The sequence below is a fragment of the Thermobia domestica genome, chromosome 11, assembly GCF_964235325.1.
Source record: "Thermobia domestica chromosome 11, izTheDome1.hap1.1, whole genome shotgun sequence".
Lineage (NCBI taxonomy): Eukaryota > Metazoa > Arthropoda > Insecta > Zygentoma > Lepismatidae > Thermobia > Thermobia domestica.
In genome coordinates this window covers 121,802,216-121,946,394 of record NC_137464.1, presented here as the reverse complement: position 1 = coordinate 121,946,394, position 144,179 = coordinate 121,802,216, and the positions used below count along the sequence as shown (strand labels likewise).

Below are 144,179 nucleotides of genomic sequence, written 5' to 3'. Positions count from 1 at the left end.
AGAGGACAGCCAAATTTATCCCACTTACAGAGATACCTCAGTTATGAGTTTATTGATAGTAGGTTAAAATAGCCGACGTCCCACTTATAAAGGTAATGCTGAAGGGAAAATTTCCCAGTAGGAGAGGTTACTCACTTATTCAGGTCCCACTTCTTTTATTGTATATACATATACATAAATATACATTCACACACACACACAGACTCACAGACAGACACACACACACAGACGTAGCTGTGGGATTCACTCAAGGTAATTTAACATTTCTGACCTTAGGAAATTGTTATTTGTAGAATAATCCCGACTTCCCCACTGAACGAAAATTTAGTTTGTTTCCGAGAAATAACGCTATAATCATAATGCACTTAAATCTACATTTACAGTAAACCAAATATTAATCATTGGTATTGTAACCCTATAAGAAGAAAATCTCATCTATTTCTTAATAATTTTATTATTTATTTTTAGTTAAAAAATAATCTCATGAGATGGAGATTTCAAAATTTTATTAATTTCCTTAAAGATCAAACTTACAAATATTTTTTGGCTATAGGATGAAGAAATTAGATGGATATGTTTATGTAATTACGTCAATAATCGTTGTATCCACAAAGCCTATTATACATCGTCATAGTTTTCCATCAAATATTGCATCAAACTTTTCTTTAATGATAATTTGGTTAAATAAGTTAGCTAAAACTTACGCACCCATAATAAACGATCAAATATAAAGATAAATTTCCATGCTCATTTGTTTACGTTACGTTTCTTAATTCAATTGTTAGATTACTTGAACGTATGCGTGTAGTTTTATAGTGGCACCTGCTGGTGTAACTATAATAAATAACCTTGTAGAAATGAATGGAATGACTAATCACAGTTACTTCTGTCTCATTTCAATCCTTTATTGCTATTCCCAGGTATTTCTTATTTTCATGCTTCCTTTCTTGTTCAGTAAATACGTATGAATCTATATTGTATTTATTTGTCCGATGCTTAAATTTCGCCTAATTCAGTTATTTTTTGAGTAACTTTTGTAACTTTAGGGCACTGTTTAAGAATAAATAGTCCGTCATAAAAATGTTAGGTTCGGTGCTGGTGTAGTTTTGGTATACCACATTTTGGAAGATTTACAGGTGAAATTGAATGCTTTGTGTGAAAAGATATATTCATGAGGAACATATTTCTGCAGGCGACCAAATTTTATACAAAGTAATAAAGCTGTATTTCAGGTTTACAAGTGTAGGGTTACTAGTGTAAAATCATTAAAAGTGCTTTACGGTCGATAAAATAAGTGAGTGCATATGAAAGACGACGCTATTAGATGTTATTTTCCGCCGGCGGTGTATTTCTGCACAGTGTACAGAAACTGTGTTATGTTTACAAGTGGAACGTTACTAGTGTAAAGCCATGACAGGTGCTATTGAAACTCGCATATTTGCCAAATTCCGCTCCCTTTTCACTGTCCTCGCTTACGCGTATACCCAACATCGCTGACACGCCTGCTCCCTTCGGACATCCGCCCGCGCGGGCCCTACCCTGCCTTGGTTAGATAGTATTCGTACTTCTTAGTGGCCACCTAGGACAGGTTGGTTGTGCTTTTGCACTGCAGTTCTTATGCCGTACATCTGGAAACCGTATTTATATGCAAATCGGAAAAGAATTGTAATTTTTCAACAATTATCTCTGATGGCCCTCTTGAATTTTATCTGAGATATTTTCATGTCGCTCAGCGCAAATCTTTTAGGAGACAATAAGAAGTAAATTAGTGAAAGAATTACAATGTTTCAACAATTATTTCTAGTGGTGCGTCAAAACCACACCTGCACGTTAGGTTCTATAATTAAAATGAGAGAGTTCATACTAAAGAGGATTTTTCAGTGTAGGAAACCACTAATTTATATTTAGAAATGAGAACATATCACACGTGCTTTAACCAATGTAATTTTATGCAACATCAAGTGTTTTTCGCACTATCCTCATTTACGCGCCCACCCCTAATGAGTGATGACCCTGCTTATTGCGAATCGAACCCCGAGCTAACTCGCAGCTCCCCTGCTGTGAATTGTTTAAATATCATACTCGCTTTAATGGCCACCTTACGTAAGTTGCTTTCTCTGTAGTCTTCTTTTAAATGGTATTCGTCCGACGTGTATTTATACCATAAAGAAAGTCCTCGTAAAGTGAATCTGCACTCATAAATGCAACTTCTACCCCAAGAAACAATTTTTAAGAAACTACGAATGAATTGTGTGAAGAAATAATTACATATAATCAGATAGCACATAATCATTCCAGACTCATCATATGCACGCATATTGTCAATTTGTAGGCAATTATCTGAGCATGGGCCGAAGTAATAACATATCAGAACGTCTTAAGAGCTCATTTAAATAAAGAAAAGTGAAAGATGTTTGTTTGTTTGTTTTTTTAATTTCACTGAATATTCTTAATCTACACCAATTTTGGGAGGTCATCTGTAGTAGTCAGGCCTAATATTCTTTAATTTTATAGTTACACAAAACAGATTACTGCTATAAAAATGTCAACTACTTTCTGTGTCCACATCAAACTCAATTGAGTGATACAGCATATCGCTTTTCGTTTGTTTTCTTTGCTACAATGTTGGATAGAAATAGAACAAGTTCTAATTTAGAACAGTTGTATCAAATGTTGTAACCAACCCAAAAGTTGCATACAACTTGGTTTCGCACACGTTCAAATTCCACTGATGAAATATTTGATACAATATATGATGGAAAATTTCTTCGTCTATAATTGGCTTAATACTTGGTTCATATAATTGATGCAGTTTGCAATACATCGTTTCGGAATAGAAATTGAGTCAACAATCTGAATTGTATCCGTAAGCTGTTAAACCACTTTTAAAATAAAATAATGTTCTAACAGATTAACGTACGTACGTTCGAAAGGCAATCAGTTCTCAAAATACAAAACATGAAATAGCCGGACATCTTTGGTGTGGCACAATTAGAATAGTTAGAAAGTTCAGATAAGTGATTGAGGTAAAAGACTGCAGATTATAAGTAACTTTGGTACCTTACATTCCTCATGATAGTTTAATTAAACATCCGTACGAGTAAGTTCTACTAGATCAAATTTATAGACAGATTCTTACTCAATAAAAGCAGATGTTTACGGTCGAAATCTGGAAGTGTATTTAAAGACGCTCTCTTGACCTGGGTTCGATGCCTTATTATTGCTCTTTTTCCTCGAACTTAGAGCAGAGAGTAGCAATAATATATATATATATATATATATATATATATATATATATATATATATATATATATATATATATCACTCATGGAACACCATGTTTACTAACATCTAAAAGTCTGTCTTTACACAATGGGTATTTCGATAACTATCAACAAGGACTGCTGTCAATATTTTCAATTGATATTTCCATCAACTATTTTTTTAAGGATTATGACAGTCAATATGTACAAAGAGTTAAGTAATGATTTTACAATGGTATGTTTAATTATTTTTGCTCTAAATTATAGTGCGGTGTTCTTTTCAGATTTGTGTAAATATTGATAATATACATATTTCTTGCACAATAGGTTAGATTTCCATGGGGTGTCATTCAAGAATGTCTTTGAAGCAAAATGATTTCTATGTTATCTTTTTACTTTTTTAATAAAAAATCTTACAAATTTAAATTATATTTATTCAGATATACTGTTGTAAAAACAGAACATGTATGAAATAATTAAAATCTCATAATGAAACTCATTTCTTAAGGTGTGCACTTCTTTTATACTAAACCCTTAATTAGTGAAAATCACATTAATTAGTGAAAATAACCATGGATTGGTATTTCTTCAAAATAATATTTCGTAAATTTTCACAATGTAGTCAAACGATGCGGTCCGATAATGTTTTCGGAGGAAAGACGAACAATACTGTCAATCTTGCGATATGCATAGGAAACCTTATCAATTCAGTGAGTTGTTTGCAGCCCAGAAACGGCAGTACCTATTGATTACAAGATGGACATAATCTGAAATCAGTAATCTGTTCACAGTGTCATGTTAAACTTGAAGAAGCTCTGAAATCTCATTGGAAACTTGAAATTGCTTCGTTCTGTCCCGTTCTGTATACTCATACACAACTTGGATATTATTATTATTATTATTATTATTATTATTATTATTATTATTATTATTATTATTATTATTATTATTATTATTATTATTATTATTATTATTATTATTGAATGTGATTCCTTTGCAGTTTGTACATCATTTTATCGTTCACTTTGTTTCAATAACCTGTGTCTTCTTTATGGTCCTTCTCGCCTCGCAGGTGAATACCAGCGTTTGGAAATCATTGATCTATTGGACTTCTTCAAAAAATAGAATTCGAGTCGTTGTAGTTATCTTATGAGCACCTGATCGTGAACATTGATTACCATATTGATAAAAGTCGGCACATATTGGCTTAACAGTAGAAATTAACGCCGAAATACAGAAAGTTCTCAAATCGTTTTTCTGATATGATCTACGAATCCATTTAACCTAATCCGAGAATGCTCAATTCTGTACTATAACCCTGCATCCCTGATAAGCTGATCATGCCAAGAGACAACATACGTTATTCCTTTTGAGATTCATACTTCCATTTTACTTAACGGCAACGTGAACTATTTCAAAATAATGTTTATGTCCTACTACAATCTCTCCTTAAAGAGTCAAGTCAATTTTACGCTGCGCTAGCGAAACCCTGAGGATTATTCGGCATGGGGTCAGGACAATAGAATAAATTGAACCAGGACCATCCCGCTGGTAAGAAGACGTCTTACCCGGATTACTTAATCATGTATAGATCTACTTCGTAAATACTATGATGTTGGTAACTGATGTCTTCTCTCTTCACATGTTATTTGACATGTACGATGCACTAGTATGAGTAGCGGTGATTTGTAACCACAAGTATAGTCAATTCTTTCACATTCTCAGTTACCTTTCAATAATTTACTTAGTTACTAGAGTTTTCATAAGTATCTTTATAGTACCATATTAGCATAATGTTTTCATCACTCAGAAATATCAACCTGTATTCGATTCTCTTTAAGACTTTTTTGTATAACATACGCCTATAACGAACAAATAATTATGCATTTTCTATCTAACTTTAAATTATTTACGGGCGCGGGAGACCCGGGTTCGATTCCCGGCGGGAGCTCAGGTGGTTCGGATTCCACGTTAATCAGTAGGTCCACGTCTCATATAGCCTCGCTGCTGAAAAGGGACGTTAAACTCAAAATCAACTCAACTCAATTTAAATTATTTACGCTTCTCTTTAATTGTTTCAAATATGTAAAAAAAAAAAAAAAAAAAAAGATATTACTTTGTACTTTCTTATCTAATGAGCCACGTATAATAGAAGAGAGAGTGAAGAACAGGAAGCAATGACAGAAAAGAACAAAGAGAAAGTAAAACTTTTGTAAAAGTTGTCTCAATGAATTCTGCATTAATGAACTTGCTGTTTTTAATTAAGACTTTTGTCTACTCGTAGCGGAAATGACGAATACATGCACTGTCGTCCGAAATTGCATTGAAATCTCGTTATAACTTTTGGAAGTAATTCTTCTTTGTTTTACACTTTCTACTTTAAGTTAAAATGAGCTATTATGCTGTTATAGAGAAGGTAGTCTCCAGCTCAGTACTTCTCGAACTAAGCTCACTGTGCGTGGAATATTTTAGATGTCTTTAATAAAGTACGAACAACGTAGAGGCGTGAATATCATTCCATTAAAATAACCTTATTTGGGAATGCATTTTCCACTACACATCATTTTAATCCACAGAAATGTCATTTTTTACAAGCCTATTAAATGAAATGAAATCTTTCAGTTATATGTTCCATGGTTATCCCGACTACACTAAAGAAGACGGTGATGAGAAATGAATGGAATTGTGAAATGAATAAAAGTGGGACGAAACGGGAGAACCCCGAGAAAACGCACGCACACTGTGTTTGTCCACGTTAAAGCATAATAGTTTTAAATTTTGAGCAAATAATGAAGACAAGAAGGTAGTTATTATTTTATTATTAGAATTCTCTACTTTTATTGCTCTTTGTATATTCTTTGTCAATACGTTTCTGCTGCAGTGGAGCTCCCTCGTAACTATATGGTCACCGTACGTGTATTCGGCATGAAAGATCCGGGTTCGATTTCTGACAGGAGTTAATGCGGTTCAGATTCCAAGTTAAGCTGTAAGTTCACGTCTCATGTAATCTCACTAATGAAGAAAAAGAAAGCAAATATTAAACTCTAGTCCAATTAACGATTATGTTATAAATAAGGTCAATTGTTAACAGCAGTGCCGGATTAACGTATAAGCTAAACAAGCTATAGCGTAGGGCCCCATACTCTTGGAGGCCCTAAAAAGTCAAGGAAAAATGGAATATACATTTCCAAAATATAAGAAAAACAATAAATAAAGTAACATCTACATATAGCAACAGTGCTTCGTTTGTGTAGGCCCCTACGATGTAAATAATGGGGTCCCTTCTGCTAATCTGCTTCCTAAAATATCAGTCGTTTCTTCATTTCTGTATATACACAGTAAAAAGTGGTTGTGTTAATTCAACTCAAATTTAACGCAGGGCAATGATCCAGCGTGACTACCACTATGCAGTGTTAGTTCAACACAGACCCCATGGTGTTGGCGTTTAATGTTGGCTGCCATGTGTATGGATTTCCATACACACGGCTCTTTCATGCAGCGCCTCGTCTATGGTTTTCCATACACACAAATATATATTGCGCTTTTTCACGTTCGCTCTATAGGTGTGTATGTTTTTACATACATATGGCGTAGAAGTCAAAATTTAATATCCACGCCGCGTGTATGCAAAACCATACACAAAGAAAATTATACATTTATGGGGTTAAAAAAGGCGAAAACAAAGTATAATGGCGGATTATTGGCCATGGCGCACAGATGAGAAAGGTCAAAATATATATAGTGGCAATCAACGTATTAACACAGGGTGTGTGTTGCGTCTTTAACACACAACCGGTGTTGAGCGGTGTTAAATTCGGATTTGTGTTAGTAGCTATTTTCGGTGTTGATTCGACACCATATCAGGGTCGGCGGTGTGGAGAAAAGTGTTCAGTGTTACTTGTGGCATTATTGCACCAACACGTACAAAGTAACATAGTGTGTAGTGTGTTAATTATTTTGTGTTAATATTACACCATGTCAAGTATCAATATAACACAGTCCCTGTATTACTTCAACATCTTATTATTTCAAGACACAATCTGTGTCATAATTCAAGGTCAGAACAGCAGATTAATACCGCTTTTGGTGTTAGTTCGACACCACTTCTGTCTTACTACGACACCTATTTCGGTGTTGAAATAACTCCGTCTGTGGTGTTGATGTAACCATTTTTCTGTGTTTGAAAAATATGTAGTGTGCATGCTTACGCTTACCGAAGATTCTAATTTTAAAATAAGAATAGTAAACTACATAGCACTTTATATAGAAAATCTTCATAAAAATTTTTGACGTCCTCCCCAACATTTATTGTGAAGTATTTCTTGATGGTGCGAAACACAACCTTCACCAACATCTTGTTCAAAATTGATAGGAAACTCTTGCCTATATCCTTATAATATGTTTGCCTCATAATCGTGATTCTACTGGTTTTCCGCCATTTTAAAGCACAGTCCCCGCTCCTGACTGGTGTGCTCTAGAGCAGTATAGAAGTGACACAGTAATACAATGTTGTTTTTCGCTGTTGACATATTTCTTCAGAAACATTATGTAAAACAATTGAAAACACGTCGCGCGGTTTGCATGTTGAAATTTTGCGAATACTAGGATTTGTTTAAGTATTTCTTTCTACTGTGTTTGTCTGCATCTTCAATCCATTAGCCTTTACAATTAGATGCCAACATATTTGGTAATCCCGTAGAAAACAAAACCGAAGATTTTACACTTCTGTTAATTTAACATACAGGCTGTGTCATTTCAACTACCGGCATTTGACACACAACTATAAATGGAGAGTAAGTTGTTCTAACCACCTGTTTGTGTTATATTTTAACACAATCGTGCTAACACAGGCATGTCGTTGAAATATTAATAACAAAACGATTTTTTACAGTGTAGGGTCCTGCGTTCATCTGGACACATAAAGGACCCCATTATCTTCAGTAGCTTAAGGCCCCACCAAACGTAAATCCAGCTCTGGTTAATAGTAAGATTTAAACAAAACCGAATGTTCTCCCAGTGCGGATCTAGTTACGAAATCACATGCACACGGATATTATCTGTTGTAGTTCTCGACATATAGTAAATTGTCAACTGAAAATTTGTAGGTTACTATTAGCTCTAGTGCTAGCATTGTTTAATAATCTGATGATTCCGGGCTTGAATCCAGTAACCGGCCACTCTGACTGAATTTCCTACGTTGTTTCAATCAATTCCACCACACGAATACTGGCAAAATATCTTGTTAATGTACGATATGTACGATACGACTTCTGTTCTCACTGTTCTTCTTGTTACTGCAATTGATTTACTTTTAATGTTTTTCATAAATGGAGACTTGTTTTCTCTTGCTTGGTTTTTGTCATAAAATATTTTCGCAAATCTGCGCTTAAATAACAAACTGATGTATGGGCGGCGATTAGGGGGGCAGTTGCCCCCCCACTTTTTTGAAGTGACCACTTAACTCTTTTAAATTATATCATCTATTTTCCGGTGATAGGCTAGAATCTTCATTATTCGATTTAAAAAAGTTACCAAAAAACCTTTTTACTTCTCTTTTCTCAAGTCTGGAGGCATTGTAGAACACGTTACGTATGGTTTCACGCCTTTCTGCGTCGAGACGTAGAGTGTGATGACGTCATAACAAAAATATTTTTATGACTTTTTTATTACTTTTTGCAGGCCTTACTTTTGTACCTAGAAGATTGAAATTTTGCACACACATTCAGTGCACCCGTTAATATTTTCCAGATTCTTTTCAGATTTCTGCGATAAAACAGGGGTGTCCAGAGGAGACAAAAGGTAAAAAAAAGGATATATTTTTAACAAAGATCCCTTTTTTCGCGATTTTCCCTTCTCAGATACATGATGGAGACATGTGAATGGTGCCGTTTGAAAGGCTGTTCTGTTCCAAAAAGAATGATGTACGAACCATGATTTTAGTATAAATAGGGATTTCTCAGGGAATTTTTACCTGAGATCCTTTTTATACGGGAATCTGGAGTATTGTAGAGATACTATTTTTGGCGGGCTTACTTTGCACCTAGAAGATTGAAATTTTGCACACACATTTAGTACACCCCTTAGTATTTTTCAGATTTATTTCAGATCTCTGCGTTAAAACAGGGGGGTACAGAGGGTCAAAAAAGTACAAAGAAGGAATATTTTTAAAACAAATAATCCATTTTTTCATGATTTTCCCACCTCAGGTACATGATGGAGACATGTGAGTGGTACCGTTTGAAAGTATTTTCTATTCTAAAGGGAATGATGTACGAACATGATCATAGGATAAATAGGGATGTTTCAGAAAAATTCTATATTATATCCGGGTCATCTGGGGCATTGTGGAAATGTTCTTAGCTCATTTGTAAACATTTTCCCGCACTTAGTTTTCAAGATAGAAGCTTGAAATTTTTTAATACACATTTAGTACACCCCTTCGTATTTTTCAGTTGATTTTGAGATCTGTGCATTAACAAAGGGGGTCCAGAGGGGATCAAAGTTTGAAAAAATCCAGATTTTCCTCAAAATTTCCCATTGTTAGGGACACTATAGGAAAACGTAAATGGAACCGTTTGAAAGGTGGTTCTATTCTGAAGAGAATGAGGTACTAACCATGATCCTAGGATAAAAAGGGATGATGCTGTAGCTGATTGACTGAAATTCAATAATTTACCTTTAAAAAGCAATAATTTAAAATGGTTAATGTATATAGTTTCATTTGGAAATGTAAATTTTTTGCATATATTACTGGTTCATAGAAAAAAGATGGTACCATATAATATTTGTCGTTGCGTAAGTGTGTATTGGTTATTTGTCTTCCCGTGGAATTAAGACAGCTACAGGAATTGCGTTTTAATTGCAATTCAAAGGAATTAATATCACAATTGCATCGTAGCATATGCTTGTAGTATTTACTGTCTTTCATTTTCTAAGAGTAATAACATACCTTTAATGACAAGTGTGGAATTAAAAATGTAAGTTGTTCATTAATCCCCAGTTTCAATATAACTTCTACAGAACAAGCCTCATTATTCATTAGTGTGATTAATAATATCCTTTCTATTTATTTGTTTTACAAATATATTATTAAATAATTTGATCACACAATTTTTCTGACAGAATTTTAAGATGTTCATGAGCAAGGAATAAAGGATTAGTACCTATGTGCGTTGCTCTTGTCAATTTACCTAATTAAATATGAAACACGATATACGGGGTTTTAACTGAAAAAGATGGTATCCTATTAGTTATACAACCTTTCGTCAAACAAAGTGTTAGAAACAACCAGGAACAGTAACATTGATATACACATATTCAGATCATGCCTTGCCCCCCACTTTTAACGTCCAATCGCCGCCACTGAACTGATGCCAAAATACAATACTCATATTATCTTAAAGTGTATTTTATCTTGGACTATTTATTTTCCTTAAAGGAAGACCATTGTTGCAACATAGGCCACCCACCACAATAACTAAATAATAATAATAATAATAATAATAATAATAATAATAATAATAATAATAATAATAATAATAATAATAAACGGATGAAATTATTTCTTCATGTAGTTTCGCAATGTTATAGATCTCGTCCCTTTCAATTTAAGAAAGTTATATATATCCACCTTTAACATAAATTTCATCACTTTTAACCAATCGTGTAATAACTGGTGTGAATAGTCACTTCACTCCGCCTTTTCCCGCATTTCAGATGATATTCGACTGACACTCCACATCCTTAGTATAAAATAAGTTCCTTGTGTCTATACCAAGTATAGAATGCGTACGCGCTTTTGGCGTCTTCGATCCCCGGCGGGAGCTCAAGTGGTTTCGATCCCACGTTAAGCTGTAAGTCCACGTTCATATAGCCTCGCTACTGAACGGGACGCTAAACTCAAATTCAATATAGAAATCCCTCATAGCAAAGGAGTTAGAGTACGCAGCTTTGGCGTGGGAATCCCGGGTTCGATTCCCGCCGGAGCTCATGTGGTTCGGATTCCACGGTAAGCTGTAGGTCCAAGCGTCATATAGCCTCGCTGTTGAAAGGATGCCAAAACTAAAATAAAACCCACTGGGAACAAACACACATATTTGCACAAGAGATTGATGCATGTATAGGTTAATTGATTTTAATTTGATTTTAGTTTAGCATCCATTTCAGCAGCGAGGCTAAATGAAATGTGGACCTACTGCTTAATGTTGAATCCAAACCACATGAGTGTCCTCCAGAAATCAAACCCGGTTTGCCCGCACCAAAAGTGCTTACACTATTCAACAGTCACATGGAAGCTCATTATGTTGTTTTAATTGTATTTACGATCTTTTCATCTGATTTGGCGAATTTTCAACTTTAAAATAAATTTTTGCTCGTATTTTATCTCAGTCTTTTCTGTTATGCTCTTTAACCTTTTTGACACACTTCCAACTTCCTTACATATTTACATTTGGGGACATTTTGGCTTCATATTATTTTCACTGAATAAACTGAAAATATGACGGACTTATTTGACATGAGGCTTGTAGATTGTGTTTCCAACATTGTTGACTAGTTTTCATTTTTTGTACTGGGATTGTACCTTCATTTTACTGTATTAATTATTTAAAAACCAAAAAATATTTTTTATGGAGGCAATTGTATGAAGTTAGTACATTTTGCATGTACTAATACACAATAACACACTGAGCATTGCTATGTGATACGTAAAAAAAAAAAAAAAAAAAAACAGTATCACGTAACAGTTTCAACACAATAACTGTGTCTTCATCAGACTTTCACTCCTACTGGCTGCTTGGGAGTTGGTCCTCACTTATATAGTCTCCGGAGATCAACTTTTAATTAGGCCCTGCCCCTTCATTAAAAAGTAACACTTGTGTGGCTTTCACTTTTACTTTTTAGCTTCACACGTGTGCAATTAAAAGTTTACTTTTTTCGTTGGATACCTTCTGTCCTCTAATTATCCTTATTTTCCTTATTAATTTTCCTCTTTCTTCCTTTTCATTTCTTCTTCTTTAAGCAGAATCTTCTTCCATTCTTTATTTATCGAGAATCCTGCATTCCAATTCATCACCTTGACTCCTGCCCTCATTATCTCCCTAGCTTCCTTCCATTTTCTCACCAAATTTCTGTTCTCTACTTCTATGACCTCTGCTCGTTCTCACCCTATCCTGTGGTTTGTCTCTTTCTGATGCTTGTATATCGCATTGTTGTCCCTTTTGAATCTTACATCATCCTGGTGCTGTTTTATTCTTTCTTGCCTTTTCTTTCTTGTTTCTCCTATGTAAATTTTGTTACACTTCGCGCATCCTACTCTATATATTACTCCCCTTTGATCTTTGTCCGCTACTGCTTTTCTCTTGGATTCTTCTTACTAATTCAATTATTCTGCTTCCTCCTTTCCTGTATGTCCTAATTCCTGCTTTCCGAAGCATTCTCTTTATCTTCTCTGTTTCTTTGCCTAGGCTTTCTATTCCAAACCATCTTTTGTTCTTGTCTTCTTCCTCTTTCTTTCCCTCTCTTGCTATGTCTCTTGTGATCTTATCCTCTTCGTTGTATCCATTTTTCCTTAGCTGTGTCCAGAACTTCTTTAAATCGGTTTTCCTCTGTTCTTCGTTTGTGTTTAGGTCTCCTATTCTTTCTTCCATGCTTTTTATGAAATTCTTCTTTGTCCCCTCATCCACATCACTTCGTTTGTGGCAATACACTCCCGCTGCATACTCTTTTTGGTACCAGGATGTAATAAACTCTCCTTCTTCCGACTTCTTAATTTTCATATCTAAATAGTTTATCTCCTTTTATTTTCATATCTAAATAGTTTATCTCCTCTATAGGAGATAATATATGTTGCAGATATTGTGATCCTGAGAATATTCTGAAGAGGCACAGCCATCCATCACTCACCGTTTGGCCAATATAGGTCCACTTTTTTATACGTGCAGGAGGTAACGTTTTTCTGTATTTCGGTGTAATTGCTTGAAACCGTGATATGTTGTAGATATTGTGATCCTGAGAAAAAGTCGTAATGGGCACAACCACCAATCAGTGACCATTTGGCAACTACGGGGCCACATTTTGAAAGAGCAGAAGGTAAGGATACTCTGGAATTTTGTTGGAATTGTATGAAATCCGGAAAGGTCCGATCCCACAACCCGGAAAAAAAAATGGGGAGAGTAGCCGCCAAAAGGTCCGATCTCACAACCCGGAAAAAGGGATGAGGAGAGCAGCGGCCATCATCATTTAAGCATATACAACATTCATATGTTCATCTTCCGGGACACAGGAAAACAATGGAAAGCCCTAGACATTTTTTCTCAGGATCACGACATCTACAACATATCACAGTTTCATTCATTTACACCGAAATAAAAAGAAATATCGTTATACCCGGCTGTTTTTTTAAAAATCTGGACCTGTAGTGGCTAAAGGGTCACAATTCAGTGGTTGTGTCCATTAAGGCTTTTCTCATGATGAAAAGATCTTCAACATATCTTAGTTTTACTTAATCTTACCGAAATCCAGAATATAGTTATACTCAATTGTTTTCAAGAAAGTAGTCCTGTAGTGAACCCTGTAGTGTGGTTGTATCCATTGAATCTTTTTCTAAGGATGGCAATATCTACAACATATCACCGTTTCTGTCATTTTCACCCAAATCCAGAATATCACTATCTTCGGCTCGGCTGCTTTAAAGAAAATGATCTGGTAGTGGCCAAACGGTCAGTGAGTGGTAGTTATGCCAATTAAGACTTTTTCTCAGGATCACAATACCTACAGCATATTACGATTTCAATCATTTTTACCGAAATCCAGAATGTCGTTATCTTCGGCTCTTTTCAAGAAAGTGGCCTTGTCGAGGCCAAACGGTCAGTGATTTGGGCTTGAGTTCATTGAGACTTTTTCTTAAGAACACAATACTTACAACATATCACGATTTCAAGCAGTTCCACCGAACTCCAATTTCCATAAGAATTGTGCGGAGTCCTTTGTCATTTCGAAGGGAGCCATTGCCCCTGCAACCCTTTTCTCGCTAAAACGACAAAACCTGTATTTCCTACTTTGGAGTCATCTTTGCATCGGCAGAGTTTCGTTTCTTTAATGTGGCCCTTTTAATCAAGGAGACCATTTTTTGAAAAGGGGCCCTTTGCCCCCTTAACCTATTTTCCAAAAGAAACAAAGAAGTACGTATCGATTTATTTTCGGTGTAGTATATACGTGCCCAGTCTGAAAAAAATCGGATGAAGAGAAACCGTTGTGAAGCTATCTCCTTTACACTTTCACTTTTTGGACTTGACGGGATTTTGCCCCAAAGTCTTTAAATGGTTCATAGGTTCTGTTTTCAGTCCGGGTGCGGGTTTTAATTCGTCAGAACAGAAAATTAAACAATATTCTGAAAATAAAGGGAATTTTCCTTAGTTCATTTAATCCAAGTTAGAAAAGAAATGTTTTAATAATAACACTTCACACACTTACTACTTCTGAGTTAGAAATCGGATAAACATTTCCGAAACTAAATTTGTCAGTTATTCGTGCTGTTGTCTTAATTTGGTACTTGAAGTAGTTATTAGTTAGCGTCTACATGACAAAGGAACTACACCCAAGGTAGTCTTTATTATATACGTGTCGTGGCGCCGTTTTTAGTTCTTTCATTATGCTTTAAACACCAACTGAGAAACACACCCAAACGCAAAATGTGCAAGCGAATATTGAGAATACTTATAAACACTAACCACTACGAAGTGGTGAAGAAGTGCGAAGTTTCTTATAAAAAGCTAAGAATATTCGTGGAGGAAGTGATGGAGAAATGCATGCGCCGTTGTTCTTTTTGTTCTCCATCATCTGTTAAAAAGTTTAACCTTATAGCAATGGTGCTAGTTAACGTTGTAGCTATGATTGTTGTTAACTATATATACTCATTGTGAGGATATATTCGTTCAACCTTGGCCTTCCTTTGTATTACAAACAGCAGGATGCATAATGTTTTCTGTCTTAGTGAAATGAATTGCTTAATATACTCTATTTACTTACTCAGTGATGTTACAAATGCATAGACAGTCTGCACGTTAAATAATGTTATCCTTTTCGTATAAGGGTTGATATATATTTACCTCGATACATGATTGTTTCGCATGAATTAAGGCCTATTTTCAAAATCTAAATTCAATGTATATATATATTTGAAGCTAGTTTGAATGTCTAGAAATTTGGCGGAATTGAAACTTACACCACGCATTCCTTGTCAATACGTACTGTACTTCTACAGTAGCCACTAAAATTTCAATACTAGGAGAACGAAGTGCTGGTAATGACTAACTTCGTATTCGGATTCTTATGATACAATCATCGACCCTCCCCCCCAAAAAAGTGTATTCATTTCTATTTCTTTTCGCCTCAAATCTACTATTTTCTTTGTAGCACCATTAATGGGAAAAATAATTTATTTCTCGTTCTTTAAAACGTGTGCGATAAATTTTGAAGAAAGAAGTAGAGGATACATAGGCAGCATGAATCATTGCACACGTCATGGCAGCTGAGACATGGTAATGCATAGGAAAGAGAACTGGATGTCATTCTGGAGTTTTTCAGGTCATGCGACTGCTATAGTTTAGCTGCGTCTTGTAAATGATCTACTGAGATAGCCTCAGAATGTCTCTGGTGCAGATTCCGAATATGCGAGTTCATGACCTGCGCTCAAGTCAATATTTGGCACTGAGTTTATTTAGTAAGCGTGAGTTTTATTCAGATTGTCTCGCTTCAGTTTCGTTGAAGTTGGTAATGTCAAATTTGAGTGAACGCGAGCTCGAATGCAGTTCAAGTCCAATGGTCACCTATGTTCCTTTGTAAGAGTATCTTTTGAATATGAGAAGGTTCAAGTGTGAAGAGAAAAGGGGCACTAAATAACAACATATTTCACTAGAAACAATTGCAACTATTCCTGAAATCTTTCTACCTTGATATCTATTTTTGTACGTCATATTGTGTAGTGTGGGTATTCAAGTCAGAATGAAAATAATAACTTGATATTAACATATTATTTTGGCTTCTACATGAGGGATAAAAATATGGATGATGTTACTTATTCGTAGATTCTGGACCTATATATGTACACAGGTGTATAATATTACTTCTCAACAAGTTCAAGATCTTAATCATTAATTTTCATTTTCAATTTATTTTAATACTTTCGTGCTTCTAGCAGATCTTGGTTGCAAAATTTATTTTATTACTGATTACTGTGCTTGACTTTACATTTTCTTAGCTGGGCATGGATTCTATCCTTGGAAGCATTAGTCGTCTTCCCTCGTTCAGAAATATATCACTGACTGTGCTTGCTGTCAATGTTATTTTATTTTATTTTTCTTTTTTCAGAAAATAAATAGCGATAGAAAGTACCTGATATCACCTCAGCTAATATTTGGCCTTTGAAAAATACAGAAATCGAAAAAAAAAATCCTTCCTTTTTTCAATTTTTTATGCTGAAGCTAAGAAACGAAATTTAAATAAAAAATCTATTAATCAAAGCCTGAATTGGAGATTTTTTGCTTCCGGCGTAAGCATACGGAAGCTCATAGTTACACTCTAGGTGTACGTGTGTGAGTGTGTGTGTGTGTGTGTGTGTGTGTGTGTGTGTGTGTATGTGTGTGTGGTACTTTGTTTTTCGGAAACTACTGGCAGGATCTGAACCAAGTTTGATGGGCAAACAACCCATGCCAAAATAAAGTAAAAAATGTATTCTTGGTGGCCAGGCTCGGCTCGGCTTGTAACTGGTACTTTATTTCTCGATAACTACTGTCCGAATCTAAACGAAATTCGATGGACAAGTAGCCTATCGCCTAGGAACAAAAGAAAAGGTATATTTGGTGACCTGACTTGGTCGCGGACAGACCCGATTTGACAACAGAGACTGTGTTCCACAACTTCCACGCTGGGAGTTTCTGAGTTCGGTTAAGTCCGGCTTGTCTTAAATAGATTTCTCATAAATTATATTGTTTTATTCTTGATTATTACTTGCTTTTGCAGTAGGTCTACTTCAATATATAATGGAATACAGTAAACTTCAGATCAAGTAATTATATTCTTTTATATTACAACGCTATTATTGCTATTATCATCATTGGATTGGTTTGGATTTTAGTGTCCTGTTCGGCAGCAAGTCTATATGAGACTTGGACCTACAGTTTAATGTGAACAAACTACATGGAGTCGAACTAAGCTCTCCTTCGTCAAAGGCGAGTATTTATTATTATTATTATTATTATTATTAATTTTATTATTATTATTATTATTATTATTATTATTATTATTATTATTATTATTATTATTATTATTATTATTATTATTATTATTATTATTATTATTATTATTATACTTTTAAATTATGGAATGCATATCGGAAGTCTTATAGAACAGCTATGTCCATTCGTTGGTCTGTTTGTTTCCTCTCTGTCGACAGATATCACAGTAAAAATGGTAAATGATATAATTACGCTTTTATTTTGCAATTGATTCAGCGTCACAACCTCTTATTCAAACTGAAACTGGTTAAAATTGGCCAATTTTGGTTTTGACGTTCTTTATCGTAGAACAAAAACGATAATTGATAATGACAAGTAGGGTATAGCAATTAAATTAGTATCTCAAGGAAATATATAGTCAGAATTCGCAACACACTGCCAAAACCGGAAGTGGTTTAAATTTACTACTACTTCCTGTTTCAATACTGATTTCCATATCTATATATCAAGAAGAGGAATTATATATTTTTCTGCAATTGATTCAGCGTCCCAAGTATAGATTTCACGTTCTACGCTAACCTATTCAGTAGGAATAAACCATTTCCGGTAGAAATAAACCATGTGGTAGAATGTAAGTGGTAGAAATAAACCATTTCCGGTCTGAATATTGGCCCACAGTGGCTCAGTGGTAGAGTGCTTGCCTCTGGTGCTTGGTCGTCCTGGTTCGATTCCCGGCCAAGTAAGTTTGTGGTTGATAACATCGTGTCCGTGGGTTTTCTCGCGGGTACTTCCGTTTCCTCCTACATTCTCCTTCCACCAATTATTCCATCATCATTTCCCTTATTCTAAAGGGCATAATCGTGGGACTTTAAACTGAAAGATTCCATTTTTAACCTGTTTCAATATTTATCGCCATAGAAAGAAAACAGCAATAAATAGCTGCAAGTGGTTTTCCGCAATCAGTTCAATCTCTCAATTAAAGATACCACCACCACTTTTAACATTCTAGCGGCACTGGAAGTGATTGAACTATGCTAGTACTTGAGGTTTCAATATTGATTTCCATAAAGCAAGAATGGTAAGATATATCCAGAAGTGATTTTTTGCATTCAATTCAGCGTGCCAAGAATAGGTCCCAAATCTATTTTTAACGTCTATTCTAATTGGAAGTAGTAGAAAGCAACAGGTTACGGTTTTAATATTGGTAATACGTAGATGCCACAAGCGGACTTCAGCAATCTATTCAGCGTCTCAACAAAACATACCACTGCCATCTGTAACACTCAACCAAAATCAGAAGTGGTTGCTCCTTTCTAATACTTCTAGTTTCAATACTTATTTTCTTACAGCAACAACATCAGGTAATATCAAGAAGCTCTGAAAAAAAATTTTAAAAATCAGCTACTCAGGAATTAGTTTTGTCTCGGCTTGTATCAATCTGTTGAAATCGGGAGTGGTGGGAATCTGTGTTTATTCGCTTACAACACTGATCACATAATGGATAAAACTGTTAGTTTATACCAACAAGCAAGCTTTTGACATGGATTCAGTACAAAGAATATGTTTCCTATCTGATTTTATTCTTTTTGTTGCAACTAGAAGTGATATCAATTACTACTTCCGGTTTTAATGCTAATCCTCATAGAACAAAAACAGTAACAAAGCGAGTAACGGATTTTAGATATGAATTAACTGTCTGAGGAACATAATCTGTCTTTGGTCTTATTTTTCTATTGCAAACAGCAGTTATGGATGTACTACTTTAAATATTGAATTCACATAGTTTAGAAGTATGCTGTAGTCCCACATCGTGAAACGAATGTTGTTGTTATTATTATTATTATTATTATTATTATTATTATTATTATTATTATTATTATTATTATTATTATTATTATTATTATTATTATTATTATTAAGTTTCCTCATGTTTTGCAACTTCTCATGACATTTAAAATTTAAAATTATCAAACGTTATTACTCAGATTATTTCTGAATACAGCAGCTAAAAATAACGTTTAAAATGTACTAATTTTTGCATATTCATTAAGAAACTGAATTTGAGAGTGTCTTTAAATATTTTTATACTTAGCATTCTCCCTTAGATTTTGCTTCTTATGCAAAAACTATTATTAGTTCTCGGTGTAAGCATATGGGAGATATACCTAAGGTAGTTCATTCATTCCAGATTGTGAAGGGCCGCGGTGGCTCATTGGTAGAGCGTTCACTTCTTGTGCTTGGGGTCCCGGGTTCTATCCCATCCCCCGCCAAGTGAACTTTGTGGTGGACAAACACTGTGAGCGTGGCTTCCCTCGGGGTTCTCCCGTTTCCTCCCAGTTTCTTCATTCCAGCATTTCATTCATTACTCATCATCACCGTCTCCTTTAGCCTAACCGGCATAACCGTGGGACGTAAAACTCAAAGATTTCATTTCATTTTCATTCCAGATTGTGTGTGTGTGTGTGTATGTGTGATTGTCTGTATGTGGTATTTTATTTCTCGATAAGTACTTTCAGATCTGAACGAAATTTGGTTGAGAAGTAGCCGTTATCTAAGAAAGAATAAAGATCATTATATTTGGTGGCCGATCTCGGCCAGGGACAGGTTTGCCTTGCTTCGGCTCACCTTTTACGTGGTACTTTATTTTCGGTAACTACCGACCGGATCTAAACTAAATTTAGTGGGCAAATAACCCATTGCCTAAGGAATAACGATCTCTATATTTGGTGGCCAGGTTCAGTTACAGTTTTGATTACTAAAGAATTTTCAGGAAAAAGAAGTACAGTATTTTGTCAATGGCTGAATTATATGAATAAGTTCAGTTCAGTACTGCATGCCGACTATTTTACTGAGCGGATTAGAAACTTAAGTATTGAATTCTTCCGTGACTAAATAAATACCGCTAATCCTTTTGAGCGGAGTCGGGTTGGATCTAGAAGCAAAACATGAGCTTCGAATCAGATTAAAATTTTAGGTTCACGTCTCATATTTATTTTTATTTATTTATTTATTTATTTATCAACACAACAAGCAAATACCAAATTACAGTGTTGAAATATTGCAATACAGTTTTCCTTTCGAGCGAGGATAGGAAGGAAGAAAGTACATATGATGATTATGGGAAAATCGAATTCCGGATTTCAACGGACTTACATCTCTCATGGCCGCTATGAGCCAAAAACCAAATGATTTTTTGATGCATGTCCATCTGTTCCGCCCGTCCGTTCAACGTATCAGCTCTAAATTTTAAACTTATGGTGTTTGTGAGGTTCAGCAGCAGTATACTTTTAATTTTCTTTCTACCTCCCAAAATAAGGAAAGTTTATAAAATGGTTAAAATTAGAATTTGCAAATTTCCCGACTACAGCTCAAACGATTTTGTTCATATTTTATAAACTAATGATCCACTAACAATCTTATAATATAGCATAAGTCTTTTCTCTAGAAAAATCCAGAAGAGGGAATTTATTCTTAGGGTTAGTATTTTCAGACGATTTTCTCAAAAACGATTCTAGTGTTTATACTTCACAAATAAATAATTCATTAATAACCTGATAATATAGCATAACTTATTTGTTCTGAAAAAATTTAAAAGGGTTAGTTTATTCTTGGGGTTAAGTTTCTTTCGAAGTTTTCTTGAAAGCATAATTTTGTTCAAGTTTCATACATAAATGTGGCAGCATAACATGATTTAGCTTAAGAAATTCGAGCGAGATAGTTTAGTGCAGTGGTCCTTACAAGACATTGTACATATATCAATCCACATAATTTGTTATAGACAGACCATATTCCAGAATCGTGACTTCAACATTATGTTGTTCCAAACTTTTTTCCAATAGAAAATGATTAGTTCTGATTGTAAGTGAATGAATATGGATGTTTTTGTTGGTATAAAATCTGTATAATCGAATTAAATTTGAACATTTTTTGTTTTAGAAATACCAGAAGTGTGCTATACTTTTCAATTGAGGGATAAATTCCAATTACTTTGTATACCAATACCTAAGAAATTTTAGTTGAACTATTTTATATGTTTGGGATACTTTTGTTGCGAAGAGCTCCAAATTACAACAGCACATTCTAACTTGGAGCGTACATATAAGAAATATATTTTCAAGAGTTTTGCAGTATTGTTGAAGTCCTTCCTACTTCTAATTATGAATCCTAATAATTTAAAAGCATTGTAAGTAGCATTTTCGACGTAATTATTGAACGTTAATTTCGGGTGAAATGAAGCGGTTGTATCTTTAACTGCATTAGGTCTGCCTATAGAAGTATTAATAAACTTATAATTGTATTTAAGGGTATTTTGTCACTGCTGAACGATAATACGCTACTTTTATTTATATTTACTCCAAACGACCTTGAAATGACCTTGTAGGGCAAAAAAAATTAATCGGATCTAGCGACACAAGAAAAATAGTTTTTGTTCAGATTTTTCAAAGTTCCCTTTCGATTTGACCTTCAAATAACCTTTAACCTGACATGATGGAAGTTACGAGACCTCGGATTCGGAATCAGCGACCTCAAAAACCCTAGTATTCCCTAGTGAAACTTGTTCATACTTCATAGGTAAAATGTCAACCTAATTATTATTTTAAGTTTACGAGAGAGTGTATGCCTTTAAGTAAGCATAATAATTTGCGGATAACTAAAAAAAAAACGTGGGGTTTTCAGCCTTCGTTCCCATTGAGACTATTCATCAGGGGACCAAAATACACACATACTGCAATACTAGCCAATTTAACGGAAACCGGATTTGAGATCATATGCGAACAATAATTTTATACTATAGAGTGTGTGATCCGGAAGATCGTTTATTACTAATAAAAATAGTAAAAGGTTTAGGTTCGATTTCTGTGAAACTCTTGATAAGGTAACGATCCATGAATCTACCTTACGATCCATGAACCATAGGTTACCGTTTGGTTTTAATTCTTTATAGACAGCTGTATGGTTACGTTCACTTAGATATGATGGTAATAATTTGGTGAGGTCTGAAGAAAAATCACAATGATTTGGTTTAACAGTAAATTGTGACTTACTCTAACAAAGGGTTTCTCAAAGTCATATATTACATCTACTTGACATCGTTCATTTAATGGATTACCTGTAAACTTGGTGACTGTTGCTAAATTAGTTGTTAATTTACGAATATGGAAGTCATGTTGATAAGTAAATTTACTGGTGTAACATATTCAAATTTCAGTGTATACGAGATCAAATACTTTCACAGCCTCAGTGCTAGAAAATAAAGAAAAAGACGTAAGTTCTAAACAAATAAACAAGGTGGTATGGAGAAGAATAAATGAAATCCAATGCGTGGAACGGCAGATCAATGATGATGTATTAGGAATAGTAGGGTAGAAAGAGAGAATCAATGCTAGTGACAACTGGAAACAGAGTAGAATTTGTATTCTGATTCGCATGGTAGAACCTAAGCCTCCAACAATATTTGTCTTTTTAGCATGACATACAACAATCTTGTTGGGTTTGCACGACGTTTGCTTTTTCTGGCTGAAATATGCCGGTAATACTGTTCATATCTTGATTTTCAGAACAATTTCCGTCGTGTATAATGTGACGATCAGAAATAAAGGAATATAGTTGTAGTTATCGTAAATGTTTCTGTCTGCGCTGCATAGAACAGAAGTATTAAGACTCCCGAATTTGGAAGTCCCATACAAGCATCCAAACTCAATAATTGAGTGCAAATTCCATTGAAGTTGGCGCGAGTTCGAGATATTGCGATTCCCATTGAAGATTAATGTTAAGACGAGTAGGTTCATGCGAAATAAACATTTTTTCTCTAATGTGCGAATGTATAACTGGTCAAGGGTCATGCATAAATAGATGGCTTGGAGTTGAACGCTTACTTCATCACCGAAGCTATATGAGATATAGACGTAGAGCTTAACATTGAATACGAACCACATAATCTCCCACCGAGAATTAAACCCAAGTGTTCCGCGCCAGAGATCATAGAAGTGGAACCACAAACTTTTGCGACAACTGAGCATTATGACGGTGACTAGTTAATGTCCTTCTACTGGTATTAAATATAAGTATGATTCAGGAGCGAAAATACACTAGCATACTATACTATAACGATCGATAAAGATGCAAACTGCATGCCTCGTCCAGTTTATCGCTTCTGTACTACCAGCTAAGAATACGACCAAACTGTAAGTATATGCTTCGTTCTAATCCACCCACCATTACTCAACTTTGATGTTGGGTGGATTAGAGTTTGGCGTCCAGTTCAGTGATGCTATATGAGACGTGAAAATTATAGCTTAACCACATGAACCCCTACCGGGAATTGAATCAAGACCTCCAGGACGGAAGACGGATACGGTAATCATATAACCACGAGCTCTCTAGACAACTTTGAACGATATGAGATAATATTGGTTGCTGTGCAGGCCTGTGTAGTGTGGCTATATAATTTGCAACAGTAAACATTAAAGATAGTTGTTCTCTCAGTTGGTGATGTAACGGGGCCGTTGAAATCTCCGACGGTAGATTCATGGATTGTGACTGGTGCAAGAGATCTGCTGCTTCACCGTTAAGCATGCCAGTACCCATTATGTTCTACACTTTCAGCAAAGTCGGGTCGATCGGATACTTCCTTCTGGTGTTGAAATTGAATCATCAATTTTAAGAAGGGAACGAAGACCAAAATTTTGGAAAATTACTTTTCGAACCCTATACAATGTATAGTATACATTGTAATATCTCCTGCATTATTTACAAGCTTGTTTCTACCCGTGAGTGGTATAGTATATGCTCAGCACAAACTTGGTGGGTAATGAATAAACACTCGAACATATAACTTTTTCTTCGATTTTTAACCTTCTGGTTTGGGATTTCTTCCCTTCTTAAAACTGATCATTCCATTATAGTGAACCAAGATGTATTTGATCTACCATTCATGAATTAAAATCACAAAACCCTTTAAACTCATACTGGTATCACTTGCAAAATCATTATCACATTGTTTCCGAGATCTGGTAAGTGATCGATCTTGTGAGAGAGACCATTTGAATGTAAGATTCTTAGTTGAGTAGCTTACCCTCGTAGATTATGCAGATGAGGACTCCATCATTCATCTTCCTTAGTAAATACCTTTAATATTTCTAGATGCAAAATGTGTTTTCAAAGCATCATATCCAACCTTGTTTCCAGTGTTTAATATAACTTCAGAACTGCTTTAAAAAACTTCGTAAACCTGAAAATAAAGAAAATCCTTTTCCAGAAAAGTTTCGAGAATTTTTACGTATGCAGACGCTTTAAGGAAAGCTTTTTTTAAAAAAAAATAAATAATAATTTGGGGTTAGTGAAAGAAACGTTTCTTTTTGAGCTGAAGGGTTCTTACCTTTGAGTTATTGTTCTGTGCTTTTTTTTCTTCAAGAAATGAGACAGTTTGAATTTACCAAAAATATCTTGAATATATCACGAAGATTCAGCACTTGTAAGGCAAAGTCTGACATATAATACATTAAACCAATTTCAAAATTACATAACAATTGCATAATGATCAGGATTCCGCAAGGCGCTATTTTCGATTTAAATATTAGGAATTTTTCTTCGGGTATTAACATACATTAAAATATAGATAATAGTAATTCGTTAAGAGTAGGGTGACCAAATAAAGCCTTCTATATTTTAAAGGCTAATAAAACAAAAAGTATTATAGATAGAAAGTGTTTCAATTCAAAATTATAAAATGGTATTGAAACAGTTTGTAACTGGGTTATGATCAGATCGGTTACGGAAGTGTTGTTAGTTTACGCAACTGCTTAAGTGGAAACGTGCTTTTTCACTACATTTTTGGGACATTTTGGATTATGTTCTTATGTGACTGTTGACGTCTTAAAAATATTTTTTTCAAGTTCTTAGACCATCATAATTTTATAATACTGAAAGTACAGGCTATCTTGTAAAATTTATTGAAAACTTAACATTTGATCCATTACCGCACCAGCTAGTAAGATAAAACTGACATTGAAATATGTGGTAATCAAGTTTATCATTATATCACTAGCAAGATGTCAGATATAGTACGGTTAATGAAACATATCTCGAAGTATAATTAATTCTTAGACTTTAATTTTTGTTTAACTGAAACTCTGTCTAAAGATAAAAGTATATTCTACATCAATCGATATCATATCAAGCTGAATAAAATGATATCCTTAAGGGTAAATTCTTGTGCATAGATTTCGACAATATCAAGAAATACGACATTTATGACGTGCAGAAGTATGTAGTTCGTCGGCAGTCTGATGAAAATAATACTTTTTATTCTTCTCGAATATATTACTTTTTTAAAAACACACACGGTTAAGTAGTAAAATGTATATTGTTTAATTTGCCCTAGCAGTGACACGCATACTACTTTTGAGCTCCTCCGTGGCTAAGCGGTTAGCGTACACGCCTTTGGCGTAGGAGATCCGGGTTCGATTCCCGGCGAGAGCTCATGTGGTTCTGATTCCACGTTAATCAGTAGGTCCACGTCTCATATAGCCTCGCTGCTGAAAGGGACGCTAAACTAAAATCAACTCAACTCAACGCATACTACTTCTTATTCTCAAAATTATATATTTAAGGACTATCTTATTCCAGACATCACTACATTAATAACGTGTCTCAGGTTATTTTTAGAAGGTCAGTGAGGAGCCACTAAAGTTTGCAGGGGATGCTTTTTTGAAAAAGAAAAATAAATTCACACTACACACAACACTCACACTTTCACTTATATTCAGTCGAACTTAAATGTTTCTCATGCCTAGTAAATGCTCTGTCCACCATCGTCTGTGTTTAATCTGTAGGCTACCTCTACTGACTATTAACCGGCATTGGAGTTTCCATTGCAGGAGACTGCGTTGCAGTTGGACCATGATTGCATCCCGCTCCTGCTTACAGCCTTTTTACAGGACAGTGACGATGCGGAATGGATGGTGGGACATGCATCGCTTCAGGAGGCCAAAGGCACAATAGTCTATCGGGCTGGCTTCTGGGCTCCTGACAGAGAAGGGAATTGCCGAAATTCTAGTTTCCTGTTCCATACGGCAATAGAATTTCAGCGGTTTCCGCAGTGTGACTGGATGCCCTGTCTTGATGCAGTTGAACCTAGTACACGTTTTGTCCGTACAAAATTGGGATTTCATGCTGATATATTTCAATCAGTAGTACCCAGCATTGATTTTGACGTTTCGTTCTATCTTTCGGAGACTCCTGTACGAGGAATCGACCACGATCATAAACCCTTTTGGGAAACGGTTCTAACTGTTCCCGTTGGTGTAGTGGGCCCAGGACTCTGTGCTACATATTTCAGTACAATACGATTGACAGTGGCATAACCTACTCGAACATTACGCTGTTGACACATTTTTGCTACAGGCGACGCTCTGAATTTAGCGTCGGAAAGAGCCACGGTGAACTCTTCTCAGAATTCGTTCAGTTTCGGCGTCATCAGATTACTCTCGAACACACTACTCTACTACGTGACTAACGAGATAATGTTACTCGCCTTGTGATTACCTCACGACAATAGGTTGCGCATGCGCGTTACAGTTGAACATTGACTTTGACTCAATATAAATGAATATATTGAGCAGTAGTGATATATTGGGAATATCGCTGATTTAATATTATGAGGATTCGGATCCTAACCATCATCCCGATTGAGCTTTTCCCGGGCTTTGCAGGAGAAATAAATACATACAGTCACTTTTCTTTCTTTATTGAAATGTATAATCTTAAACGGTGCTTGCCTTTAGTTCACTAAAGTAAAAATGAAAATACTTTTTAATAGATAAGAAAAAAAGGTATCAATAAACGAATCACATTATAATTTTATAATGAACACTATATACTAGATTCGTTATTGTAAGCTGGGAGACCTGGATTCGATTCCCGGTGGGAGCTCAAGTGGGTCGGATTCCACGTTAATCAGTGGATCCACATTTCATATAGCCTCGTTGCTGAACAGGACGTTAAAATCAATTCAACTCAACTCGTTATTGTAAACGATGTTTTCTTGGGATCTACCTAAAAGTTAATGCTTTAGGGATTACCCATAGTTACGATTATATTAAAAATTAGTTTTGAATGCTTGATAGCACAATGTCTTTATCAACAATTACTATGTTTTCAATATTTAGTTTGAGTATTTTATTACTACTGAGAAGGAAGTGAGGAAAGCGGAGGAAGAAGGACAATTACGACTATGCGTAAGCTTGATCACAGCCAAAACTCCCATACTCGAAAAATGACTAAATTCCCACACAAACGGTTGTAATATCCACAGAAACGTAACAACTCCCTCTAATGGACTAACTGTTGTAACTCCACAACCATACTCCGCCACACTCAGGACATGTCGAAACGTCCACAGAATCGGTCATAACTCCATACAAACGCACAAATCTCCGAAATGCACGAACAGTCATAACCCCCACAGCCAAAACCCCCTCCCTGCACAATGTGAACGCTAATAATCCGACAAAAGAACATAAAATCTGCACAAAAGAAAAAATCAGAAATCGATTGATGAATATACTGGAATACTGCCACAACCCGCACACATGCGGATAAAACATCCACACAAAAGATTGGCCGTAACCTTCACACAAGTGAAAGAATAAAACCTCCGAGGCTATGACCGATTGTGTAGGTGTTCTGACAATTGAGGAGTTTGATGTAATAAGTGCGTAAGCGAGTTTATGCCCTTTTTGCATCAAACGCATTTGTGGCTTTTGACATGTTTGTTTAGCATCCTGGTAGCATTTCAATTTAATATCGGAATAAAATGCTGCATATTACATTGTTTTATGTAAGAAAGAAAAAAAAGAAACACTACTTAATTTTCACCATCGTTTTCCTCCAACTGCATGTTTCAGAGTTAGCCCTTATTGCATCAAACTCTTCAATTCTTAGTGTGAGGGTTGCTGCTGCGGGGTTATGACCGTTCTTGCAGTTCAGATATTTGTCCGTTTGTGTGGGTGTGTGTGTGGGGGGGGGGGAAGAGGACTATGAAAGATTCTTTGGGCGTTCAACATTTTCTGAGTGTGAGTATTATGATCGATCGTGCATGTGATGGGTTTGTCCCTTTGTGAGAAGTTAGACAGTTTGTGTGGACGTTTTGACCTTTTTCGAATGAGGTTATTCCTGCAGGAATTATGACGTAGACTATAAGTTGTACTAATCCTTGGTTTCGTTACCTCATAGTAATCGCAATGTATAGAAAAACTGTTATAATATGAACAAAATCGTCATAGACTTTCTTTAAAAACTTGTACACAGAGAATCATTATGAACAATGCAATGTTCCCTCCATGTATTTGCTAACTCCACGTGCATGAAATATAAAACAACGAAAGTAGGTACGTCTCGTTACTCTGGCATAACGTGACTCTTTGCTCAAAGGTACGATATAAACTAACATTTTATCAGGTGAGCCCCGTTAACATTCTATGCTATTTACACAAGTATTCCAGTTTCACTGTCCACTACTTGTGTCTACTATTTACAAGGTTGTCATAACAAATAAGTGAACACGTGTCCCAGCGTTTTTAGACATTCCTATTTTACAGAGAGAATGAGAGCTTTTTTTCTTGCCAAATTGAGAGGGATATTTTATGATATTTGGACTCATACCATAGGAAAAGTGCTGACCTGTTTGAAATGAATTTTGAAATATCGATAGTACCTACGTGAAGCTGGATTTGTATCATGTTACTTTGATTAAAAAGTGTATCTTAAGTGGGTAGGTGCGTTCAAAAATGTATGAAATAAATAGACTATTTTACCTTTTTTTATCATTTCTCATTAAACTTTCATTTAAATGCGTATCCTAAAGCAAGAGGGACTCAAATACTTTCCATGAATCTATTATCCCCTTGCGAAGAATGGGGATTTCAGCTAGTCTGTATATGTTTACAAAATACAAATAGGCCTATATATTTTTAAAATTTGTTGTATCTGCTATCCAATTTCGTTGCATCAGTAAACAACCCTTTCTTTATTTCCAGAGATAAGATGATAAGAATCACATCAATATGAACTGGGAAGTTTGTTAGTGACGTTTTTGGAAAGTTTGTTCTAAGAGATCTAACTCAATTAGTAAACTACTCTTTCTGAAATTTTACGAGAAAAAATAGTTACTCCACATTGTAAAATTGTTAATGAATGTTCCTTTATAAAAAAAAATAGTTTAAATAAAATTACTAATGCAATATTCGAGAAAAAAACATCTGCACAAAATTATCCTTACATGTAAACAACACTTCAGAATGTTTCAAAGTTAAATGATTTACAGGCGAAATATGTGTGTTATATTGTGTTTTTAATGAAATATTTATTTACAAAATATCAAAATCGTCCAAACCTCCCCTTTTTAATGAAATACTCCTTCAAGACTTTCCTCTGATGATTGAATAGCACATATTTTACAGATATTAATTATATATATTTATTTGCGAACTATGCATAAACAAAAGTGGTGGAGCATTGTTTGAGAGAATCGCTACTTTCGGTTTCTACTCTCCAATAACCCTACCCTCCAACTACCCTCATATTTTAATGAAGGGAGAGATGAATCCCGTAAAATCTTTAAGCTTAAAACATGTGTTTTTACATTTGTTTTGTTGGGATTTAGCGTTTCTTTAACCAGCGAGGCTATATGAGACGTGAACCTACAGCTTTACGTGGGATCCGAACTACAGGAGTTCCCTTGATGTGTTCATCTTCAATGATGGAGCCTTTTAGACCTCTGTATGTAGGTATCCTCGTCGCCATAAGTGCCTTTACATCGCAGTGACGGGTATGTGACCGCGCAGTACTCCAAGGAAGGGATGGTTGTATAAGAATTTGTGATTAATTTTGAAGAGTTTTTATTTTGACTAGGGAATTAACATAGGTGAAGGGAGTAAAGACACAGATTTGAAGCATCAGTTCAGTGCTATTGAAGCATCAGTGCACGAAAAGATTCGTATTCTCAGTTTTTCTATTTATTGTTTTATATGTTAAGTTAAACACCACAATATGTATCACTGATATCGCAGATCGTATTATTTTTTAAAATCGTGTTTGTAACCTATTGTCAAAACATTCACCTCCAGACATGATGTAGAGAGAAGAGAAAGAGATACGACATCTGTAATATATGTATATGTGATTCACTAAGTAACTGTAGAAATTAGTTAAAGGACAGATAAGAGAGCGAAAAGGAGCTCTAGAAGTCTGAACTTTTTAGAAACGTCCTAGATAGGTGAAAATATAGTTAAAAATTGCCAAAGGTATCAGGTAAATTACCTCTCTTTTCTTATATTCTAGTATACTTTTTCTTTCACATCCAAACATCTCTATCCAGAATTACGAGATAAAGGTGGAGAGAGAAACATTCCCATTTCAAGAATTATATCAGGAAAAAAATCTTTTGACTTAGACTAGATTCGAACTCGCAACCCTTGCATCCATGGCTCAGCGCTCTACCGATTGAGCTAACAACTACTGTTGGAAAAGCCACATTTCTACAACTACCGGTTGCTGAATGGTGTGTATTAACCAAGTTTGCCGAGATAATTGCTTCATATAGCTATAATAATAATAATAATAATAATAATAATAATAATAATAATAATAATAATAATAATAATAATAATAATAATAATAATAATAATAATAATAATAATAATAATAGTAATAATAATAATAAAGCAGAAGAAGAACAGAATCTAAAAAGTCACATATGTTAAACGTTTGACGTACAGAGTAAGTCCTAATATGAGATTTTATTAATTATATATAATAAATGTAAGCGTGGTTTATTCGTGTGTGCTACTCAAACTGCGCAACTCACTACCTAGTCCCATAAGGGTTGTACGCTTATGGTACAGTAGCCTTGCGTCCTCCAACCGTGAAGAATGTTTCTGTTTGAACCTATGCGTGCCCAAAGAGGAAGGAGATTGAAAGAAAGAAAAGTGGTTTAGAAGCGTGTCTTTCAGCTACTACTCTATACAAGACGTGCATCTACGACTTAACGTGGAACCCGAACCACACGACTCCTGACGGGAATCGAAACCCATATCACCTCTAGTTCTATCATGGGAGACACAGGAACATGTAAAAATAATCGAAAATTTCTTCTATCTTTCTGATAAAGAAAACAAAGTTGATACCAGATATAAATAACGAAAAAACATATGAGTTTAAATGTAAAATTTGAGTCCAAAATACCCACTTATAAACAACTGCTGAATTTTAGAAAATAAAGACATGTAAATTGAAGTTATGTGATTAACTTGGAGCTTCAAAAACCAACACCCAGAAACCGCCGTGTAAAGTCTAACTGATGCAAATGTTTTTATTGCATAACTTGCTTTCGTCTAGGCGGGGAGTCCGCCCCCAGACGCTTGCATTTGCTCTTTCTCCGACCTCTCACTTCTCATATCCCTAAGACCTCTGATCTTAAGTGGTTTCGAGATATGGCTATCTTATTGTAACAATTTCAACTCCCAACTTTGACTTCCTGCTGTTTTTCTTCTAACCGTAATATATATACTCTTAAGGGATTTTGGAATATGGCCAATCTATTTTACCAATTACAATTTAAACCTTTTTTTTCTAAGGAAAAATGAAAAAACGCAGAAACATGTCTTTAATTGTTTTACTTGCAAAACCTAAACACCAATTTTCATTCCCGGCGGGAGCTCATGTATTTAGAATTCCACGTTAATCAGTAGGTTAACGTTTCATATAGCTTCGCTACTGAATGGGACGTTAAACTCAAAATCAACTCAACCAATTTTCATGTCAATAACCTTAACGATTTTCGAGTTATGACCATCCAATTATAACAATTGTAACTTTACCCTATTTTCTTCCTTTCTAGGGCAAATATCATAAAAAACGCTTACATACATATCTAATTATTTTAAATGAGAAGTCCAAATACCAAATTTCATGTCGTTAACACTCAAAGATTCCAAGGTATGGGCATTTTAAGATAATTGCCACTCCTCTTTCTCTCTTTTCCCTTCAAATTTCCAAATATTCTTCTTTTAGTGGAACCTTACATTACAAATCATATGCCGTTTCTAAACTTCAAGTTTCTAGCTTAAGCGGTTTGGCCTAGCGTTGATCAGTCAGCCAGCCAGAACTTGTTATTTTATATAGAAAGATACATAATAAAGCAAATTAATGACAAAAATATTACTACAAAAGCAATATAGCAAAGAACTCATATACTGTGTTAAAATATGTAGATATTCATTCATTTGGTAAATTTCATAAAACTAAGGGCACAAGCTTAGCGTACGTGCGCTTGGCGTGGGAGACCCAGGTTCGATTCCCGGTGGGAGCTCATGTGATTCGGATTCCACGTTAACCAGTAGGTCTACATATCATATAGCCTCGCTGCTGAACGGGATGTTAAACTCAAAATCAGCTCAGCTCTGCTAAGGGCATAAGCAGCGTGGACCTACGGCTTTTTGGGTCCAACCACAGATGACAAAATTACACTCCTATTGCTTTACAATTGCCGTAAATCTCCCTGCTTTGGAAATGAACGGAACTTGACATTCGCTTCACCAACTTTTCTATTTCGTGTGTTCATTTTAAAGCCGTACACAGCGCATGAGGGCATTGCTAAAGTTTTCAAAGTCAATGTAAGAAATACAGATGAGTTCTATTTACACAATGTGTACAGTAGAAAATATTCAATAATATTCCACATAGAAAATATCATACACAACAGTGTGTAAGAAATTCATCAAATGTTTAAAAATCAAAGAAAACGTACTTCAACACAAATGCAATTAAAACCTGACTCTGAGAGCGCAATAATGTTATCTTGTTCGAAGGGTCAGTGACAGCATTGCCAACTATTTCACGGAATATTATGCTAGTTGTTGCTCAGAATTATGCTATTTACTAGAAAATTATGCTAGGCTTAATATTTTCAAATAATAATAATAATAATAATAATAATAATAATAATAATAATAATAATAAATTTCACATTATTATTATTATTATTATTATTATTATTATTATTATTATTATTATTATTATTATTACTGTGCAAAATTTATTTTGTAAAGTAAATTGATTTAACGTACTTAAACAAAATAGTTTGCTTACCTAAAAATAAGAACCTTGATTGGAGTCCTCGATATATGATGAAAACCAAATATGAAAACTTGCTTAGTCTATAGTCTATACAACACATAACATATGCATACATATATATATATACAGTATATATACACACACGTTAGGGTGTTCAGATTTTCAAAACTCGACTTCAAATTCAATATCTTCCACTTCCTCCTCCGGAATTGCAGATGAAGTCGAAGGGGCATACAATGAAGCTTTTGTCATTGAGGCCAGCATTCGTTCTGTTGGTTGGAATTTATTACAACGTTTGTTTTACGCACTCCGATGTCAAAAGAAGACCGTTTATTGTCGACGTGATTAGTTTGTTTCTTGTTTTCGTCTTCATCAAATTTATTTTCGAAAAAATCCGTTCACATGAAGCACTGGAATGAGGAAATATAAGTACGTCAAGAGCAAATTTTCCTAATTCTTCAAATTCACGCTCTCCAAGCAAATCCTCACTATTTCGAATGGTTAGCCAAAACTTATCCACATCAGAAGAAATCATGTCTTCGGGAAGATTAGAATACGGCAGCTTTCGCCATTGATCGTCTAGTTTTTGCTGCAGATCAAGATCATTAGCATCAACTATACGAGGAAGTTTAGATAGAAGAGGCGTAATAGATAATGGTCGTGACTGATCTATCTTCAGCGCGATACCGGGAGTTAGCCATGATAATTTTGAAAGAATTTCGTCCCCAAAATCGAATCTCTTTTTAATTTCTAAGCAGGCTGCAATGTAGAAATCCCTGCACCTTCGCTTGAAATCATTAATATTTTCATGGCTTTTGAGCACTGTCCCTAGTTGATTGTGTACTTCCACCCCAACATAAACGTTCATTAAGGGTTGAAAAAGTCTTTCATCCATAGGATCAATTTGCTGAAGATCAAGTCGCTTTAATTTAATGGGATCCATATACATCGAAAGTATCGATAAATATAAATCGGACATTTTAGTATGAAGAGCACTCACAACAACTTTTTCGCTTTGAAAGAGCTTGTTAGCATTTGTAAACTTGGGCAATGTAAATTTCAAAAACAACAGAAAGAGTTTTGTTTCAGGAGAGTTCATTTGATGTAGAATAAAGTCCGCCTTTTCATCTCCTTCGAATGAGCGTTCAATAAAAAATGACCGAAGTGCTTCCCACTGCTCCAAAAGTCTTTCTATCACTTGAATCAGAGATAGCCATCTTGTTTGAGATGGCCTTAACATTTTGTGCGGGTCTAAGTTTAAAAATTCTTGAAATTCTTGAAGTTGGGCTTGCCGTTTACTACTATGCTTAAAATAATTGTAAACGTCACGACCTAACTGTTCACAAGAAAATGGCAGTTTTTTAGTAGCTTCGTTCGCGCACAAATGCAAAGAATGGCAAATACACTTCATTGTGATCAGTCCTGGAAGACGTTCTTTGAGTTTGCTTGCAACGGAATTTCCCCTACCAAACATTACGTTGCAGCCATCGCTCGCAAATCCAACTATGTTCTCTTCCGGGATCTGAGCATCACTAAAGGTTTGCATGAGCTCTTCAAATAGACGGTCAGCCGTTGCTCCTACGAGTGCAGAAGCGGGATCACTTCCAGTGAAAACCTGGACAAGTTTCCAGAACTTTGTGTCCACCCGTTTTAGCTCCTCGTCAAAGAACCTTACGCACACCGCTAAAGTTTTAATGCTACCAATGTCCGTAGATTCATCAATTATTACACTAAACTTCGATTTCCGTAGTTGTTGTGCTATGTCATCAAAGTGGCATTTCCCAATGACGTTTTTAATTATATTAGTGGCTTTTGTTCTTCCAAACTTTACGGATTCGGCTGTCTTACATTTACATGCAGCCGCTGCCACTTTTACGAGATGCTCTCCAACCCGCATAGGAATATTGTGTTCTGCCATGAAAGCTGCCCACAATATTTCTGCTCTCTTTACTTTTGCGTCGGGATTTGATTCCGCACTTGCAAAACATTGGGTTATAGATTTCTGTTTATGCCCTACTGTTTTAACACGATTTGTGTGTTTTGCAAATTCAGAATGTTTTTCAAGCACACTACGTTTTGCTGCTAACTCCGCATTACAGGCAACACAGAATGCTTTCCCCGGGTTTTCCTTTACAGGACGTAACCACCCCTTAAATTTTAAGTCACTTTCCCACTCCGATCTATATTTTTGATCGAATGTTTCCCACTTTCGGCTTGAATCTCCTCGCGCTTTTTTTCGCTTCTCTGGACTACCATCACACGCTTTCCTTTTCCGTTCATCACTCATTGTGTCGTAACGTTAACTCACAAACTATGAACGTGAGAATATGATAATTAACACACAAAAACTAACACACGATGAAATAACAACCGCAAAGAGCACACGAACAACTTCTTTCAGCCAGCACTAACCTAACACAAACTAACTTTGAAATTGAAGACATTGAATATAAGACCTCAATAGTAATAAAAGAGAAAGAGTGGGAGGGAGGGGGAAGATGGAAAGAAACAACAACTTTGTTCATTTCAGTTAAGAGGAATTTTAAAAAGAGTACCGCATCCCAAAACTAAAAGTGGGATTGGGGTAGGAGATATTTCAACCATCAACAGGATGTGGCCTCAATAAGACTGTAACCATGTCTTTCATTTAACTGTAAAGGCCCAATTGAAAAGTAAGGGGCTAACAAGATTCCTCTCAAACAACACGACTTGGGAGGCGTCAGGGAGTCTCATAGAAAGTGACTTCACATAGAATGAGGAAGATTTTTTTTTTCGCAAGCAGCCCTTAGAAGCTCGTAGAGTAGGGACCCTTCTGGTTGCAATAAGAGAGATGCGTTTGTTCTCTTTTATCGTTTTATTGCTTCCTTTCCGCAAATTAATTTTTAAAGTTTCTTCTACTGTAGGAAGCTTTGACACTAGAGTAATTCGCCTTCGGTCATTCAACTATCAACGCTCCAACGCAAGGAAATAACAATGGTAGCTGAAATATGCTAGATTTTAAAATTATGCTAATAGCAAGATGCTAGGTGCTAGAGCGTTCGAAAAGATGCTAGGTTTGGCATAATTATGCTAGGAATGGCAACGCTGGTCAGTGATTTTGTGCCGAACAGGCTGAGCGTGGGCTTACCCTGCCTTATGTTTCGCAACATTGCTCTTGGTCAGGTGGTTTATTGCTTGTGCCTTTAGGTATTTGCCCTAAAGCTATACAGCGAGTTGTGTGCGTTCTTCCTTCCCTGCCCCTCGCTGGCGAAAATATTATTTGCTTTTCATGCATTAGGATAAGGGGCAAGACAGCTTGCGACCTTGGAAGGGAGCTTCAAGCAACCTTGGGAAGGAAGTAACATATAAAATGATCGAAAACGACAACCGGTGTTCATGTAGAGTTCATAGTTTCGAGGTCGCTGAGATGGTTAGGCGTAAAGCTATCAGCTATTTTCTGTTAGTGATTTCTTCATATAACCAAGTTAACGAATCAGTGATAGAACGTTCACCTCTGGTGCTTGGGGTCACGGGTTCGATCCCAGTCCCCGCCAAGTGAACTTTGTGGTGGATAAACACCGTGTGCATGGGTTTTCTCGGAGTTCTCCCGTTTCCTCCCACTTTCTTCATTCCACCATTTCATTCATTATTCATCATCACCGTCTCCTTTAGCCTAACCGGCATAACCGCGGGACGTAAAACTCAAAGATTTCATTTCATTTCATTTTCAAGTTAACGAACCTTGACTTACCTGCGTACAGTGATTGGTTAGTGTGTCCTCGATGGCTATTTTTACTTTTTCCATGATCATCCCATACCATACAGTATTTTTTATGTTTTGAAAAAGCTTGATTCTATCAATCCGTTAAACAACAATGTTTCTTTTTTTTCTAATCATGTTTCTTAGTATTATCCTCTTCATTCTAACTAATTTAAATATTTTCAATAACTCAGAATTTAGACTAAAAAATGTTACAATGATCAAGAATTGTATAAGAAGAGGACTCTTCATTTCTAATCATTGTCATAACTGGAAGGGAAAACTTAAAAAAAATTGAAATAACTTAGCAGACGTAGAAAATCGACGGAAATAATAAACATCAACTATTAGTTTTTGACTCTTAGAAGTATAGTATATAGTTCTCAACCCAAGTAGAAGATGCATTCTTTGCTTCATGAAAATAATAAACATTTTCCAAAAATAATTACAGAAAAGTAATTTCATGACATTTACTGAGCGAACGTAGGTTACTGGTTAGCGTTGACCTCTGTAATTGGGAGTCTCCAGGTTCAAATTTCGATACGAGGCATCCTGACTAGTGATTTTGCAGTACCACTGGGCGAATACCGGGATACTTTTAATACATAAGCTTTGGGAAATTTTCTTGAAAACTTTGTTCTTATGTTGTTAATGTTTCAGTGTGAAATGGCATTTTGCTGCATGGAAAATATTTTTAGTAAACAAAATATAGTAGATGAATGGTTAGTATAAGGGACTCCTACTTGTTTTCTTTAGGTTCAAATCCCGACTGTTCTTATTGATTTTTTTCTTTTAGTTACGCTCATATGTTGCGCTCCAGAAGTTCAATTTTGAATTAAATGTAGTCGCAGCTAGTTTAAACTGAAATTATTTTCAAAACTTTTTGCTAATATATGTTTTTGTTTTACTTGCGATGTTTCAACTTTGACATTAGATCTTAGACCTTAATGTAACTCATTTTCCTACGTCATATTATGATGAATGTTTTCACAACAACGATAGTCGGGCGGTAATACAGAATTCCATTGTTACTGCAGGGCCGGATCTCGAATCCTGCGAACTACTCGTTCGCATGAGGCGCCAGGTGAACAGGGCACCAAATTAGAAAAATGAATTTTGTTTTAAATGTAAATATTCATTTTAAAAATGTTATGATGAAAAATTTTCCTCATATAGCTTCGAATAAATATTGTACAGACTGAGATACAGATAAAATACATCAAAAGGACAATAAAGTCGAATCTTCGCTTGGTTGGCTGTAAAACACCCCTTTACAAATGAAATGGACTCGCACATCAATTTCTTGCTGTATTGTACTGTGGAGTTACAACCACAGTTATTTGCTCAATTATCAGTTCTTTACTGAAAGAATGTGGGGATAGCACTTTGCATGGCAAGAGAGAAAGTACGTGGGGATCTGAGCAGTACAGCGCTGAAGTAATTAATTGGGGATGAATGAAATGAAATGCATGTTTTCTAATAGAAGAAATCACAGAGACACAAAGGTTAGGAAAGGAAAGGGTTTTACTGTACCTCAGCCATTTCGATATGATGAGCCTCTTCAAATATCGGGTGAAGCCTTATCCTCCAATTCGTTGAGTGTTTCCGTCTGGTATCGATCCCGGACCTCACGTTCGAGAGTGAAGAACCTCTCGACCTCAGGGCAACAGCTCCCAGATGTCCTGGCCTCTTCAGAATGACACCTCTGTCATGCAATGGTTGGTGAGGGCCCAGGCGTGCCGACCGTCTTTCAATTGCTGCTACGACGACTCTTCTGAATAGGGGTCCAAAGTGTGTTTCTGGCGGCTTCTGTCACACTTCTCACCTCGAGGGTCCCGTGTCCCCTGGTTTTGTTCTACTTCTTTGCTTTCGCTTCTTCCTGGTGCTCCGCACGTGGGTGACCAGCTCATCACAATTATCTTGGTCAATAGGGAAGTTTGTTAATTGCTGAAACGGCGTGGCTGAGCTTGTTTTGATGAAGTTACGGAAACTAGGAAGAGAATGGTAAGCATGAATTTGTATTGGGATGAGGTGACAACATAGGGAAATCTCTTCTTTATTATTTAATAATTACAATTTCTTGTTTGAAGAACAATAACAACATACAGGGAGAATTCAAAATAGGCGCTAAGCCTGATATCCTCTAGAAATTGATGCCAATGCCACACTCACAAGAGATGCTAGTTTGAGGAAAACTTCCATGGCACAGGATAGATCATTTAAAGAGGGAAAAGGGATATTTTACGAATATGAGATAAAATCAATGTAAATTTAGCTTTCCAATAGATGTTGTATTAAGCACTATGACCGTAGAGCTAAAGACTGGTATTCTTTCCCCAATCCCACCATTATGCACAAAATACAAATATAACTGACTCTTCATTCCTTTCTCAACAGTTAAGGGTTGAGAAAGATCACCGTAAATGAAATGCACATTATCAAAGTTGAAGCAAGCATGGGCACCCAAAAGGGGACGAAAGGGCCAGGCCCCACCTGGCTTACGATAACTATAATGTATATGTATAATTTCTTACTATTTTCTTAATACAAATAAAAATACCAAACGTAATATAGTAACGAGGGAGATGACCCCCCTAAAAACATTCTTCGGGCCCCCATGCAAGCAAGTAGGCTTTCTTGTCCATTCGTCCAGGGAGTGGAGCGAATACTAAGAAAAGACGGGCGGTACAAATGGGTTCTTTAAAAATCATTTCTGAGGGAAATTTTAACTTAAGTTCCTAATGACTCACAATCGCTGTCCAGTGCTTAATGTTCACTTTGTTAATATCTATTAGTCATTTGTCATTCGTCAACATTTTCATTTCTATCCTAAGTCATTTTGTTTTTGTTTATATTTTTAATTTATAATGATGTGTGCTTTCACTTTTTAATAGTACTTTGTTTTTCATGTAATAATAATGACCAACAATATAAAACCAAGTGAGCATTTTATCGGAAAAGAAAGCTACAAAACGTGAAAGGAGATAAGAGGCAACCGAAGGCTCTAAAAAAGTTTCTTTCGAGTGCTGGACAAAATTAGACAAATATTGAGGTGGGGAATTGTCAATATCAGTCACTGTTAACGAAGCATTTGCAGGTCGACATTCTTTTGAAGCTGACAAATTTATTTTAACCTGATTGCAGTAATTTAATTGTTGAATTAAAATGGAACGATACGGTCATTTCGGTTACGGGTCTGAATTAAATTTCATGTATTTCAAAATTTGTTTGAATACAATTAGTTTTCACGTGGCATATAAGTATATAACTTGAAAGGATATAATCGGAAGCGACGAAAGGTCATTTGGATGACAAGTAGTTTTTTTTCAGTACTCTCACTTTCAATCACAGCAGCGTATACAGATGCTCGTTTTATTATGACAGATAACAATAATTATTAATCCATTTTCTGCTAATAAATTTAGATGGAGCGATATTTTAAATTAGTAATAATTCTAATGCAAAGTAGAGTTTTGATTATTAGTTACTTGTGTTCAGGGATGTAACGACATAGGTGCTACGGATGCGCAAGGGGCCAGGTCGAGACAGAAATTTCCAGACAAAATTCGAGTCGAGACACGGCTCTTCCAATAGAGAAATATACATTTTTCGAGTCGAGCCATCACTTTTACAGCACATTTTCGAGACGAGACAGCCACAAATCTTGTATCGTGCGCATCCCTAATAGGTGCAGTTTTCTATTCAGAAAACATCTTCCGGGGGGCACACTTAGTAGGGCCACTGCTGGTACTCTTTTATTTATTATTATATTATAGACGTATTATTTTGAACTCCTCCCGGGGGGAGTGGCCCCCTAAAATATGTGTGGACGAAACACTGAACAGGCAGTCTGAGAGTCTGGATCCCCCAATTAGCATAATTTCAGGGGGCAAATACACAAAATTATTTGCATTTTGTAGGCTATTCCGAAAAAATCTTCGGACCTCAATGGGTGCATCATTACTTGTGTTTACATTGTGTTACTGCCTGATTTCGAACGTCTATGTTGGAAAGAAACATGAAAGAATTGAATTGTTCTATAGGCATAAGGGGTCCTGAAAAGAATTTTTGCGGAGAAACATGATTTTAAAGTTCTGCCACTGATCGGGGACAAATTACATATAAATTAAGACACACTTTTGTCATTTGTTGTGTATTGAACTAGTTTAACTAAAATTAATAAAGAATTATTTGAAATCAAGTATATCTCAAGAACGATTAAATGGACTAGCTTTGATGGCCATTGAAGATGACATTCTGAATGAAATTGATATGGATGCAATAATAAGAGATTTTGCCAAATTGAAAGCCAGAAAAGTGTCTTTATAACATGAACTTTACAGTAACAAAGAAAACGAGAAATTAAGCTAATTACCATATTTGTATCACTAGAAAACACTATTTAAATATGCTTTTAATGAAGTGTAAGAGCATATCTCTTTGTCAAAATCAAACCTGTGATAATGTTAGACTTGAAGCTCATTAGTTTTATTCTATTTCGACTTTTATGTTTCAACTGTATTTGTCAAAATACATCTTAGGTATACATTTTAGTTGTTTCCTGTGCTTATTTATAATAATAATAATAATAAAAAGATATAAATTATTAAAACTGGAACTTTGGTCATGATTCATCCACAGTTAATTAGGTTTAATTTTGCCATCTTCCTCTAATACTCACTAGAAGACTGAATTATTATATATTGAAGAAATTTGTAATTGTAACAATTATCTGAAGAATTTTTGTCCATTACAGCATTCAATTCTTTTATTATCATATAGGCGGGGCGCCTAAATATAATTTGCTTACAGTTACGAAATGTCTACAACCGCCCCTGTTACTGTTATATATATATATATATATATATATATATATATATATATATATATATATAGAGAGAGAGAGAGAGAGAGAGACAAAGTTTTGACTCAGAAAAAGTACTGTTGAACGTATGATGCTACATGGGCTCCTGGAGGGTGCACAATTTACCCCTAAAAATGCTTTCGATCACTGAAATAAATTCCTGCCTACGCCCCTGTAAAGCAGTAAGAATGTTAGGGACTGATCAGGGGGTAATGCCTCCCTGGAGCAACGACAGTTCCCCAGAAATCATACGTCTGATAGGTCCAGATGTGACACCAGTATTTGTGTGTTACCACTCTTCCCTCTCAGTGTACTGAAACTTAAGTCAAAGGAACTGTTCTGAAATCTTCACCGATTCTCTCCTCTGAAACCACATGCGAATGGGGCCGACCTTGGTCATATACCACATCTGGAATATTACTATTTATGTCAGAGATACCGAAAAATATATATTCGACACAAATATAGGATGTTTTGATTTTATTTTATTTATTTTTTACCTGTCACCCTCCCACTCTGACCTCCATGCCAACCAAGGCTTAACTTCTACCTAAGCAACATTGACAGCGTCACTATTCATCTGCGACCACGAAAACTATGATTTCGATACTAATATTGTTCATATTTGACTACTTTTACATGTCCCTTCCCCCTTATTACGAATGACTTCAGTGTCTCGCCTCACTGGAGCAATTTCGTCAAACTTAAGTATAGCTATAAACCACCACCTGTAAAATAAATGTGCGGGTGATCTTTTTCGCAGAGGAATTTATTACCTGATTTTCCAATGTGGTGGCTTTATTCGCTTCCCATGCTAAAAATTGCCAAAGAGCTCAACTTTATTTGCACCACTGTGCTATGAATATAGATTTTAATGGCATTTACATTACTGAATGCTCGCTTAGGTGTTGCTCCCGTCACAGGAAAAGTGAGATACTGTTATAAATGAGTAGGGATATAAACAAATACGGAAAACTATTAGCAATGACACCACTCGAAATGAGTTTTTGCAATATAATGAGGTAGTATTTTATTCGAATGTGAAGGAAATCATTGCGTAAATTGTCCCTTCCCCTCCTTAGAAGTCTAAGCTACAATACGTATCTAATAATTTTGAATTAGAAATATATGCATCGAGTTTCATATCCTTAACTTTAAGGTGTCCTGAGTTAAGTAAATGAATAAACTTCCTGCTAACGAAAGAGTAAAGCTTTGGGCTTTAATAGTATCGGGAGTGTAATTATGCATTTCAGTGACCCCGAAAGCTATTGAATAGCCACTCATATATTTCAATTAGGAATTTTTAATTTCACCCCTCCTATTAAACCTCCATACAGATAATGCTAAAATTTGATGTGAACGATATAGAGGGTATCATACATAATTCATGCACTCAAAAGCTATGGATTTAACATTAATATCGTTCATTTTCGATTATTTTTACATGTTCCTGTGTCTCTCGTGATAGAACTAGAGGTGATAGGGGTTTCGATTCCCGTCAGGAGTCGTGTGGTTCGGGTTCCACGTTAAGTCGTGGATGTACGTCTTGTATAGAGTAGTAGCTGAAAGACACGCTGAACTCTATATCACCTCGCCTCGTGAGATATTCTACGTTTGCATAATTTCTAAACCACTTTTCTTTCTTTCAATCTCCTCCTTCCTCTTAGGACACGCATAGGTTCAAACAGAAACATTCTTCACGGTTGGAGGACGCAAGGCTACTGTACCATACGCGTACAACCCTTATGGGACTAGGTAGTGAGTTGCGCACTTTGAGTAGCACGCACGAATAAACCACGCTTACATTTATTATATATAATTAATAAAATCTCATATTAGGACTTACTCTGCACGTCAAACTTTTAACATATGTGACTTTTTAGATTCTGTTCTTCTTCTGCTTTATTATTATTATTATTATTATTATTATTATTATTATTATTATTATTATTATTATTATTATTATTATTATTATTATTATTATTATAGCTATATGAAGCAATTATCTCGGCAAACTTGGTTAATACACACCATTCAGCAACCGGTAGTTGTAGAAATGTGGCTTTTCCAACAGTAGTTGTTAGCTCAATCGGTAGAGCGCTGAGCCATGGATGCAAGGGTTGCGAGTTCGAATCTAGTCTAAGTCAAAAGATTTTTTTCCTGATATAATTCTTGAAATGGGAATGTTTCTCTCTCCACCTTTATCTCGTAATTCTGGATAGAGATGTTTGGATGTGAAAGAAAAAGTATATAGAATATAAGAAAAGAGAGGTAATTTACCTGATACCTTTGGCAATTTTTAACTATATTTTCACCTATCTAGGACGTTTCTAAAAAGTTCAGACTTCTAGAGCTCCTTTTCGCTCTCTTATCTGTCCTTTAACTAATTTCTACAGTTACTTAGTGAATCACATATACATATATTACAGATGTCGTATCTCTTTCTCTTCTCTCTACATCATGTCTGGAGGTGAATGTTTTGACAATAGGTTACAAACACGATTTTAAAAAATAATGCGATCTGCGATATCAGTGATACATATTGTGGTGTTTAACTTAACATATAAAACAATAAATAGAAAAACTGTGAATACGAATCTTTTCGTGCACTGATGCTTCAATAGCACTGAACTGATGCTTCAAATCTGTGTCTTTACTCCCTTCACCTATGTTAATTCCCTAGTCAAAATAAAAACTCTTCAAAATTAATCACAAATTCTTATACAACCATCCCTTCCTTGGAGTACTGCGCGGTCACATACCCGTCACTGCGATGTAAAGGCACTTATGGCGACGAGGATACATACAAAAGGATAAAAGGGACAGGCATTCGATACAACATATTTTTTGGTATTTAAGATACGTGAGACATGTATTTTTGTCAAAACTTCGAATCTATTACTATTGCGACTCGAAAGTAAAAATGTGGGAAGTGTACTCGTTGTAGTTGGAGGTTGTTTATTTCATTCAACTTTAGAGACATGAAGTGTTAAATTATTCATAGCGTTCTGTAATAACAAAAGTATTCACACAAGATACATTAGAACTGCTGCCACCATTAGTAGAAGAAAACATTGAAATAACTTTTAAACATGTCTATTATGAAATGTCTTATTCGTCTCCCACAATTCACTGAATATATTACGCTGACGTTACAGCATGGTACGACTGATGAATATGAAAAGCTACATAAATAAGTGAGTGAATCATCATAACAGACGTTAATTGATACAATCCTGGTGGTTTCATAACATGTGTAGGTTGGACAAGGGTTTACGTGGGAGTTATGGAAAATATTGCTGCAGTATTGTTAATTTTATTTGGAATACAATTAACCGAGTCAACTAATCAGGTTGAAACAAAAGCAAAAACTAAACAGTAGTTTACTTATCCAGAGACCAAGCCGGATTAGAGTTATGCACATTTCGCTACCTCTTTTCCATCTTATTTATACTATTAAAACTTCCGGTGTGAACATTTCTACATTACATCATTAATATGCTTTTTTCCGATTCAAGTTCAAAAATGTAGCTCGATAAAAATATACCACTTTCTTCATGCATCAGAGTGGGTACCAGTAGAAACGTACTTTTAAATTTGATAAGTAGAAATTAGTTTGAAATTCATTATTTGTGCGTGTGTGAGGGGGCAGGGATGGAATCAGTTCCCAGAAGTACAGCCTAGGTGCAAGGATGTGTTCATCCGGCCCTGCTCTTAGTGAATTAAAATTATGACTAAGGACCGTATTTTAAGGTGCAAAAGTGTGGTAGGAAAAGGGAATAAAAGGTGCTGAAAAATCATCCAAAAGGTGCAAAAAAGGTGCTAATAGGATATCCTTATTAAGTGCTCTAGTATACAGTTACGTGAATATTCTTTATTCATTACACCAGCAAATATTGTTAAAAACTTGGCTTTAAACATTTGACATAAATTACAAAATTGTTTTTTTTAATCTCAAACTTGTACAGTATTTAACATTCTTGTAATAAAACTGTGGTTTAAACCAACTCTGTGTTTACAAGAAAACATTAATTTAGAAATATTGTGGTTTGAGAAACCGTTACATACTACTGGGTTTTCAGAAACTGGCTATACTTAATTATGCACAACATTTTCATGGTATCGAATGCTAATTTCTGTCGCTCGGAGTTCAGGTGATCCTTAAATATTGCTCGACATCATTGGAAACCAGTAGTATGTAAGCACATTGACAGGAGGTTGATTTGACGTTGCAGAGGTTTCTACGTCCGAATTGTTTCTCAAATTCAGTTCAAATTTGGCCCTAGTAAATCCGTCAAAATTGCGTCTAAATTTAGAACAATATGTTTTATATTCAATCTGGTTTACACATAATATTTCATAATTTATCCCTGCCCCTAAATTATCCCTGTCACAAATGATCCCTGCCTAAAGCAATCCCTGCCCTCAAACTCATGTATGTTGAAAATTTGATTGAGATCGGTCGGGTGGTTCAAGAGTGATGAAATCACAAAGACAATCATTTTAATTTTAACTTTTTTTTACATAATATGTAAAATTATACATAATATGTATAATTTTACATAATATGTATATATTATATCACCCCCTTCCCCCAGGTTGGCTCGTCAAAGTGAAACGACAGAAAACACCCAAGGTCCGACCCTCATATATGTTGAAAATTTGATTGAGATTGATTGGGTGGATCAAAACTTATTAGATTTTATTAGTTTTATTTATACGCCCCCCTCCCCTAAGATCTACCGTTAAAGTGAAATAACAAAAGTGTTTCCAGATCCAAACCTCATGTATCTTGAAAATTTGATTGAGATCGGTTGGATAGTTCAAGAGTTATTAAGTTACAAAAATAATCACTTTCAGTCTTATATAAATTGATTTTTATATATCCCCCCTCCTTCTCCTCCCCTACGTTGCTCCGTCAAATTTAAATCATAAAAATAATCCGAGGTCTGAACCTCATCTATTTTGAAAGTTTGATCAAGATCAGTCGAGTGGTTCAGGAGTTATTAAGTTTCATTTATTTTTATATCCCCTCCCCCACCCCCACCCGTTAGTTCTACCATCAAAGTGAATAGCCTAAAACCAGTCCAGCCTCGAACCTCATCCATGTTACAAATTTGATCGAGATCGGTCGGGTGGTTCAGGAGATTTAAAGTCACAAAGATAGTCATTTTTAAATTTTATATATATATAGATTATGTGTAAACCAGATTGAATATATTGTACTGTATGGGGCGGAAACGTAGACGTTACGTAAAAGTAATGAAAAACGACTGGAAGCATTCGAAATGTGGGTGTGGAGAAGAATGGAAAGAATTAGTTGGGTCGAGCGGAAAACGAGTGAGTGGGTGTTAGAAATGGTTGGGGAGAAAAGAACACTTTTAGATATTGTTAAGAAGAGGAAGAGAAACTGGTTGGAACATTGCCTAAGAAGAAATTGTATCATGAGGGATGTCATAGAGGGTATGGTGGCGGGAAAGAGAGGCAGAGGGCGAAGGAGATTACAATTAATGGATGATATGAGAACAGAAAGATCATACGTGAAGACGAAGAGGTTAACGGAGGACCGTGGAGCATGGAAGCTTCTCAACTGCTGCAATTGACCTGCCAGTAAGGGCAGAATACCTATGATGATGAGATTGAATTTCAAACATACTGTTCTGTCCAAATTAAAAATAAAAATAGAAAAAAAGGACAATAAAGTCGCTGAAGGCTTAAACAAGTAAAAAAAAGTGGGGAATTTTATTAATTTAACTAAGAAGGTGCAACATTCACGAAAAAGTGCAACAAAGTGCATTCACTTCAGTTCGTTTTATGCCCGGAAATGCATATTTTTAACTTCGCTTGTTCAACAACTATATTTTTAGAAAAAGTGCTGGACCTTAAAATCGGCTCTCTAATTATGACTGTCATGAGCAAAATTTAAATAATGATCACTAGTTTTAGAACAGATTTTGTTTTTTCTATGATACACTTAAAAAAAGGTTCTTATATTTTTAAAAATACGAAATGCTTTCGGTTTGAATAATATGGGATACTTTTCAATCATAACTGCATGGTATAATGAAAAGTCGTTTAATCCTTACAGCCCTTTCATACACATCAAGTGAAGTGCCACTAGCATGAACGAAAAAATACGTATACCTGGTAAACCAAGCAATTGATAGCAGACACCGTCAGTTTCTTCGGGGGCGCGGTGGTTCAGTGGTAGAGCGTTCACCTCCGCTGCTTGGGGTCCCTGGTTCGATCCCAGCTCGCGCCATGTGTACTTTGTGGTGGACAAACACCTTGATAGTGGGTTTTCTCGGGGTTCTCCGGATCCTCCCACTTTCTTCATTTCACTCATTTCTCATAATCACCGCCTCCTTTAGCCTAACCGACATAATCGTGGGACGTAAAACTCAAAGATTTTATTTCATTTTTTACCGTCAGTTTCTTGTTTCTTTTCTTTTCTTTTGTCTTTTTCTTTTCTTTTTTTTGTTTTTGTTTTTAAGCTTTCAGCTTCCATGTATTTTTTTCTATAGTGGGATTGGGTTGCCAGGATATAAGAAACATATAAACCTATGCTACTAGGCTATATTAGACGTAGAACAGTGCCTTTAATTCAAACCACAGTATCTGCCACAAGAAATCAAACCCGGCCTCCTGCACAAGCAGCAAATTTCCAACTATTAGGGCTAAGCCACGAGGAATCTCATTGATGTATGTTTGGTTCTGTCAACAATATATTTTCCTCTTTTACTTCCTTCCATACTGGTTGAATAATAATAATAATAATAATAGATCTGGAAGTGCTTCATTTGATAAATAGGAGTGGCTGCAAATCAGATGATTAATATACAAATAACAAAACATAACAGACGACTAGTGAGCTCCTATAGGCATATCTCACGTTACAGAAAGATGAGAATTATAAAGGTAATGCGGAAGATGGTAGCAGACAAGAATCTGTTTCTGACATATTATGCGTTCATCATAGGGATGATACCGTATTTCAACACAAAATATAGGATGAGACTATAGTTGTTTTAAGACAGTCGAAAACTTCAGTATATGGTGTAAAATAACGTAAATTTTAAGCGATCAACAATTGTGCATTTTTCGTCTCTAATCAGTAATCAAACTATATATATATATATATAGGGTGTTAATGAACTATACCGTCAAACTGTAAGAGGTGATTCCTTACATCAAAATAACAGAAAAACTTCATATGGACCTGTGGAGAAAAGTGCATAATTTCAGAGCTGGGGCTGTCCAAAATCGCAAGAAAACCAAATTTAAATAGGTCATATTTCGAATACTAGAGACTGTGGATGTCCATTGTTGTCAAGGCTTACTTCCTACCTCCTTTGGACCCTCCTTGAAATCGGGGTATCTCTGAAAACTCTGTTCACAGCATATCTGAGAATTACACCCTGTAGAGAATAATTTGTATACTTATTGAAAATTCACGAAATATGCACTTTTGGATTGTGTATGCGTGGCTTCCTTTACGCTGATAAGGACGACCATCCACAGTTTCTGGAACTCAAAATAGGGCCTGTTGAAATTTAGCACTGACTATGTACTCTTCGCCATAGGTCCATATGAACAACTTTTTCTCTTATTTTGATGTGAGGAATCACCTATTTAAGTTTGTGCTGTTGCCGCCACTGCAGTATCCTCGTGTAAAAGCTTCCATTTAAGATAACGCTTCTTTACAAGTGGCGAATCGAGACGGTTGCGCTAGAACAAACGGTGGCAGTAACTGCGGTTGCTCCGTATGAAAGTTCCAAATTAAGGTAATGCTTCAAAGCAGTGGTGTAACTCACAAGGACCCTTGTTATGGCGTCACACGAAATGTGGAACGAGACTATGGCCAACCGATTTGTGTTAGTGAACAAGGAAATCCATAAGCGCGGAAAACCCTCGATCGCAACCGTTCCGTACTTATGGGGGGTAGTAGGGGCACTGGTAGCAAAACACGTTGTGGATAATGAGACGAAATATGGAGTGAGTACGATGAAAATATGCATAGAAGCGCAGTTAAACATATACTGGAATGTGACATTATATTCGACAATACACTGACAAGTGAAGGCAGACGCGTAGCACGTAATGACAGAGGAGGGTGGGTAAGCGTGAAGTATAGCAAAGGGAAAATATTCCATAGAAGATATGAACACATACGAGCCGGACTTAAAGTGAATAGCATAGTATAAATATATATCATCGACATGGTCAAGTACATGGTTGGAGAGTACAAAGGCAAGTGCACAAAGGCCCCCACCTTCCTGAACTGATCTTTTCATGTATAGTGGTGTATTGAATTTTCTCTGCAGTACATTGTGTTTCTTCGGTGTTTGCAATACATTCACACAGGAGCGCATATTGTTATCTTCCTTTTGTCATCATCGTCATCATCATAATCAACCATTGTCGATCCACTGCTGGATAAAGGCCTCTCCAATATTTCTCCACAACCATCTATCGTGGCCAGTCATTATGTTACACTACGTTTCTTTTTATATCCTATATTCTAGTTATATTTAAATAACTAATATTTTTTTCTGACCAGAGTATGTATTAATACTTCTTTCTTAAAATTGTTTTAATTCGTAACAGTTTCCATAACGTAACGTTATCTTCCTCAGACGTTAATTGACATATGTATGTTCATATTAATGTAGGTAATAGAGACACCATAACAATCAATTATTTATATCTGTCTCTTCTAATTCTAGAATCCGTCTAAAATTAATTCAATTTTAATAAAGAAATACATACTCTGGTGAGAAAAATATTAATTTATTTAAGTAATAATTCCAGAGTCAACAAAGGAGTTACATTTTAGTTATTCTTCTCGATCATTCTTATTCACGTTCAACGTATACTTCCAGCCAGGCATGTAGCAAGTCAGGACTTTAGAGGGTGGGAGGATCCTAGCAATATTGAGGGGATATACAGACAATATCACGTGCGACAAAAATATGAAAATGGATGCCTACATGCATACAACAGTTTATGCACATTGGACATTACGAGCGGATAGGGTCCGGACTCTACATACAATCCCCCCCATAGCTCTCTTTCTTCCATTTCTGCTTCACGGTGTCGTCTACAGACTATCTATAGTTTGTGATTGATTATTGGAACATGTATAATTAGTGTACCATTCCCCTGATATCTTGCTTCTCCGTTTCCCTAAATTATATGACCATTTTTGCTTGCCCTTACCCGTCCCCTCCTCTATCGTTACGTACTACACCTCTGCCGTCACTTGTCACAGTATTGTCGAATGTAATGTCACACTGTAGTATATGTTTAACTGCTCTTCTATGCATATTTTCATCGAACTAGCTCATATTTCGTCTCATTATCCACAACATGTTGTGTTGCCAGTGCTCCTACTCTCCCCTATAATTACTAAACGGTTGCAATCGAGGGTTTTTCCTGTCTATGGATTTTGTTGTTCACTAATACAAATGGATTGACCATAGTCTCGTTCCACATTTCGTGGGACGCCACAAGGCCCCTTGTCAGTGGCTGCGTATGAATGAGGACTTAGCTTATTTTTGTAAGAACACTCATTGTTCTTCGGCATTTACAAGCATATGAAATAGTATACAAACTTTTAAAAAATACCGATTTCAACAAAATCACTGCATAGTAGAAAATAATAAAAGCGCTGAAAGCAGAAAATAATAATATGGTTCTGAAAAGCAATCTATGCCAAGCTAAAGAAATTAATGTCCCATAAAAAATCCCACCTGAAGGTATTTTATATCAGAAATTAATTTTATTGGCTAGGTACAGACCTCATATCTTTTTCAAAGATAACAGTAATGAATTGTTTTCTGCTTTCGAGCTCCTTTTCATTATTCTGCTTTTTAGCACTCTTGTTATTTTCTATTTTTAGTGCTTGTGTTGAATTCTACTAATATTATTTTCTACCTTCTAGTTCGTTTGTGAATTTTTTAGTTTGTTTAATGTTTCCACTTTTTCATTACTCCAGTACTTGCAAAACATGAGAATTTAGTGTCCCATGGAAATACCTCATACCTTCAGATAATAGCACACAAGCATACATACCACTTACATTCAGTGTTTTTTTTCCTCCCCCCAAAATTAACAAATTTTAAGAGCCTTTTCAAAAAGATACGTTGAATCAGTGGCGTATACTGGTTTGTTGGCTTGGGCTACCACTAACCCTTTATAACATCTACACATTATTATTATTATTATTATTATTATTATTATTATTATTATTATTATTATTATTAATAATAATGATAATAATAATAATAATAATAATAATAATAATAATAATAATAATAATAATAATAATAATAATAATAATAATAATAATAGCTCTCCCACTTTGGAATAATGAGTAATTGCTAGTGAGCCTAGTTTCCCTCTAGTTACGCCTATGCTTTGGATAGATTGTAACCTTATGGGGCGTTTACACTTGGTCGATTTAGTCGCACGACTAAATCGACTCGCTGCATTTGCCACTAAATCGAAGCAACTAGGCCGAATCAGATCGATGGATGTGTTCAATTATTTCAACCACAGAAAATAGAACGTCTTTCAATTCAGTTGCCAGTCGATTAGTCGCCTTCGATCAACAAGCGATTAAGTTGAAGTCCCGTTTACACGGTCGATTAAGTTGAAAGTGACGTCAAATCAACTGAATCGAACGCAAATAGACTAAGTGTAAACGCCCCATTATTCACCAGAGTAAATCGAAATTGTGCGAGCAATAAAGGATGTTGAAATAGGCGATTAGTCAATAAAAGAATCTGTCTGTACAAGCCTTCGCAACGTAACGCAAATAATGAAACAAGTAATTATACGGCTATGCCGATTCTCGCAAAATACTGTAAAACACAAAAGTTGAATTGCATTGACGCAAACCACTACGGAAAGAGGCTCCAAAGACCCCAAAATGCGCTGTCATTACTCATTTAACTTTCCTTTAATCTTCGCTTATGCCCAAGAAACCAATTTCTCTACAGGCAACTAGTTGTACCTGGTAGGCCGTTCGTACTCTGCGGGTGTAGGTGGAGCGAAGGGGAACGCTCTCATAGCTACACGATTCTTGCCGCAGAAAGAATATCGACTGCGTGCAAATATGGTAGATGTTTTTAAATACATAACGTTCTCAGAAAATTACATCATTTAAAGAAGACACTGAAGTATAAAACTTACTAATAAACAAAGTAAATTAGTTTATATTATAATAACTTTAGTTTGTAATATTTCAGGCCCGGTAGCCCACAAAGTACGCCATTGCGTTGAATGTATGATTATTATTACTGAACTCAAATTATTATCTTTATGAATAAAAGTGCTGCTTAGGCTTTTATTGATCGAGTATGTTCATAAACTGTCCTTAGGAAAACAAGTGCTTCAGAAATATTATCGTAATACACACATTCTTGTTCCTTTATGAAAAAAAAAAGTGAATTTTCTACAGGACTTCTGTACTAGTAAGTTTCTCAACTTTTTTTTTTTTCGGTCTTGCTTCCAAAGTTTACTCTTTTCTTTAGTTAGAAACAAGTCACGTACCAAACTATTCAATTCTGGCCGTATTTTCTTGTCTGGTGAAAAAAAGACTTTCTCTGCTCGAGACGAAGTTGTTCTCTCTGGCAATGTAAATGGTTGCATTGGCATTGGATGATCTGGTCCGAATACCGCAGCCGTAATGTTCATAAATTTGAATAACCATCGACCAATGAGTTTTCTTTTTTCCTTTTTCTTTTTTAAAATTGAATACATGCATTTTGCAAACATAAAAATAACCATCAATATACTTCGGTTGCTCACTCCAAGCCATTTCAACGACTCAGAACATAAATTTAACTAAGATCATCGATAGATTTTACGGAAGTTATATTGGAATCGACGGACAAACATGCCTATGTGGCATATGGAGTGCACAAAAGGAATTAAGTCCACTGTTGCTGATTTTGGACATATTTGATACATAAGATCTTTATTGGAAGCTCCTTCCGAACTTAAAAGATTCACGTAAGTAACATCTATAACGTAAGCAAAAACAAGGTTAACTTTTCCATGTACTTAAACACCCCATATAAACTTCATGCATCGTTTCTCACACCTTTGCTAATTGGATTTGATTCCCTTGTGCTCTGAACACCCTATATTTAGTTTTAGTAAATACATACAGTGAGATCAAATGTAAAACATAATATCTTCTTTAAAAAAGAATGTTGTTCCTATGACGAGCGTTTCCACCAGAGATGGAGTGGGTCAGTGGGTCAAGTGGGTCAAGTTTTCTGAGTGGGTCAGCGGGTCACAGCATGTGACTCACTGTGACCCACCACCCACCGTGACTCACTGCGACCCACCACCCACCATGACCCACTGTGACCCACCACCCACCATAACCCACTGCGACCTACCGACTCAGTATGATCTACCGACCCTCTTTGCTCACTGCATGGTAGACAGTATCTTCTGAAGATTGGTAAATTTGTCTTCATTTTACTTTCAAGACCTTCATTTCCCTTCCTTTTCCACTTCTTTCTGTCTACTTACCTGAGGTGAGTATATCTAACAAAGTGAAAAAAGAACTTCAGGCACTTTTGGATATTGATATTTTTAATTGTAATAATAGCAATAGGACTTATACTACTACTTGGCTTTCGAGATCTGTGAGTTTTTAGAAGAGCTAACTACTGGAAAAAATACATTTTTGAATCACTGTAATATATAAATTATTATATAAAAAATTGAATGTAACCATGTGTGCCTGATCATCATGGTCAAATTGCAAAGTCAAATGAAATTACTTTTGGTATATAGTTAGGCCTTAATCCAAACTGGGATGTTCTATTGCTTTCATTATAGTACATAATATCCTAAGGAGGTAGTGAGGATCCGAATTCTTGCGAAAAAAAAATGAGTATCTCGCAATCCGTTAAACTTACGGAGCTGAAATTCATTGTATTAATTCTTTATTGAAAATAAACAGAATGTGTCCTAGCATTTTTTTAAATTCTCCTTTATGGAAGGGGGCACTTTCTATATATGGAAAATTGGTAGTGAGTTGGTTTGTAAAAATGATCGAAAACGGTCGATGTTATTTAAGCAAAAAATCAGAAACAAAAAATACAGTGCTTGCAGTGGCGTAGCAGCTGCCCCCGCAACCCCCGCAGTGCAGAGGGGCCCCGAGGTATAGAGGGCCCCGAAGTCTTGCGATGAATAAAGATTTAAAGAAGTAGAATTTCAACCTTACTTTTGTCGGCTTTACAACTAGGGCCTCTTCTCTATACTTTGCGGGGGGGCCAGCAAAATTGTGCTACGCCACTGAGTGCTTGGCTTCATATATCCATTGCTTTCTACTATAATAATTTCTGAAGCTTATGTTTATTACATGGAGCGCTTAGCACAGGACAATCAACCCAAATACTTGTGACTAAAATAGGCATAAAATTTGTACTGTAAGCTTAATTACACGGAAATTTTAAGTTTTGATTGTACGCATAATTATATGAAAAATTTTACATTTTTTTCCCTTTACGTTGGTCTACTTATCTTGATTTGGAACTTTCAAATTTCATCCTTTTCTCCACTGAAAATATTGATAATTCAACAAGGAAATAATTATACTATGATAATTTAAATTCATCGTAATTTGGCACATGGCAAACAGCAGTGTGATAATTGAAGAGGAAGAAGGAGGGAAATTCCCATTCAACTCTGAACACTTTCCAGGAACCTCGTTCCCTTTCGCTTTCTAGACGGAGAAAGGAACTTGGTAATGGCATCAAACCTTCATGTGTAATTACAAAAATTAAATTTATAAACAAATAAGAAATCATCAGTTTATCAGGCTTTAATTGGTAATTTATCACAAGATTCCCTATCGAAGGCGTGGTAGATGAAGTTTCTGTTCTCCATGAGTCGACATTGCCAACTGACATGGTGATATGGAAAAGATGTTGGTGATAGAGAGATGATACTTCTTGCTGAATATTTCAAAACTGACCAAGAAAAATCGTTATCAGACTTAAGTCTAACAAGCAGATTGTCGATGAGAAGTTGCAGAAATCGGGTAGAAATATTATCAATTTCCATGACAGAGTGCGAACGGGAATTTCCCCTTATGAATTTACAGATGACTGATATTAGAAATAGACTAAGTGCTCAAATATTGTCTAACTTGTTGTTCATCAATGTTAATGGCCCACCGCTAGTAAAGCTCAAAGTAGACGAGCTAGTTATTTCTTGGCTGAAGAATGTTTTACCACGTAAAAGTTACCAACAGGAAATAAACCCGATTTCAGGTTTGTTTTAAGATGAAAAATTACGAGTTATAGAAAATGTATACTTGTATTACTAATGGCTTATTTGTGTTATTCAACTTTGTACCTATTTTTTAGTAAGTCTCTTCTTTGCTTTAGATAAACTACTTTGAATAAATATTCATAATAATTGGAATTATTCAGATTTGTAACTTAAATTTAACGTGGTGTTTTAGTGATTACGCAGATTACAATTATGAGCATACTTTATGAAGATGCTGTCACAGAGGGTACCCGAGTATCTTTATACACTATGAAAAACTGATTTTTTTAGATCTTTTGTGAGAAAAATACTGTGAAGTAAGAAATCATAACCTTTTCCATATTGTACAGGAGTATTTTCTTGCGAATAGAAGTTTCTTTTGGAATGCGTTGAGAAATTAACACTCGCAAGAATAATCTCCTAGTACATTTTAGGCACACACTAATCCCCCCCCCCACCTCGAAGTGCTTCAATTTCCACACTGACAAACACTTTACCATTTTATATCGTAAAGGTCAGATCCACCGTTATTCTAACAGAGTGGTGCTTGAGCGATTGACTAGAAATTCAAACTCCGATTAGTGACAATTTCACAGTCTTGTTTTATTACAAGTGTAAACTCTTTAGTCAGTACAGAAGAGGCCGTGGATCGTGTTCAGAGTTGATGATGATGGATTTTGGTGAGTCAGAAGAAGTCACAGTGGATGAAAGTGGTTCATGGTGGGTGGTGGGTCACCGTGTGTGGTGGGTCAGAGTGGGTCACGGTGGGTGGTGGATCATGGTGGGTCGTGGGTCAGAGTGGGTCATGGTGGATGGTGGGTCAGTGGTCGTGGGTCACGGTGGGTGGTGGGTCAGTGGGTCGTGGGTCAAGTTTTCATTAACCCACGCCAACTCTGGTTTCCACTACGTTTTCATATAATCATAACTTACTCTAATTCCTGCAAATAACGTATCGTATCCCCTTTAGCTAAAGAATGGTCAATTTGATTTTTAACTTGACTACTTGAACTTCAGTTTTCTCTTTTAGCATCAAACTTATAAAATATGAAAGCTGCAGTCCAAGCTACTACTGGCTTCCTTTTTCCAATGTTTCGTGTTTCACTTGAAGATGCGTGCGTGTACGTCACTTATGCGTGGATTCTCGATATTCATTACTTATTTTCGTACATCTTAGATTAAATCAACGTAACTTTTCTTTTTAAACTCACAATGTTTTCAATTCGGAGTTGAACGAACCAAGCTATTTGTTAATACACATTACAAAAGGATTGCCCATAATTCTTTACTCTTCAGATTGTGTCAAATCACCAGTAATGTAGCATGAACTTTCGAAATGGGTACGGTATTCTGAAATATTAATCGAAGTGAAGATTTATGAAATATATTCTTTTTTAGTTGATTGTACAGTTCAAGAAATAATGTAACTTCGCTACTGTTTCACATTAGGTGTTTCTGCTTCGAATAAACAAGTAAAAACTTATTTGAATTAATTGTTCACAATTCAAACATGAATTAAAAAAAAAAACTATTATGCTCCTAGGAGACGGTGATGACGAGGAGACGGTGATGATAAGAAATGAAGGAAATTGTGGAATAAAGGTAGTGTGAGGAAACGAGAGAACTCCTAGAAAACCCACGCACCAGAGATGGAGTGGGTCAGTGGATCAAGTGGGTCAAGTTTTCTGAGTGGGTCAGTGGGTCGTGGGTCAACAGCATGTGACCCACTCTGACCCACCACCCACCGTGACCCACTGTGACCCACCACCCACCATGACACACTGTGATCCACCACCCACCGTGACCCACTGCGACCTATCACCAACCATGACCCACTGCGACCTACCGGCTCACTCTGACATACCGACCCACTCTGCTCTCTGCATTGTAGACAGTATTTTGTGAAGGCTGATGAATTTGTCTGCGTTTTACTTTCAAGACCTCGATTTCCCTTCCTTTTCCATTTGTTTCTGTCTACTTACTTGAGATGAGAATATCTAACAAGGGACATCATCCAATTGTCCGGCTCCGATTTCAATGAAATTTTTGTTGCTGATAGAGGACATGTATTCATTACTTGTGATGACAGAAATTTTTGCCATGGTGCATGTTTTCTATTTTTTAATAATTTTTAAAGGTTGTGATGTGGTTAATAGAGATTATTGCAGAAGTCCCTTACTACCCTTTGTAAACGGAGTGTTAATGAAAGAACAACCATGTAGATAAGTATAGGACCTAGGGGGAAGTCGTATGGTACGTATGACCTTGACGGCAGCCATCTTGAAATCCGCCATTTTGAATTAAGGTCAAGTTTTTGAAATGGGAATAGGGTAATATGATACATAATTTCGGGCTAGAATTTAATCAGGAAGACAATGGTGAAGTTAGTTTTAAGATGCGCTCATTTGGTGAAAAGTTATAGGCATATTAATTGTTTATACTTACTATGTGCGTAAGTCCCTTACCTCCGCTTCTAACCCGCGTATTAATGATAATAAGTGGATAAAGGTTTCGGTAATACATATTATGCCTAGAGGGAAGTGATACGATAAGTGTACCATTGACGGCAGCCATCTTGAAATCCGCCATTTTGAGTTAAAGTGAAGTTTTGAAAACTGAAAACCATAGCATGTGGCACCAAATTTTAATAGTAAATTTTCCCCAAAAGCCAATGGTATGCTTATTTTTGTTCTATAGTTAACCAGTATGAATTTATGACTTCTAATGTGCACAAAACGTCCATTATTCGATCTTTCAAACTGGCAACACTCCTAATTTTCACCGCATGTTTTAAGATTTCAACTGGCACTTTGCAATTGTTTCCATGGCTCATGTTTTCTAAATTTATTGTATTTTTTAAGAGTTGCGATTTGTCAGTTCATGAATAATGTTGGGATAAGCATCCAGCAATCTTTCTGAATTTTGAAGATTTGCCATGTAATTATTAAATTCAAAGGCAACGTAATTATTTTTTTGGTATACCTGATATTCAAAAACTCGTTTACTGACATGAATCATCGCACAACGAAACAACTCTAACTTTGCATTCAGGTAATACCGAAGACGTTGCTTGTATAGTAGATGAGACGAAAAATCAAATGAAAATTCACTTCAAAAAGAAAAACGAATATGATTGATGTGTAAATCAAGGGTCTTTTATTTTATTTAATTTTTATTTATTTTCTATGGCAATTTTTTAGCTAGCCAGACAAAAAAGTCATTCGTTTTCTAGCGATTTTTGTCGATAGTTCATGTTTGTAAGATTTATAATCAGTATTGATCGGGAACTCGATTAAGTTACACCTATTTATAAACAAGTTACCTGTTTTCATATTTTGTTTATGGTACAAACAGCGTGTGGGGAACATATTATGTCTCTTTGATATTTTCTATCATTGCTGCTGTTCCTTTAAAGTTGTAAAGTTGTATTTATTTTTTTTAAAATACTGTTTGTCGTTTGCGCAACATGTAGGCTACATTTCATGATAATTTTGAGTTCGTGTTACGCCAATTTCTTATAATTTCATTTGTATTTCTTTACATCACATAGGTCCATATATTCCTCATGTACTCTGGGTTAAAATAAATAATTACACTGCCTATGAATTTAATAATTACATGGCAAGTCTTCAAAATTCAGAAAGATTGCTGGATGCTTATCCCAACATTATTCATGAACTGACAAATCGCAACTCTTAAAAAATACAATAAATTTAGAAAACATGAGCCATGGAAACAATTGCAAAGTGCCAGTTGAAATCTTAAGACATGCGGTGAAAATTAGGAGTGTTGCCAGTTTGAAAGATCGAATAATGGACGTTTTGTGCACATTAGAAGTCATAAATTCATACTGGTTAACTATAGAACAAAAATAAGCATACCATTGGCTTTTGGGGAAAATTTACTATTAAAATTTGGTGCCACATGCTATGGTTTTCAGTTTTCAAAACTTCACTTTAACTCAAAATGGCGGATTTCAAGATGGCTGCCGTCAATGGTACCCTTATCGTATCACTTCCCTCTAGGCATAATATGTATTACCGAAACCTTTATCCACTTATTATCATTAATACGCGGGTTAGAAGCGGAGGTAAGGGACTTACGCACATAGTAAGTATAAACAATTAATATGCCTATAACTTTTCACCAAATGAGCGCATCTTAAAACTAACTTCACCATTGTCTTCCTGATTAAATTCTAGCCCGAAATTATGTATCATATTACCCTATTCCCATTTCAAAAACTTGACCTTAATTCAAAATGGCGGATTTCAAGATGGCTGCCGTCAAGGTCATACGTACCATACGACTTCCCCCTAGGTCCTATACTTATCTACATGGTTGTTCTTTCATTAACACTCCGTTTACAAAGGGTAGTAAGGGACTTCTGCAATAATCTCTATTAACCACATCACAACCTTTAAAAATTATTAAAAAATAGAAAACATGCACCATGGCAAAAATTTCTGTCATCACAAGTAATGAATACATGTCCTCTATCAGTAACAAAAATTTCATTGAAATCGGAGCCGGACAATTGGGTGATGTCCCTTGTAAGTAAAAAAAAGAACTTCAGGCACTTTTGGATATTGGTATTTGTAATTGTAATAAAAGCAATAGGACTTATACTACTAATTGGCTTTCGAGGCCTGTGAGTTTTTAGAGGAGATAACTAATGAAAAAAATACATTTTTGAAACACTGTAATATAAAAGTTATTATATAAAAAATTGAATGTAACTATGTGTGGCTGATTATCACGGCCAAATTGCAAAGTCAATTGAAATGACTTTTGGTATATACAAGCCTTAATCCAAAGTGGGACAGGCACGTAGCCAAGGGGTGGGTCCGTGGGGTCCGGACTCCCCCCCTTCGGAACCAAAAATGAAAAAATTAAGGAGGGATAAAACAAAAAGAAACGAGAAAAAGAATAAGCAGCGTTAAAAATACAAATTTACAGCAAGCGTTTGGTTACTCTTTCTTCTGAGGAGCTTTGTGTGGAGGAAATGGGAGAAGAGGTCAAGTTGAAAATAGATATTGTTGTAACAGAACATTCCGAATTCCATCTAGCTCCATGCTAATCCTATGGATTACAAATAATGATCGATAAACCAGTTCTATCAAATAGACTCTCAGGTAGAACTTAAGAAATGCCCACAATCAACAATAATATGAGCCTGGCACCATAGATTCTAGTTACACATTTTAAAGACATTTTCAATTTCGCGCTCGCGGCAACACTAATCCATTTTATATTATATCTTTACTGCCGAAAGAGATCTCGTTGCTATCCTTGATGGCATTAAACGAAGATAAGAAGAAGAAAAAGAAAGAAGACAAGAACAACTGAGTTCGAATGACCTCGGAAGACTATATCTTTTTCAATACGTTTTTTTATTTTCTGTTACTCGAGATTTCTTCATAATTTGTTATTAAAATACTTACTAACATATTACATAACTCAGTTTATTGTTCTAACAAATCAATATTTGTATGTTGGAAGTAAAATATTTAGATTGATCGAGCCCCTGGTGTGTAACCACAGTATTTCATATCAATCCTCTCCATTACGAAATCTTGGCTAAACGAACCAATATATGTTGCCAGTAAAATAGCATAGACTGATCAAGCCCCTGGTGTGATAACCACAGTATTTCGTCACGGACCTCCCCTATTACGAAATCCTGGCTACGTGCCTGAGTGGGATGTTATATCGCTTTCATTATAATACATATCCTAAGGAGGTACTGGGGATCCGAAATTTTGCGAAAAAAATTGAGTATCTCGCAAGCCGTTAAACATATGGGGCCTTATGCAGAGTCGTTCTGACGAGTGATTAGTGTCATACTAAAGAGTTCGACTAACATATGTTTCCTGCAGTACTCATGCCTTTAGTATGACGCTAATAATACGTCAAAACGACTCTGCATAAGGCCCACGGAGCTGAAATTCAGTGTATTAACTATTGATAATGAACAGAGCCTCTCATAGTATTTTTTTTCTTTCTTTATAAGGGGGTGGCACTTTCTATATATGCAAAATTGGCAGTGGGTTGGTTTGTAAAAAAATCGAAAACGATCGATATTAGTTGAGAAAAAATTCAGAAACAAAAAATACAGTGCTTCGCGTCATATATCCATTGCTTGCTACTATAATAAATGCAGAAGCTTATGCTTATTATATGGAACGCTTAGAGCAAAGGCAATCAACCCATGAAGTTGTGAAAAAATAGACATAAAATTTGTACTGTAAGCTTAATTACACGAAAATTTTAAGTTTTGATTGTACGCATAATTGTATGGAAAATTTTTCACTTTTTTCCTTTACTTTGATCTACTTATCTTGATTTGGGACGTACAAACTTCATCCTTTTTTCCACTGAAAAGTATCGATAATTCAACAAGGAAATAATCATACTATGATAATTTATTTGAAATTCATCGTAATTTGGCCCATGACAAACAGCAGTGTGGTAATTGAAGGGGAAGAAAGGGGAAATTCCCAGGCACCTCTGAACACTTCCCCGGAACTCGTTCCCTTTTGCTTTCTAGGAGGAAGGAAACTTGATGATGACATCAAACCTTCATGTGTAATTACAAAAATTAGATTAGAAACAAATAAGAAATCATCAGTTTATCATGCTTTAATTGATAATGCACAAGATTCCCTATCGAAGGTGTGGTAGATAAAGTTTCTCTTCTCCATGAGTCAACATTGCCAACTGACATGGTCGATATGGAAAAGATGTTGGTGATAGAGAGGTGATACTTCTTGCTGAGTATTTCAAAACTGACCGAGAGAAATCGTTATCAGAGTTGTCTAACAAGCAGATTGTCGATGAGGAGTTACAGAAATTTCTACGTCGGGTAGAAGTATTACCAATTACCACAACAGAGTGCGAACTGGGATTTCCCCTTATGAATTTACAGATGACTGATATTAGAAATAGACTAAGTGCTCAAATATTGTCTAACTTGTTGTTCATCAATGTTAATGGCCCACCGCTAGACAAGCTCAAAGTAGACGAGCTAGTTATTTCTTGGCTGAAGGATGTACATCAAAATTCCACTGCGGATGATTTACCACGAAAAGTTCTGAAGGCCAACAGGAAAGAAGCTCGATTTCAGATTTGTTTTAAGGCAGGAAATTACGAGTTACGGAAAATGTATACTTGTATTACTTACGGCTTACGTGTGTTATTCAACTTTGTACCTAATTTTTAATAAGTCTCTTTGCTTTTTATAAACTAGAGGTAAACTTCTTTGAATAAATATTCATAATAATTGGAATTATGCAGATTTGTAACTTAAATTTAACGTGGTGTTTTAGTGATTACACAAATTACAATTATGAGCATACTATGTAAAGATGCTCTCACAGAGGGTACCCGAGTATCTTTATACACTATGAAAAACTGATTTTTTAGATCTTTTGTGAGAAAAATACTGTGAAGTAAGAAATCATAACCTTTTCCATATTGTACAGGAGTATTTTCCTGCGAATAGAAGTTTCTTTTGGAATGCGTTGAGAAATTAACACTCGAAAGAATAATCTCCTAGTACATTTTAGACACACACTAATCCCCCCTTCCTCGAAGTGCTTCAATTTCCACACTGACAAACACTTTACCATTTTATATCGTAAAGGTCAGATCCACCATTATTGTAACAGAATGATGCTTGCGCGATTGTCCATAGAAATTCAAACTCCGATTAGTAACAATTTCACAGACTTGCTTTATTACAAGTGTAAACTCTTTAGTCAGTAGAGAAGAGGTCATGGATCATGTGTCCGAGTTGATGACGATGGATTTTGGTTAGTCAGAGTAGATCACAGTGGATGAGAGTGGTTCATGGTGGGTGGTGGATCAGAGTGGGTCACGGTGGGCGGTGGGTCATAGTGGGTCACGGTGGGTGGTGGATCATGGTGGGTCGTGGGTCAGAGTGGGTCATGGTGGATGGTGGGTCAGTGGTCGTGGGTCACGATGGGTGGTGGGTCAGTGGATCGTGGTTCAAGTTTTCATTGACCCACGCTAACTGCCACCCATCACGCACATAGTATTTGTCGACCACAAAGTTCACTTGGTTCGAGCTGGGATCAAACCAAGGACCCCATACACCAGAGGTGAAGGCTCTACCACTGAGCCACCGCGACCCAACACAAACTCAAGTTATCTACCTTCAGTGAATACAAAACTTGAATACAGTGAATTTTGAATATTGTAGCAATTTTCTTTTAAAAGCAGAATTATCGAGAACGATTAAACAATTGTTCCCTCATTTTTAATGAAAAGTTTAAGTAGCGAATCCAAAGAAATAAATAAATAAAAAATAAAATTGTCCCTTTCCCTCTATAGACAATGAAACGACTTCACAATTTCACATCCTCAACTCAAGCGAATGCTTACATTGGGCATTTTCTGAATAAAGAGGCATTTTGTATTATACAAACTGATCCCATTTTCCCCTTAGGAGCAGCATTTTCGAAAAAGCTGAAACATGTATTCCCTTCTTTTTAATTAAAAGTTTATGTATGGAATTCACACCTCTGACTTAAGTGAATTCTCACACCAATCATGTTCTGAATAAAGAATCGGAAATTTGGATATTATAGAAATTGTAAGAGATTTTTGAAAACTCTGAAGTACGTATTAAGTTGTCTGTATTGAGGATTTCATGTACCAATCTTCCAAAATTCATCTTCCGAAATTTAGAGATTTGTGAAACTCTGTTATCGCCAATACCATTGAACCCCATTTGCCTTCCTCTTATGATACGCGTTTCAAAAAATCACTTCTAGTCATTTGCTTTCGAGACAAAAGGAGTGTTCTGTTCAAATTTTACGTTCCTATAGAATAATACAATAATGTATTTTATGGTATTTCCATTAAAGCATTGTAGAATAGTAGAAAACTGGGTGTTGATGACTGACACGATTTTTACTCTTTTATAGACATGCTTTGGTGGAAATACCTACCTTGAAATAGACTATAAAAGGAATGAATGAAAGTTAATTTGTATAACTTTCCTTTTTATAAAGCACAATAAAAAGGATTATGCTCCTTTTCTGCCGGCACTTACAACTTACTGAATGCAAATAGTATACTGAATGCAATATGGTCAACTAGAGCAAGCAATGTTTTCCACTCTTTAATATCCAATTTTTCACCATGCAGTTCTGCTTTGCCAAATCTTTTAACAGGCTCAAATGAATTAGTAATTATGTCGGCAATCACATGTTTCATTTTCAAATTTAAAAAAAAATAAAGAAGGATTTTGAAACAAAATTTGAAACAGTGGCCAAAAATTTTAAAGGCTTAAAAAACTACAAATTTTAAATTATAATTTGGAATTGACATTAAAAAATTAATAAAGCTTTTAAATACGTGCAAGAATATTTGAAAATAGAAAATTTAATCTTTTTCCTTTCAAAAAGTTGTAAGTAGTGCAAAAACTTTAAGCCTGAAAATTTTAAACAAAAATTTTAAAACAAAAAGTTTCGAAACAATGATCAATTTTTTAAACTAAAAATTTCAAAAACTTTTGAAATGTCCCATCAATCAAGTTCCAACAAGAATAGCTTTCTTCTAATGATCATAGGCTATGAGCTGTGAGTAAAATTCAAAATTTAAAGTTATTTTCGTTACGTATCAGCTGCTTATAATTGCTTAACAGGTTTCAAGTGCATAGCAGAGACAGACAATGAAGCGTACCACAATCGTAAGATTCAACAAATTTGCAAACTCAAATTTAAAAGTGATCCAAACAATTTCATCCAAATATAGTCAAAACTTTTTAAAATTTTAAAATTAAAATTTCAAAGTTAGCAACCAATCAGATTTCACCAAAAATATTTTCCCACTAATGATTTGGACTCTGAGTTGTGGTTAAAGTTAAAAAAATGATTTGTTACATATTAATTGGTTTTAATATTTACACGTTTTGTTTCAAGTCCTAAATTTTTCCAACGATGACCTAAAACACAAATACAAAACTAAAGTTTAAAGATGTTGAAAGTAAAATTTTAAAATAATGATCGAAAATTGTAAGCAAATATTTTGATACATCTTAAAAATTTAAATAAAGATTGTAAGTGATTAGCCAATCAAATCGAATTAAGATGAACTTTCTACGAATGACCTTAGATTATAAGTGGCCAGTCAATCAGATTATATCAAGAATAACTGGCTGCTCACTTTCAAATATGTTTGCACCAAAGACTTTAGACTATGAGTCTATAATACTAGAGTTAAAAAAATATCATACTAGGATTTTGAAAAATCAATGATTCAAAAGAACATTCAAACTATAAAATTAAATCAAAAAGTATGTATTGTTACTGTTTCCTATCAACCAGTTTTATAAACTATCTACACTGTAAATGGTTTCAAGTCGTAAATTTATACACCATTGATCTTAAGCTATGGCTTGTCAATAAGCTTGAAAGTGTTAAAATGATATATTAGATCAACATCTTTAAATTTGAATTTTGACCATTTTCACCCATGGAAGAACACAAGCTGGACAATCCAAATTTACCTGAGTCCTAGGATTTTATTTTGTTATTTTTTGACAATTCCAAAATTTAAGGTTGAGCCAAATGTATTCCTGTTGGTCTCAAAGTACTCATGTTCAATGAGAAACGGTGAGATCTTTTATTCATTCATATGATTATATGTTACAATTTATCTTAGTGAACATTAAGTACAACATTCAAAATTTGCTTTTTTAATTGATTGATTGAGTTTCTAATGGGCTGTCAGCACAGAGGCTATTTGTCCCTGTCACGATAAACGCGACTACACAAACACTGACTGCTGTAAACAAAATGTACAAGACAAACATCATCAAGAATATAGCCCCCACCCCGTCTTATTATAATATGTTTATCCTGGTGTCACCAGTCGCCAGATCCTCGTTAGCCTGCTGTACAAGGAATACAGTTTCCAGGGTGCACTACGAGAAAGTGAGTTTGGCATTTGGTCACTCACAAAGGAGCGCCCCTTATACCCCTTCAAAATATGCTCCTTCTGCTAATTCAATTTTCCTTCCAAAATTTAAAATACCTGCCAAATATAAGTGTTACTTAACAATATGTTATTAATAATTCTATACCCATGAGAGGGATAAGCAAGATTGATCCAAGTTTTAAAGAGCATTTACTAATATATATATAATATTCAATTCCCAGATTTGAGTTGGCCCAATGTATCCTCCCAAGTATTAAAAGAAAACTATTAATGCACTCGTACCCTGTGAAAAAATTGACTCCTGTAAAGTCTCATCTCAGAAAATAAATTAGGTCAAGAACCGATCGCATGTTAATGTGAAAATGTTGGAATTTTGTTTTTACACGTTGAAGGTTATAAGCAGGATCACCCAAATTTAGAAAGTTATATATTCATAGTACCCGTATCATATGAAAGAGAATTGATCCCTGTACTCATCTACATAAGCATATAATACATTAAAGCCTCATCAAAGATGATATAATAGGTCTAAAGCCTCCATTTTAAAAACTTTTTTGTCATATTTTACCCATTTACAAAACCTCTTAGTATTTTACATAGGCATAAGGTAATAAACTTTCTTTCGTATGTCGAAATATGGATGCTAATGGAAAGAAGAGTAGAGAAAAAAGGAGTGAAAATTATGTTTTGAAAAGAGTACTAACTTCGTCATTCTGCAGATTGTCTAAGTAGGTTTCTGGTTTTGAATGTAGTTGTATGATTTTTTTTTAAATAATAAAGTGTCCGCAATACAGTCAATAAACGGAAAATTAACATAATGGAATACAAGAAAGAAACCTTCATACTTATGACAAAAACTGAATAATTTAATTCCACACCGAAATTTCTTTCCTAATTCACATAACTAAATGATATTCAAGCTCATTGCGTTTTGCCATATTTTAAAACGTTCTAAACTGAACAATTTTTGTCATTAATAAAAACAAAAACGACAAAAAGAATATTTTGGAGCCACTGTTGTGTAACAATTATAGATGTGTAATCTATGATCATCTTACCTAAACGTGAAACAACTATGAAAAAACAGACAGGCAGAAAAGATGGTATTGCTAAAGTATATGCTATAATCTATTTGGTTTCTAAAAAAGAAGCTGGGGTTTCGCATCTCGAAAGCCACTTAAGCCTATTAATTTCCAGGTGAAATACAATGTCGAAGTGCACATGGTCTTTTCGTCATCAGTACTACGGCCAATCTCCAGTAATATGACACGTAGTCTGTAATGGATCGTTTTGTTTTGCTCGGGTTTTTGAAAAAGTAGCCCACCTCGCTAATCACAGTAGGTGCCTCGTATTTTGTTATCATAATTTTGTATAACATTTTATTTCTATGATTCTATGTACCAAATTGCAATGCAATACTGTTTTCTATGTAAAAACGCTAGTGTATAGTAATCATTGAGGTACTAGAAGTATAAATTCTAACAAATTTTACACATATTTAATTAATTCCTTACAATAATATCGAATTTATTGAAGTGATATGATTATAGTAGAAAATATTTTAAATATAAAGAAATGAAAAAAACAAGAGAGCCGTTTTAATTTGAATAATGTTCTGCAACAGCAAAACGGCTGAATCATTTCAGATTTTACTTGAGGAGAGGAAGTGAAAGACTCGACGATGAAAGTAGAATTAAACTTTTTCATTATTATATTATTATAATATTGACTAAATATATATATATACATCCCAAACTCAGGAGAGCAAACGATGCCTCTAGAAGCCCCACATTACGCCCTTCAGCAAAGCGAAAATTCAACTTCCTGTAAGCCTATATACACCGTAGATCTGATGTTTCTTTTCCTTGTGGTGGAAATATAATAAAACTCTGTACATTCGAAATACAATGCTTTCCTTAAATCAGATGATCACAAATACAGTATTACCGGTAACTTATTTTTGATTCTGGAGTATTCATTATACAAAACAAAATATAAGAAGCACATAACTACCTATCAAATCAATACGTACTATAGTAACATTAAAATTTCACATTTGTTTCAATACTTTTCTCAGTGAATAATCAATGGAGTGTAAATTTAAAAGTAAAATTAAGTTTCATTTCCACAATAACTTCTCTTTGTGTTGGTGTTTATTAATAGACAAATGTAAAAGCAATAACAAATTAATTTTCTATGCTTAATAATATTTAGTCTAACAGATGACAGCAGTCTCTTCGTAATATGCAGTAAACCCACATATTGAATACAGACAAACCACATCGTTTACCACTAACCATGCAGTACGAATGATTTGTATTACGATAGGAATGTGACAGAGTTTATGCTGTGTTGAATGGAAATCAGGACAAAGATACTTCATTGCCAAAGGTTTCCTGTTCAGTATTTCTAACAGTAATAACATTTATATTTTCTTGCTAGTGTAATCAGCAAACTATTGATTCTGTGCATTGTAGAATCGAGCGGAAGTTTCTTTTTTTTCCTAAGTAGATATATTTATCGTCTTATCATTCACCAATATGACTATACTTTAAAAAAAAAGTCGTGAATGTTTTTTCCAAATTCGGGGAACATATGCTTTTAATCTGAGGGGTGCAAAAATTTATTCTCTCCTTCTTTAGTGATTCTAAACCCTTGCACTTGGGAAAACTGTGAAGCATCAATAATATATATATAAAGTACCATATACGACCATAATAGATTTTTAAAACGAAAGTTTTTAGGGAACATATATATATATATTCTTTAATTCGGGAGAAAGGGTTAAATCGATCTCTTACTTTAGTGATTATTATCCCATATACAATAGAGAGACTCTTCAAACGAAACATGCGCCTTACTATTTCAGAATCAAATATATTCTTATTATTTTATGAAAAATATCGCTCAAATATCTATACAGGAACGTACACAGGAGTGAGTTCAGGAGATTCGGAATCCCAACGTCCTCACTTTCGTGTAAATTTAGCTACTCTAATTTTAGGGGTAACATCTATCTTTATATATACACACAGTGTTAATGAACTATACCGACAAACTGTAAGAATTGATTCCTTACATCAAAATAAGAAAAAAAGTTCAGATGGACCTGTGGGGAAAAGCGCATAGTTTCAGAGCTAGCGCTGTCCAAAATCGGAAAAATAATTTCAACAGGCCCTATTTCGAATTCCAGAAACTATGAATGGTGGTCCCTATCAGCGTAAAGGAAGTCACGCATACGCAATCCGAAAATGCGTATTTCAGTAATTTTAGGTTTGTGTACAGAGCATTCCACACAAGTTGAAATTTCCATACACGCCGTCAACCGAATTTTGAGATATGCTGTGTCTTTATGATTGGGTAGTCAAATGATAAGCCTTGATAGCAGTGAACATAGAATCCTTTGGAGCGATGTCGAAAGTTTTTCGTACTCGGGAAATCGTATACTGCAATATCTCCTTTCACGCTAATAAATTAAGAAAACGTGAAATATATAGTGACGAAATACATCGCATCCCACATTATTCCGAACACAAAAAACATGACTTGGTTCCTAACACTTCTGATTTCCCTCTGAAGCATTGGATGCCCATTGTTGTCAAGGCTTATCTTCTGCCTACTTTGGACCCTCCTTGAAATCATGGTGTATCTGAAAACTCCATTGAGAGCATATCAAAGAACTACACCCTGTAGGGAATACCCTGTATACCTATTGAAAATTGACGAAATAAGTACTTTTGGACTGTGTATGTGTGGCTTCCTTTACCTCATAAGGACCACCATCCACAGTTTCTGGAATTCGAAATAGGGTCTGTTGATTTTTTTTTCGCGATTTTGAACAGCCCTAGCTCTGAATGTATGCACTTTTGCCATAGGTTTATATGAACTTTTTCTCTTATTTTGATGTGAGGAATCACTTCTTACAGTTTGTGGGTATAATTCGTTAACATCCTGTATATATATATATATATATATATATATATATATATATATATATATATATATATATATAGATAGATAGATATAGATAGATATAGATAGATAAAGCGACTGCAGGTATATACGCCAGTGTAGCTAAAAACGCCAACTGTTCAGAGCTGGACGTTTCTGACGAAATCTGTCTCCAATATGTGCCACGGGCTTGGACAAGTCCGATTTGACGAATACTATGGGAGACACCGTTGAGACTGTCGCACCGTGGGGTGTTCCGTTGAAGGACGTTATTATTTCAATAGACGTAAGAATCCGTTATTAGTACCATACTAACTCAGAACATTGCCTGTTGTTTACAGGAATGTACGTCTTATCTCGCGTCCATCTAGGAACACTTTATTTTGTAAGATAACTTCAGTATTTGTGATTCCATGGCTACTAAATCAACACCAAGCATGATACAACGAAATATGCCAGAGCTTGTGCAGGACTGACTGCAGAAGACAAAGATGTTTTTATTTATCCCACATGTTTCATGTAATATCTGTTTTTTTTTGTTTTTTTTTGTTTTGTTTTTTTTTTTTTAGTCATAGTACGGTGACATTGTTTGTTTATGTTCTTATGGACTAGAACTTCATTTCAACTTTGGAAATAACAGTTTTTACATTTTATCTTTTTATCTTTCACTTTGGTTATTCTATTTTTTGCTTCAGCCATGCTGTGTGGTGATAGTTGAGTTCGTATAATACAGTTGATGTTAGCAGTTGCAAGATTTATTACAGGTATCTAGTAGTATCCTAGACTTGTCGTAATTACCTGCATGTGTTGGTAAATACGCCACTTAGTAACCCTTTTTTTTTTCCTTTACCTTGGATACAACACATAAGTGAGTGGCATCATTACCATATTTAATCTATACGCGGCAAGGGCTACTCTGCAACCCGCATGTTTTACTTTGTGTTTCGTGAATATTAAGGCCTTCAAAAATCCAACACTCTTAACATGGCGTATTTACCTGCACCTACTATATATATATATATAAAGAGAGAGGTAGATAGATATTAATATATGGATACAATATTTACTGCGGAGGAGATGATAAATTCACTCTTCCAGTCTTGAAAGATTTTAACACCAAGTAATATGATGATCGGAAAGCCTGAAAGAAAAGTTATGCCTCATTGTATAAAATGAAAATAATTTTTGTAATAGCTGCCCGACAGGCCATGTTTTTCGTGCAATAAAGAAAGAAAAATGGATCAATTTACATAAATCTTTCATAATGTTATCACAACAATACAACTTACGAGAGCAGAAGGCGCTACGCTTAACTTCGAGGTATGGCGAAATTGCTGATACCTTTTGACGTTCCCTTATATATATATATATATATATATATATATATATATATATATATATATATATATATATTAAGGATTTTATATAAAAATAAACAAAACACTGGACTTACTAAGGATCGAATGGTGAACATTCGCCTCTTGCAGAATAAGACGTTTAGTCTTCATTCTCTATCAAATCTCCCACAAACTACCCGCGAATCCGTAACTGAGAGGGTAGGCAAAGCCCAACCACCTTTCCGACTATGATGGTCTCGTGCATTAGGTGGGAGTGTAATCAGTATTTAATGTAGAACACTTGAAAATCCTGAATAAAAAGTACATCGGGCGGAGCAAGTTTTCAAATTTATTGCTTGGTCGAATTTGTTGTCAATGGCTCAGACGTTGGAAAAAGTAATAGAATGCATTTATGCTCCCAAAGGAAGGAACAAGTTAAAACCTATTATGTTAGTATTTGACCTATTATGTTAGTAGAATAACATCAATAATACTTTTATAGTGTTTAATATAGACACATTTATAAGAAGCAGGTTATATTTCGAGTGTCATTTGTTTGAGAAATGCATAAATGACACTCGAAAAAGAGAGACAGTATTCAGAATTATTGTTCTGTCGAAAGTACCGTCATCAACTCAAAAGATTGGGAAACTCATGAAACGGATTTTTATATCAGTGCAACACAAAGTCAATGCCTATTAGTTTTACTAATGAACAGTTTATTTTTATATCCATAGATATTAAGTATTGGAAGTATCGATCATGTTCTTGAAAACAGAAAATTATCCCCCAGTGCACTTGACAACATGTTTGCTGATAAACTTGCTCAGCTCTTAGTACGCATTTCAAGTACCATTAGGGGAGACCGGGGCTGGTTGGCAGCAGGGGCTTGTTGACGAACTGCATATAACTCCTTCATGGGTCTAGGTCAAAACCCCCACAGCCAAAACCCCCACACTCAAGAAATGTCAAAACACCCACACAAACGGTCATAACCCCCACACAAATGGACAAATCTCCCAAACGCACGAACGGTCAAAACCCCCACAGCCAAAACCCCCACACTCAAGAAATGTCAAAACGCCCACACGATCGGTCATAACCCCCACACAAATGGACAAATCTCCCAAACGCACGAACGGTCAAAACCCCCACAGCCAAAACCCCCACACTCAAGAAATGTCAAAACACCCACACAATCGGTCAAAACCCCCACACAAATGGACAAAACAGCCACACATAGCAACGGTCATAATCCCCACATAAATGGACAAAACTCCCACAAAATCGGACAAATCCCCCACACTCTGAAATGATCGTCATTTCACGTCTTTGTTGCGGCTCTTTATGACGCCCAAGAAGAATAGTTGCAACATCAGTTTAAGTGGAATAAAAAATGTTATTAAAAAGTACAAGGGCAATACATGAGTATGGGGGTTTTGTCAATTTGTGTGGCAATTGTGACTATTTCTGCATGTGGGAGTTTTGTCCATTTGTGTGGGGGTTTTGTCCATTATGTGGGGATTGTGACCGTTGCTATGTGTGGCTGTTTTGTCCATTTGTGTGGGAGTTATGACCGTTGGCGGTTATGACCGACTACCAGTGTGGGGGTTTTGGCTGTGGGGGTTATGACCGTTCGTGTATTTGGGAGATTTGTCCATTTGTGTGGGGGTTATGACCGATCGTGTGGGCGTTTTGACATTTCTTGAGTGTGGGGGCTTTGGCTGTGGGGGTTTTGACCGTTCGTGCGTTTGGGAGATTTGTCCATTTGTGTGGGGGTTATGACCGTTTGTGTGGGCGTTTTGACATTTCTTGAGTGTGGGGGTTTTGGCTGTGGGGGTTTTGACCGGTTCCCTCCTTCCTTCATTAATTAACATAATGAGGTGTTGCTGCTGTCATAAAAGAGCGACCTATGGATGCAGCTGCCACCTTCATATGGAATTTATAACTTGCGGATTATGGCGTCTATTAGATAAAGAGTGTTTTTGCCAGTCTGAAGAATTTTTTTCAGTTCTCCGTTACAACATCACAGAATCGTCACTACTTGAAGTGTGGAGGCAAGTAATATAGCATTAGTTAGATCTGAACTTTGTTTGTATGGATATTCAAACAATAAAACGTAAATGCCAAACAATTGCTGAGTAATTACGACTTTGTTGCACAACATTGGCTTGGGGTTAGTTGGCGTATAGCATTTGGGGTTGGTTGGCAAGTACGCCAAACAACCCCGTGTGGAATTATACTTAATTTTACTTCTATTGTTACATTGTTTGTTTTATTGTTATGTTGTTTACAGTTCTACCAATCTTTTACTTCAATGTTATAGAATAGCATTCACGTATTATATTACTGTCAAAATTTAGAAATCGAGATAAGACTGTATGCTGGACTCTGAATTTTCTGAATAGGCCTAATTCTCAGGATCAAGAATATTTTGTATATGCTCTTTTGTTACAAAAATAAAGGCTTAGCTATTGCTTTTTCTTTCTTTGTGGAAAATAGGAAATAAACTGCATTTCTGGATAATTCAACTAAAACATATCTTAGTTTCTCTTAGCTACTTTGTAAACAGCGGGAAATAAAATACGTTTCTTGATAGTTCAGTTATTTTAATTACATTTTGAAATAATATGAAGAATGAACCTACACCAAATCATATTAAAACAGATGTGGTTTGATAATCTTGTAGCTTTCAATGTCATGACAACCAAGCTAGAATGAAAGAAAGAAGTTTTCATATTTCGTAATACGGATTCTTTTAAATATTGTGAATAAAAGTCGTTTCAAACTTCAAATAGCCTACTTCATTGCAATATATATAATAGAATTTAGAAAAATAACGTTTATTTCTAATAAATCCAATCTTTGTTTGTGTTTTGCAACATTTAAAAAGTATGCCAACTAGCCCCACAATATCAGCCAACCAGCCCCTTACTAGGGGTCGGTTGGCATACTCCGTTTTAAAAGAAAGAAAAAAATTATTTTTCGAAAACTGTAAGCAACAAAACAAAAACAAAAATTGAATTTATTAGAGGAAACATTAGTCTGTCCGTACACATCCATTACATTGCAATACAGTGCACCATCTGCTCATAAAAAAATAAAGAATGAAAAGTTCGCCAACCAGCCCCGGTCTCCCCTATTCTGTGGTTAGAAAGATCTAGTCTTCAAATATTATTATTGTGGGTAGCAGTGGCGTATTTACGATTTTGTTTCGGGAGGGGCTTTGCTAACTTTCGGGGGGGGGCTTTGCCTGAAAATGTGAAAATTCTGCAGGATATTTCATATACTTTACTATAGTAAGTAAGATTTCGGGGGGGGGCTTAAGCCCGGAAGCCCCCCCCCTAAATACGCCACTGGTGGGTAGTCATAGTAGTAGACGCGCACTTGCTGCCTTGTGTTATTCTTTCTCTGCTTGACCTCTATAATATACTTTTCGTAATGTACGCTAGAACTATTTAATGACCATATACATGAACTTCCTAACAAATCCCTCTCAACTTGAGCTTCGCTTTCTAAAACAAGTACATTACATGTTTATAATTAACGCAGTATATTTGTGGGTACTTGCCCTTGAGAGCAATGCTATTCAAAGTTTGTCGGTATAACAGTGAATATACAAGCAGCGGGGAAAATTAAGAAAAAAGAAACCTCATTGGTTTGAAAAAATGCATGAAAAAATTAACTAGAGACTTCTTCAATTATCGCCTTCCGCTGTGGGTAAAGGTAAGTTAATGTTACTTCTTGAGTGCGTCTCTAACAAGGTTTCAATCTAATTTTATATTCATTTCAAGCAAAAAATGGAAAGCGAACGCCAAGAGAACTGTTTTCTTAATTATCTCCACTGCTCACACCACACTGTGTTTTTCTTCACTGCATTCACATTACAATATCATTAGTGGTTTCCATGCATTTGCATTTCTCTGTTCCATGAAATAGCTAGAATATTTTTCCTTTTGAACGAGCAAGCAGGTCAATTAAACTTTTTGAGTTAAAGAAAGGAACTGAAGCACAGAAAATAATTCAGATTTTTTTTTTTAAATAAACGATTGTATATTTCTAAGTACGTTTAGGGTTACTCTACTAAACAAAATTAGTTTTTATAACTACTTCTCAAGAAAATATTGGTAGGAATAGGAGAAGAACAAACGAGTTAATAGAGAAAGTTACACAACACAACCGTGGTCATTTCAGGGGTGGCCTGGGGATGGAGTTTTCCCCAGGTTATATTTCTCTGATTAGATGTAACCTTGGTTATCAGTATTTTCGAAGTATTTGCTTTATCTCTTGTTTATTAAGGGTCTTCCATGGGAAACTTCTTGAAATAATCATTGTTACACAAAACTTCTGAATAGTAAGCCATACCAAAGTAAAACATAATCTTTTATTTAATGTCCCATGATTATAGGGCTACTTTGTAGGCCAATGAGGACAGAGGATTGACGCATGTGAAGAAAATACCTGTGGAATGAGAATCTGACAGGAAACAAAATCTAAAACACCCACTAATAAAATACCTACTTAAAGAATAGTAGCAGCTAGCACTCGAATTGTTTTCACAAGCTGGTCTTAGTGAATTGCACTTGCCACGGGCCCAGTGGAGTTTATGTTTCCTTTGTTCGATAAGTAACAAATGCTATATAATTTAAAGCGTTTACAAAATTGTCCATAGATTATACAAATTTACAAGTACAGTTTATCTTTTCTTTTGGTTCAGATAAATTTATTGATGTGAGCGATCGAAAATCTTTGATTTATTGATGCTTTTTTTTTTTTTTTTAAACATCCAAATTGTGCAATGTAAGTATCGCAAATCTTATACTTACATGTTAGAACGACTATATCCGTCCGTCTATGAATCTGTTGATAAGTGTCAGAGCTAAAACGGCAAGATGTATCGAAAAGTGGTTTTCTAGGATCGATTCAGCGTTCCAAGAAAATGTTTCGTATCATCTGTTAACCCTGTATTCACACCAAAAATGGTACAAATTAACCATTTGTCATTTCAACGTTGATCGCCATGCTACAAGCGATTTCTTGAAATCGATTCAACATCTCAAGAAAAGATACTATCATGATCCTCGTTTTTCTATTAAAACTGGAATTAGTAAAATAGTCAACTACTTCCGGTTTTACTATGGATTTTCTTAGAGCAAGAACGGTCTTATTTTTCGAATCGACTCAGCGCTAATACAATAGATTCCATCTATTTTGTTAATCATTATGCAAAGCGAAAGTGCAACCGCTTAACCATTTCTGGTTTCAACGTTCATTGATCGCTATAGAGCGAAAACAGCAATAGAAGCGTTTTTATTATTATTATTATTATTATTATTTTAAGACTGGTCAAAAGAGAATAATCCGTTTTTACCCTTATACTTCTACTAAAACCAGAAGTGCTAAAATTTTACTATTATTTCCGGTTTCAATATCAATCTCCATAAAGAAAAAATGTTAAGAGATCATGAGAAATGGCTTTTCGAGATGGATTTAGCGTCCCAAGAACAATTTCTTCTCGAATTTTCTCTCTCTATTCAAACTGGAAGTGGTGGAAATCGTAGAACACTGTTCGCAATAGTAATAGAGTATGATTTAGTACCACAATAATAAATTTCATCTCCGACTATGTTCCTCTATTGTAACCAAAAGTGATAGATATCTACTGTCATTATTCCTCCTCAGTATCTTGAGCCATCTTCAAAGAATTTCGACGTTGTGGAGGGTCGCTAAAAAACAAATATTAAGGACTAAACGCAATGTTGAGAAATAATGGTTAGAACGTACTCGCATTTATCAAATTCCAGCCTCGGACGTCCTAAAGGATTTCAATATTTTTTGAGCAGAAGAATTGTACTTGAGCTGTCTTTGAGCTGAATTACGAACTCATTTTGCATGTAGACTAACAAGACATCTCACTTTAGATTTCTCAGCACTGCTGACAAAATGTAAAACCGATTTTGAGCACTTGTTTACTTTTTTGTGTGTTTATATTTGGATGTAGATAAAAGTTGATATTACAATGTACCCACAGGCTACGAAATTAATATCCGTTCCGAAACACCGACCCTTCGACCGAAATCAAAATTATTTTCCACGTCGATATTAAAATATAAATACAATTGATCCGTTCTAACCACATAAACATGGCACTGTATGTGTTTTTAAATAGAATAACAATAATATTATTCTTTTTACAGACAAATAGTAACACCAAATGAAACCAAACAGAATGAGAACTGAAAAACACAAAAATTCATTTTCAGTAGCAAGACTGTATGAAATGAAACTAATACTTAAATTGGAATTCGAACCACTACATTAATTTTGCATCTAAGGCAAGTACATACCAGTAATTAAATTCGGAAAGATCCACAGAGAAAGTACGTGTGATAGCTAATCGGTCACAAAGAGATATTTGTCGCGTTCAGTGAACAAGCCTATTAAGTTCACTTATGATCATTTCGGACATATTTCATCGTTGAGACCTTTACTTGAAACGCCTTTTAGGATTTGAAAGATTCACGTCCCGGTATTGTAAATAACTTTTAATTGGACTTCATTTCTTTGTGCTGTTAACGTTCCATTCGTCTATAGATGTTATTAATTTATTTTGTCCAACTAAAATATATTCAACGCGAAAAAATTCTAGATACATCTAAAAAATTTGCTCTTTAAAAGACAGGTGGCTATTCAGACCAGTGAAGCTAGATTAACAAATGTTGTTACCACGTACACAAAATGTGGATTCGGAATTGGAACTATTTAAGAATATCACATCCATCAATTTAATCAGTGTCATAAGACTTTTGCCCCGAAATTTTAATTCCATACGAAACCACTAGCCTACCCCTTAAGCTTGGATTCAGGCCTATTGTTCCCTTTGTTCCTTATGTTGACTGCTTACATACATGAAAATCATTTTGTGCTATACACAATATGATAAACACATCTATCTTCATTATTTATTTTGTTTGAGTAAAGAGACGAAACATAAACTAGAATCGCTTAATTTTTATGAAAGGTGAAAAGCTGAAGCACTGCGAATCTCTGAAATTGTTTCCTGTAATGGAAAATGACAAGGAAAGAATGATAAAGTCCAAAGAAGCTGCATTGAGTTTACGAGTGTTTTCTTGTTTTAGAAATAATGATTGCCACTTGAAAACGAACCTTATCTAGGGCAACCCTTGACTTCTCGAACCGGTAAAAGCATTGCGAGAATTAGTGAATTGAGATGAATCTGTTGAATTTCGTAGTGTTTCCTGGAAGTTCTAGCAACGGATTTCGGCGAGGAATTGCAAACGAAAAGATTTGCGCCAACGTTCGTGGCTCACGTACTCACGGTTGGCTCTGAAAACATTTCCAGGCTGTTGCGTGTCATCAATTCAAGGAACACTTTGAAACCGACCCTCCGACTTAATTTTATTTCCATCAAATTAAAAAAAAAATCCTAAAAGAAACACGCTATGCAGACCTGAAAAGGTGCAGAAAAAAACGACGGAGACATTAGAAGGCATCACTTGGCAAGAGGACTTTCAGCACTGCTTCGAAAAGTGGAAAATATGTTTAGACCAGTGCACTGCATCAAAGGACAGTACTTTGAAGGAGATTTAATTGGTAACACCTAAAAATAAATATACATTCTTTATTATAAAATTGTTATTTCATTGTTTACTATTGTCCTATGTATAAACTATATATAATAAAGAGTGCTTAAAAAGACACTTTTCTCCTACAAGCTATTTTACCTACCTATGTTCACGAAAGTAACATTATTTTGATTGGTCATGTTTTTATTGTTCCCTTGTTGCAGTAGATTTCGAGTGTTTGCAGGCCAACGGCGCCAACAGCTCAACAATGAAAATGACATTATACTTTTGGGTTAACATCATAGGATTATCACCAAGGCTAAGTAACTGAGGTGCTGATGATGAGAATGAATGAAACCGTGAAATGAAAGTTTAAGGAAATGTGAGAACCCCGAGAAAACCCATGCACAAGACGTTTGTCCTTCACAAAGTCCACTTGAAGTGACCTGCGATCAAGATGGTCAAGTTATCATTTCAAAATATTGTTACTTAAATAAATTTACGAAAAATATTTAAAATTATAAATATTATAAATAACTATTAGGTAATAACTGACTTTACGACTTAAACTAGGGAGTTTATCGCCTCTGCATCCTGTTCTGTTTCAAACCAACTAAGTCAAAATTAATACAATTTAGTTTCCATAGTATGTTTCCATTTTCTTAGTCTATCTATAGGTATTCCGCACATTCTACACTGAGAGAAAAAAAACGTATGTGGCGTACGTAAAAACGTAGGTTACATGTGTAAATCCTGTAGTTTTTGGACTTAACGTACAGCAAACGTACAACTGAAAACATATTTTATACGTACTTTCCGTATAAGTGTTTCGAATGAACGTACTCTGTACAAACGAAAGAACTGTATATAGGCGGCCAGGATCTCACATACAGGTGGACGTATGTAACATATAGCTGACATATGTAAGGTACGGAAGGCTGTTAGGCGTCAGACATTCTGGAATGGCATGGTGTAACATCTGAGCGAAAAACAAGGAAGTACGTATATAGCATATGGATAACGTATGTTAAGTATTGATTTCTGTAGTAAACATAAGGATCCTGCATGTTTGTACAATATGCCGCTGTCCGGATAACGGATTTTCCTGTGTGTAGAATATTTAGACCTTAAAGAACGATTAGAATTAGCGAATGATATTAGGTATTCGGGGGTAACCTTAGTTTTAGTGACCACCTCTTACATGTTCATGCAATTGAAATAGTTAATTTCTGAGTTTCCATTTATAGATTTTTCTGTTATTTCTTACTACTATCTCTATTTTTTAAAATTATTTTCCTGTTATATCTTGCTTGTTAATCTTTTAACCTGTTCACGACCCCTGTTTTAATTTTTGAAGATTTTTAGATTTAATATCTTAGTTTGTACGTAGAACTGTATATAAGCTACATGTTTTTTGAAGTTTTATTTTGAATATTTTATGTGCAGCATGTGTCGGGCATTCGTCTTAGTATGACAGGGACAAGTAATCTCTCTGCTAACGTCCTTACTAAACTTCATCAAATCAATTTATCTAATCCAAAGGTCTCTTACCCAATGGCTTTTCAAATTGAATTATATATACTTGGCGTAACTTTGCTATATCGGAGGTGATACCTTTCCATCTTATACATATAATCTAACAACTCATATGAATGCGGAGTATGTACCTAGATGTATGCAATAGTCTCGAGTACCACTATATGCATTTTGTTTATTAAATTTGGCCGTTTGTCCTTCATTTTTGGTTAAATAAATTTCATTAAGATTTTATTTTCAAATGTTATCAGTTCGTGTTTCTCCAGTCGTGTAAATGACTGACGTTTGCTTCAGACAAGTATTGCTGGGAGTAATAAACTCTTATGTATTTTCAGTTTTTAACTTCCTTGAAATTTGTCTTGACGATAAGAGCTTATGTATTATGCATCTCCTGTCATGAATCCATTTTTAACTTCTTCACTAACTCCGATCTTATTTGTTGTAACTGCACCAAAATAAATACAGTTTGATGCAGTATCTCACTACCATCAGTTACAATGCTTCCTTCATTTCGATTAATGTGGGCAGTATTTGCCACTATAATGTTTTGGCTTATAGTTTCCCTTCAGGTTGATATCTTTAGTTACTGTTAAGGAATTATTCATATTTTTCCACAAACATCTCTCTAATCTTGCATTAACCGTTTTTCACTTTCATGTTAATATAAAACGTGAGAACTAGCACAGGTTGTTACAAACCCTAAATATATCCTTAAATTTGATATGTAGCAATAATATTACTCCGCTCTGTAGGTAAATGAAAATTCTCACGTACATTATTTATTTTTCAAATAACTCTTATAAATTTTCAACGTATGAAATATTAATTGGAAAAAATATTATTGTACCGTCAATGCATACACAACTTCATTCATATTCATACAAAATTATGGTGTTTATAATTATTTGCAAACAGTAGCATCATTTCAGATTTTCCTAGGAGGGGGCAAGAGTGTTCATCTACATAAGAGTTCCATGTCATTTGTTAGTGTTTTACTATACAAGTTATTAAAAAGCATGTGTTTCTAAAACTTAAATTGCCCCCTCCTGCCCTACCCAAATGACGCCCCTGTTTGCAAACAAAATTCGTTTCTCTTCCGGTATTCTAATCATTGTTGCAATCATCAAATTATAACACTGCCAGACGTCAATATAAAATGGAAACACATTGATTTTGTCACGTGTCAATCACCAACATTACCAAGGGCATGTATTAATTATGTAATAGTTTAAAATTATAACTGTAATTATAAAGGTGACCAAGAAAGTTTTGTCGCTTTTGCACTCATTACCTTCGAACATCAATATGTCACCTAAGACGTACCTGGAATATCAAAAATAGTCCTCATCAGCATCGACGACCTTTCTGCCAACGTTCTGGAAGGCCATGGATTCTATCGAGGTAGAAGTTGATGGGCTGTTATGCGAAGGTATCAAATGCATTTTGCACCTCTACTAGAGATTTGAACTGGCGTCCTCTAAGGTTATTGCCCAAAGAGTGGAACAGGTGATAGTCGGACGGAGCAATGTCCGCTGAGTATGGCGGATGAATAGTGTTTAACATCCAAGGCTTAGAATGATGTCCCTAGTCATTCTAGCCACGTGGGACTTAGCATTGTCCTGTAACAGGAGGACTCCTTTGCGATTCACAAGTGCCGTCCCTAAAGTTTTGATTTTTTCTTGAATACTTCTCAACTGCTGACAGTACACAGTTGCATTGATGCTCTGACCAGCTGGTAGCAGTTCCCAATGCACGATGCCGCGAACAATCCACTAAACACACAGGAGGACCTTCTTTTGGTACAGTGCTGGTTTCGGTTGTTTTGGAAACTGTTCATGGAATGCTAACCAATGATTACGGCACAGTGGAGCTTCGTAGAGGACACTCTTCTCATCACATGTCAACACCCTGTCCAGAAATGGCTCCTTCCTCAGACGAGACTGGAACGAAACACAGGTGTCTGTTCGCGTTGCCTTCTGGCAACGAATAATTTATTAGAGAAGTGATTAATCCAGCCCTGAATATACAGTTACGAGAGAGAAGGAATGAAACACAAGCATTCTGACGCTCTAGGAATGTTAAGAACCTACTGAAATACCCAGTATTGCCCAGAATAAAGAAATGACACAAAAAATTTTAATAACCTACGACATCTTCCGTACAGTTCCATAGAAGTATGCCAAGGTCTCTTTCCTACAAGTTAAATAGAAGCCAATGGCGTGAATTTGTATAGCGGACAGACAGACAGTAGTACTTCGTTCCTATCTAAAGGGGAATAAATCAAACAAGTAAAGGGAGATGAAACCATAAAAGTAGAGAGAGAGATTGAGAAAAGAGAGTGAGTCAGTAGCTCTATAATAAGTTCAATCAGGGGAAAATGGAGATCTAAGGAAAAAATACCTTCATAAGTTCAGAGATTTATTGCGAAAAAAATTATGCATCTTCTACTTTACGTCTTTATCTCTTCATCAAACCAATGATAGCTGCCTTTCTCAAGGAATTACCAACATCTACATTCTTCATTCGTTTTGACTACTTTCATCTAATTATGCCTCTTCCTCTGCTGAAATTTGGAGAACTGGCAATTCTAGTGTGATTTTTTTCTTGACTTCACGATTCTTGAATTTTTCAAGATCAACTCTTCTCAGCTATAACTTCCTCATTTCTCCTATTCAGCGAAAGGATTTGCCGTAATTTAGCAACTACAGGATTGTATACTCGTGATCCACCTATTATTAAATAGCGTATGATCGACTTGATATTTCGTATAACTGTCTGAAGAATTCAAATATATTCATGTATTTATTTACGTCGGAAATTTTTTATTCATAACAAATCCTGAGGAATTATCAATGTTGTTCATTACAGGCTTTCTTTTTATCAATTGTTGGTCAAAATATTTTTTCCTATCTTCCCTTGAATATAGGATTATGGTATATACAAGATTACGCACTTGAGATTTAAGCTTCTATTCCTAAAAATTAAATAGAGATAGAGCAATATATTTTTCTGTTTGTTCTATATAACACTCAATTGTTATTACATTCCAAGTAACAAATAAAGAATGGAGAGTAATTAATCACAAGTCCAAATGTTTATCTTGACCCACATAAAGATAAGATGGCACAAATCATAGGGTTAGATGACGTATTACATTTACCAGCTTTAGTTTATATTTGTATTTTACCAATGCAACTAAAAGTAGATTCAAGACAATGATAGGCTACTAATGAGCTATATAATATTTGAGAGAACTAGAACTAATATTAATTTTTAATGTTATTTTAGAATTACTAAATTTAATTACCTTTCATGAAAAATGTTACAATACAGTAATGTAATGTAAATATTCTTCCAGTCCAAATGTCAGTTCTAAAATAAACTGCATGGAAAACATTATTTCCCCATAGTACACGAAGAAAAACACTTCCGCCTACCTCCCAATTTATATATTTCCATGACAATAAATGCAATACGCATATTCTTTTCAATTAAAACTCGTCTTTAGCTTCATGCTAAATACCATTTTTTACAGTTTATACAAAATGACATCCACTAACAAATAAGGTTTTTTAAGTGTCACACTCCGATTTGCTTGAAACTTCTGGATTGAATAAAGGAATCAAAAGTAGGATATACGTGTTTTTTCATACCGGCCAACGTGGGGGATGAAGGGGTGAACACTAGGGTGGATCGAAAAAAACTTTTTTTTAGTTTCCGAGTTGCTATACCGCGGAAAAGTTGTGGTTAGTGATGACTTGAAAAATAAAAAAAGAAGTATCGAAATCGGTTAATATCTTCCGATCGCGCAAGGCGTCTGAAAAATTTTAAAAAAACATGAAAACTTGATTTTCTCATACTCTTTATTAAAATAAAATACTCTCGTATTTTTTACGCTATAGTGATAAAACGTTACAACATGCCTTATTTAATAATAAAAACAGTTGTTTTATGATTTTAGAGAATATCTTCCGATCGCGCAAAGCCCATGAAGTTTAAGAAAAATGTCTGTTGTTCGTATTTTTTTTAAAAAAAATCAAAAATTATAAACTGTGATATTTTAATTGCCTTATAGTGCTGATGTAATAACATGCGTTCTAATATGTTTTATAATGTTTAATGTTTTAATGAGAGAGTTCCAAGGTTATGACATATAATTTCCAAAGCTAACACAAATGTGCAGCTCTTCGCTTGTTTTTATATATAAAAACAACCCAGAGGAGGAGGCTGCACTTCGAGTTCCACCCACACACTTCCCATCCACCCAGCCATAAAAGGTGTATACTATTTACAATATTTACATATTTAAATTTTTCTTTTTTGAAAGACTTACAAAATTGAAGCGATTTTATAGTCAGATTTTGTTCTGAACTCAGGCATCAAAGATCTGGATTTCAACGTTGCTCTGATGTAGCCATCTCTTGATTTGGATCCGCATACTTTGAGCGAAACTTCTGTAACTAGCTTCACGCATCGCTCCACGGCTTGCGTATGGCAGGGGAACTTCTTGATATCCCCATCTGGTATTTCACCTCGTTGAATGAAAGAGTTGATGTTGTCGTTTGAAACTTTTCGAAGAAGAGGTGGAGAAGAATACTTGGCTTCACTCCAGTCAATCATGTCAATGTAATCTGAGGCTTCAAAATTCACAGTTGGAGTAAGAAAGGTTCTGATGCTTTTTCCTTTCGAATCAGACTGCCTGGCTTTCAACACTCTTCTAAGCCCTAGTTTTCTAATGTGCTTCCTCTCATCAAACATCATGGCTATTAAAAGATTTTCGGGGTGGCCAAAGAACGAGTTCCTTTCAATGGCGGGGAAAACAAATTGCTTCAAATAGTCAGGCAAGTATCGAGATGTTTCAATTGTTCTATATATATGAATAGGTCCACTTATGAAGGTATTGCTGTTTTTAATTTCAAACCACACTGGCATCTAAGATTTCAAAATGAAAGTCACTATGGTTTTTAACTCATTTGAGGGATTTGCTGCACTTATATATAGTCTGAAAACTCAATTTGCACAAGTGAGCCATCTGGAATGTGAAAGTGGTCCGGGATCACGAATTGATAAATCACTTGGACATATGCCACTTTTGACCGCCTGACATATATCTAAAAGATATCTCTGGTCTTTACTCAAAGAATTTCTGTCTACTTCTGGAATTACACAATCTATTGGTTGAAAATCTATCGCTGGCAGTTTCTCAGACCCGCTTAGATTATTTCCAATTCGTCCAGAAAATGTTGTGGGGCAAACTGTTCCTCTATCCAAATGTTGAAAAAGTTGACGGAAAGGTAATTCATTGAAATCGAGTAGGCAAATAGGCCATTGCAAAGGTCGCCCAACATGGATCTCAATATGACGAATAACACCATTTTTCCAGCCAGTATTTGTATTAGTACCATCACAACCGATGATATCCAAGTCTTCCACTGAAATTCCTTGTTCATTAAGGCAAGATACAACGTCTTTAGCAGATCCAGAGCTCGACGACCCATGGCCAATGTATGCAGAACCAGGTTCTTTGATGAGCGAGTAATGGTAATCCTTAATAGTACGACGAAATTGTTTTTATTCAATCTTATCTATAACCAAGGTGTCATCCTTTCTTCCATCAAAATAAAGACCACGTAGTTTATCTAAATCATTTTCATTGTTGTTTTGCAAGTCACTTCTAATTTTGCTCCTTTCCCTTCTAATTTTACACCTTTTATAACCATAGACGTATCTGCTTTGGTTATTATACCAAAGTCTTCTAGCACACTAGGTGCTATAGCAGAACCTGCACGGTCACTGACTCCATATCGATCGTAGGTTAATGCTGTAGCTCCTAGTTTAATTCTCATCTGCCATGGAGATGGAGATTCCTTTTTCTCAGAGTCATTTGGTTTGTATTCAGGTTCAATTTCAGAACACACTTCGGCTGAACAACTTGGCTCTTCCACAAGTAAAAAACCAGGGTTACCTCTATTTAAAGCATAGCTTCTTCTTTCAAGTCTACGTTTCAACTTTGATGTCTCCTTCCAATCCAAAGCACTAATTTTTCCTAACCCATGCTCCCTCTGAAGATATAAGAATTTTCGCTCAATGACAGGAATCTTGTTAGGTTTCTCACACGTGCGCGATCGGAAGATACTCCCTAAAAACATATAACATGTGTTTTCCTTATTAAATATTACTAGTTGTAACATTTTATCACTATAGCATTAAAAATACGAGAGTATTTTGTTTTCATAAAAAGTACGAAAACATTACATTTTTCGTGCTTTTTAAAATTTTTCAGACCCTTTGCGCGATCGGAAGATATTAACCGATTTCGATACTTCTTTTTTTATTTTTCAAGTCATCACTAACCACAACTTTTCCGCGGTATAGCAACTCGGAAACTAAAAAAAAGTTTTTTTCGATCCACCCTAGTGAACACTCCTCTAAAGTGCGAACATAGGGCAATATGACATTTTAGCCATAACTAGCATGGCACTAGAGGGGATGTTTAGCCCCTTCATTCCCCACGTTGGCCGATATAAAAAGTACGTACATCCTAGTTTTGATTCCCTTATTCACTACAGGAGTTTCAAGGAAATCAGTGTGTGACATTTGAAAAACCTTTCTTGTAAGTAATAGACCTATATATAACAATTTTATGTCTCATGAATGATTTCCAAAGAAAATAATTAAAACATTATTTTAATCTATTTTAATCAAAATGGTATTCAGAACGTAACCTTAATCTCAATGCAAGCCCTTATATATATATATATATATATATATATATATATATATATATCGCTAAATTCGTTGTACAAAAGCAGAGGAGTGATTACTAAGAGTAACACAAGTTCAAATAAACATAGGGCTAAAACCGCGTCATTTACGTGTTATAGGCTGCCGAAAGCGTAGGAAAACAAACTTGAGCGTACACGTGATGCGGCATGGTATCATCAAAGGATCCTCACCTGCTGTATTCAAATTTGCAGTTTTCAGATTTGTGCAATGGTGGCGCAAGAGATTCCCCAAAGGACGTTAGGAATTCCCGGACATTTTATAACGTAAATTGAGTGGGCAAGAGCATGTAAAAGACGTCTCATTGCCTAGAAATAATACTACGTGGCAGATCGGTACTCATACACGCAGATGGCGGATGAGGTAAAATCACTGTGCGTGGTTGCATACCTCCTCAATAAGTACTAGTAAAAACGTTCTACAAGAATTCACTGGAAACGTCACGTCAGTACAATGTAAAAAAAACATGTACAACACAAACCGATAGGTAACAGAAAATAAAGGAATTCCGATTGCTGATCTGCTCATATTAATGTCATTACATCGTTTTTAATGATGATCTGTTAGTAATGCTATTATCGTTTAGTTTATTTGTGTTCCGTAATGTACATACTCATTTGTTATTCTCTCCAGTATCTTTTTTAGTCCCTTCGTGGCTAAGCGGTTAGCGTATGTGACTTTTGCATGCGCGACTCAGGTTCAATTCCCGGCGGGAGCTCATGTGGTTTGAATTCCACGTTAATTAGGTTGTCCTATGGCTACGCGAATGGCATGCTAATACACCCCGCTTCATGTCTCGTGTTCTCTTCACAATAAAGCTACATTTTCCAGTGATGGATTGTTCAATACTCACAATCAACATTTGTGATCTGAGGCAAACGCACATGAAATGTCAACTCTTGTCCATCAGAACTTTGTTCTGTGAATGTGTGGGCAGCAATCGTTGATAATTATCTCATCGGACCGTACCTACTACCACAAGGCTTAAACGGGTGGAAGTATATCATATTTTTGGAAGATTTTCTGCCTGAACTATTAGAGATGTATCACTTGCTGTTCGTCGAAACATGTGGCTTATGCACGACGGTGCTAAAGCAAATTTCGCTGTGGAGAAACGAAATTTTTTCAACGCATTCTTTCCGAACAAATGGATCGTCGAAGAAGGACCAGTGTCTTGGCCACCTCGCTTACCAGACCTTAACCCCTTAGATTTCTTTTTCTGGTCCATATGAAACAACTAGTCTATACGACGCCTGTACAATTAGAGGAGGATTTGGTTGCTCGAATTTTTGGTGCTGCCTGGAGCACTAGGGAAACGCCAGAAGTTTATCAACGCATCCGCCGGTGCCTTCACGGCAGCTGTAACCTTTGAATTGAAGTGGCATGCGAAACTTTGAACATCTTTTGTAATGACAGTTCTGACAACCATCGTCTTTTAATTTCAACAAAGACTCTTCTCTGTACCTTGTTCCCTACAACTCTCTTCGGTATGCAGTCCCGTTATACGATTTGGGACCAGAAACATCAGCCTTTGTTACAACAAATATCCCAAGTGGAACGAATGTATTGTTTCACGTAAGTCAGTTTAGAATATTGATTTAAAAAAAAAAAAGGTAGGGTAGTCGCATTTATGTGATATACTGATCAAAATGAATGTGCTCAAACAGTTGTGTATTATTATTATTATTATTATTATTATTATTATTATTATTATTATTATTATTATTATTATTATTATTATTATTATTATTACGTGTTTTTTATTTATCTTTTAATAGTAGTTCTTGTTCAATTTCTGTAGTAGCAAAGTTGGAAGCGTTCTCAAAAGCGTTGCAGTATCATTAGTATGAGCAGATTACCAATCGGAATTTCTTTATTTTCTGTTACCTATCGGCTTGTGTTGTACGTATTTTTTAGATTGTACTGACGTGAATTCTTGTAGAACGTTTTTACTAGTACTTTTTGAGGAGGTATGCAGCCACGCACAGTGATTATCAACTTATCCGCCATCGTTTAATCTGCGTGTATGAGTACTGATCTGCCACTTCTGGGCAATGAGACGTCTTTTACATGCTCTTGTCCACTCAATTTGTAACAAAATGTCCGGGAATCCTTAACTTCCTTTGGGGAATCACTTGTGTCGCCATTGCACAAATCTGAAAACTGCAAATTTGGGTAGAGTAGGTTAGGGTTCTTTGACGATACCATGCCGCATCGTGTCTACGCTCTATAGTTTGTGAAATATTTAACTCTAAAGTTTGTTTTTCCACGCTTTCGGCAGCCTATAACACGTAAACGACACGGTTTTCGCCCTATGTTTCTTGTTTTTTTTGTTTGTTTGTTTGTTTGTTTTACTCTCAGGAATCACTCCTCTGCTTTTGTACAACGAGTTTAGCGCCATACTATATATCAGGGCCGGCGCGAGGGGGGTTGAGCCGTGCCACCGCCCAGGGCGGCAAGTCTAATGGGCGGCAAAATTTGAAAAAGAAAAAAAAAATACTATCAAAATGTGATGCTTCGTAATAGATCCACATGAAAACAAATTGTGTTCACCTGAGAACGTAATTGAACTTACTTCACTCACGTTCAGGAAAATACCCACTCAAGAAATTCAGAGCATTACCCATCGTTTTCAATTATCAAACTACTAGCCACTGGTATCTCGTTCAATATTTCCCTTGCAGCGGCGAAGATAAAATTTTCAGCTAGGGTGGATAAGAATATCAAGGTGTCTTTTATATATATATTTTTTAAATCCAGCAATGTTCTATTCAAAGTATTCAAATTCTTAGTGAACAAATTAAAAGTAAACTACTGTTTTTGTTGAGAGCTGCAACATTGTATAGTATAGTACTTGACTGTGCGCCGGATATTAAAAAAAAATGAAATGAAATCTTTTAAGTTTAACATCCCACGGTTATGTCGGTTAGGCTAAAGGAGACGGTGATAATGAGAAATAAGTGAAATGGTGGAATGATGAAAGTGGGAGGAAACGGAAGAACCCCGAGAAAACCCACGAGCACGGTGTTTGTCCACCCGGATATTTCTAGTACAGAGCAAATGGCAATAGTTCGTTTCGTACAAATTACATACAGTAGTGGAGAATGCCTTGTAAAAAAATGCGAACACTCTCTTATCGTTAGTTTCGTACCGGTAACAGATGCCACTGGTCTACGACTGACAGAAGTAATAATTAAACAGATGAAGGAAATGAACATTTCTATCAAAGACATGAGAGGCCAACGATATGACAATGGTTCCCATATAAAAACATACATTCAGGTATTCAGAAGAAAATTTTACAAATAAATTCCCAATCCTTGTATGGACCTTGCAATAGTAATTCACTAACCTTGTTGTTAACGATGCAGCCACAGCACCTCAGTAAGCCGTTTCATTGTTTCTTGTATAGTTAAAAAAATTTGACGTTTTTTATGCATCAGTTCAACGTTGGGCCATATTAAAGAACATAGTAGCAGTCTCACTTTAAAAACATTATGGACCACAAGGTTTGAGAGCCGAATTGATACTCTGACTCCACATGGATATCAAATAAGCTAAGTTCATGATGCCTTCCTTCAAATAAAATAGAACAGATATTATGGTCGCCTACGATGCTCTGTGTATAGCAAACGAACTTCGTGACTTTACTTTCCTTTGCTTACTCGTTATCTGGTATGACTTTTTTACTCCACATAAACATAGTAAGCAAAAGTCTCCAAAGCATTGATTCTCATGTGTTGCATGGAGTCGAGTTTCTTGAAACTATATCTGAGTACTTTGAGAGAAGTAAAAATAATGCAAAGTTTCAATCTTACTTAGTTGATGAGATGGAGTTGGCATCAGCATTAGATAGGGATAATTAGATACGGATAGGAATACAGTGCAAGCTCGAAGTTGAAAGAAGAGACAGTTTCAGCACGAGGCAGAGGATGAAGCTATTGAAGATCCACAAACAAGATAAAAGTTCGATTTTTATTACAGTTCTAGACGTGATTGTTAGCTTTAAGAGAAAGGTTTGAGCAACTTAAACATCACAGCGAGTATTTCGATTTTCTTTACGATATAGGTAATCTTAAAGATATGCCACCTGAACTGTCTGAAAAATGTACTAAACTTGCCAACATTTTAAGATACGAAGAATCAAAGATATTAACCACAGTGACTTGAAAGACGAACTGAAAGTGTTAATCGTTATAATTAAGGCTAAACGTTCAGCAAAAAGTACTTTAAAATTAATTAAGTGCAATGTCAGTGTTGCACTTAGGAATTTGTTAACCTTACAGATAACAGTGGCAAGTGGAGAAAGTTTTTCGAAACTTAAGCTTATTAAAAACTATTCTATCAAAATAAGGTGTGCGGATTAATGGGGCGGCATGTAAAAGTACCGCCCACGGCGGCAAAACTGCTAACGCTGGCCCTGCTATATATATATATATATATATATATATATATATATATATATATATATATATATATATATATATATATATATATATATAAGAGAGCCGTGAGACATGTGTCCTTAATAATTCGTACATTCTTCCTGCCACACTCACCCCTCCGCCTCATAGGTAATTCAATGTATACCTCTTTACAATCTGGACATGAATATATTCACTTTTTTCTTTCACATGATTTAGTTTTTTTCTTTTGTTCTTTTTATGTTCCCTTAAGATTTACTTAAGCTAGGCTCATGCCCAGTTTTCCCATCATTTGTCTTTTTCTCCTTTAGTATTTGTTGTTTTATTCGGGTAGTTGTTGAAATTTGAAGTAGTAGCTTTTTGCAAATATCTTTAGTGTTGTATATGATCGTATTACGCTCGAAGAAATAATACTACTATTGGTTTTTGCTTTTTATTTTCTTCTGGAATTGAGTCATTGTCCAGGTCTGTATGAGGTATGGAAGGCGCTGCATCAGTTGTATGTAAGGAAACAATAGGAATAAAGTCATTTAAGAAAATAGAAAGTAATTAAAATACTGTACTTTCTCTCTCCGAACGCTATTTTACCTGCGATGTCTCAATGGTGCTGCAGGCATCTTGCCTATGTCATCCCGCCAGGTAACAATTTAAAACGTACTTCCGCTATTATTTACGAAACATGATAGTGAACTAGTTGAATTGCTTGAGTGAAATAAGGTTGAAACTGGGAAATATCGTACAGCTTGGTCCGGAAGTATTCGTAAACCTAATTGGTGTTTTCTGACGGTTTTAGGTTTTACCCACATTTGTTTGGTAACATTGCTTGGCATTGTCTGGTAACATTCCTATCGATATTGTGATAGAGCAGAATAGAGTCCCAGCTCACTTGCGCAATTACCTGAATCAGACGTTTCCTCACCGCCAGATTGGAAAAGGTTGTGCATCTTTCACAGTTCCCTTTGCCTGGCCTCCAAGAAGTCTCGATCTGACTACACCAGACAATGCTCTCTGGAGCTTCCTAAAACAACAAGTAAGAAACACTCAATATCACACAACACTGGAACTACGAGCAGCTGTGGAATACGCCTTCACCCTCGTGACACCGTAGTATCTCCGCAAAACATCTGCGAGAACTTGGCGCAGAATTCAGCTGTGTTAGGACATAAATGGTGATCATAACTATGTTTATGACTCTTAAGACTCTTAAGGCTTCAAGGTAACTATGTACAGACATTCTACCATAACTAACACTGCACTGTTGAAACTAAAGGTGGGATACGCCTACTTCCGGACCACCCTGTATATCTTTATTACTACAATTGTATGTATAACAAATATGAGAAATTTATTCCAAGTGCGCAAAAGAAATAAAAAAAAACTTTTCTTCTAGAGGACACACAACCATGATACATATAACCTTACATCTTCTATACCCGGCAGTACTATCGATAGTGACGTCACTCACCTATCGAGTAATGCGTATGCAATATTCCTCATTAACCATTTTGCCTGCTGCATTGTCTTGCCACATATTTTTCTAATTGGATGGTTGGATGGAGCTTAATGTTCTTTTGAGCAGCACAGACAATTTGAGATGCAGGAAATGTACTTGAACTCAAATTTTGTATATGAGGCAAGAATTACCACAGGTAATCGAAGCCGGGTCCACGCGTACAAAAAGCATGCGCGTAATATACTGGACCATTGAAGAGTACATCTTCATGTTCAAAATCTTCCATGTTAATCTCTATGCTATTTCTTGAAGCAATTTAATACTTGTTCTAGACCTCCGTAGGTGTCGTCAATACTTTTCGGCACCTCCCATTAAATAAAACATTCATATTTATGACCACTATATCGCTTCATCATCTATTCAGTACATATACGACACTCCATCGTTAAGACACTCTCTTACGTGTTGAATTTCTTCTACCCTTTTTCTGCTCTTCTATCTTTCCGTAGGTGTTTCATATGTTTACTGCTGAGACGATCATAAATTATACATCTAGTTGTTTCATAGTTCTGGACTAGAAACATTCCTTTCCGTACGCCCTCTTGTTCTTTTCTTGAAATGGTGTAAGAAAAGTAGTATTCAATTTGGAACCTTGCTTGGGGTCCCTGATTCGATCCCAGCTCGCGCCAGTGAACTTTGTGGTGGACAAAAACTGTGTGCGTGGATTTCCTCGGGGTTTTCCCGTTTCCTCCCACTTCATTCACTCCACCATTTCATTCATTTCTCATCATTACTATCTTCTTTAGCCTAGCCGACATGCACGTGGAACGTAAACCTGAAATATTTCATTTCATTTCATTTTCAATTTGGAACGTAGAGAAATATGGGAAAAAGAACAGTGTATGTTTTTGCATTTTGCTAAAATTTAAATTAAGTAGAGAACATGTGTGGGGAATTTGTTACTTTATTTAAAATAAAAAGAAATAATACATTCATTGCGTGGACCACGTAAATCCAAATTTCCCCTTTCTAGACATTATGGATTCACCATTTATTAGAATCTCCATATCACTACGTTTCAAACAAGTTATCTTCTCAGACAATCATGTAATAACAAAATTGGTACGATTTTCTTTAAATGTAATTGTCATGATTCCTTCCTCATGTTTTTCATTATCTTTTTTGTTTATGATACATAAATATGTTTATTTTTATTTCATATCCACGGAGAACAATGACATGAATATATACATACATAGAATTACTACTACTACTACTAATGATAATATTAATAATAATTTCCTACCGTTGTTGCCGAAAGAGAGGTACGAAGCTTAAATTGCTATGCAAATTTAAATTTACTTAGCAATTTGCTACTTATAAACCAAAACTTAAAAAAAAAAAAAAAAAAACACTGATATGTATACTGGCCAGCCAAAATACTTATAACCATGCTGTTTTCTTTAACGAAGTCGTAGGGCTAATATAAGAAACATGGGACACAGTAAAGCGATATCAGAGTTTAATTGGGACGAAATCGTGATGGCCAGATGACTGAGAACGAGCATCTCGGAAACAACGCAACTTATTGTGTCTTCATGAGCAGGGGTGGTAACTGTTTTCCAAAAATGAGAGACGGACGGTTCAACCAGCACCCACCACAAGATTCATTAAATATGACACACATACAGTACTAGACTGTCGAGGTTGGTAGAATGGGATAGGATCAACAATGTGGCACAATTAACAGCAGACTTTAACAATGGGCAAAGCACGAGTATGTTTGAGCACACAGTTCACCGTACACTGGTATATGGGTCTCCGTAACCCACGTCCCACACGTATACCAGTATTAACCGAACGCCATCATCGATAATAACTGGATGGGCACGTGTTCATCGTCTTTGAACCGCAGAGTAATGACACAATGTTGCATAATGTAAAAAGCATCCTGACTTTGTCACATCGCTGACTGGGTCAGAATCCGCCGTCTTCCAGAAAAAATATCTGCTCGAGATATGTACAGTAGAATGGCGATAAACAGTGTGGACTCCATTATGATTTGAGAGACTTTCATACGGCCAATCGTGGGCCCGATAGTGCTTATGGAAGATACTATGATTACTCTTAGCTATTGTTAGGTTTTTGCTGACTATGTACACTCATTCATTAACAGTCTAAAAATTTGGTTCTCAATTAGACCCGATTATGTGTATTTTTTTCTGAGGATCTCTGAAGATCAAGCTTGTTAAGGCACAGGTGTTTCTATATCTTGACTATAGCGACTCAGTCTATTCTGATCTACCCGAAAATCAACCAAAGCACTTCCAAAGAGTGCAAAATGCTTGCATTAGATTTGTTTTCAATTTAACTTACAGGGAACATCTCACATCATTTATATATCTATCTATATCTATCTATCTATCTATATACAGTATATATATATATATATATATATATATATATAACTGTCATGGCTGACGTTAGTTTAAAGAAGACATTTACATAATCTTACCCTATTGTACAAAATACTACGTCAGAACCATCGTACCTAGCCCGTAGATTTTTATATTTATCGGACTTTCGTATTAGAAGCACAAAATCACAAGATAGTTTCTTGCTTTCCATGCCCAGTCACAATTCTGATTCATACTCAAAATCCTTCACAGTAAGTACTACACGCCACTGGAACAGTTTACCTCAATGTTTCAACAGTTGTCAATTTTTAAAAAAAAATCTGTAAATTCCCTTCTCTTAAGTAAAAATAAGGATACGAGTAGCACGTAGGCATCTTCGTCCTACCAGATTATTAAGTACCCATATATGAATACACAACCAAATCGCCATATGCAATATTTAATTTCGGTTTCTCTATGTTATTTTAATTTCAGATTGTATTCCAACATAGAAGTCTTTTTTGTTTCCTCTCTTGTGTATTATTTTCAGTTGTATCTTTTGAAGTATTTAACTTTTTTTTTTTTTTTGACTTAAGTAGTATGACTATCCATGGCTTTGGATTGATTATTTTAACAAAAGAAACACTAACCAAAGCTTAAAACCCACTGTATTTTAAATTATAATTTGTGACGGTTTCGGATATCTAACATATCCTTCTTCAGACACTATCGATAATAAATGAAAATACAGACATATATATAGTCATTGTTATGACAAAGTTTAAATTCTTTACCAATTACTTTTTCATAACAATGACTATATATATGTCTGTATTTTCATTTATTGTCGATAGTGTCTGAAGAAGAATATGTTAGATATCCGAAAACGTTACAAATTATAATTTAAAATACAGTGGGTTTTAAGCTTTGGTCAGTGTTTCTTTTGTTAAGTAGTATATTCTTTTTTATGTAGTTCAATACTTTTCGTTCGTAGTTGTTAATATTTTCTATGTATTGGTGTTTTCTGTAAAAAAAAAAGAAAGAAAAAAGAAAAAAAAGAAAGAAAAAAAGAAACAATGTACGCACGTGGTTAAGTGCTCGGAGAAGACTGTAGAGCCTTAACTTCGCCACCTAAAAGAAGTCATAAATAAATAAATAATATTTATAATATAAGCTATGTTCACGCATTTTTTGACATACATGCACTGATCTTGATTATTCTTTTCTTGTTTGAAAGAACATACATTTCCGGTGTTTCCATGTAAATTTCACCTGAATAAATGGTAGGCTTAAAAGCTAGACCATGAAATGGCTTATCGGATGCAGTGTCAAAACCGTAATTAACCAATTTTAATATGTGTATATTCACATATAATTTCGACATAGGGGCACCAACTTATATTATTCTTTGTTATTTGTTTGCTTGAAACAGTATTTTTTCTTGGCAGTACCATATGAGCTTCATGAGACCTAGCAATAGTCTTCGGAGGTAGACTATGAAACACCTTAACGGTTGACAATCCCTTAATTACGTGTATGATCACGCATAACTTCGATATAGGTGCACGAATTTTGCTTGTTTAATTTTTGTTTTACTTGCGCGGGGTTTCATGTAAGTTCCATTCCAATTAGAATCTTCGGAGCTAGAGCATGAAGCTCCCCAGCGGTTGACAGTATTAATATCTTAATTAACTGATTTCATTGTGTGGATGTTCACACATAACTTCAACAGAAATGTATTTTATAGTTTCAAAGAGTATATTTTCTGGTATTTGTTTTAAATATATAAACGTTATCAGGATTTGAAGGCAGTCTTTGGAGTTAAACGAAGAAACTCCATAACAGCTGTAGGGTTAATACCGTATATATGTTTAGATGTAGGCCGAAGCATTTCATAGGAAGAGATAGGGCTTTATCTTTAATTTAGATAAGTTGAAAAGTTAAATAAACTTAAACATAAAAAGAAATTTGAACGAGTTTTAAAATGCACTAAAAGCAGAAAATGAGAACATTCTTTTGAAGAGAAAAACAATATTAACCGACTTCATTAAAAGCTCTAAAGAAACCAGAAAACATAAGAAGGCGCTTAAAAGCAGGAAAAAATCGTTATTATTATCTATAAGAAATTTTGAAGTCTATGCCAAGCCAAACAAGCTATTGCTTCATGAAAACCATCCAAACTAATTTTATGTTGGGCAATAATTTGTTCAGCTTGTCATAATCTTCAAAAATTGTTACAGATAATCACAATAGTAATCAATTATTTTTTTCCTTCAAGCGCCTTGTTACTATTATTTTCTGCTTTTTAGCACTTCTGTTGTGTCGGCTATATTTCTGGCTGGGAATGGTATCTTTCACCAGTACAACATTACTTATCCGAACGATGGTGAACCATGGTTCAAGGAGAACAATGGTGAATTTGAATTCCTCCAATGCCCTCAAACTTACCCGATCTTAATCCAACTGAACATCAGATCCAAGTTTATCGATTTTCTCCGTGGAACTTGTGTGTGCACATGTGTTGCACCGTGTCTGCAGCAACCTACTAGGGCCTCATTGCTTTCACGCCAAACTACATTGCTTCTGATCTGCAAGACAAAAGTGGACACATCACATAAAAGATAATGGCTTTTGGTTATCAGTGTATATTATTATTATTATGCATTTTTGAAGTTTGTACGAATAATATTTTATTTATTATCTGTACTAAGAATTCGACTGTTTTAGTAAGATGGAGAACGCTATTGATGTGTATATAATGCATTGTTAGGGCAGCCGGCCGTTGAGGGCAGAAAAAACCAAGCTACACCCAACATGATGGGTAGAAATGAGCGTGGACTTTTTATAACTAGGCTGAGTTCTCCAACCAGACAACAACTTCCGACTCACTTTAAACCTCTAGCCAGATGAAGAAATCCGCATCTAAGTCAGACGGATGAGAGATACCTTTGTAATACACAGCTCCACTAGCCTCTCACAAGGGAAGTATCAATAAGCTCATATCAAAACCCACCGTAAAATTTGACTCAGAGGAAGGAAGTCCCACAGAAAGACCACACACAAAAAAGCAGCTGCGTTTTTGAAGTGGAATTAACCAAAATAGCAGATTGAAATGTCGCGTATCCATGTCGACAATTGCGCAATACGTTCAATACCACCCCTTGTAAACTGCCTGTTAATAATAAAAAGTCAATAACAACAATGTGAGTACATACTATACCTAAGGGAAAGTCGTTCGGTAAGGTGAACGTTGAAGGCAGCCATCTTGAAATCCGCTATCTTCAATGCAGGTCAAGTTTTGTAAATAGGAATATAGCAATATGATACATGATTTTGGGTTAGAATTTAAGCAGAAAAACAATGGTAGCAATAGTTTTAAGATACGTGCACTTGGTAAAAATTAGCTCGTTGATACTTCCCTTGTCAGTAAAAAGGCCAAAAGAGGATGAAAAGTGTCATCCAAGAACACGTGTCTACTCTGATAGCCATTAAATTGCTATCGTAAGTGTGAGAAAATCCATGTCAGAGACAATTGAACTCGAGATTTCTACTGAGTGCCGTCCTGTATACCGTGGTAGAGCGAAAATAGGTAAAATGTAATACGTAGCCAGACGGTAAGAGCTTCGGGATTATATTCATGGTACTTCTACTCTATGTCACGCATCGTTTCGGAATTCAGAACACATTTTTTTAAAATATTATTATTCAATGTATCGTAACTTCAATGAGTTGAGTTGATTTTGAGTTTAATGTCCCTTTCAGCAGCGAAGCTGTATGAGTCGGGACCTACTGATTAACGTGGAATCCGAATCACACGAGCTCCCTCCCGGAATCAAACCTGAATCTTGCACACCAAAGGCATGTAAGCTAATAGCTTAGCGACGAAGGAGCTCTCGTAAATTTAACTATACATGACGAATCAAACTTTCACAACAATTTATTAGATAACAAAACTAAAGAAAAAGTACAATTTCTAGTACAAAGTCTAGTACAGTACAAAGTCTAGTATAACATGTTCTACACTACATGTTCTGAATTTATGCTAATTTTATACAAAATATGACTCCTAAATTATCGTTTGGTACTTATTGATATTACCTACCAGTAAAGAAAATCAACATCTGATGTACAGCCCCGAAGATCCAAAATAATATAAAAGAGCAATGGACCGAAAGTACAAGAGCCGTCTCTTTAAGTTGAATACTAAGGTGTTAAGACTCGCGTAGAGACAAGGAGAGTGAACTACAAAAGGTAGAAAATAGCAAAAATGATAACGAGAATAAATATTAAGCAATATTTATTTCACTCTTCACTGAAGTTAATAGCATCTTTCCTCTATGTTAAAATTATATCACTTGAGTTCATCAAAGCTAATGACAATTCATAAATGAAAAAAATCGTTATGTTCCTCCTGGATATAGCGAAGAGACGAGAAAATTTCTATAATTAATTTCTTTTTAAAAAAAACTTGTTAAATGGAAATAATTAGTTGAAGGTGATATCGAAATTTTCTAAGTGTCATTCTGTGTAAACGTCCGATAAATTTCGAGTAATTTCAAGGAAACCAGAAAATTACAAATGGATTACGATATTGACTAAGTGTGTGAAAATGATTCAATTCTTGAATAAGTCTGAAGTCCAGTGAAATATTAGTACAATGAAGAAAAATATTAAAATTAAGAGCCAACCGTCCTAAATTGAGAAGAAAAGCTGCTCTGAACGAGAAGACCAATTCGGGAGAGCTCATTAAAGCTATGATTATGGTCTCTAGAAGCTATCATGGATGAAAAAGAAAAAAATAAACTAATTCAATTGGAAATGACTAGAAAGAACTTCTAAATCAAAACTGAGACTAACTTTACAAACCGAGAACATGAGCGCGAAGCCCGATGTTAGCTAAGATTTACGTGGCTGATTCGCACCTATCGTAGGGAGGTGAAAGTCAAGAGGGTCTTAGCAAAAAATAAATAAACTACTTTTGGACACAGTAGGACACTTTACATATTACCGACACTCGTTAAACACCCCCATATTACACATATTCACAACTTTTAGATACTGTGTTTCGCAAGTATGTCCCAGATCTATTTGCAAAATGTATCATCACTTTATTTTAAACCGTTTGCCGAGAAGAAGTGTTTAAATGTGTCATAGTAAATAGACCTACTGTTTTTAGAGAATTATCGCTTTTGGACACGCAAAGCACATTTTATAAACACTATTTACTTGATCGCGGAGGCAGAAGCACCTGACTTTATAACCTCGGTATTCAGTATTATTTCCAGGTTTTACCCAGGCCGGACGAGATGGTGGGGGAGCCGGAGCTTTTAACCCGGAGCCCGGACTGCTGAGGAGCCCGGCGAAAACAGAAAGTATTATAACCCTTGTGCTAAGGAGAAAATTGCTACAAACATTTTTTCATTTGACAGCCATCAATTACAGAAACGTTGTCTTGCAAGCAAGAGAAATTACTTCGGATGTCGAAGTTGACAATATCATAAGTTTGATAGACTACTACGCAGTAAATGGGAAAATATTTTGCAAGACTGTAATCTTGTGAGCAGAAATGTAGGAACGACTTCAGATTTTCCAGAAAAGCGCACAATCAGGAATCGTTTATCAGACGGAACTATTGAAGAATAAGAAAGAAAGAACCCCGAAGAAATTTTCAAACAGTCAGTTTTATCTAACTATCTATCTATATGTATATATATTTTGCCGCTATAAGGCAAAATATATATCAGTTGAATCCGGGGCTCGAATTGATAGATGATATATCAGATGATATCATTAATGAAATGGTTTATCTATAAGCGATTCAATCTGCCAAGTTTAGTCCTGCTCTGACACCATATCAGTTGCTCAACATAATTCTTGATCAAAAATTAATCAACATGTTTCCGAATGTTACTATTGCTCTTTTTATTTTTTGTACTCTACTAGCGTCTCTGGTGGACACTGAAAGATCGTTTAGTGCACTTGCAAGAGTAAAATATTTCCTTCAGTCATCGATGAGTCAACAAATATTATCCGACTTGGGAACTCTTACTTTAACCCATTAGCTAAAGTTTAGTGATGTCAAAGATGCATTTGCTAGCAGGAAATCAAGAAAGCTTGTTTTGTAAATTACGAAATGTAACTCTAGTAATATAATTAGTATAGGTATTTAATGTAATTAATATACTGTAACTAGTAAATATGAGATATAGTTTGCGAGGTTTTATACCGGGCCCGATGATAACTCAACCCCGGGGCTCGAATTGGCTCTTGACGTTCCTGGTTCTAGCCTCACCCCTGGCTGAGATGCTACGTCTCTTCAAGAACCAATGTTTAAAGATGGGTGGAGACACGCGAGGTACCATATCAGATTTCGTTTCGTGAAAAGATCTTGATGCAACATTATGCAACATACAGAAGCATTCAAACATTAAAAAAAAACAATTCGGTCATGCCCAAACTGCTAACGCGAGATACATGGAATTTAGGCAAAATATAGAACAGACATCACAGGTTCAAATAATCTGGTCCAGAGTTCGTATCCCCGTCCAGGTTTCTTCCTGATTCTGTCATAAGGTTACCATTGATACAGTTGTAATTACCTTATTTACTCTTATTGTCTTATTTTAAACTCAGAACCATGATTGTTGTTTTATTCAGGTGTTCCTTTTTGATAGAGGAAATCGGATAGTAGCTTTCAAATTTCACACTTGTGTAGAGGCTATCCGCGATTTTACATTCACACGTGCTGGTACAAAACTTGGCGTAAACTTAATTGTACGTTATTTGTTCAACACGAGCTGCAATCACATTTTGCGAGAATTTAGTATTTACCAGAAGCTCGAACTCAGAAATTCAACCTTGGCCGTGTCATGTATTATTATTATTAATATTATTATTATTGGCCATAGATTCATCTAATTGTCATTTGTATATTTCTAGAAGAAACACAAAAGTCTGTGATGCAAAATTGTATAAACTAACTAACTTTATGCCCTGTGGAACCCGGAGGTTCAATGCCGCGTTCACAAAAGCTCTCCACTGACTTCTATCCTTAGCCAACTGGATCCAGTATCTACTTTGTATTCCAATCTCTGCGAGATCCATCTTAATATTGTCCTCCCATCTGCGCCTAGGTCTTCCTAATGGTCGTTTTCTGATTGGTCTTACCGCTAACACTTTGAAAGCGTTCCTACTTTCTTCCATCCTGACTATATGTCCTGCCCACTTATGCCTCCTAGACTTGATGAACCTAACAATGTTGGGTAAAACGTACAAATTATGTAGTTCCTCGTTATGAAGTTTCCGCCGTTCCCCATTCCCGTTCCTCTTGGGTCCGAATATTCGTCTCAGGATCTTGTTCTCAAATACATTTCAGTCTATGTTCTTTCCTCAGAGTAAGCGACCATGTTTCGCAACCATACAGAACAACAAGCATGGTTATCGTTTTATATATTTTAAACTTCAAATTCCTCGACAAGAGATTTTGAACCGAATACTAACACGAATTCCCTGATTTTAGTCGACATTTAATTTCTCTGTGAATATGATTTTCGTCTGTTAATATTGATTCTAAATATTTGAAAGTATCCACTTTATCAAAAGTATTCTTTAATATTTTAACGCATCCATAATTTGCCGTATTACGGTTCCGACGCACTTTCATGCATTTAGTTTTCTCTGCATTTACTTCTAAACCCATGTCCCTGCAAGTGTTTAATAAGATCTCTGCATTTCTTTCTATTGTTCTCCTATCATCCCCTATTAAATTTTCATCATCAACATATACCATAACCTGGTGAGTACCGTTCGACTCTAGGCTCTGGTTGCTAGCTTTGATTTTCCTTATAGCGTATTCCAGAACAAACTTGAATAATAATGGCGACAACGCATCTCCTTGTTTCAGACTATTTTCGACGTGAAAGCTCGTGGAAAAAATTTTCCTGCCCTGACTTTACTTTGGGATTCACTTAAACATATCTTAATTAATCTAATTAGCTTTCTCGGTATTCCAAGTTCTGTAAGAACGTTGTTTCTGTAATGTTTCTCTCCCAAACGAGTCGTAGATTTTTTCAAAATCAATAAATAGTTGATGTACCGGGGTATTGCATTCCCACTTCTTTTCGGTTATTTGTCGAATGGTAAATATTCGGTCGATAGTTGATCGATTTCATCTAAATCCGCACTGATAATCTCCAATAATTTCATCTGCGTATGGGGTAAATCTTTTTAATAGAATATTTGAAAGGATTTTATTGGATGTTGACAAAAGACAAATGCCTCGATAATTATTACAGTCAGTTTTGCCATCTTTCTTATGAATTGGAACAATGCTTGATTCTTTCCACTCTTGTGGCAATTCTTCCTTGTTCCAGATGAGGAGAATGAGTTTGTGTATCTTGTTCCACAATTTTTCGCCTCCATCTAAAATTTACTCAGCCGGAATTTCGTATACACCCGAAGACTTATGTTTCTAAAATTTCTTTATAGCAGTTTCTACTTCTATCCGGTTGGGTTCTGGAATATACGGTTCTGCGTTGTGTATCTTCTTTCCTCCAGGCACATTAGTTTTTGGCTGCGTTTTCAGCAAATCATCAAAGAAATCTTTGCATCTATTTAAGATGCTATCCGTATCAGTAAGAACTGTTCCGTCAGCTTTCTTTAATATATAAGCAAGAGGTTGATAACCTTTCTTAAATTCGTTGATTCTCGCATACATGTCTCGAAGGTTTTCATTTTTAATATTATCTTCAAATTCCTAAATTTTAGCTTTCAAAAAATTGCGTTTCTTTGTTCTAAAAGTTTTGGAAGTTTCCCCCCTGATGTCTGCGAAATTTTGTGTAGTTACTTCATTCGGATTTTGTAGTCAATGTAATTTTGCTTATTTTCTCTTCTCTGCTAGTTTAATGCATTGCTGGTCGAACCATGGTTTGTTCCTACGTATTTCCGCGTGTCCCAATTTTTCATTTGCTGAAATTTTAATGCTATCTCTAATTTCAATCCAGGTATCCTCAACACTAGTGCATTCCGAATCTTCTAAAGCCGAGAATCTATTCGAAACTTCAATATGGTATTTCTCTCTTGCCTGGCTCTCTTCTAATTTCTTTAAATTGAATCTCTCCGTTTTCGGGAAATGAATATTACCTTTATTCAACGATAACTTCTCTCGTATTATCGCTGCTACCAGGTAGTGATCAGTGTCACAATCAGCCCCTCGAAACGACCGAACATCAATTATACTAGGTTGTCTTCTACCTGCTAAAACGTGATCAATTTAATTATATGTTTTTCCGTCTGGTGATGTCCAAGTGTATTTATGAACGTCGCGATGTGGGAATTTTGTGCTCTTCATGATTAGGGTTTTGGATGTTGCAAAGTTCACATGTCTAACACCATTGTCATTACTTTCCTTATGCAGACTTTCGTTCCCTATAATCGGTTTAAAATATCCTCTCGTCCTACCTTCGCATTGAAATCCCCTAATAGAATATTCATATGGTATCGCAGGAGTTAGTCAAATATCCGTTCCACTTCTTCGTAAAAACTGTCTTTTATAGCGTCATCCTTATCTTCTGTTGGTGTATGTATATTTAAAACAATAAAATCACACTACCGACCCTTAAGAGTAATGAAAGAAAGTTTATTATCAACAAATTCACCCCGCTTAGTTGCTGGTAATATTCGTGAGTGAACGAAAACCACTGTTCCTAATTGGTGATTTTTATTTCCTTCCCCGTAAAAGAATGGAAAATTTCCGGAGTTCACAGATCCATTTCCTTCCCATCTAACTTCCTGAACTCCTACTACGTCTATCGTGTATTTCTCTAACTCACTCGTTACGGATTTTAACGCGCCTGCCCTATAAAGACTTCTAATATTCCATGTTCCAATCTCATGTCCATTTTCTTTTGCTGAGATCGTGCCAAGTTATTAGTCCTTGCCCGAGCCTTTTGTGAATGTTTCTGAACAAGTACTTTTTTCTTTTCCTTTTCTTTTTTTCTTTCTTTTATTTTTACTGGATGAGGTTGTTAGCTTTACCCAAACTCCCAAGCTGGAGGACCACTCCTAGTCGTCTGTCCACGACTGCTTATTCAGTATATTCGCAGCTAACCTCTATATCTAGGGGCCGCCTTTTGATGCGCAACCTGAGGACGCGCCATGCCGTGGTACCAGAACCCATGTTACACGGGATGTAAAATTGTATGCTGAAAGAAAATCATAAATAGTGTTAGCATACTCCTTAAAGATGTTCATGCTGGGATCGACCGTGCGAAATCATTAAAACGTCGTTGAACATAATATTACTACGATTGCTAATGAAATGAAAGAGTCAAATTAATTAGGTTGTCATACGAAGCGATCCTTTTCTTGTGATAGTCACCCTTTCAGAACTTCTGTTTTTTTTCGAAGGAGCAAAATTTCAAAATACACTGGGTTGCATGTCGTTTAGACTACGGCGAAAGGATAATTTGCAAATTATGGTTTTAGCATGCAAAACTCAACTTAAACTGTTTTTATATTCACCATTTGTTAAGAACGACATGAGAAGAATAAAATAACCGAACCCTATCTTTATCTTGTTTAAACCTTCTTATAACCTTGCTTTTCTAACATAGACTTTTACTTGAAAAGCTGCTGCCTGTACTCTCATTATCTTAGACTCATTGATCGCAACCATTATCTTTAGAATGAATCTGGCTTCAGAATAGCATCAAGAGCTTGTGTCACACAAAATAAATTAGGACAATTTCCCCAGAAACTTGTAGAAAAGATTTTTTCCCAAATTAGGTGTCGGATCGGAGATTCGTATGCAGGTACTTGCAGAAAAATAAATCGAGAAATACTACATGTTCTAGGCTATATGCTGGGTAATTTTCATTGAAATACAGTTATTAGATATGGAAATAGAACATGTTTTCCAAAAATGCTTACCATATTTTGCTGCTAATGCTAGTTTTACAGAGAGAGCAAGAGAAAGAAAGTATGTTTTCATATGCGAATGGCAGCACGAGGTCTAATGAGTAAAACAAAGAACAGAAAAACACAGTTTAATTAAGACCACTTAATGAGAGTCCTAAATCTTGTGTGACGTTTTAATCCTTTAACGAGGAAAATATCCTGCTCATATTTGGAGCTTACTAATAGTTTTCTCTGGTTGGAATGTGCTTTTCTATTGTAATTTTGAAGTCTATTTGATCGCACGTTGGGTCGTGACGTCAGAGTGCCTGATATATATATATATATATATATATATATATATATATATATATATATATATATATATATATAAGGTGTTAATGAACTATACCGACAAACTGTAAGAGCTGATTCCTCACATCAAAATAGGAGAAAAAGTTCACATGGACCTATGGCAAAAAATGCGTAGTTTCAGAGCTAGGGCTGTCCAAAATCGCGAGAAGGCTAAATTTCAAGAGGCCCTATTTAAAATTCCAGAAACTGTGGATGTTTGTCCTTATCAGCGTAAAGGAAATGATGCATGCATAATCCAAAAGTGCATATTTGATCAATTTTCAATAGGTATACAGGGTATTCCTTACAAGGTATAGTTCTTAGATATACTCTCAATACAGTTTTTAGATATATCCTGATTTCAAGTAGGGTCCAAAGTAGACAGGAGGTAAGCCTTAACAACAATGAACATCCAATGCTTCAGACGGAAGGCGGAAGTGTTAGGAAGCAGCAGCTCCATGTCTTTTAGCGTTGAGAATAACGTGTGGTGCGGTGCATTTCGCCACGGTATATTTCGCGTTTTCTTCACTTATAAGCGTGATAGAAAACATCGCAGCATCCCTTTCCCGAGTACCAGAGACCGTCCTGCTGACAATCCTTAACATTTCCATCGTGCCAAAGTGTTCCATGTTCACTGCTATCAAGTCTTATCATTTGCCTACTCGGACCAATCATAAAGTCAGAGAATATCTCAACATTCGGTTGATCGCATGTCTGGGAATTTCACCCTGCAAAGAATACACTGTACACCCATTTAACATTAATGAAATGTGCATTTTTGGACTGCATGTCATGCGCGCCGACTACGTGGGTGCCCCGGGGCTCCGGCACCCACAGAAATAATTTTGTGGGTGCCGCGCACCCACAAGATTTTTAGTTTGGACCAGAGTTTAGATTTTTAGTTTGGACCCGAGTTTTAAGTCAGCCGTGTTATCGACTGAGCTAGGGCAGCCCCAACTTATCCTTATAGTAAAGGAATATTTTACTTTATCACAGCACAGGCCTTTATGACAGAGTTAATAAAAGATTTTAACTAAAAATAAATCAATAAACCATTGAGACTTAGCTGAAAACATATAGGCTAATACGTCCCGCCATTGATATGGACGTACATAAAGTTTGGAAAGTCGGCGCCATTGTTGCATGTGCATGACTTCCTTTACGCTAAGAACCTCATTCCACAGTTTCTCGAATTCGAAATAGGGCCTCTCGAAATTTGGCTTTTTCACGATTTTGGATAGCCCTAGCTCTGAAACTATGTACTTTTGCCCACAGGTCCACATGAACATTTTCTCTTATTTTGATACGAGGAATCACCTCTTACAGTTTGTCGGTATAGTTCATTAACACCCTAATATATATACAATGACTGTACAATGACTGAGTTTTACTTTACAATAAGCAGAAGAAGAGTTGAAAAAATGTTCGAAATACTTTCCGTGCAATGTATATAATTATGAAAATAGACGTAGATAAATTTTAAATGTTCCATTGTCACTATCTTTTTGTTCCTTTCACTTCACGATGTACTGATATACCAGCCGTCTTGACTTTCACAATAATTTATGAACTAATTTTAGTTACAATTTGTATGTGTGATTACAATATTGCGATGGAATCAATTTCTCCATATCAAATACAAATATCGCCGTATTTCTGGTGCACTGTAGGCTTTCCACAAATGTATATAGCCTATAAAGTAAGATTTCTCTTTCTGCGAAACAGGAACACACGCGTTGGATTATTTTTCTGTTCTTCGAAATATGGCAATGCTGAGAGTAAAAAAAAAAAACAATTTGAACCACTTTCTGCGAAGCAGGAACATACGATATGCAGTGATCACCATGTATGGTCAGACAGGCGGTTAGAAGTGACCTGAATAAAAATAATATGAAAGAAACACTCACCTGAAAAATGAAAGAAACTTGTTAAACTTTAATTTAAGTTATAAAAGTGTTTATGACTCAATTGTCAGAAAACGACTCTTCCAAATCTTCGAGAAAACTGTCTTAGGTCTATGAAAATAAGTATTAAAACCAGATGAACTAGTAAATTTCAACCATTACCATTTCAGGTTTTGGTAGTATTGCGAGTGATGATGGTATGTTATCTTGAGTCACGGAATCGATTGTTAAAAAGCTACTGCTACTATATATGTATTATCGTTGTTGTTTATGGCGATTAAAACTGAAACTACAAATTGTTGATTCCTAACACTTACAGTTTGAATAGAGGTTTAACGAAGGAACCTATTCCTGGGACGCTGAATCTACTGCAAAATACCACTTCTCAGTACGTTTTGGTGTTTTTTTCTATGAAAATTAACCGAGTACTGAAAAAGAAGGTACTTATAATTTTCAACCATATCCGGTTTCCGTAAAATATTGAGACTAGTGATGGTATTTTTACTTGATACGCTGAATTGATTGCGAAAGCAAGTTACCACTATCTATTGCCGTTTCTGTTCTACGGTTGTCAAGGTGATCAAGGATGAAATGAAAAGTGGTTAATTTTTATCATTTCCTTTTCGAGTACACGGAGGTGACGGAACCTAATATGAATCAATTGCATACACCGCTTCTCGAGATCTCTTACAGTTTTTGGTCTCATATTTGTCAGCAGACAGACAGACGGATGGACGGAAAGAGGACAGAGGGATTGATATAATAGTCATTCTAAAAGATCTTCCACATATATCCATAGCATAGTTTGGAAGTCTGAAAGTTAGCCATAGTCTGTTTGTTCACAATTGTTAAACTAAAATTATAATTCTTGTTTAAACAATCTATGGAAAAATATGAAGAAAAATTTAAAAAAATAAGAAATGGTAGATGCCAATTCGACGAAGCAGACCTTACTTTCAGGTTTGAATTTTCTTCTAACCCCGAAAAACCGAGAGTAGTTTATAGAAGGTCAAAAAAATACATTTTTTAAAGGACTCTAACAATTTTATTTATATTTCATGTATAAATATTTCATTAATAACCATATACTGTGGTATAAGTCATTTTTCTGAGAGAAAATCTACGAGAGAGAATTCATGCAAGAGGCCAGGTTCTTTTCCGATCATTTTCTCAAAAAAACGAATTATGGTGTTTTGTTCGTAAGGTGGCTGTTTTTCTTTTAATATTTTGACAATATCGCACGACTCAATTATCGTGAAAATATGCGCGTTTTACTTTATTCGTGGGGATTAATATTTCTTTTTAATGATTCAGGTGATGTTGTTCATATATTATAATTAAATATTTCGTTAATAACCTGACAATATGGCATAACTAGGTGGGTGTGGTGTCTCAGTTGTAGAGCGTTCACCTCTGGTGTGTGGGGTCCCTGGTTCGATCCCAACCGTGCCAAGTGAACTTTTTGGTGGACAAACACGATGTGTGGGTTTTCTTGAGGTTCTTCCGTTTTCTCCCACTTTGTTCATTCGGCCATTCAATCCATTTCTTATCATCACCGTCTCTTTTAACCTAGCCGGCATAAACGTAGAACGTAAAACTGATGTATTTCAATATCGCATAATTCCATAGCAGGTGAAAAAAATCTAGCAGGCGTAGTTCATCCTTGAAGGTGAGTTCTTTCAAACTAGGATTCTTTGTCAAAAACATCTTAGGCGATTTTTTTTTTCATATTTCGTCCAATCTATTAATAACACTACTAAACAGAATAAGTAATTTGTTATGTAAAACAAATAATGGATAGTTTACTCTCTGCCATGAGCTTCCTTTTCGACTATTATATATAGGGTGTTTAATAAGTAATGGTCATAAATTAAACCATAGATAGTACACGCCAAAACTAACAAAAAAGTCTTAGTAAACATGTGTCCGCAAACGCTTCGTAACGGAGATAGGGGCTGTCGAAAGTTTGGGAAAATGAAGTTTAGAGACGAATATCTCAAAAAGTATGAATCGGACAGAGGGCGGTCCAACGAATGACTATCGAAGTCAGACCTGCGCTATGCAGAAATGCATGGTTGATAACTGCAATGCGCGCGCAAGGGATTCCCCATAGAAACGGAGGGATTCCCGGAAAATTGCCCAAGGAAAGGGGGCTCGAGATGAACATCGAGGGAGAGTCTATCCACCAGTAATTCATAAGTCGTGGTACCAGGTCGAAAGCTCGAAAACATACAAAATGGCGGACAATGTTTACGTGCCGTGTGTGGTTGCATAACCAGCAGGAAATGAGAGAGGCAATCGAAGAAAGGTGGTGGTGCATGTTGTGAACTACTTCAGAGCACATTCCTAAGACGAATGTACATGTACAGATAGTGCTTTGTTGTACCAATACCAAGGTAAAACAAACGATGCGCGAAAATGAATAGAATGGTCGAAAGGAACACTGGTAGAACATGCAAGCCAGCTGAAAATACTGAATCGGGGTTGCAAAAGATGTTAGGCTCACCTTGGGCGCATGATGTTGCGGGTTCAAATCCGCTGAAGTGCCCACTGAATGCAGTGGTTCTGATCCCAGATTGTCAAAATCGTAGGTCCGTCCTTCGAAGCTCCTAAGCTCGTTTAAAGCAACAATAACTCAATCAATCGAGCGCCTGTAGGTTGCTCATTATTTGGTTCATCCCCTGTACGTATACGTAAAAAAAAAACTGTGCACACAGTTCTTGTCAATCAGCTGGTAAGCCAGGAAATATGGAATGGAAGAACACTACATTGTTTCGATTACAGACGGGAATTGGAAACACGCTTGCCTTTAAACTTTTGTTTATTATGTTGCCTGAAGGGTTCTGCTACAGGTCTACATGCTTTTGTCGTACCGGAGTAGTCGCTTGGGAGAATGATTCAGAGTGTAGAGGTTCGTTGTCTTCGCTTGTATTTCTCGCCTATAGTGAATGTAGTAGGTCTGTGTGTTGAAGAGGTGTCAAATGCGCGTGCCTTTACAGTGTTGTGGATGTACTTACTTCATCGTATTGCGGGGAACAGTGCAATAGTTTCAGTAGTGTTGCAAAGCCACGGGGATACCATTGTGCAGTGTTAATTAGTGCTATTAGTGTGTTGCTAAATTATTGTTTACCTTGCCATTGATACAATGTACAGTAATATTGAGTATGGTCACACGCACTTTATGTACGGCAAAGCAAACGGGAATGCAGTAGAGGTCGCTAGGTTATATCGCGAGACTTTCCCTACGAGACAGCAACCAGACCGAAGAACATTCATCAGAATACATCAGCGGCTACGAGAACATAGAAGCTTTACACATTGTTCCAGGCCGGGAAGGCCAAGAACAGTACGTACCCCTGAATTAGAAGAACGCGTGTTGCAGGCAGTGGACGGAAACTCAGGAACGTGCACAAGACGTGTGAGACTTGCCGAACGCGTATCCAATGCTCTCGTATGGCACATTCTCCATGAACAGCAGTTGTACCCATACCATTTGCAACGTGTCCAACCTCTGACCCCCACAGACTTTCTGGCGAGAATGCAGTTTTGTCAGTGGCTTCGCACAGTAGCGTACACAGGAATTTATTTCGGGGAGGGTCCAAACTGAATATGAGGGTATTTTATATTAAAATTTCTATAATTGCCCCTAAAAGTAGGCTAAATTTACACAAAAGCTGAAATTTCGGGGAGGGTCCGGACCCCCAGGGCCCACCCCCTGCGTACGTCCCTGGCTTCGCAGACAAATTACTGGCAATCCTCATTTCACTGCTGACGTCCTATTTACTGATGAAGCACAATTCACCCGGAATGGCATTGTAAATTTTCACAATTCTCATTTATGGGCCCCTGCGAATCCACATGCAATAGTGGAGGTAGGACATCAGCGTAGGTTTTCCTTAAATGTGTGGGTAGGACTCTTAGATGATCAGCTCGTAGGACCATTCTTTCTTCCTAATGCATTAACTGGGATCTCATATTTGCGATTTCTCCAACACGATTTGCCGCTTCTACTCGAAGATATACCTCTCGATAGGCGTCAGCGACTGTGGTTTATGCATGATGGAGCGCCAGCACATTTCTTTAACCGTGTCAGAGAACATTTACATGCCCGATTCGGACGAAAGTGGATAGGACGTGGGGGCTCTAATGCTTGGCCACCGCACTCCCCGGACTTAAATCCTTTAGATTTCTTTCTCTAGGGCCATGTGAAATCGCAAGTTTATTCTATTCTTGTTGCAACATTAGAAGACTTTCGAGAAAGGGTTGAACAATGTTGCGGACATATTCAACAGGATGCCGACATGTTATCACGAGCACGTAGATCTTTGCAAAGACGGGTACGAGCATGCATTCGCATGAATAGACGACACTTCCAACATTTACTTTAATGATAGAGGTAAGTTAATTTCTCATGCATCTCTTCCGTGGTTACATATCTGAGTATTTACTGTTTACCTTATGATTAATACTGTACATATTTCCAACGTGACGATTTCTGTTTGTTGATATGGACAAACATGACATGTCCATTATTTTTTGCTTGTTGTAATAGACTTACGCGTTCAACATGCGGAATGTTTCAGATTCGCCTCCCACGTACTCGAATGTTGTCATGCTTTTCCCATTGCAGTCCAGTTTGCGGATATTCGTTACGTTAACTGCTTAGCACATAATGCTTCATCAGTGCCTTGCATACCGTTTGATTTACCTAAGTGCTACCACACTTGTACGTATGTATTAGTTGTCGGAATTATTCCTGGAGCCATTTACAACGTACATTACCACACTTCGGTTGCCCCTCTCATTTCCTGCTGGTTATGAAACCATACACGGCACGTAAACATTGTCCGCCATTTTGTATGTTTTCGAGCTTTCGACCTGGTACCACGACTTATGAATTACTGGTGGATAGACTCGCCCTCGATGTTCATCTCGAGCCCCCTTTCCTTGGACAATTTTCCGGGAATCCCTCCGTTTCTATGGGGAATCACTTGCGCGCGCATTGCAGTTATCAACTATGCATTTCTGCATAGCGCAGGTCTGACTTCGATAGTCATTCGTTGGACTGTCCTCTGTCCGATTCATACTTTTTGAGATATTCGTCTCTAAACTTCATTTTCCCACACTTTCGACAGCCCCTATCTCCGTTACGAAGCGTTTGCGGACACATGTTTACTAAGACTTTTTTGTTAGTTTTGGCGTGTACTATCTATGGTTTAATTTATGACCATTACTTATTAAACACCCTGTATATCTTGAGGGCTAGTTTCCTTACGACTGTTTTCTGGAAAGGAATTACATTCATATTTCAAACATTAATATTTGATTAATAATCCTATGATATTGCGTAAATCAACTCAATAAAAATATCCGCAAGCAGTAGTTTTCGTCTAAGGATGACTTTTTTCTTTTTTTTTTTCTTTTTTCACAATTTTCTCAGATATAGATAAATATTTCATTAGTAACCCAATACATAGCATAAGTCGTGTCTTATGAAAAAATCCACACGTGGTAGTTTAGTCCTTGCGGTGACTTTTCTGAGGGCGACGGTTTCGGAGAATGTCACTTAATCATTTTCGTATTACACAAAAAAAAGTTGCTATTACATCATAATATGATTTACTTTAATGAATTAGAGTGGGAAAATTTAGTATGGTGGCCCGTACTTTCCATTTTGTTTATTTATTTATTTATTGCATAAATTATTGAGAAAATCTTCAACAAACTAAATTTTATGCTAATAAACGTAAATGAAGAAAAACAAATTACCGGGTTTATTTTTTATTTATGAAGATGAATTCTACTACCTGTAGTTGACAGCATCCATTTAGTTTTTGATACAAATTGTTTACAAATCGTAAAGAAACGATGAACAAACGAACTGCGTGGTTCATTTTCGATTTCCGATCACGGGTTCTGCTACGTGAAGTTGGCACCGCCAATTTTGCTTTTGATATAGTGCAGGAATTTTAGGTCAAAATTAGTGGTTTATACAAGCAAGCAATTCATACAAGCAAGGAAATTTGCACGGTTGTAGTACTTGACCTCCTTATCAATAGGCTAAAAATCCCTTAGGATTGACCTTGAGCTTTGGCCGTCATATTGGAAAATGACTGCCGATTCTCAGTTTTTCGCCGATAACTCCACAATGAGCAGAGATAGTGTAAACTATAAAGACTGATGATATGTAGAGTATAAAAAAACACATATTTTGGTGTATAATACATCCCTCTATCTTTATTCGTTCACGAAATATGAGGTTTTAAGTTATGGGAACTTTGTTATTTTGTGCAGACAGTAGGTTTTTTGCGGCAGAATTCGATCACTATAGAATGCATACTTACTCAAATTGTGCATTAAAATGAAGAAGATAAAAATACAGATATATTATATTATATATATAAGTGGCTTGTAAATCACACAGTAATAACATTTGTAAATCAGGTTTCGATCCATAAAGTTTAAGATAAATATTATTATTTTGTAGTAGACATAAAGTTCTATTGAGCATAGTTTACTTTCCTTAACAAATGTCTAACTTTGACATAATATTTCTGCAGCGTTTATATTGTTTTGAAAGGTGCCACTGCCTTTCTATATCTAAGGATGCTAAAATACATTAGAATACAAGAACGTACATTGAAAATTATTATTAAAATATGTTCTAAAGTTTGTTCTTTTGTCTATGTAATTTAAATATTAACTGCATATAATTCATCCTCATTTTGTTGCGAAGTAGGAACATCTGGGTAGTTATCACACGAAACACCCTGGCTCATTGGCGAATAAGACAACCCATCGTTGAGACAAACACAATTCTTCTTACAATTATCTTTACACCCACAAAATATTATGTGCAATAGCTCAGAAGTAACAAGTTCCAGATCTGAGCAAACCGGCATCAATTTGTTGTTAGATTGTGTCCATCCCCAATATGTAGGCTGTAATGAATTTCCCTTATATTCGTGCACTTGATGATATACACGGAAAGAAATGTTGCTTTGTGGCACTGCGAATTCGAATATAGAACTTAGTGTCTACTTACCGATGAAAAAAATGTACTTATAATAATGATGCTCATCAAGGCTCTAGCTTCTCTTTGCATCATAGTATTGAAGCAGAAATCTTTCACCAGCCTCGGGTATTGTTTCTTTGGTAGACAATGGATCATTGAACACTAAAACTGATACCCTCAAATCTTTTTAATTTTCTTAAGAAGATGAAGTTTACCCTTTCAATATAAAAATGAAAATGAATGAAATCTTTAAGTTTTACGTCCCGCGGTTATGGTGGTGTGAATGTGGGGTGTGATGTGCGGATGACGTATGAAAATAAAATGGTGGAATGCTAATGTTGGAGGCTACATCACATACATATATGCAAATGGGGAATAAACTAATCGGACCCTGCATACAAACACAAGCTGAAGGCCAAAGAATTTAATATCAGTCGGTAGAGCTAAAGTTAATTAAAGGCAAAATTTAGAAAAGGTTACTTTACTTAACGATGAGATTCTTATTGACAGGGCCCTGTGCAGTTTTAACGCATGACCTGAGATAGGAAATTACTCACAAAACAAAAAAAATATGCCCAGCAGATTCATGGATTTATCCAAATCACAGCATACGGCCTGAAAAGAAACATGTTACATGGAAATGTTTGCACATACCTTTCGCTGCTCTGAGGTGGATGGGAAACGAGACTCTCCAAGTTAGCTGCTGAATCCTTTTAAAGTGGATCATGGATCGCAATATGATATAAAACACTGTAGACATCACTCGCAATAGTGAAACGAGAAAAAAAGAAAAAATATTTAAAATTCAAATTTCAACACTGATAAATTTTCATGAGCTCAGATCTGGCTTATTTGTATGTTTAAGTTCACCGTTCTTGCGCGCTTTACTTTAAATATGCACTGGCATCTTCTTCACTGACGAATCTCTCCTACTTCCTGAGATTCTTCGACCACTTCCGGTCCTGAAGATTTCTGGGTTGTCGCCGGGAATTCTGGAGTGGGTGAAATTTCTCTCTCCTCCAGGGCTTCTTGATCATTGGCGGCAGACGGTTCTCTGCATCTGGTCCCCTTTCTTTCTCTCTGTCTGGGACTTCAGGGGTCGGTTGTCACCACCTTGGGTGTTGATGCCTGATCGTGGTACAGCCTCTCGGTGATTGCTGCGTCTTACGGCGATTCATTAGATGAATGATAAAGTCACGCTCTGGATTAACACACAAAATACATAACCATGGAGCACTGAATGATTTATGTATATTCCTATTATATTACTGTTTACAAGTGACGATGCCGTTCTTCGACTAGCATATTTCGTACGAAGTTATAAGGCTCAGTTCCTCGTACTGTGTATTCACATATTGCTTTATAATACACTATTATGCTACACTATACGAAGAAACGTAAAGAACGGTCATCACAGTTTGTCACACGGATAAATTCATGATATATATATACAAAATAAAGGTTCACTTCCACTAAATGAAAGTAATGTCACTCGCGCAATAATTTCGCGAACTTTTCTACTGATTAAAATAATTCGAGCGTCGAACTAATACAAGCTCGATGTGAGCTTATCCACGCCTAAACCACAACTGACCGCTCAAAACAGTTCGGGCGTCGAAATCATACGAGCTCGATGTGAGCTTGTCCGCGGCTATAAGACAACTAACCTCGAGTCTCTGACCCGCGTTGTTTTTAAAACAATCACAAGTTTATTGTCTTTCAAAGACTCGCAACCGTCACACCCATTTTCAAAGTACAGGAAAAATAGGGGTGTAAGGTTTTCACCCTCTTGAGCACATTGCTCCGTGACCTAGATTCTGCCTAGTTTTGCACTTTGACTCACTTTTCTGTATGTCTCTGCTTACACGTCTCAAACTACTGTAAGTGTTTATGTTCGTTGTACAGAGCATTAAATAAGCTTCGAACTGATATATATCACTTCACAACAAACAATAGCTTTGTGTACGAAATCGTAGTGTAAACACAAAAATTACTTCAATTATGTTTCCAACTACACTTGCTTAACAGTTCCTGTCTTTTACTGGCGGCAGGTTTACAAACTTCCACCTGTATGAACAAAGGGGTTGGTGTAGTAAACACATTTAGTTTGCAAAAGTTTATAGTTTTTTAAATGTTTATCTGTTAACTATGAGTGAGATAAAGAAACTACATATGTTAATTATCTTGTATGCAGCCTCTCAGGGGTTGTCATACCTTAGAAACCTTATAAAAGGATAAATAACCTGTAGAGCATCCCTCTCGCTCCTCAGGTCTGCGTCTGCGGGGAATTTAAAAAAAAACTTTAGTATGTGTTCTGCAATCATGTAAGTTTACAGAACCGCAACCATACTCTGGATCTACATTGATACAAGCCATTACTACTTTATTACAACATATCAACCAACTAATATGAAAATATATATCGAAACACCAGAAAGTTTGCTATACATAGTATCATCATGAAATTATAGCAGAAGCTGATCACAAAAATACAAGGGTGACATCTATCGGGATTATCCTGCAGAATTCGTCGACTGCCAGGGTGACTGCTAAAATTTTGAATTCTAGAGGTTCGCTATGCCAACCTGAAATTCGTTGAGGGACGCCACGCTCAAGAGATGCAGAACGCTAAAAAGGGGAGGAGTTAGAAAAAGTCACACTCTAATGTATTCGACGTTTCTAATGGACACGTGAAAATTTCTTGAGTTTGGGAGACAATGTCTTTTCCCGACTTCGTGTCCACTGTACGCATAGTGTCCTACTCAAATACAAGGCACTACAAATGTTACCCTATCTCTTTCATTCTATTTTTTAGTTCATCTTTGTTCCTATATCTGAAAATGAGATGGTAACAGTGCGCTGCTAAAAGCATGCAAGCTTGCTCGCACAAAAGCAAAGCGTCGAAGTTTGCTTTCTCCTTTTTTTCCTGTTCCGCTGACTCTGCGAAACTTCAATTTTCAACGTCTTTTCTGCTCCTTCGAATCCCCATATCCCAATATCTTCTAGCTTTAATTAATTTATGCAGTCATATCTTAATGCGTTGACGTAGATTTGATGTCACATTACAAAATTAATATACAACACAAACAATATTTACATACAAACATAATCTAATTAGTTCAGGTTCTGTATAATTCTTTTCTACGACATCTAATTAAAATAAAATAAAACTAATTAAACCGCGAATTAATTATGTATATAAAGCAAAAATTCGGTATGCAAATTATATAAAATATAAATATTATTGTGCATATCACAGTGTCTAGGCTAAAGAAGACGTGATGATGAGAAATGAATGAAATGGTGGAATGAAGAACGTGAAGGAAACGGAGCAACCCCAAGAAAACCCACACACACGTTGTTTGTCCACCACAAAACTCACTTGGCGTGAGCGGGGATCCATGCACCCCATGTACCTGACGAGAACGCTCTATCACTGAGCCACCGTGGCCTCCCTTTCAATATATAGCCAAGATTGTATCACAATCTGTTGGTGTATGCAAAAATAAGAGTGCATCACATATTTCATCCCCAAATAATACTTTTTGCTGATAAATATAGTTTTCTGTTTCTTAGTCCCAGAGGCAGGCCTTAGAAACCACAAATCACACTTTTCCTTGGTAATGCTGTTAACAGAATTAAAAGATAAGTGTTCTGACCGATAACAACATGCACCTTGCATTTTTTATTTTCCAAGGGTACATTAATTATTGAAATATCAGCATTAACTTCTTGGCAAACCTTCACATTTTACTTCAAACAACGAGCTACCAAGGCATTGTTTAAGGTAATTTTATTACTGCGATTACCTAAAAATTCAGCTTGAGTGCAGGTCGTAACTGAGTTTTCTTGAAAATGAATTCTTGCCGACGTTGTACGTACTGTTGCCTGTTCCTCGATTCCTTTAGTCGTTGGCTGCTCAAGATATCATCAAAAACAAGGATGTAATTTTCACTGTAATGGGATACTATGGATTTTTATTTCTGCATTCATTGAAGCCAAAGGGGTAACTTTGTTCTTCCGTTTCAGTTTAAGAGTACTGAAATAATTTCAATGCACAATTTGAATAAGTACGCAAACTATTGTGATTGAATTCTGCCAGAGAACACAATATACCAAAGTTCCCATAACTTAAAACTTCATATCTCCTGAACGAATAAATATAGAGGGATGTATTATACACCAAAATGTGTGTTTTTCCATTCTCTACATATAATCACTGTTTATAGTTTACGCCATCTCTGCTCATTGTGGAGTTACCGGCGAAAAACTGAAAATCGGCGGTCATTTTCCAATATGGCGGCTGAAGCTTAGGGGACTTTCATTATGTTGGTAAGGAGGTTAAGTACTACAACTATGCGAAATTCCTTGCTTGTATGAATAATTTTTGGTTTTTCGCAAAATTCCTGCATTATATTGTTTACAATCCGTGAACAAACGAAAACTATATCAACTATCGTGAACAAATGATCTATATGATTTATTTTCGATTTTCGAAGTTTTTTCGGAAACAAAATTGCCATTGCCTATTGTGTATGGCTATTGTTTATAAATCATGTATAAATGAAAACTTTATGTGAACAATCGTGAATAAACGATGAGCAAACAATCTGCATGGTTTATTTTGGATTTCCGAAAATGGGTTCTGCTACTTGAAATTGACATTGCTCATTTTGTTTTGGTATATTTTGTTTATAAATCGTGAACAAATGAAAATCTTACGAGAACAATCGTGAAAAAAAACAACATAAATAAACGATCTGCATGGTTATCTTCGATTTCCGAAAATTTTCGGCTACGTAAATTTGGCATCTCGCATTGGTTTCGGTGTAAATTGTTTGCAAATCGTGAGCAAAAGAAACTTTTATATGAACAACCGTGAAACATCAATCTGTCAATCTGCATGGTTTATTTTCAATTTCCAGAATTTTCCAGGTATCTGAAGTTGGTATTGCCCATTTGCTTTTTGACATAAATTGTTTACAAATCGTGAGCAAAGAAATTTTATACGAACAATCGTGAATAAATGATCTGTATGGTTTATTTTTGATATCCGATTCTTTTTTAGAAACAGGAAGTTGGCACCATCTACTTTGTTTTTGGTATAAATTGTTCAAAAATTGTGAACAAGCGAAACTTTTATGTGAATAATCCTGAACAAACGATGAACAAACAATCTGTATGGTTTATTTTTTTATTTTGGACAGTGGGTTTTGCTACGTGAAGTTGGCACCACCTATTTTGCTTTTGCTACAAGTAGTTTAGAAATCGTGAACAAACGAAAAGTTTATGTAAACAATCATGAACAAACGATCTGCATGGTTTATTTTTTATTTCCGAATTTTTTTAGGAACATGAAGATAGAATTGTCTATTTTGTTTTTGGTATAATACATTTGTTTACAAATCGTAAATAATGGAAACTTTTATGTGAGCAATCGTGAATAAACTACCTGCGTGATTTATTTTCGATTTTCGAAGTTTTTCAGAATTTGGAAGCACCCATTTTTGTATAAATTGTTTACACATAGTGAACAAGTGAAAATTTTATCTGAGCAATCGTGAACAAAATATCTGCATGGTTTATTTTCGGTTTTCGCAAATGTGTTCTACCAGGTTTAGGCATAAACACCACAAATATTTTCAAACTTTCAAACTCAACTCAACAATTATCTCGCTGGAAGTAATGTGGTGTTTCAGTGTAGCTAACAATATTAGCCTGATAAGCAGTGAGGACAACACTCATTTATATGTGAACGCCAAAATGGAAGTGAAGCGTACCAGTTTTAAGTGGACTCCCAGTAGAACATAAAAGAGAATTTGTATCGACATTGAAATAAACAATGTAGCCTAAATGGAAGCAACAGGTAATGTATATGACAATAAAGGTGAGAAATAAATAAATGTCTATCTTCCCTATTGTTTCTTATCACACAGAACTCTAACATATTATAGTTAAATAGCTTAAATAGCTACGTGAAGACCTATATTGTAAATCCAAGAATTGTTTGACGTTTGTCACAGTGAGTTTTCAATGATCACCACACGACTTCCTCAGATCATATCTCCTGCTTCACGTAGCAGAAGTGTAAAATACCATAATTTAAAATGCTTACAATTTTTTTTATAGACTACATTTCTAAGACAAAAATCAAACAATGGTACGTTTTATGTTTCACATTACTTGTAAAAGAGCCTTTTACCTGCCTTTGTTTTCATTTGTATCGGAACTAAGAATAAACCTTTACCGGAATTGAGACTAACTAGCTTTCAACTATGGCTACGGAAATATTAAGTATACCATTACGATTCTTGTCAGTTTTCTTCTACGTTTACATTCAGATGCTATACTACACTCTAAAATCTATTCTATAAATACCTGGTGATGTAGTAGGCTGCACTTCAGTTTCTGATACACCATTTATTCTAACATCTCACCATTTGTTATATTTCACTTAATTCCTTAGAAATTCTCCAGATAACAGAGAAGGAAAATATTTCTTTATATAATAACAGACTACCTCTCCTTAATAGTCACTGATGATAACTTAAGCAACATTTCACAAATTTGCACTATTATATTTTGTGAGGTGCCACAAAATTACGGATGATGTAAAATAAACTTTTCTTGCGCAACATACATATCTAAAGCAAGGAAGGATTCGTACTAACGTTGTTTTCTCTAGAATCTTTTTCCATGATTATATTAGGATAGGACAAAAGTGTATCTCAAAAGTTTCAGATTGCAATTTTATGTGAAAGTTACCCTTCCAGAAGAGGATACCTCCTAAGGGTACACTTAGCATAATCTCTTCCTCGAAGTTGAGGGAAAGTTCTGCGGAGTCTGTTACTCTGAAATCTCTGACCAAATATTAGTTTACGCAAATTTACGCTACGTTCTGGCAGAATAAAAGAAAAGAAATTACCTGGAAGGACAGTCAAATGTAGTAGTGTTAAGTTGTTCTTCTTCTCCTAGGCATATAATATTACCTGAGCACTTATTTCCTCACATATTCAATAAATATCATAGTTAATAAAACCTAGAAAATACACACAAAAATGTTTAATAATTTGTATTAAAATACCTCTTAAATTTCTGCAAATCCGTTGTCAGGGAGGGGCTAGAGTTAGCACTGTCCACCCTAAATATTTCTCATCCTCTATAACATGGAACGTTGTAGAACATTTTGAAATTGACTCAACACAAATCCTTGCAATTATAGGTATTAGCTGAGCAGCAAGTTAACAACATTAACTGAGACGCAAGTTATTATTACCGTAAAAAATAATGAACAAGGGAAGTTCTATCTAAACTACCTACCGAAAAAAAAACTAAGGAAATGTTGTAAGTCAATATTCTAATAACTGCTTATCATGTTACCGCTAGCAATGATTGTTCACAAGGACTAAGGGATTGATTCAGGCACGTAGCCAGGATTTCGTGAAGGGGGGGAGCCCGTGACATGGAATATGTATCTGTGGTCATCACGCCAGGGGCTCGATCATTCTAAACAATTTTTATTGGATCATATATTGGTTCGTTTAGCCAGGATTTCGTAACGGAAGGGGGGAGGGGAGTGACAAAATTCTGAAGGCCCAGGAGCTCGATCAATCTAAACTACTTTATTATCAACATATATTGGTTTGTGAGCATATGTTGGTAAGTATTTTAATAAACTATGAAGAAATCTCGGGTAAAAAAAAAATAATAAAAGTATTGAAAAAGATTATACAATATTTACATCCTTCCTCTGTTTATTCAAATATAACGATTTTCCTTTCATTATGACCTCAACTATTATAAAAAGTACATACTCAATAATGTCCTGTAAAATATTTTGCAATATCTTCGTTCCTTTTTCCGTTGAATCAAATGTTAACAGAACTTTCTTTCCATATATATTTTTGTTTTTATTATTCCGTCAACTACTGTCTGTTTCAAATGGCAGGTTAAAGGAGCAGTAGAAAATTGTTTTTGGAATAACATGTTTGATATTGCAAGGATGTGATGACGAAAAATTATAATAAAAAATGTCCACGCTGTTACACAACGGCACTATGCTTTCGGAAGCTTGAAATCCTCCTGACTAGTAGCAAAAATTCTGAGCATTCCGCAACTTTTCTAGAAATTTGAAATTCCCTGACTCCTCCAGGATATACCGCTCACCTCGCAACCATGTACTCCAGGTAATACAAATTTCCTCATAAGAATGAGTAACCAAAAGCTTCCTGTAGTTTATTTATAATGCTGATCCTTCTTTTTCTCATTTCATTATGTTTCATCCTTCCCTATTTTTTTCATTTCTGGTCTTGAAGGGGGATCCAGATCTCCCAGACACCTCTTGGCTACGTTCCTGGATTGATTAATTGTATTGAGTTTAGCATCCCTTTCAGCAGCGAGGCTATATGAGATGTGGAACTACAACTTAACGTGGGATCCGATCCACATGATCTCCCACCAGGAATCTAACCCGAGTCTCCCGCGCCAAACGCGTATCCGCTTTCCACATAGCCACGAGGAACCTCACGAAGACTAAGGATAACAGTGATGATGAGATGAATGATAATGGTGGAATGACGAAGTGGGAGAAAACGAGAATCCCGAGGAAACTAATGCACACGGTGGTTATTCACTAGAAAGCCCAGTTGGTGAGAGCTGTGATCGAACGACCAACCCCATACGCCGGAGATAAGCGCTCTGCCTCTGAGTGAAGTCGAATTATTTCTGATATTGTTATTACTTTCTAAAGCATTGAATCTTCGATATTGTGTTTCCATGTATGTGCTTTACCTCTTCTGGTTTCAAGGGTACAGGATGTTAAAAACCACGTGGAAACCTTTTCAAAGGCTTATTATTTGGAAACTGAGCTCTGAGGAGAAAACGTTAAAATAAAAGTTTTAATCTTATGTTTCCAAGTAGAATCACTTCTCGAAGATTTCCTGTCTACTTTGGAAATGCAAATGAAATAAAATATTTAAGTCCCACGGTTACGTCGGCTAGGCTAAAGCAGACAGTGATTATGAGAAATGAATGCAATGGTGTAATGAATGAAGTGGGAGGAAAGGGGACAATCCCGATAAAAACCCACAAACACGTGTTTGTTCACAAGAAAATCCACTTAGCGCGAGCTGATATAGAACTAGGAACCTCATACCTTACCACTGAGCAACCGTGTCCCCTGTTTATTTTGGAGTCAGCCTGTATACAGATACCTACTTTGTTCCTGTGGCATGCTGATATCAGTAACACGTTAAATTAAGTTAATTTTATCTACAGTTTTCAATAATTTTGGAAATTCACCGAAACCTATTATTTTAAAAAAAAGTACCTCAGTTTACATTTAAATGTGTACTTGTTTTCGTAATTCGCGAACCCACACCGAAGGGCCAAAACTCAATCATCAACTAATTCTATTATAACTGCCTTCTTTTTAACCGCTTTCCAAGGATTATTTCTACACCATTATGACCTCGCTTTTCATTTCCTCAATAAAACATTCTATTTCCTTTGCTGTTGAACACAAAATTACCTTACTATCTAACTTCACAAACTCATACCAAATCCAGGTTATTTTGTTTCATTTCGTTCTAATTTCCCTTCTTGTAACATATTCTAAACCCTTTTCTCTAGCAAAATCCCCCACTACAAAAGGCCCGAGTCAAAACGGCCCCACTACAAAGGGCCCGGGTCAAAAGGTCTCCGCAACAAAAGGGAAGAAGTTAAACGTGGACCATACAAAGGGCACGAGTGTAAACCATCCCGCGACTAGAGGCTCGGGTCAAACGTCTCTGAAACAAAAGGGCAGGAGTCAAAAGAGCCCGAATGAAAACAACCCTCATTTAAAGGGCAAGTGCCAAAAGGATCCCACGACAAAAGAGCCCGAGTCAAAAAGGACCTGCCTCAAACGAGCCCGGGTAAAAAAAGGGCCCCGCTACAAAAGGAGCAGATTTAAAAAAGGCTCCGCGTCAAAATATCTCCGCAACAAGATGGCCTGACTTAAAAGGGCCTGAATCAAAATGCCTCTCATAAAAAGACCCAGGTCAAAGGGTCCCACGACAGAAGGATCCGAGTCAAAAGGATCTGCGTCAAATGAGGCGGATTAAAAGGTCTTCGCAACAAAAGTGATAGAGTCAAAAGGCCAGAATCAAATCGCCCCTCATCAAAAGTTCCCGGCTCAAAAGGGTCCCACGACAAAAGGGCTCGAATCTAAGGGCTCTGCGTCAAACGAACCCGAGTGAAAAGGGGTCCCACTATAAAAAGACCCGAGTCAAACGGCGCCGTGTCATAAGGGACTGGGTCAAAAGTCTACGCAACCAAAGGGCCCGAGTCAAAAGAGGTCGAATAAAAACGCATTTCATAAAAAAAAATTGGCCCGGGTCAAAAGGTTCCACGACAAAAGGATCCGACTCAAAAGGCCCTGTGTCAAACGGACCCATGTCAAAAACGGCCCTTCTACAAAAGGGCCCGAGTCAAGCGGCCTTGCGTCAAATGAGTCGGATTAAAAGGTCTTCGCTATAGTCCATAGCTAATGATTTTACACAAAACAGATATTGGAAACAAATACGTGAAATCATTTGGGGAATTCCTGTACGTGCTTTTTCTTATTCATGTCTTCTTTCACCAATCCTTTATCAGGAAAGTGTTCTGGCCTTTGACCTTCAAGACCAAATCGTGGGAATCTATGCTTCTTTGTCTCCAGTTACAAATGCAGAACATCTGATTCGCGCATGGGAATACGAAAGAATTAAGAAAAATACCAAAATGGTACTTTGCGTGGCCAAGATACGCAGGTAAATTTATCATCATAGGGTAAGCATTGTTTGAATGTAGTCAAATTAGAGAAGTGGCCAAGTTGACAGCTTTATTATATATATATATATATATATATATATATATATATATATATATATATATATATATAACATAAATGTACAGGGTGGCCCATTATAATCTTTCCACGGAAATATCTCAAGAACGGTTGTACATAAACTGAACAAAAACTCAAATAGGAAATACCATGAGGCGAATCGAATCGTAATGTCGCGGTGCCCCAGGGCCGCTTTTCAAGGGGGCCCGGAGCCAACTTTAAAATTTTAAATGGAAACATGAGGCAAGTGACACTTCATTACAGATCTTTAAAAACTGAAAAACGATTTGGCAAAAGGTTTTCCATATGGATCACCATATTGAAAATAGCCGCCAAAATACGTTACCTGTATCAGATAAACGTCCAGTAGCACTAATATGAAAACAGTTGAACATAAATGAACCAAACAAAAACTCAAACAAAAAAGCCATAGGACAAATCGAATAATGTTCTCGCGGTGCCCCCAGGGCCAACTTTCATGGGGGCTCAGGCCCAACTTGGAATTTTTTAAACGAAAATATGGGTCACATGATACCACGTTCGATAGATCTTCATACACTAAACAGCGTTGTGGCAAAAGTTTGTTCATATGGGTCACTGTTTTCAAAATGGCCGCCAAGACATCTTGCCTATATAAGATAAATCGTCCATTACAACTAATATGAAAACGGTTGAAGATAATAGCGGATGAACAGAATAAAACTCCTATAGAAAATCACAGAGGATATTTATCATTCCACACCTCGAGAATAATCCAATCGAGAAAAAAATATTAAATTATAAGCGATAACGCTAAAGAGGAAATCTAATTCTTAGAAAATTGTCTTTGCGATCTTCCTCCGTTTGTAGTTGAAGCGGGAATGAATGGTAAAATTTCAAATCAGAACTCCCACATTTACTTGCAATAAGTACATTTTGTCTGATACACTTAGGTGTACAAGTGATTGGTACTGTAGTGCACCAATATTCTGAAGACAACTTTTGAGAAAACCAACGTTTGTACACATTGTTCTAACATTGTATTGTTCGACAAATAGGTTTCGCATTTTAGTTGATTCATTTTTGTACAAATTATTGCACGCAATCAAAATGAAAGATACTATTTAACAAGAATTTTACTTACTTATTTCCATTACAGACATACAGGGGTAGACAAAAAATCTAAAAACACTTCATACAGGACACGTAAGTTTGGCCCTCCACTGTACAACACGTGTTATGGTTGCCGATCGTCTTTGTTTTCAATGTGTCATGTGGACCTTCCTTTCCGTCAGCAGTAACCAGTTCACCTGTGAGTGTCGTGGTGTAAAAGTGGTGCGGTAAAATGGGCGACCTGACAGACTTCCAAAGAGGTATGACCGTTGGTGCCCGTCTGGTTGGAGTTTCAGTGGCAACAGTCGCAAGCATTGTGGGGGTATCGAAAGGCACTGTGTCCAACGTCACGAGGGCATACACAATTCATGGGCAAACGACGTCTGCAAAGTACAACAGTGGTCGAAAGACAATCTTGTCAGATAGGGATCGGAGGGCATTAAAACGGATTGTAGCAGCTAAACAAAAGACCAGTGCAATGAAAATTACGTCTGAACTCAATTCCGGCCTACAGAATCCGGTTTCATCGAAAACAGTGCAACGACAACATAAAATGAAAGTTCATGGCAGGGCCGCTATCGCCAAACCTCCGGTCACAGCAGTAAATGCGAAGAGGAATATCGAATGGTTCAAGAACAACAAGGCGTGGGCTCATGAGCAGTGGAAACACGTAATGTTGTCCGATGAATCGACCTTCACCTTGTTTCCAACAACCGGTCTTGTTTACATATGGAGAACACCGTCGCAGTCCTATGATACAGACTGTCTACTCCCAACTGTAAAGCATGTTGGTGGTTCAGTTACAGTATGGTCAGTGATATTGTGGTTTTCTGCAGGTCTCATCATAGTCCTGCATGGAGTTTTTAATGCTAATGCGTATGAGGCCATTTTGGGGGACCAGGTTCTACCCATGGCCCAAATATTGTTCCTTGCTGATGATGGCATCTACCAAGGTGATTTGGCATCCGGTTACGCTGCATAAACGGGGAACTCATGGTTTGAGGAGCATGACCATGAGCTACCACACCTCCCCTAGATTCCACAATCACCAGATCTGAACATCATTGAGTCACTGTGGTCTGAGTTAGAAAGGTGTGTTTGGTCTCATTACACTCCACCAGCATCCCTTAAGGAACTGGAGCATGTTTTGGAGGAACAATGGTACAAAACTCCACGGACCACGATTTAGGAGCTGTATACGTACATACCACGTCAGATTCAAGCTGTTTTGGACGCAAAAGGAGGGCCCACACCACACTAGGCATGATTTTCACACTTTTGCAAACGTTTTATCTTTTTTGTCTATCACCTGTATATATCATTAAAACACTCTCAGATAATTTTGTTGTGTAGATACAATTTACAAAAACTAAGGTTCTCGTTTGCAATTTCAGCGTTCCTTCCCGTCCCCCTTCACCCACTTATCGTTGGACCGATGATTTTCTAGGAATTAGATTTCCTCTTTATCATTATCACTCATACTTTAATAATCTTTTTCTCCATTAGATTATTCTCGAGGCGTGGAATGATAAATATCCTCTGTGATTTCCTATAGGAGTTTCATTCTGTTCATCCGCTATTATCTTCAACCGTTTTCATATTAGTGGTACTGGACGTTTTATCTGATACAGGCAAGATGTCTTGGCGGCCATTTTGAAACCGGAGTCCCATATGAAGAATCTTTTGCCACAACGCTGTTTAGTGTATGAAGGTCTATCGAGCAAGGTATCACGTGACCCATATTTTCATTTAAAATTTCTAAGTTGGGCCTGAGCCCCCATGAAAGTTGGCCCTGGGGGCACCGCGACAACATTATTCGATTTGCCTCATGGCTTTCGTGTTTGAGTTTTTGTTTTTTTCATTTATGTTCAACTGTTTTCTTATTAGTGCTACTGGACGTTTATCTGATACAGGTAACATATTTTGGTGGTCATTTTGAATACGGTGATCGATATGAAAAATCTTTTGACATCACTTTTTAGTTGATGAAAATCTATCGAATGAAGTGTCACTCGTCCCATTTTTCATTTAAAATTTTAAAGTCGGCCAAGGACTCCTTGAAGAGCGGCCATGGGAGCACTGCGACATATCCATTCAATTTGCTCCATGCTATTCTCGATTTGAGTTTTTGTTCAGTTTATCTATGCTCAATCGTTTTCGAGATATTGCTGTGGAAAGATTAAAAAGGGCCACCCTATATATATATATATATATATATATATATATATATATATATGTGTGTGTGTGTGTGTGTGTGTGTCTAACCCGTTTTTACAGCACACTTCGTCACTGGTTTAACGTCCCGTTCAGCAGGAAGGCTATATGAAAAGAGGTATATGTCACATAAATTGATGCTAGAATCTTTCTACAAACTACAGTCGTCGTTCGTTTCAAAAGCATCGTAGTCTACATTATTTATTATTTCCGTAATTTTTCCGGGCGAAAGTACGCCACTATCATAAGAACTACAACTTGTCGCGGTGCTATTCATAGCCAAAATCAGCTAAAAAGAGGAAGTGAATCCTAAAAATACTACAAGAAGAATGTTGAAACAAACATACACACTTCCACTGGCTAATAGAAAAAGGGAAAACAAAAATAGCTCTTCTGACTCCAGCTCGTTTTATGAGGGGCGCTTTGATTCCGTCCCTTTTGACTCGGGTCCTTTTGACATAGGGCCATTTGACTCGGGCACTTTTGTAGCGGTGTCCCTTTTTGACCAGGGCCCGTTTGACTCAGAGCCTTTTGACTCGGGTCCAGTTATCGTGGGACCCTTTTGACTCCAGCCTTTTTTATGAGGGGCGTTTTGTTTGGGCCCTCTTGACCCAAGCCCTTTTCTCGCGGGGCCGTGTTGACTCGGGCACTTTTTATAAGTGACATTTTGATTCGAGCTCTTTTGACTCAGTCACTTTTGTTGCGGAGACCATTTGTTCCGGGCCGTTTTGACTCGGGCTCTTTTGTAGCGGAGCCCCTTTTGGCCCGGTCCGTTTGACGCAGGGCCCTTTTGACTTGGTCCCTTATGACTGGGATCGTTTTAATTCGGGCCTTCCTTAGTTTGCCCTTTTGTTTGGCCCTTCTGATATGGAACCATATATATAACGCAGCAGTTGAAATACCTGGGGCAGGGGGCTTGAGGAAGTATAAGTAAATCGATGATCGATCGGTCCAGGGCGCAGTAGAATTAGTTACACCACTGTTCATATCTCTTTTTTTCTATTCTCTCGATATCATGTCTGGACATGAATGTTGCGACTAATAGGCTACAGTGGCGAAAGACAATATACGCTATCAATGATAAATGTTATGTATGACTTTTAACTTAATATATATAAGGAATAAAACGAAAAACTCTATAACGGTCTTTTGCCCCCCCCTCCCCGTTGGAAGTGATTTTGATGTTGCTTAGTTATTGTATTATATTGTTCTATACACGGAATAAATACTTTTGTGTTTTATATAATAATAAGAACCTAATTTACATTTATTACGGCCCTTGCTTTATGACAGCGAAACATGTTGACGTTCAGCATAATCAGTTTCCATTTTCAAATAATTATAGTAAGGCGAATGAAATAATTCATGCACAGATTTAGGACTTTTAAAAGTGTCCTGTGAGCATGTAGTAAATTCCTGAAGAATGAAAAACGCTAGTAGCAGTAATTAGCTCAGTCGATCCCTATAGTCCTTTAGTGAATTACATAAATCTTGTAGATGCTGTATCTATTTCTTTTTCTTCTCTCTACATCATGTCTGAAGATTAATGTTTGGACAAATAAGCTACAGAGGCAAGTTTGAAAAGTATGATGATCTACGCTATCAGTGACAGATGTTGTGGTGTTACCCTTAACACATAAAGCAATAAATTTGAAAAAAACAAAGAATACGTATCTTTTCAGAGATGACAGTGCACTGATGCTTCAAATCCTTGCCTTTACTTCCTATATCTACATTATTTCCGTAGTCGAAATAAAAACTCTTCAAAGTAATCACAAATTCTTATGCAACCATCCCTTCCTTAGAGTACTGCGCGGTCACATACCCGTCACGGCGATGTAAAGGCACTTTTGGCGACGAGGATACATTGATAGTTGGAAAGCCATGAACTATCTACGACTGAAAATACTAGATGATGGAATTGAGATTGAAGCGCATGGCCATATAAATTCATATACAGAACACATGCTTATCGTACGCCATGCTGAATCGATATAGGACATGTCAGATGCCCATTTATTTGCACGCGAGAAGTGTCCACAGAACAAATAGCAGTAATCATATCAATAAAAGAACTGGAAATCTCTAGGTGCATAATAATTTGTACGGAGTCAAGTGACGAAATATGAAAAGTGTTTTGAAAGTTGATTGATAACAAATTTGAAGTTATGCACTTAAATTTATAATATTCAGGGTTATCACGTATCTTACTAAAGACAGAAAAAATATTTTAGTTTGAATGAGCCACTGCTTGGCAATTGCTTACAATGCTATTACAAGCTAGTTTCAAGTGATGCGCTAGTAAAATAATGACATTTTCGATAAAATTATGATGCCGTAAGATTTAATTATAAAGATAACATTAATCAGAGTTAATAATTTTCTAATAGGAAACAAAATCCATAAGTGAAACCATCAGGTCCTGGACTTTCACAATCCTTCCAGATACGTCTTGCGCACTTCATGCAGGGTGATTTCTGCTAGTAAGTGTCGGTTAACCAGAGGAGAATGCTGTGATAACATATCCTTTGTATAAGTCTCCCGTTTGAAGGGATCTATAGCCCCAGGATGACATAAATAACAATAAAAAGTTATCATAAACAGAGTCTTAATATAACTTAACTCCTTAACTGTTCCAACACTAGGCACATTAAGAATTCAATCAAGTTCTGATAATGACGATAATGCGAACGTACATAATTATAAAAGGACATTCGTTCAGACTTACAATATGTTCCAATAGATGAATATAGCTGATATATATTAAGCAAACGAAATTACAAAGCGTAATCTGAGCCTTAACCAGATGAGAGACTTATTTTTGTGGACTAGTAGGCTAGGGCCGGAGATGTTTTAATTCCGTTCCCTCGAAAAATCCGCTGAATCTTAGGTTTTACGTAATAACTGCACCATTGATTTATGGTAAAGAAATGGCGACGTTGGAATGCCCAGAACTGCTAATCTGAAGAAAGATGGAGCTTCATTCTCATTCTGAGTTGGAGCTTTATTAAATATGTCAGTAACAAGCACCAGTCGGAATTTTAAGAATACAATAAATCCGTCATGATCATTGAATGGAACGGGCCTAATATCGGTACTAAATATGTTTGCATAATGAATTTTTCAGTTTAACATTCCAGATTATTCCTTTTAGTTTAAAGGAGACGAATGATTAAGTGAATGATGATGGAAGAATTGGTAAAATGAGAATGTGGAAGGAGTGCCTCGAGAAAACCCAGGGACATAATGTTGTTCGCCATAAACTTACTTGGCCGGGATCGAACCAGGGACTACGCACCAGAGATATGAACTCTACCACTGAGCCACCCGGACGATTTTATTCTACTTACAAGCACAATATACTAGACCACGCTCGTGCGCATGCTCAATTTCATCAGTGTTATAAACCCTGCGTACAAATTATCGGCCTTTTTTAGACATGCGCCTTGTACTTCACTATAATTAATCACACCATTTAAAATATAAAGCAAACCAGTAACATTGTTTCAATGGCGGAAAGTAAAAGGTTCAGACAGAGTATGTAAAGCATATTCAAAAATCCAGAACATTCTCCGTTTTAACATAAATACTGATATTGTCATTATGAAATTGAATTACAATCACGTTATCATTAACAGCTTAAAATTTTTCACGTAAAGTAACCTGATGTGTATTTCGAACGGAGGTAGTCATATTTGCTTCAAATTCTTATCAAATTCAAATTTTAATATAATTTGTCGAACGTTAATTGTGATATTCATAACCAAGCAATCACACTCACGCAGGAATTCAACGAAAAACAAATGAAGGGAGATGTTATGCTAGATCGGAGCTCGCTAAACTTTCTTCACACACCATGAAACTCATGGTGAACTGACACTAGACCACATATTCAATCATTTCTTTCCTGTAATGAAGTTTAAACAAAAGAAATATTTTTTTGTGTGTGTTTGCGTGTGTGAAACTGTTTACATGCATCAGTTTTGCTGTTTTCCTTGCTTTTTATTGAATTTTTATTATGAGTTGTGTGGGCTATATCAATAAGAATAACGTAATTTACTTTACATAAATTTATTTTTATAACTAAACTTACTTTATTAAAGCTTTGTTAAACAATGAAGTGCACTTACATTGTTTGTTAAAACGCGCAGTAGATGCTCCTCTGAGAAAGACTACATTTCTGTGACAGATAATACATGCCATCGGTTATATAGCGAGCCCTACATTGGTAGGGTTAACTGTCTTTGTTACTTGGTACAGAAACAACTGAAAGAAAGTTATGATTTATGATTTTCATCTGTGTGCGACGTTGCTAATAAACTGAAGAATATATAAATAAGTGACAAGCCTTCAGACTTCTTAAAACGGTAAACTATTTGTGTATTTATTTACTAAAAAATATTTATTTATGCGTACTTGAACATCTAGAGACAAAGTACTAACAATATCTAAGCACAAGGTACTAAGAAATATTGCAAGATGATACAACAAAGTAGGCATATCTAGCATAAGTAATCAAATCAGCGTATTAAATTAAGTAAACTATTTATATCTAACTTCTTTCCTTGGCAGTATATCCATCTATGTTTTGAAACTGTCTTAAAATTCGTAATACTTAGTGGACAGAGGGGAATACCGAACACTTAAGAATATCGACGTTTTTTGAAAGACCGTAAACCACGAACAAATGTTTTCTAGAGTTAATGAAAGAATAATGTATTGTGCTTTAAACGGATAAAATGTTTAATCATTATTGTAAATAGTAGAGAATACATGAGCAGTTATAGAAGACATACCGAAATTTGGATTTACCCCACTAGTGTGGTAAGTCCAAATGACCTACTTACAGTAATGTAATTTATAGAAAATAACACAATACACTGTACAATGACACTGTATAGAATATAACATTGACGAAATATCACTAACGAAATATGAATATGACTGACAAAAGCCTATATGAACTTAACATATGAATGAAAAACAGGTTTTACTATAGCGCTTGCCAATAAATGTTTTAATATACGTAAATTTGCTGTCCTACGTAGCCTACCCTGATACTACTACAAATTATATTTCTTTTAGCAGCACAGATCCAAGAAGAGTTACAATTGTGCAGGCTTTGTACTTCACTGTTGACTTATATACGCCTACTCATTTTTAGACGGCACAGTTCACAATTATAATTGGATCCCGAGGTTTCTGGGCCGAAGTCACTACAATCCTTGTGGCACCACTCCTTACATTTGTTGCACTGGATCCACTTTTCTTCGGGAGGATCGAAGTACTGTTCCTTGCAGAAAATACAGTAATAGTCTTTATTCAACTGCCCGCCTTCCAATCCATTAAAATCAAGTTAAAACGGGAACAAGGAGTTTCTGTTCTTCTTTACCCCATTCTGTACTTGAGTGGAATATTCCAGTTCCGGCCGGAACTAAACAGACCAGTAGGGATATGATGTTACACATCAGTAACTCTATCTTCAACAATGTCAATCATAAAATATTATTGCCAAAACCGTAATGGTATTTGTGCTATGTGGCTACAACTACTCACTTACCTTTATAACACGAAGATGTCCATTTTTTGTGAACCTTTCCTACATGTACACAGCGTCCTCACACTTAACAATTTCTGTACAAATCTGTCACGTAAAAAAACAAGTTAGTACTTCAGTCAACTTCGCAGCGTTGCCAGTTCCTGGAAATTGCAATGTTCATAATTACCCGCAGTTCGGTTATACCCCTCGCTCCCCTATACTACTTATCAACTCACGAAGGTAATTGTTTAACTGTATTTAGTATTCTTACTTAAATTAGCATTTGTTTCCAGTCTGAGATGCAATAATTAATGTTCTCATGTTCGGGCCACAAACTGCTCTTTTGAAGCAAAATCTTTTTCACATTTAAGAAACATAACCAGGTGATTTAACAATGATTCCCGGTGGGTCATGAAAGCAATTCCCTTGTGTTTGGTTGATTTGGAGTTTAATGTTCCGTTTAGCATTGGAGTTATGTGAAACCCAAACCATATGAGTAGGGGCAAGAGTTTTTCGCAAGTTGGGTAATCTCGAAAAAGTTTTCCGACAAAGCCGAGAGTTGGTTTTTCAACGAACTACCTCAGATTGAGTAAGGAAATAGGTATTTTGAAGTCGCGACAAAATGCGATTACTGACATTTTGAGCGAAATGTGTTGCAGAACGCGACAAATTGCAAAATTTCAAAAACATCGATTTCTTTTTAAAATACAGAAATAAAAAGTACAGTTTTCCAAGCAACGTTTTTCCTTTTGCAACTGGCAATACTAATTACAACTAACTTTCATTTTATGTTCATAGCTGGTAGTTGTGGAATATGGAACATTTATCGCCGTTTTAAAACAGTAGAAATCCTCCCTTCGATGTTTATGTGGAATACATACGCTAAAAGAGTTTATAATCTTAAAAATGATAAATAAAAAGGAGACGGCACAAGATTGCGAAAGTGAATTTGCCTGTGAAGGCTTGTACATAAGTGATATCCAAACTTTAATGTGCAAATATTGTAATTCACGCATTGAATGAAAGAAGAAAGATTCCATACAAAGCAAGTTTTGTTTTTTTATCTCATTACTTTCACCGAGACAGAAAGTAATCCATGTGCCCATCTTTTGTATGCTCGTTTTAATTTAATCGCAAATTAGATGTTTGGTTTTCGCACAGATCTTACGAAGTTGTCAGAGAATAATAATAAGAAAATGGCGATATTGTTTAAAAGATGCGGGGAAAAGTCCCTTTTAAAGTTACATACCTTCAGGAAAGAAAAGCAGGAAATGTATGAATGAAATGTACGAAAGCCTTGGAAAATTATTTGACCACTCTTTGTTGGATGCCTCTCAAGTCCTGTGCAACCTTTTTATTCACATACCAGGATTTTCAAAGGAAACTCCAATTTATGAACCTTTGTATGCTGATTTCCATAAGGCCCTTTTTAGACGTTATGATAAATCATCAAGGGTGGAGATTTTTTTATCATATGCAAGAGAGATATTTTCTATTCACACACGGCGATATCGCTCGGAGATATCCCTCAGAGAGGTCAATAGAGTCTGACATCTTTCGGAGGTTATGTGAACTATTTCAGAAAAATACAGGACCACGATGTTTGCTTGTGGTGTGTGTGTGTGTGCGTTTCTACCTGCCACTTGTGAAAGGACAATTCCTGTTTTTTGGTAATTTGTGTTCCCGCCGTAGTAAAATAAAGAGCTTGAAATGGAAAAGAACTATTATGCGGCTTTTGCAATTATCATGTCCGTAGCAATGATATAATTGTGTTTATGTTTAAAAAAGGAAAGAAATATAGAACGGTGTTGAGTATTTAGACACTTAAGAATCCTTAATAGTAAGCTGAAAGACGAGTGTCATTTTATTGCTGGGGTTTTTAATTCATTTTTTGTATTTGTGTCCACAGAATATATCTAAATTAAAAGATAAAATATACATTCTTGTCCAAAGTATTTAAACATACAACCCCCATATATATATATATATATATATATATATATATATATATATATATATATATATATATATATATATATATATATACACCTTGTATACTAATCCGTAACTACGCAACTTCTCGTTAAATCTTTTAGGATTCATGGTATCTTTAGATACCATGGCGTAAGTGTTGTCTTTGACCGCTTATTTAGGTTCTATAACAGGTATTTAGGCCGGCTTTTTTATTGGTCAAAAAAAGGATGCATTTTCGAATCAGATGGTCATCTTGGTGGCGCCAAGTGGGGACAGAGGGAAGTGACTTATCCTTAAGGAAATTTCAAAACTTTTTCAAGCCTTTAGTTTCTAACATACCAGATTCAAACTTTGCACACGGATTGTGTGCACCTTTCAGTAGGCCTGGGCCCGAGGCTGAGGGTCGCAACTATTCCGAGGGGACGATTTTTTCAGAAAAAATTCTGATTTTTACCAATTTTTCCGCTTTAGGTGTACGATACGCACATGTCATACCGTTGAAAAGGGCTTGTTATATTGAAGAAAATAGTGTTTGAACCATGACTCTAGGCCAAATAGTAACGACGCAGTAATTTTTTATAATATGATTGAGTTGATTTTGAGTTTAATGTCCTGTTCAGCAGTAATGCTATGTGAGACGTGGACCTACTGATTAACGTGGAATCCAAACCACATGAGCTCCCACTGGAAATCGAACCCCGGTCTCCCACGCCAAAGGCGCGTACGCTAACCGGTTAGGTATACGTGTGTGTGCGGCCTAAATTCAGACTTTCAAAAAATTTTCATCCCTTTGTTTTCAAGATACAAGATTGGAATTTAGCACACGCATTGTGTACGTGAGTACGTATTTTCAGGAAATTTTCAGATCCCTACGTGAACCCAGGGCTGGGCCAGAGCCAGTGTCGGATGTAGATGGTAAAAAATCGGGGAGCCAGCCAGACCCCAGACTATGATAGGTATATCATGACTTTACTATAAACTTTCAAAAATATATAAATAATAAATTATTTTTTGACTCAAAAAACTGGGGTCCTAGGCAGGGCATGATTTAGGGAGGTGCAAAAGTGCACGTGCACCCCCGTGTTGTTGTAAATATATCGGCCGCGGTGGCTCAGTGGTAGAGCATTCACCTCTGGTGCATGGGTTCCTGGTTCAAACCCTGCTCCCGCCAAGTGAACTTTGTGGTGGACAAACACCGTGTACGTGGGTTTTCTTCCACTTTCTTCATTTCACCATTTCATTCATTTCTCATTCTCACCGTCTCCTTTAGCCTAACCGTTATAACCGTGTGGCTGAAAACTAAAAAAAATCATTTCATTTCGTTGTAAATGTTCACTACCTAAAGTAAGAAGCTAGCAGAGAGTTTTGCAAAATAAATAGTTTAAGTCAATTTTCTGAAGGTTGAAGGAAAAGAATTAATCGAAATCAGACACTTAGCATTTCCAAAGGAATTTCTCATTCACATCACAGATAAAGCATTTTAAAAAACTCAAATTTAATTCAAATGTACTGGTAGTTATTGGTGCACCCCCTCAGAGAATCCTAGATCTAGGTCCCCCGGGCTAGAGCCGCCACTGGCCAAAGTGGTGAAGTGTTTCGGGGGTATCCTTTAAAAAAACCGGGTTTACCCGAATTTTCCGGTTCAGGTGTATGATACGAACATGTGAGTGGTATCGTTGGAAAGGGTTTGTTATACTGAAGAAAATGGCGTTTGAACCATGACTCTAGGCCAAATAGTAACGATGCAGTAAATTATATATATAATGTAAATTTTGCAGGATTTAAATTTAGCACACGTATTGTGTACATAACTACGTATTTTCATAAAAAAATTCATATCCCTACGTGAACCCAGGCTCGAACCAGAGGGATGCAAAAATTTCGAAAAATCTCCCAGTTTTCCTCGATTTTCCAGTTTCTGGTGTATAATACGGACAAAGGAGTAGTACAGTTGGAAAGGATGTTCTATTCTGAACAAAATGAGATATAAACCATGATCCTATGATAAATGATTCCATGATCTTAACATATTTCAAATTCTATCGAATATCAAATTCATGGTGTATATTTCAAGGTGAAGTTTCCCCATCTATTCAATAAACTTGTATTTTAGCTCATAGAGGCAAATATTTTTGCTAACTTCATATACCCTGCATTTCATTGCAGTTTATTTTATTATAAACCATTACTTAATTCTACATATTATAGAATTGTGCATAATATTTGTCAAATTACCTCCGACATTTTCAACTATAAATGTATTTTTTTTTCATTTCTTTATATAACGAAATGTAATGCCATAGTGACATTTTGCACTATGCTCTCTCTTTCGTTACGAGCTAAAGGTACTATTTTATTTCTAAACGAAAAATAAAATTAGTTATATTGAGTTCCAGAATTAAACATGATGGAAACCAATGAGCTGACCACATACAAAACAACTTAAATCCATCTTCTTGACCATAGCTAATTAAGGACTACAATTGAAGAGCATTCAATTTATTTTTGAGCTGTAAACATATTCGTAGTTTTTATTAATACTAACATCTAGAACAGTTTTACGCTTGTAAAATTCTACCTCATTTTGTTCGCTTGACAATAAATATATAAATACTTGCAGAATTTCGAATCACATCTTAAACTGTAACTATATTTTCCTGTTTACTGGAGTCCTGTCTGATCAATGAAAAAATAAAAATAAAAAAGTAGTGGGACCCAATGAGCTACGGAATAAGATACACAAGTCACCTACTATATATATACAGGGCCGGATTTAGGGCTAAACGTGCACCCCCTTCCGTTGTAAATATACACTACCTAAAGTGAGAAGCTAGCAGAGAGTTTTGCAAAATCAATAGTTTAAGTCAATTTTCTGAAGGTTGAAGGAAAAGAATTCGAGACCAGACACTTAGCATTTCCAAAGGAATTCCTCATTCACATCACAGATGCCTAAAGGCATTTAAAAAACTCAAATGTAATTCAAATGTACTGGTAGTTATTGGTGTACCCCCCTCAGAGATTCCTGGATCGGGCACTATATATATCCGGGCCAGAGGTGGACAAAAAATCTAAAAACGCTTCATACAGGACACGTAAGTTTGGCCCTCCACTGTACAACACGTGTTCCGGTTGCCGATCGTTCTTTTGTTTTCAATGTGTCATGTGGACCTTCCTCTTCCGGTAGCAGTAACAAGTTCACCTGTGAGTGTCGTGGTGTGAAAGTGGTGCGGTAAAATGGGCGACCTGACAGACTTCCAAAGAGGCATGATCGTTGGTGCCCGTCTGGTTGGAGCTTCAGTGGCAACAGTGGCGAACATTGTGGGGTCGAAAGACAATCCTCTCAGATAGGGACCGGAGAGCATTAAAAAGGATTGTAGCAGCTAAAAAAGAATACCACTGCAATGAAAATTACGTCTGAACTCAATTCCGGCCTATAGAACCTGGTTTCATCGAAAACAGAGTCCGACGGGAACTTCATAAAATGAAAATTCATGGCAGGGCCGCTATCGCCAATCCCCTAGTCACAGCAGTAAATGCGAAGAGGCGTATCCAGTGGTGCAAGGACCACAAGGCGTGGACTCATGAGCAGTGGAAACACGTAATGTGGTCCGATGAATCGACCTTCACCTTGTTTCCAACAACCAGTCGTGTTTACGTATGAAGAACACCGTCGCAGGCCTATGATACAGACTGTCTGCTCCCAACTGTAAAGCATGGGGGTGATTCTGTTACAGTATGGACAGTGATATCGTGGTTTTCTGCAGGTCCCATCATAGCCCTGCATGGAATGATGAATACTAAGGAGTATGAGGCCATTTTGGGGAACCAGGTTCTACTCATTGCTCAAAGATTGTTCCCTGATGGTACAAAATTCCACACACCACGATTCAGGAGCTAAAAAAGAATACCACTGCAATGAAAATTACGTCTGAACTCAATTCCGGCCTATAGAACCTGGTTTCATCGAAAACAGAGTCCGACGGGAACTTCATAAAATGAAAATTCATGGCAGGGCCGCTATCGCCAATCCCCTAGTCACAGCAGTAAATGCGAAGAGGCGTATCCAGTGGTGCGTATCCAGCGGTGCAGACGGATACGTCCATTCCACTTCGGATCCAATCTGTTTTGGACGGAAAAAGAGGCCCCACACCATACTAGGTATGATTTTCACACTTTTGTAAACGTTTTAGATTTTTGTCTAATCCCTATATATATATATATATATATATATATATATATATATATATATATATATATATATATATATATATCGGGTGAAGCATTTAAAATTGTTTTCGGGAATATCTTGAAAACTGCAAATCGGATTTTAAAAAAGTTGCAACAAAAGTTGTTCGCCTCGAAGGGGAACATCCAAAGATACCACACGCGACCCCCTGCCCCCACCACCCGGGGGAGGGAGGAGCAACTTTGAAATCTTAAATAGGAACCCCCATTTTTATCGCATATTCTGATTCTCCGTGAAAAAATACGTAACTTCTGTATTGAACATTTTTTCGTTACGTGATAGATGGCGCTGTAATCGACAAAAACATAGTACAAACGAATGACCTAGTCATTGTTTCAATTTTCTAAAGTCGGGGCTATCTTGCCAGATTATTAATATTCAAAATCTAGTTTGGATTTTAGTCATATTTTCCGTTTACCATTTTTCCATTGGTTACTTGTATTTATATTATTCATGTTTATTTTCCTTTGCAATTAGTATAAATTAGTTAACGTATAAGTGTAATTAGTTATCATTATTGTATTTTTTCTTTCATTAATTATTTCATAATACAATTATATTATTACTGGTGAGCTTATGTCCGCGACCCATACCTTATATATATATATATATATACAGGCGCGGATCCAAGGAGGGGACTATAGGGGCTATAGCTCCCCCTTCTTGACGCTCAGGTATACACTGGATAAAAGGGCTTCAATCCTGCTTTACACAGGATAAAGCGGCAAACTATGGTTTAACCCCTCCCTTGATCATATCCTGGATCCTCCAGTATATATATATATATATATATATATATATATATATATATTTTTATACCTTTCGAGTCGTCGTCTGGAGACATAAATTGCACTATGTAGCAACGTCGCAAATAAAGAACCGTAGATTTAGATGTATCAATCTATCAAATAGTTATATCGATTCTTTTCCAGATGGCAACTAAAGTCGATATTGATTGATACTGGCATCACTTATTAGTGAAGCAATCGATCTAACGCTTTGTTGTATTCGTAGTGTAATGCTAATGGCTTCAAGTTACTTTGCGACGTTGCCACATAGTAAAATTTTGATTCCCCATAGAGCCTGAAGGAGGCCCCGGAGGGCATTTCATC

At 36.0% G+C, this 144,179-nt stretch overlaps 1 long non-coding RNA gene across 1 annotated transcript; it reads right to left on the bottom strand.

Moving 5' to 3' along the window:
• Nucleotides 1-24,578: 24,578 nt before the first annotated feature.
• On the bottom strand, nt 24,579-118,780 carry LOC145663656 (uncharacterized). Its single transcript, XR_014127216.1, has 3 exons — nt 117,790-118,780; nt 99,418-99,557; nt 24,579-24,728 (listed from the first exon to the last, which is right to left on the bottom strand). It is a non-coding gene; the product is annotated as an uncharacterized LOC145663656 (long non-coding RNA).
• Between the last annotated feature and the right edge of the window lie 25,399 nt (nt 118,781-144,179).